Below are 144,179 nucleotides of genomic sequence, written 5' to 3' on the forward strand. Positions count from 1 at the left end.
TTTTATAATATTGATTTAATAAGGTCATATAAAACCTATAAAACCAGGAAATATAGGCTTAAGTCTAAAGCCTTATTTTCTTTGTTCCATATTTCCTGTTTATTATTATGAATATTTTTGTTTGATTTTACTTGTCTGCCCTTGCTACAGTATGTATGCATGAATTCTATTTTGAATAAAATGCATTAAAGGACTATGCATTCCACTCTCTGAGGAAGATTTTAAATGCCAAAAACCTTGTCCACATGAGACTGCAGTCCCATGGAGGAATTGATCAAATTTAAATATGATACATATAATTACCAAAACAATCTTCTGTGAGGTAAAAATAAGTGTTTCAGGAACGATTTAGGCACCTGCAGGGCTGCTGTGAAATTTAGAGAAGAGATGAAGAAAGACTAAAAGGTAAAGAGAAATGGATTGGGTGAGAAAGTGAGAGTGCATGCCACTACAGTATGCCCTTTTGGTCATGGTGTTAGTGTTTTCACTAGGGAAATATAGCAGCAGTTGGCACAGTGAGGCCTGTCATTTGTCATTGAGAAAGTAAGTGATTAGAGAGAGACAGAGGAAGGGGCAACAAAGCTGTTGTCTGATGCAAAAGAATGTGGACACCTGACCATGACATTCATGTGTGTTTTGTCAACAACCCATTTCAGGGTTTGTAACTCCTTTGCTGTAATAATAACCTCCACATATTGGTTGGCAATCATTAGGCCACTCATTAAGAAACCTAATTTACATCCAAATGTACTATCACATTACAGACCTATTTCACATCTTCCATTTATGTCTAAAGTACTAGAAAAGGTTGTGTCTGTTCAACTGAGCTCCTTCTTACATGAGAACAATATCTTTGAAGAGTTTCAGTCAGGTTTCAGGCCCCATCATAGCACAGAAACAGCACTTGTTAAAGTTACAAATGACTTGTTCTTAGCTTCGGACCAAGACTGTATGTCACTATTAGTTCTACTTGACCTTAGTGCTGCATTCGACACTATAGATCACAACATTCTCCTAGATCGCTTACAAATTACACAGGTATTCATGGACAGGCTTTAAGTTGGTTTAGATCCTACCTGTCTGATCGATACCATTTTGTGGAATTAAATGGTGAATCCTACAGTTTATTACCAGTTAATCATGGGGTCCCTCAAGGATCAGTTCTACGACCTCTGCTTTTCTCAATATACATGCTTCCATTAGGGAACATCATTAGAAGACATGGGATTAGTTTCCACTGCTATGCTGACGATACACAGTTACTGTATATATCTCATCAAAACCTGATGAAATAGCCAAAGCGTCCAAATTAACTCAATGCCTTAGAGAGATAAACGACTGGATGAGTTGTAATTTTCTGTTGTTAAACTTTGATAAGACAGAAATATTACTTATAGGCTGTAGTGTCTTGTACCAGTCATTTTAGATTTCATGTCCCAGGCACCCTAAATTTCAACATCTACTCCTCAATTAACCGATGAGCAACCCAGTTTTACACCCACACCTGGCTCCCGAATGTCTGGAGTCTCCACAAAGACCAGATAACCCCATGCGGCTCATTGGGGCCAGCAAACAGAACACACACACACACACACACACACACACACACACACACACACACACACACACACACACACACAACACAATGAGACATTCCGTTTACTAATAAAACCCAAGATAAGGTACTCTAAGGTTCTCATTATAACCCTTTTTGTAATGTGTTTCTTCTTTTAAGGCTTGCCTGACTTAAAATTATTTGCTCCTTAATTTCCTGACAAGGGTGTATTTTATTCATGTGTCAGAAAACAACATTGTATTTTAAAATCCGTTATACTCTATCATCATATCTTACTGATCATAGCATGTTAATGTATACCTGTTCTAATCCTGTATGCCATTTTAAGGTCTTATGTCAGAATGTATACGAAGCTATCGTTTTCTTTTTACTTCCCTAATGAAAGTGCATCTTGTTTATGTTTCATTTTTGTTTCTTTGCCTTTATCTTTGCCTTGATTAATGATCTATGTATGTAATGTACCGCTGCCTTCATACCGTCATTACCCTTCATGTTTAGTATCCAAAGGACCACAAAATTATCGGTTACTCATTTTTCAAGCACTGGTGTATTTTATTTGAGCACGAAAGGCGCAATACCATCTTAATACACCCTGGATCAAACTTTAAAGTCATCTAAAAGTTTGATAGCTAAACCACGCCCACAGACACCTGAAACAAAGGGAGTTTTTCCCTTCAAAATCCTGACCGAAGTATTGGTCATCTTCCCAAAGATGGGTGGAGTTCGTGACCATTAAATTGTCACAAACACCACTAATCCGTGGTCAGACTTTCGGAAAAGCTTGGAGACGACTCCATCTTCCTTCAAAGAAGTTCCAGTAAGCTTCACTTCCAAGAACGACAACTGCTCTGATCTTCAGGAGAACTTGGAAGAACGTCTGACCCCACTGACTTTTCAGAGATCTCTCTGTTGCATCCGGACTCTTGTTCAGTAAGCCAATGCAAGTAACCGTTTCCTTTACCAACCAATTTAGATGCGTAATTTTAAGTAGGAATCTTTCATTGAATCTTAAGGTGAATTTAAGTTTCTGTGACGATTTCCCAGTTAGGGTGTGATTAATTTTTGAGTCTAAGCTTGCCATTCCTTTCCTTCCTTTCTCTAGTTTTTCTTTCCAGTCTCTTCCTCCCTTTCCCCGATTTTAATTTCTTTTGTTTTATTTTATTTTCATCTTCATTTTCCCTATTTCTTTTGTTTGTTTGTGTAGTTAGTTTTATGTTGTGTTTGTCTCATTCATTAAATGTCATAATTTTGAGCCACAGGTGATTTGTCTCTGAGTCTCGCTCACAAATTAAGGTACCTGCAACATCGGGTCTGAACTACATGCTCTATTGAGTTAATTTAATTTAAATTACGGTATACAGTAAAAGGAAAGCGAATCTTTCTTGGCCGGGAAGATACCGCCTTCATAGAATTAATAAAGGTACACGGCCTGTTCGCCGGAAGAACAGACCAAATAAGCGTAACCTTAATTCCAGTACCGTTAATTTCAACTTAGGTTAAAATATTTAGAAGTCACTATAACACGTTATAGTTACTTATAAATATTTACCTTGCTTCGCGAGCCAAAATCGCTACAGGCCCAAAAACCAGTACACAGAAACTTTCACAATTTAACTTTCACTTAGAGGGATGTACTGTTACTAGTAGCTCGACAGTGAAAGACCTGGGTGTTATACTAGACAGCAACCTGTCTTTTGAAAATCATATCGCCCATACCACAAAAACAGCCTTCTTCCACCTTAGAAATATTGCAAAGCTGAGAAACATCCTGTCTGTATCTGATTCTGAGAAGCTAGTTCATGCATTCATGACCTCTAGACTGGACTATTGTAATGCATTACTTGGTGGTTCTCCTGCATCTTTAATAAATAGGTTACAGTTAGTCCAAAATGCAGCTGCCAGAGTTCTCACTAAGACAAGAAAGTATGACCATATAACCCCAATTTTATCATCTCTACACTGGCTACCTGTTAAGTTTAGAATTGATTACAAACTGCTGCTACTTACCTACAAGGCTCTTAATGGTTTAGATCCCATGTATCTAACTAGTCTCCCTCTTACCTCAAAGCCCTCATCATTCCTCGCACTGCACCCCACAACCTCCGATCTACCAGCACTGCTCGACTGGTTCCACCATCTCTCAGGGTAAGAGGCAAGTATACTACAAGACTCTTCTCTGTTCTGGCACCAAGGTGGTGGAATGAACTTCCCCTAGAGGTCCGGACAGCTGAGTCACTGGCTATTTTCAAGCGGAAAAATATAAGCTAACTATAACTATAAATAAGCTACTTATTCAGGAACCACTTCAACTAGCACTTCTTTCCTTATCTTTTGCATTTAAAAAAAAAAAACCTTTGACACTTTTTCATTGTAACTTTGAACAAATGTTTTAAACTCATGGTATCTTAAGTATGTAACCTAGTGAACCAGCATTAATGTATTCAATGTTAGAAATTTAAGCACTTATGTACGTCGCTCTGGATAAGGGCGTCTGCCAAATGCTGTAAATGTAAATGTAATGTAAATGTAGTCTTCTAACACGTTACAATCCTTCACGCTCTCTGAGATCACAAAACTCAGGACTTCTGGTAGAGTATTTTCTTATTTAGCTCCCAAACTTTGGAATAGTCTTCCTGATAGTGTTCGGGGCTCAGACACACTTTCCCAGTTCAAAAGCAGATTAAAAACTCACCTCTTTAGTCAGGCGTATACACACACACATAATACATCCCATAAAATTATGCACCAATACTTTAGACTTGCACCTTTTTTATGATCAGCAAATATGTTAATCCCTCTACACTGCTTCTCTCTTTCTACCCATCCCGAGGCATTCAGACATTGTACCAGATCCGATCGTCTTCCATGCAATGAAGATTTTGGACCTCCACTGTGATGAGGCTGACTCTATGAAAATCCTGAGACATCTACAGATCTTTACACCAATTCAACTCTTGTTTGACTGTATATTTGTAATCACACCCCCAGTGCCACCCATATGAGGTTGGGTTCCCCTTTGAGTCTGGTTCCTCTCAAGGTTTCTTCCTTACCAATTTAAGGGAGTTTTTCCTTGCCACTGCTGCCTGAGTCACCTCAGACTTGCTCATTGGGGATAAATAAATACATACATACACACACACTGTGAACTATATATATATCTTAATTTTTTACTATATTAATGATTTTTTCTCCATATGTTTAACTTCTGTTCTATGTTTATGTTCTGTAAAGCTGCTTTGAGACGAAGCCCATTGTAAAAAGCGCTATACAAATAAACTTGAATTGAATTGAATTGAACATATTTGGGAAGGATTTGGCAAATTTTAGAATTTACCACAGCCACGATACAAACCACAAAAGCAGTGTTCACTGGGGTTCAGCTCAGGGATCCAAGAGTTCTTACACACAACTCATCAAACCATTTCTTCATGGAGCTCACTTTGTGCACATGGGTACCTTCATGCTAGTGCAGGTTTGAGCTTCTTAGTTCCTGTGAAGGGAAATTGTAATGCTTCATACCAAGACATTCTTGACAAGTACTTCAAACTTTGTGGAAACAGTTTGCGGAAGAACTACATACAGATGTCAGTGTTCACAAACCTTTAGCCATATTGTGAATATGCTGCAATTCAACTTGTGCTTAAATCAAACACAATGACTTAAATAGGCCTATGTATTAACATAGTATGCCATAGTACATGTTCATTAGTATACCTTAGAGTAAATACTTTAAGGAGTTTAGTATATAGACCATACTTTATGTGGATTCACACTGGAGAGGGTCCAGACAAACTATTTTAAGAGATTTGCAGAAATCCAAATTTCCATTTAAACTTTAACAGAATTATGGTGGACAATGGATATATATATATATATATATATATATATATATATATATATATATATATATATATATATATATATATATATATCTGCATCATCTATCATAAAGACTGCTTTCATCAATTTTGACTACAAGATTTTTGTTGACATATTTTTCTGAACTGACTTACATTTATCATAAAATAATGTCTTGTATGTCTCTCTATGTCTCTCTATGTCTTGTATACATATACACATACTTGTGCCTTAAACCATTTTCACACACCAAATGGCAAATGAATTTCAGCCGACTCAGCTGTTTATTTTCTTTACAGTTAATTACACAGGGAAGCCAAACTATGTGGTATCCCTGTGAAGGGTAATTAGTCATTTATACACAGAAATTCAAAAGAACATAAGCTTATTTCTGCACTATAGACCACAACATTCTTCTAGATCGCTTACAAAATTACACAGGTATTCATGGTCAGGCTTTAAGTTGGTTTAGATCCTACCTGTCTGATCGATACCATTTTGTAGAATTAAATGGCGAATCCTCCAGTTTATTACCAGTTAATTATGGGGACATGGGATTAATTTCCATTGTTATGCTGACGACACACAGTTATATATCTCATCAAAACCAGATGAAATAGCCACAGTGTCCAAATTAACTCAATGCCTTAGAGAGATAAAAGACTGTATGAGCTGCAACTTTCTATTGTTAAACTCCGATAAGACAGAAATACTACTCATAGGTCCAAAAACCAGTGCACAGAAACTCTCACAACTTAACTCCCATTTAGAGAGATGTACTGTTACTAGTAGCTCGACAGTGAAAGACCTCGGTGTTATATTAGACAGCAACTTGTCTTTTAAAAATCATATCGCTCATACTACCAAAACAGCATTCTTCCACCTTAGAAATATTGCCAAGCTGAGAAACATCCTGTCTGTCTCTGATGCTGAGAAGCTAGTTCATGCCTTCATGACCTCTAGACTGGACTATTGTAATGCATTACTAGGTGGTTGTCCTGCATCTTTAATAAATAGGTTACAGTTAGTCCAAAATGCAGCTGCCAGAGTTCTCACTAGGACAAGAAAGTATGACCATATAACCCCAATTTTATCATCTCTACACTGGCTACCTGTTAAGTTTAGAATTGATTACAAACTGCTGCTACTTACGCATAAGGCTCTTAATGGTTTAGCTCCCATGTATCTAACTAGTATTCTAACACGTTACAATCCTTCACGCTCTCTGAGATCACAAAACTCAGGACTTTTGGTAGTTCCCAGAATACCTAAGTCTACTAAAGGTGGTAGAGCGTTTTCTTATCTAGCTCCCAAACTTTGGAATAGTCTTCCTGATAGTGTTCGGGGCTCAGACACACTTTCCCAGTTTAAACGTAGATTAAAAACTCATCTCTTTAGTCAGGCGTACACATAATACATCCTATAGTATCATGCACTAGTACATCAGACCTACACATTTTTATGAACAGCAGATATGCTAATCCCTTTCCACTGCTTCTCTCTTTGTACCCATCCCGAGGCATCCAGACACTGTACCAGCCCCCAACGTCCTCTGTGGGACGAAGCCTTTGGACGTCCACTGAGCCGAGGCCGACTCTAAGAATCCTGAGACATCACCAGTTAGACTCTGTGATACTAAGGAGATCCGTGATCCTTACACCAATACACCATTATCTGTATATTACAATCACACCCCCAGTGTCACCTATATGAGGATGGGTTCCCCCTTGAGTCCGGTTCCTCTCAAGGTTTCTTCCTTTACCAATTTAAGGGAGTTTTTCCTTGCCACTGCTGCCTGAGTCACCTCAGACTTGCTCATAGGGGAATAAATACATACACATTGTGAACTATATATATCTTATAATAATCTAGAATTTTTATTCTGTTAATTCTTATTTCTTTATTATTCGTTATTTCCTTTATCATTAATTATGTTTACCTTCTGCTCTATGTTTATGTTCTGTAAAGCTGCTTTGAGACAATGTCTATTGTAAAAAGCGCTATACAAATAAACTTGAATTGAATTGAATTGAATTATTTAAAGATTAATCCTACGTGCGTTTATTACACAGATTTCCCTTTTTATATCCTGGGACATAATTTTATGGTGCATTTATTGTATCTGTTACTAATATGTGTATAATAGTATATGTTACTTACTGTCATATGTGTCATTTTGTTAGTGTGTGCTCTTTCTCTCTCCATGAAGGTGGGTTTGGATTGCAATTGATATGAACAGTTTTGAACAGACTATAAACTATGAACAGACTATAAACTATATGATAGCTATGGTCTCTATAATAGATTCATGATTTAGCTTAAGGACTGCAAAAACATCCTTTTCTTATTATTTTGGTGTAGTGTTGTGTATCAGTGCTCCACTGTGAACAATTAAAATGTTTTTGTATTGATTGTATTTTTAATGGACAGCACTTGTTAGGTGGAGCAGCTTAGGAACATCTAACAATGTCAGATGGAAAAGGTCAATCATGCTGAAGAACACAGAGTCTGGAGTTTTCTGTTAGGATTGGTAGGGCACCCTACCTCTGTTCCCCCTGCTGTTTCTAATCCCCTGACTGAGTGCACACGGAATTGGGCCTTGCTTTTGATTCTTACGCTGAAAAAAAAAATCAATGGAATATTTTCCCACGAAAGTTCTGAAAGCACAAGTCCATCGTACTCTCAACTAATTAGTTCCTGCAAAGGGTTGTGTTTGCTCTGATGAGAAAAGGGAACAACAGGACGAGGGAAAAAAGGGCAAGGAAGAACACTAGCGTACCTAAAGAAACTTGAATCTTTAGATAATTGATTCATTGATAGAGGATGTAATTTTACATATGATATTTATTGTTATTATTATGGTAACTAGATATATGTAACAATGTTTAAGATTTCGTGTTATCTGATAGAATTTGAATAATTAGAATATTCTTTCCCTACAGTATGTAGAAACTGAAGCACCAAACACAGTAAACAAGAGGCTACAGTACATACACTGCACAGTACACGAGTACTGCATTTATTTCTTTCTAAAAGTTTTTATTTTGCAAATATTTAAATCCACAATTTTCATTTAAATGATCTTATTGACAAAAACAAAAATGTTTTTAATTTCAAATATTTACATACTATTTACATTTTAAAGTTTTGTTTGTTTACTGTTTTACTTAATAACAGTGTGCCTTTAAGGTGGTTTGTGAAATACTTTATGATTCAGTAAATATCAAATTTAGTATCATTGAATGCTTGCTTTAGTAGAACAGAAAGTATTTAGCATTATCTATATCACAAATTTGCTGTGCTCGACCCTTGTTGTTTCCCCTTTTCCCTTATGTTTTCTCAATTTTTTACATTCCTACTGTATGTTCTCCACCGAGCACCTGAGCCTCACACCACCAACCCGAGTCCAAATCCTGACCTTGAAAGGGGCACCATATCTCACTTCATCCCCACACACTTTCTCCCACATAGCTTTCAATAGAACCGATTTAACCCTCTGCCCTAGAGTTCTGTGTTCTGCCATTGGTTCTGTGATCAAACACAATAAAAAAAATAAATCCTTAGTGTGTTAGACTTTTGGACCCCAGTGTATGCATATTATTATTAGGACTACAGTTAAATCATATCTTTGTCCCTTTATTTCCCCCAAATCCCATAACTTCTACCAGTGCTGATACTGATTCAGACTGACCTTGACTGAGAAAAATAGGTTGAATGATGAATGTCTATTGGACACAGAAGCCAAGTGAGGACCTCCGAAATTTGCTTAATGTCGCTGATCCGTTTTAAATGTCAGGGGGCATAATCAGATAGATTCTCGGTGTGCTGAGAAATGACAGTTTTGAAATTTCTCTAGGCATTTCCTTTTTTTTTTAACAGCTAACAAACCAAATGGTGTTATAGAGTTTGCAGCTGAAAGCATTGCAGGGTACAGTATTTCAACTGAAGAATATTCTTTATGCCCCATCTCACAATAGCTAATCTAATTTCCTACACAGCAACATTTTCTCTGTTTCTTTCTAGGCTTAATTGGAGCTTTGCAGTAACCCCAAACGACTTCTGTGTGTTGTAACACTGCAGGGAGCAGAAGGTACTATTAATGGCTCTCATTTTTGTAAGTTATTCTGGATTAGCAACCTTACTAAATGAACATAAATATAGTCAAAGTTGTTGGTTAAATGCAGAGTGTAATGCTGAAGTTACAATAGAAAGCTGCAATTTGCATAGATCTCTTTGAGAATGTTGGCACAGTTAACAATTTAGTTGTGACATGCATGTTACCTGTAGCTGTTTTCTTCAGCTCAAAAAATGTAAATGTATTTCAGCTTTCTACAAGAATACAGATTCTGGACTTTTTTTTGGATGAATGATTTAGAGACAGGAAATACAACATAATGAAGCATTGGCCACTCACTAATACACGTTTCATGGATCTTGCATTTGGGTTACAGTCTGTGTAGAGCTTCTGTAAATGTCCTAAAGTCCTATCCAGGTTGTATTTTGACCTCCAGCATATATATATATGTGTGTGTGTGTGTGTGTGTGTGTGTGTGTGTGTGTGTGTGTGTGTGTGTGTGTGACAGAGCAGTATTTTTTTTTTTTGAGTCAAAGCATAGGGTCAGAGAGGGTTAAGGGCCTTGCAGCTTGGCAGTGCATGGGCTTAAACCTTGACCTTCCCATCAACAACCAAGCACCCTAACCATTTGTGCCAACATTGCCCACCAAGCACAAGGAAAAGTAATAGCGGTTGTTGACTTACCTTCCACACAGAGACACAGAGCACAAATGGATGAATAATACAAATAATTTTTCTAATTCAGTTCATTATTATTCAAATATATCCACTTAATAGCAGTGATATTTAAAAAGGAAAAATGGTACAAAAGCCCATGTCTATTATATCCCTTAAGAGTTTGGAACTTGGGAGTCTATGTTGGTCCAAGTAAGTTGCTATGGATCTAACATTAATGGTTTAAAGCACAAATCTGATCTACATTCTCAAGTGGCTATAGCACAATTGCTCATTTTATGTAAGGTTTATAGTCATACTTATACAAAAACAGAATGTATTTCCACTGTAATTTTATATATATTTTTATGTATTTCATATAACATTTGGCAAAATCATTTTATTTAAGCCTTAAATCTGAAAAATTCAATAAAATCTAGGTTTTATTTTAACACTCTCTCTCTCTCTCTCTCTCTCTCTCTCTCTCTCTCTCTCTTCCCTTTTTTCCTCTTTCTCTGTGAGTTTGTATTTACAAAATTTCTTTCATCAACAGTGAATGGTCTGTTTCTCTCCAGAGTGTGTATGTGTATGTGCTGTAGGTTGGGTTCAGCTGTATTTTTGGTTTAACAGAGAGGAAGAGTGACTAATAAAAGCAAGCAGAAGGCGAGATATCACCCTGCAGCGACATATCACCCCAAGCTTCACTCACCGCTCCTGCTGTTGCTATTTTAGAGCTCCGTCTCTCCATCGCCTGTCCGTCATGTCCAACAAATGCAACTGTCACCTGTCAAAACAGCAGCAATTACACAGTGAGGATCTCTGGAACAATATTCAGCATACTGGATTTCATTAGAGCAGCACTGGGTCACATGAGAGGAGCTCTTATTCTAAGTCTCTCTTTATTTTGTTTGATTATTTTTACAGAATCCCCCAGTCCCGCAATTCTACTCATAATATTACCTTAAAACAGGTACACAACTAGAACAGTTCAATTCAGCAAATATGGCTTTAAGAACCTACTGAAAATAGTCTCCTCAAATTACATTGAAATACAACAAAAATGGTGAAATGGTCTAAATGTTTTGCTCTGTTAATGAGAGTTGGTGAGTTTTTTAATTACTTTCTTATTCATTCTTAGTCATGTTGCTTTTATTCTCTTCCATTCCCTTCTTCTATCAATAATTTTAGCAGCTCCTTTTTTTTCCTTGAAAGATTTAGGGAAAATATAGTATTACTATGCTGTCAGAAGGAGACATGGTATCTCTCTCTCTCTCTCTCTCTCTCTCTCTCTCTCTCTCTCTCTCTCTGTCTCTCCCAAAGACCTGTCTTCACAGTGAGGTAGGAAGCAGATGACCAGACAGAACACGGCAGGCAGCTGCACTCTAATCTGGCGCTTCATGAAAATGTGACAAGTTTGGTTGAATTCTTTTCATTTTCTCACAGCCCAGTCTGAATGAATTTCACCTGATTTGTCATTCCAGTAGTGACAAGAGGGACGGTAAACTCCTGCTGTCATAGTTCTATCTCAGCATGAAATTGTGAGATAGTTCGACAAACATGCAGACAAAGTAGACAGACAGAAACAGACAGTTTGTTTTTGTCACTTGAGGTGGAGAATAGTGTGTAAAAAAGTGGTGTATGAATGGATCGTTAGCTATCTACAGTATATGTAAACATCTTGTGCACTTTAACAACAATGATGGCTGGTCAGGATAAGGACTTAAAATATAATATCTATTAATGTCTTGACAATAAAATTATTAGGATTGTGCAGTACATTGTATAAAAGCGGCAATCAATGGGCAATCATGGATGTGGGGCAAGTTATTAGACACACTTAATGACAAGTACACAGCTACATTTAGATATATTTGCTAGTCCATAGTGCTCTACTGGGTGCATGCCATGTTTCCTCCAAATACCAAACTGTCAGGACCCTGGCAGAGGTGGCTTGGAGACAGACCCGTACGCAGGATAGCTTCAAATGAAAGGGGTTTAATACAATAGGAAGAACAAACATATACCACAACACACGGGGAACTAACAATATAATCAATGAAGCCGCGCTGCCTAATGCAACTCACATATATAGCGACACGGACAATCACACACAAAGGGAAACAGGTGTGATGACCGGGGAGGAGCAGACGTGGACGGGGCAATCACGTGACACAAACAAACAACAAACGCACATGGCACCAAGTCTGCGCTGATCCGTAACGGATCCGCGCTAATCCCTAACACAAACATAGTAAAAAGAAAAGCATTAATGCTTTTGGTTGCAACAAGCAACAAACAAAAATCAATATGCCATATGTTCGTTTTAGGTAATTTGTATTTTGAATGCACAATGTTTCAGACTATTGTCAAGATATGGCTGTGTCAGTGAAGTGAGATTAAAAATATCAGCCCAATCAAATCTACACAGCGTTGCATTCTGCATAATAACTGTGTAATCACATGTCTGAGCTAAAAAGAAATCAGCCTCAGTGCTGTTCTTCATACCATTTTGTTTATTTACCTGCAGTTTATTATTATTCCCTAAATAGGCCAAAATATTCCAAGTAAATAATTTGTAAACAGAAAATAATTTTATGTGAATGCTAAAAACAAAACCTTATATTGATGTCTTCTTTGGATGGTAGGTGGGTTTTAACTAGCTAGGTCTCTTAGGCTAAAGTTAAATGTGATACTTTCTTACTTAGATAAGATACGATTGTTTAGAATGGCCATTTTGTAAGCTATAATTGATATCATAATCGAAGACTTGCTAAGGTGTAGGCTATATTTGTTTATCTATTAGCCCATTAGCCTTCCTGCAACACTGTTAAAGTTGTAGTTGTACCTAGCTCTTAGTTACATTGTGGTGGGATTAAACATACAGTAGGCTACGGTTGATTCTACGGTTGAGTTTGCCTTAGGAAAGACTCTGGATCTGATTGAAATTTTATTCTGTTTCTTCCTATCACAAGGTCTTTTCTCGTCTGTCTTTCAGGTCATGCACTTTGGTTCTCAGAATCTCATAAATGATTAATTCATCCAAGAGGTCTCTGCTGATCTCTCTTTCTCAACCTTCTGATAACCTATAAATGATTTATTTTTTGTTGTTTGTGTACCTCCTGTCTTAATTTCTTATTTGCCACATTGTTTGTGTCCAGTGAAAACATGAAACATCTGAAAGAACCGTCATGAAAACATGAAATTTTAGGGGACCTAGACATGAAACCTGTATGTTATTAAAAATGCAAACACATTTAGATTACATTTATGACTAAAAAAAAAAATAGGTAAACTAATTTACACTTAGACACAAGCTGTGAAGCTTAGTAAATATGATATTAAAATTAAGTTCGGATGACTTTGCTTTGGTTTCATTTGTAAATATTTCAGTCAGGGTATAGCTTGTCATTTATAGATATATATTTATATAAACAGGAGCAGTCTTTGCCAGTCTGTGTTAGTGTTGGCATCTTATGCTAAAGTATTGTTAATATGCACATTCTCTAAGGAGCTCATGCATCAGTGAGCCTCCACCTGTGCTGCCTCACCTGGCTGACCTTCTAGCTGTCTGTCAAACTGAGAGAAAGTGAGAGAGAGCAAGAGCAATGACTAGCCTACGCCTTTTTGACAGCTGAAAGAAAGATATGCCTCGGTTTTTGTAAGCCCTGAGCTTCAGGCAATCATAACTTCAGGATTTTCATTGATCCTTCTCCCCACATCTTGCCCATTTTCCACCACACACTGAGGTCAACTCACCTCCTAGATTGATGGTTAACAAACCTTGATCTGCCTCGATGTCCAGACTTGAACCCAAGCTCTGGAGTAAAAATCTCTATGATGCTGCTGCTTTAGGTATGTCTTAGATAGTAAGCTTCTCCAATAATGAGTTTAGATTCCGAAGGCCTTACTTCAAAAATAGGTTCAAAGCTCAGGGTCATGGTTCAGAAACACTGGTCAGTCCAGCTTGACTGAGAAGAGAGACTTGGCAAATAATACAGAACATATGTGGAAGGTTAACTGTGTTAGCATGGTCTCAGATGCCCAGCAGAATAATGGTTGGTTTGATGGTGACACTATGGGTCACTGGACTTTATTTTCTCAAGCTGTATAGTTTAGACAGTTAAGGTCAATGAATCAGAATTTCTAAAATGAGGGGTTTCACATAGGTTCACATACATTGCTTCTAATACCTCTAAGTGTGCCACATGATCTCTAGGTATTGTTCAACTTTGACATTTGGTCAGAATGTCAATTACCTGTAGGATTGATAGTTTGGCTGAGTACAAAATTCAAATAAATTCGTTTTCACCTAATCATCGGGGTAGAGTATCATTACTGTATCATTGAGTTTGAATCCCAACAGCCATCCATGGCTGGAAACCAAGCAAAACAATATTGACTTTACTCTCCTGGTTGGAGATATGACATACTTTCTCAACCCATTACACTAACCAATTACAGGTGTCTGTGCACTTATGTATGCAGAAGAGAACAGGTATTGCTTTCTTCCATGTGTTGCACTGCCCTGTGATGCAGGATGAGCAGCAGCTTGAAAAGAGGGGGTTGTCTAATTTCATGTGTCTCTGAGGAAACAAGTCTTAGCTTTCACCCTCCCTGTTTACTAAATGATGAACAGGTGAATGTGATTAGTAAACTGGTGACTTGGCTGAGCAGAGGATGTGGCAGTTGTCAGGGGGGTCTGGGTGATGGAGTTCCTAAAGGATGTGATAAACAACAAACAATGCAACATATTAAGTATGCAGATGCAATGATATTCTTTTTAATTTACACTAATGTTACACCATTCTAAAACTTGCTCTCAGTGCCAATTTCAATAAAATTAACCATCTACAATGAAACAAATAATAAATACATAATTAATTCTGTAAACGCAATACAGCTGTCTGAATTATTACTAGAAGCAAGTAAAAACAACTCAGCTGTGACTACAAAGTACAAATAATTTGATAAAACAAACAAGTTGATGTGTCATTACATTTAGAATAACATACAATTAACAAAATTAATTAAATGACTAATAAAACTGATCATAGCAGGCTTACCAAATAAAATAGAATAAATAGATATGTATGCATTTATTCTGCCCATATAAAGTTCAAAACATATGCCACATACATGAGGTTGTAGTGCTACTGAAAAAAAAGTAAAAAATAAACAATCCCCAGTCCTCTTGAAAATGGTGAACCAAACTTTCAAGTTTTGCAAAGTGTTGTTATGGTCAGCATAGCAGACGGAACGCCATACTGAAAACCAGACTTTCGTAAGACTGTTACACTATAGCTCACCTTTGATGTGAATGTGTGCTCTGAGAGCATCAACAAAATGCCATGAGAGCATGCAACAGAAAAGCATTCACTCTCTCTTTACAATTTCTAATCTTGATGATGCCAGTCATCTGTTTTCCACAGGATTACAAGAGCGCAAAATTGGCCATGCATTCAGGGAGAGAGGGATGACATAATTTCTCACTGTTATCAATCACAGCAATGCTAGTCAATCATGGGCATCTGGTTGCTTCTTGCTGTAGAATATAAAGAATGTTTAAGCATTTTCAAATATTTAAAACAAAGAAAATAATTTCTTGAATAGTTAACAGTTGCATTTCTTTCTAGTTTCGTATTTAAATGTAATCAAATGAGCTGAAGTAATTTTGACCATGTTAACTGCTTTGTAGAAAAATGGCAGATTTTGGTCTACCTAATCTTGTCTATTTAAATGTGTTCAGATGGCATGTTAATATATTTGGTCCATAAAGGTGTCTAAATAAAGAAAAAAAATATTGCACAGACATGTGGTATCTATGCCAGTCCACATAGTCATTAAAGCAAAAAGGGGACAATCTAAATGCTGAGAAATTCAAGAAAATGTAAAACTTGCACTATAATATTGAAAGAGTAAAATTCCGTTTCATAATCTTTTCACTTTCTTTGCTTTTCTTTTTTGTCTGTGAAGCTCATAAATGATTAACCCATCCAAAAGGCCAGTGCCCTTTAAAATACATTCATCTCTGTGTTCCATACAGAAGGTGCCATTTTCACAGTCTTAAGCTGAAAATGCCATTCAGAATATTTAAAGTTAATGTTATATGCATTAATCTCTGTGAGGCAGATCCATAAATATCTTCACCATTCAGATGCCTCCTGTTAGCTGGAAATGTGCTAAAATTGTTCCTCTGAACACTCTGATGGAGTAATGTGTTCTAAAATTACTGCATGTGTCAGTAATATAAATGCCTGTATTGTAATTTGCATTTTCTTTTGAGTTTTGATTAGCAGTCACATTTGTATTCATAGCTTGTCAGAAGTTATTCTTGCACTTACATTTATATATCTTTCAGGTACTGTGGGTAAAACATACACGTCTATAATGTTATATATACTGTATATCCAAAGTAATGTCTCTGTGTTAAAGATTCATTAAAGACTCCTTTTTGGCACCCTTATGTAAGATTTAAGGTAATTAATCAAAACATTATATATATGAAACATAAATGAAAGCAACAAAGAACACTTTATTTCCTGTTTGTGTGAGTATGTGTGCCATAACTGATAACAGCCATGTCTGGTGATGTTCAAAATAATATATGCGTGTTCAATTTTGTGAAATAATTTCTAGAGACTGATAAAAAACTATTTTATTCCATATTGAGAAAAAATCGATGAACTATGAAACTTTTGTAATTATCTGCATTTCTGCATGAATGTTATAGGTGTCCAACTAAACTAAAATGGTATAGTCCCTCCTCGGTGCCTTATACTGTAGTTTGGATGAAAATTTGTAAAATCAATCTATGGCTCATTCCAACATCAATCCACACACACACTGTCATGGTCGGCGCACCTGCCCCGCCTTCCAGACGGCAACACAGAGATGCCTCGCCGGAATATCAGGCACTTCCGGACTGCTACTCCCATAAAGCCCCGCGCATTCAGCAGTTTCCCATTTCCCATACTATAAAGACTGAACATTCCCCCAGTGCGAAGTCTCGATTAGCGTTAGCTATCATTCTGAGCATTTCCTTGTTGCGATTCTGTTTCCGGTTTTGACTCTGTTTTGTACTCTGATCTTCTGATTGTTTGCTGCCTGCCCTGACCTTCTGCCTGCCTTTTGTTTATGATTTTTTGCCTGCCCTTTGATATCGTGCTGCCGTGTTTTTGACCCTGCCTGTCTGTCTCCGATCTGTTAATAAAAACGCTGCACATGGATCACCAGCCGTACGACTCCTCCTCACAGGAGACTTCGCCACCAAGCGATCGAGCAGCCATGTTTCAGCTCGCAACCCAGCTCTCTGCCCAAGCCCAACAGCTCGCCGGGCACCATCAGCAACTAATGCGACTCACCTCGCTCACCGGAGAGCTTGCTGCGGCCATGCAGGGTCTACGCAAGTCCGCCACGACATCGAATCCCGGCATAGCCTTCGTGTGCAGCCTCCTCACCCGGGAAAGCGCTGGAATGGGCCACCATGGTATGGGGAGAGGACGGCTCCGCCTTCCCCACGTTCGACCACCTCCTCGCCCAGTTTCGACCAGGGGAGAGCGCGGAGGAGCGCCTATTAGCCATCACCCATGGCGATCGACCATGCTCGCAGCGGAAGCTGGCTGGGAGGAGTGCCCCATTGTGATTGCTGTATCGTAAGGGCTTGAATCCGGAGCTTCAAGCCGAGCTCGCCTGCCGAGACGAGGGGAGGACCTTGTCAGAGTTTATGGACCTCTTCCCTTTGGCAGTGGAGGCGATAGACAGCCGGCCGATCGGTGAGGGCCACATCACCCACATCACAGAGCACCTCCAGCTGCTGGTGGACCCTCAACACCAAGAACTCATTTGGTTCCACATCATCCACTCTCCGCGTCACACCCTCATCCTGGGCCTCCCCTGGCTGCGGCTCCATAACCCCATCATTTCCTGGAAGGACCTGTGTATCTCAAGCTGGGATGAGACATGCAGCGAACATCAGCAGCTCACCATTATCACGGTGTGCGCCGCCTCCAATGCCCCGAGCTCCCCGCAGAATACCAGGACCTCACGGAGGCCTTCAGTAAGACGCGAGCCACCGAGCTGCCGACCCAGGGACTGCGCCATAGAGCTCCTTCCCGGCACAACACCTCCTAGAGGGAGAATCTTTCCCCTCTCACAACCTGAGACCACAGCCATGAAAGAGTACATCGAGGAGGAGCTCCAGAAGGGGTTCATCCGACTCTCCGTTTCTCCAGCATCATCTGGCTTCTTCTTTGTAAAGAAAAAGGACGGAGGCCTCCGTCCTTGCATTGATTACCGAGCCCTGAACGACATTACCGTCAAGTTCTGGTATCCTCTTCCCCTCGTGCCGTCCGCCTTGGAACAGCTCCGTTGGGCTCGATATTTCACGAAGCTGGACCTGAGCTGCGCGTACAACCTCATCCGAATCAGAGAGGGGGACGAGTGGAAGACCACCTTCTCAACCCAGTCGGCCACTACGAATATTTGGTCACGCCGTTCGGCCTTTCGAACAGTCCAGTCGTATTCCAGTCCTTTATTAATGACGTGTTCCGTGACATGTTAGACCGATGGGTAATTGTATACATGGACGACATCCTGATTTACTCCCAAACCCTGGACGAGCACGACCAACACGTGCGAGCCGTACTCAGACGTCTCATCCAGCACCGTCTGTACGCCAAGGTGGAGAAGTGCGAATTTCCTAGACTACGTCATCTCAGCCGAAGGGGTTGCGATGGATGTTTCCAAAGTGCGCGCAGTGCTGCAATGGCCCCGGCCGAAGAGTGTTAGAAAGCTGCAGCACTTCCTGGGCCTTGCGAACTTTTACCGCCGCTTCATCTGCGGGTTTAGCATGATCGCCGCACCACTTACTTCCATGACCAAGAGGGTGTCAACTTGGCTCACCTGGTCCCCTGAAGCCACGACAGCGTTCTGCCGCCGGAAGGAAAGTTTTACCTCGGCCCCCATCCTCCACCATCCTGATCCGAACTGCCCGTTTATAGTGGAGGTGGACGCCTCCAGCATCGGAATTGGAGCCGTATTGTCTCAACGACGGGGGGCAATCCAACAAGATGTCGTGTGCGTACTATTCACGTAAGTTGTCCCCGGCAGAACGTAACTACGACGTGGGGGATCGCGAGCTGCTCGCCATGAAAGCTGTGTTTGAAGAATGGCGGCACTGGCTAGAGGGCGCTCTGTACCTGTTCACGGTTTTCACCGACCACTGTAATCTGGAATACCTTCGCGACACCAAACGCATGAATCCACGCCAGGCCAGGTGGGCCATGTTCTTCACTAGCTTCCAATTCTCTGTGACATACCGACCCGGGACAGTACGCCAAAGCCGATGCGCTGTCCTGAATGTTCCGGGAACCCAGCTCGGACATGCCCCCCGAGCCCATCATTCCTGAGACCCACATCCTTGCACCCATCCAGTGGGACATAATGACCGAGATCACCCAGACCCATGCGCAGACACCACCGACAGCCAAGTGTCCACCCTCAAAAATCTACGTGCCAGAGAATCTACGCGCCAGCCTCCTAGAGCTCTTGCACTCCACGCCTAGCTCCGGTCACCCCGGCATCGCAGGGACAACGCACCTCGCACAGAATCAGCTCTGGTGGCCGTCTCTGTCCGCGGACGTGCGAGCATTCGTCCACGCCTGCACCATCTGCAATACCTCCAAGCTCTTTCGCCAGCTCCCCGCGGGCCTCCCAATGCCATTACCCACAACACAACGGCCCTGGTTACACATCGCGCTGGATTTCGTCACCGATCTTCCCCGCTCAGATAACTGCACGGTCATCCTCACTGTGATAGACCGGTTTTCCAAGGCCTGCCGTCTAATTCAACTGCCTAAGCTCCCCACGGCTTTCGAAACCGCCGAGGCTTTGTGTAACCACGTCTTCCGTTTCTATGGGCTGCCTGAAGACATCGTCTCCGATCGCTGACCCCAGTTCACCTTGCGCGTCTGGGCGGCATTCTTCAGGAAGCTTGGAGTCAACGTTAGCCTCACTTCGGGGTACCATCCGCAGGCCAACGGGCAGACGGAACGGCTAAATCAAGAACTCATCCGTTTCCTTCGCTCATACTGTCACAGCAATCAGGCTGACTGGAGCAAGTACTTGTTATGGGCCGAATACATGCAAAATTCCCTTATCAAACCCGCCACCGGTCTGACTCTGTTTCAATGTATCCTGGGCTTCCAACCTCCGCTGTTCCCATGGTCCGACACGCCCTCCGAGTTGCCGGCTGTCAACGACTGGTTTCGCCGAAGTGAGGAGACGTGGAGCACGGCACACTGGCAGTTGCAGCGAGCCGTGCGCAGACAGAAGACGCAAGCTGACAGGCGTCGCCGAGCGCATCCCGACTACCAACCTGGTCAGTGGGTCTGGTTATCTACCCGTGACCTCCGCCTCCGTCTGCCCTGCCGTAAGATCAGCCCCCGATACGTGGGGCCGTTCCGAATCGCCAAACAGATCAACCCGGTCTAGTACCGCCTGCCACTCCTTTCTACGTACTGCATCTCCCCGACGTTCCACGCCTCTCTGCTGAAGCGCACTGAGGGACCTGCAAGTCACCCAGAGGGCTCCACCGATCCACCGGCACCTCTCCTAGTTGGCGAAGAGGAGGCGTACCAGGTCCGCGGGCTGCTAGACTCCAGGCACAGAGGTGGCCACCTGGAGTACCTGGCCGTTTGGGAGGGACCAGAAGAACGTTCCTGGGTGAAGGCAGGGGACATCCTGGACCCCTCACTGACCGCCGACTTTCACTAGCAGCATCCGGACAAACCAGCACCTGCCCCGCCTTCCAGCCGGCAACACAGAGAAGCCTCGCTGGAATATTAGGCACTTCCGGACTGCTATTCCCATAAAGCCCCGCGCCGGACTAATTACGCCTTCAGCTGTTTCCCATTTCCCACGATATAAAGACTTGAACTGAAGACTGAAACTTGAACTTTCCCCCAGGGCAAAGTCTCAGTTAGCGTTAGCTATCATTCTGAGCATTTCCTTGTTACGATTCTGTTTCCGGATTTGACTCTGTTTTGTTCTCTGATCTTCTTGTTTGCTGCCTGCCCTGACCTTCTGCCTGCCTTTTGTTTATGATTTTTTTGCCTGCCCTTTGATATCATGCTGCCGTGTGTTTGACCCTGCCTGTCTGTCTCCGATCTGTTAATAAAAACGCTGCACATGGATCACCAGCCATACGACTCCTCCTTACACACACCCATGCACGCACGCATGCACAAGCACACACATACACACACAAAAAATCCACTTGATATCTTTCAACAAATAAATAAATAATTTATGTTGTGCTGTTCTATTAGCAATGCCAAAATAAAAATATTTCATACACACTGAGGCATCCATTTTACATATGTTTGATGGTATATTCAAGTAGAATGACTATAAATCCTATACTTTATATAGTGCTGACTGAGCTGGGAGATTCAAGTTCAATACAGAGACTGAATACCAATCACTAAAAGACTAGCTACCTGGAGAATAAGTGTGCATGGGTATAACTATGAGACTACAGTAAAGTCATCTAATGTCACAAGTAAAACTTTTTCAAAGTCATGAAATGGCTCCAATGATGGGGAAACAAAGATGAGTCATGTGAATGTAAAAAACGTCAATCAATAGACATGAGAGCGATCGCAGATGTATCAATTTAGGGCATCAGTTCCATGAGGGGAAATTTCTACTTTAATATTCTTGCCAATTAAATAATAGCTTCAGCCTGACATGGCTGCTATAGACAATACAAATGTCTTGAAGCAATTTAATGACACCCTGTATTAAATAAATTAGAATTTGAGAACATCCTGCTTTGCCTTCAAGTAAGCCGCCTGTCAAATCTACTATGCCTTGTAAAGGGAGGAAAATATATGGAGAAGAGAAACAATGGCTATTGTTTAATTTATAGAGGAGGGATTAGAAAAACAGAGAGAGGGAGAGAGAGGGAGAGAGAGAGAGAGAGAGAGAGAGAGAGAGATCTCCTTGACTGTGAATTTGCTTGTTCTGAAGAGTCAATGCATTCTGAGCAGAAGAGACAGCTAAGATGGATGAGGTATATGAATATGGTAATCCCTATCCTGTTCTTCTAATGGACCGCACTCTGATAAGTGCCAGTCTGTGCAAGGAATGATGTTGTGTGGAGGTAAGCAGACATCAAACTCTTGACATTCTCTCATTTACATCACAAAGAAAATACATATTGAAAAAGATTCAACTCTATATATCTAGTCTATATAGGTCACAGCTTAATGGATAAATTATTAACAGTTAGTTGTTGGCACAGCCAACATGTTGGAGCAGTGTTTCTACCCCCAGAAAGGTGGTTCTCTGACAAGGAGAAAGCACACACTCTTCTGGGTGCACCCTGAAGCTTAGAGACCTCATATGGGCAAGCACAGCATCTCGATGACTGGCCAGCATAGCCTTTGTCCATGTAATTCAGTACACGGATGCCCAGGACATGGATCAGTGCCAGGGCAATTTGTCCATGCACTTTGTAAATGTGTGTGGTGATAGGGCTACACCAAACTGAAGAACACAATACTGGTAAGCTTCGCCCCTGAAAGCAAACCTGAGAAACTTCCTGTTCTTTTGCAATATGCTTATGTGAAAATAAGCGTTTGTCTATTGTCTATCGTCTATTGTCCTTGGACCTGATCTATGATGCAATAACCTCAGAGTACAGTTCAGAGCCTGAAGTTCCATAACTGGATCCAGCTCCCTGTCTTTCTAGGGAAGAACAAAATACCGGTCGTAAAATTAGGAATCTCGATCTGGGAGGGTCAACATGTTCTATGGCCCTTTTCCTCAGAAGTGAGAGAAGTTCCAATTGGAAGAACATGGCCCGGTGTTCGTCAACAACCGTGGGCCACACACCCTGAAATGGAGTAGGATGGAAGGTGAACTGGATCTTGTACCCCTTTACAACAAGCTTGCATTGTCAACCTTGCATTGATCACCCTGGCACCATGAAACAATGCATTACAGTGTATAGATCTGTGCAAGGAAAAGGGGTGGGCACAGACCCCCCAAAATGGCAGAGGCGACAGTGGGGGAATTAGCCTCGCTAGCCTTTAATGGGGGGCTTGGTTCGCAACTCCCTATTCCCTAAACTGACTGGCGTTTAACCTCCTGGTGCCTGTCAACAATAGAACTCACTGCATCATTGACCAGGACCTTAGGCAAAATCGGGGCATCCAGAAGAAAGAACCTTTCCTTGTCCTTGTTCCCTGATACATTAAGCCACAGGTCTCTGTGGCAACTAGCACAGCCATTGAGTACCCTATAGTTCAGATACCGCCTCAGGGTTCAATCCCTCACCACAGTTGAGCTCTTTTAGCAGGTCAGCCTGGTAGGCTTGCAAGACCTGTAACACTGGCTTGGCCTGCTGCAGTGTAAGCCTTACTCACAAGGGCTGAGGTGGCTCTACATGGCTTGGAAGGAAGTGCAGGCTTCCTCCATGTGGGCGATGTAGGGGAGAGATAGCTCACAAGCATCTCTTCTATGCTAGGCATGGCTGGATACCCATAAATTTCGAGCCCTACCACAGAATCAGAGGAGAGGGCATGAGAAAGGGAAGGACCCATCTTTTGTTCCACTTCCATTAACTCAACCTGCAAGCCCCATGATCAAAGCCATCTCATGGCCTTGGCAGACGCAGGACCTGAACCACAAAGTGCAGTTGCTTGGCTAGAAAATTAAGCCAAGCAGGAGTGGAACTTGCAGATAGTAAAACCTCTCCCAAGGCATGCAGCTATCCCCTTGAGAGCCTACCAGGCATGATCCTCTCCCAAACAAACAACGCAAATAGAGTACGTGTCATCCTCCATATTATAGCGGGGGCACGGAGGAGCACACCTTTTATAATGCTTCTCGCCAACATGTCTCTTTTTTCCATAGCGCTTTTTAAATATTCTTTTTTCACTAGACTAGACAGATAGGTCAAACGATTCACACAAGTGTACACAGATCGCATCCCGAGGACGAAGTATGTGATGTAGGTCCCCTTGTATGTACTTGCTGGCAAGTATTCTCTTCTTCATCTGTCTTTTCCAAGCCAATAAATTCTCATGTGCAGTTTCAGACCAAACTTCCTCAAAGAAGCATTTCCATAGCATCAGACTTGACACAAGATCAAGTTCCCTTGAAAGGGAATTCCCAAAACATCAATAAAAGTATTTGGCTGTGCAGAATTTTTGATGCAAAATTTTTGTAAATTTGTGATTACAACATGACCATGCTGTCTGATATACCCCTTACATTTTCAGATTTGAACAAATTCCACAAAACTAAATTGTATATGTGCGTGAATGGTTTAGAACCTTCCTCTGTTTCTACCAGCTTGAAACAATTATATTGAATTGAAACAATAGACATAAACTATTTACTTTACAGAGATTTGATCATTAATAAAAAGGGAAATTATTTGACATGGTATATCATTAAATCCTAATTATAATAATTTATGTGAATCCAGTTGCATGCACAAATGTTAACATTTGAATTTCTTTTCTTTTCATTAACATTAAATCAAACTAATTCCAAGCAGCCAAATAACCCTCATGCAATCTCAATGATTTTCTCATGAAATAATAAAATCTAAAGTAGAGATAGAATACATGAATCTTATTAACATTTTCATACTAATATTTCAATTGATCTACCGAATTCAGAACATACTCTACACATGCACTTCTACACATGGGCTTAAAAACAATTTTGAAAGTAGTGGAAGGCATACAATTCAGTCCCTCAGCACATAAAAAAAATATTTTTTATAAAATGAGAACTTGTCAGCCCTGTGTTTGCACCTCAGGGTTAGTGGGTGTCTTTGTTTGTGAGTGTATGTGTGTTTGGGGGTGGAATGTAATGGTTCTTTAATATACTGTAACTAATTCATCAGCCTTTTTCATGAAATGAGGTATGTTAGAGCAGAGAGAGTAATTGTGAACTAAACATTGTTTTCTAGGTTGGGACTGAGAATCACTGTTCCAATTACAAGTGCACATGATTGATGGAGGTCAAATATATTGCAGTTATTTAGTAGAATTTCAAAATGCTGAGCTATTTGTTGTAAAAATGGCTAAATAGCATTAACTTTTAGAGTGCAGGTTTGGCAGTTTTGTCTTGATATGCCTCCATAATGAGTACAAGATGTATTTGGGAAATGTTTAATGTGGAATAAAATAGAATTGAATAAAATCAGCATAATTGGCCAAGTGCACATTCATGTCATTGGTGTCTGGCTTACAGGTGCTTCTGGTATACATACAGCATTGAGTGTAACACACAATAGGATAGAAGCAATCTATTATAGAAGAAGATAGGAAAAAGAAAGAAAATGTGAAATAGAACATGTTTCAGAATTTGATCTAATGTCATCTCAAGTTGTTATATCCATGTATGAATTGCCATTAGCAAAATAAATAAATAAAATCCATCCATTATTTTCTGTGGGGCTAAGACAACCCAGGGCCTTTGGGAGCCTGAAGTCTATACCAGGGGACTCTGTACACACACCCTGGCTGGTGTCTTAACTCATCACAGGCCACAAGTACACAAACAACCATTTACACACTGCAGACAATTTTAAAGATAACAATCAGTCTACAGTGTGTGACTTTGGACTGGTGAAGGAACCCAGAGTAGCTCTAGGAAAGCTCAGAAGCATGAAAGAACATGTCAATCTACACACAGAGAAGAAGCTGAAATGAAACCATCAATCCTGAAACAGTTTAGTGGACCACAAAAGAAGCCCCAAATTTAAGTGGTGCACTTTATTAAACTTTCTCTACCATGCTATTGTCTGTTTCTAATAATATTCAGACTATTTAGACACCAGCTTTTTTTACACAGAAAAACATTTTTATTAATCACTATAAAATTATTTATTAGATGAAGCATCTAATATGCATTCATGCAATCTAGAACAATAACTAATGCATATATTTGGGTTATATTAATTATATTATTAGGCATAATATTTATAAATAATGTATATTTCTCTATATCCTTACTCCCATCGGTAGTCATAGCTCGTACATACACTTCATAATTTGCTAGTAAAACCAAGATACTCTTGAGTGCCAGATCGTCAGGTATTAAATTAATTAACATAGTTTGCTAAACTAATAGCTATGGTATATACTGTAGCTGACATTATTTTTGGTTGGGGTAAATTTAGGTTGCATTGGGACTGACTATGTTCTTATGAACTTTGTTTTCAAATAAAAAATTTAAATTGTTTATTTTAACACCGCCTCTTATGTTAATGTTACATCGTAATGCATTTGAAAAAAATACAAACAAAATAAACCATCTCTATGTCTGGTTTCCCTCAGGCTTAAAGACAAGTACATGTTTTCATGCTCACACCCTACCTCATTACTAGTCTTGTACTATTTCTTGAAGTATTTTATTAAAAACTGTCTCTTTTTGTCCCCAAGCACTGTTATAAACTATCAAAACTAATATTGAACTGAAGGGTAGCAGCACTGTGAATTTCCAACAGAGCCATAAAAATAATAGGCACAATTAAGAGATATGTGTCTTGTGTATTTTAAAGTGTTTGTGGTTTGTGAACAAAGCCTGGCTTCATTCAGTTTGTTACAGTTACTGTAATAGAGCTTCTATACATCTATTTTTGAGTTTGCACATTAGGCAAATGAATAGATATATTAATGATAGTTAGATGGTCCTGGCTATAATTTGGATGGAAATGAGTGAGTTGTGGCCTTATCCGTGCTGTATTATTCAAGACAGCATGTACTACCATCAACAAAAAAGAATGCTCATGTGACAGAATGAGTGAGATATTCAATTCAATGTTATTTTTTTTTGCCACGTAGCAGCTTTAGTTTTTTTTTTTTTTTCATTTTTTTAATGAGATAAGGAAGAAACCTTGAGAGAAATCAGACTAAAAAGAAAACCATCCTATCTGGGTAACACCAGATAGTGTGATTATAAATAATTTACTTGTATATATTCATAGTAAATGTGCAACTAAGTGCTTTTAAACAAATTAAGAGCATCAGCATAATGTCTGAATTTCCTATAGATTTAACACAAATATTTTTCCAGCCAAAGCCATCAAATATACAGTTATGGAGACACAAGTGCCAAACTGACCACAAAAAGAGCAGAAAGTCACCACAATGGTCTCTAAGAGTTAATATCCACAGCAGTACCATGCACCGTCATGCTGTCCATGTGGGGCCATCCTCTGCATCAATGAACACCTCCAAGCAACCCCAACCAGTATGTGTGCGTGTGTGTGTGAGTGTGTGTGTGTGTGTGTGTGTGTGTGTGTGTGTGTGTGTGTGTGTGTGTGTGTGTGTGTGTGTGTGTGTGTGTGTATGTGTGTGTGTGTGTGTGGGTGTGTGTGTGTGTGTGTGTGTGTGTGTGTGTATGTGTAAACTATGCACGGAGCCCTGAGATGCATATCTCAGCTCACACTCAGTGTTGTGTTTCATGGTACATTCCCACACAGGGCTCCCAGAAAACGGTAAAGGGAGTTACTGTAGATACAATATTATAAAATGAAGCAATTGTGAAGAAAAAGAGAAAAATGTTTCTGTGTTTGGACAGTGTTTACAATTGTGATAATCTAAGCTTTAAGTAACATTGATGTGTAAATATATACTAAAATGCAAATACAGATTTCAGTAGTGTTAGTAGTGTAAAATCTAAAGCTAGAGTTTTGCTGGTGAGGTGTCAAGACTTGCTCCAAATCCCCAAACGGCTAAAAAAAAAAAAAAACCAGTTTAGTTTTCTTCTAAAACTGGAATGCAACATCCAAATATGCCAAGGCTTTTAAAATATGACAAATACTAGACAATGCGTTCTAGTGAACAAATGTCAATATATCAAGAGGTTACTTTAAAAAAAGTGGGTAAAATAAGCTTTAGAGCTTCTGTGGCCACAGAGGAACTAAAAGATGGCAGTTGTGAGTGGCTTTCATTCTCTTTTCCAATTTTCTTTTTATGCTCAAGATTAAATGAATGAAGCAAAAGAGGCCATCATGGTAAAAATCAAAAAACATCTGATGCAAGATTTCAAGCTGAAGCTAAAACCTTCACACTGAGCATAAACAAAGCAACCTGCCATCTTTCAGCAGCTAGCTAATAAACTAAAGTGTTATTATTCACAAGGACACTCTGGGCCTTTCAACCTATCAGTGATAATGTCTTATATTAGGAAGAATAGGGAGAGTGAGGGAAGAGAGCAATTTTGTCACCATGGAAACGTTGTTTTACTTATGCACTTTGGCTTGAGTGTGTGAGTCAGTGAGCAAGTTAGGCTTTAATCACTGCGGAAGTATGCTGATAATGTCCAGTGACATTGTAAACATCCACTGAAAATTGACATTTTTATTGCCAGCATCTGCATTTTTTTCAGTTAAACTTAAGGCAAAAAAGGTCACTAAAGGGTTGACTGTGACCTGTTACTTTATCTATATTTTAAATGCAATGCTGATTTCAAGTGTATTTGTTATATATAAAAACAGGGGTGGTTCTAGGATTTCATCTTTAGGGGGGCTTAGACCTCAGTGAGAATTTAAAACAAGAAGAGTTTTATATTATATATTATATGACTACATAGTAAGCCAAAAGTTGTGGTATTATTTAAAATGGCAAAAGTGGACACCACAATTTTATGCATGATGTAATAATGCCAGTCTTGAATCAAATCAGTTCATGCATTCTCAACGAACAGTGTGTCCAATTAATGCAGTCATTAATCTAAAAATGTTCACAAGACAAACACCAAATTAATAAATGTGGATTTATTGTTTGCATTAATATTTTGTTTGTGCTATCAACTCAACATTAAAAATAATGAAATTTCACTGCTTTTGGTTGCCGTCTTTGCGTCTTTCCGCCAATTAACGTTAGACAGCTGATGCACTTTTGAAAGACTACAATCCACATGCGTAAAAGCACGAAAAAAAATCGCTCTTGGATCAAACTAATAAATAAGTTTCTTTCCCATCGACGACATGTCCTGCTTTTAACGTAATTTTTATTGTTTATTTATGAAAGTAAAAATGATACTTTTAGTTTTAGAAAAATTATTATTATTATTATTATTATTATTATTATAATAATAATAATAATAATAATAATAATAATAATAATAATAATAATAATAATAATAATGAATGAATGAACTGTTTGTTCCAATCATGGAGTGCAGGTGCTCAAAATAAATGAATAAATAAATTTTTTTTAAAAATGGCCTGTTTACCAGAAAACCAGTGAAATTTAAATTGATTAATATTTTTATACAGGGGCGGTTCTAGGCCTTTTATAGGCTGGCTTCAGCCCCCCTGTCTGTAATCTCAGCCACCCTAAAACTAAAAGTATCATTTTTACTTTCATAAATAAACAATAAAAATTTGATATATGGAAGAGGAATATATGTGAACATTATTTAAGCCCTCCCTATTTTCCTTTTTTTTTTGTACTTTATTATAATAATAATAATAATAATAATAATAATAATAATAATAATAATAATAATAATAATAATAATAATAAAGTACAAAAAAAAGGAAAATAGGGAGGGCTTAAATAATGTTCACATATATTCCTCTTCCATATATCAAACCCCTGGTGTGAAGAGCATGAACAAAATGAAACATTCAGATACATATGAAACATACTTTACAGAATGTGACCAAAAACCCCTCAAAGACTGTCCAAAAGAGCTGGCCATTGTGAATGATCACTTTGCTGTAGTGACATGTTGAATCAAAAACCTTTTCTTGATTCCTGTTCTATAACTGTTCGAGGTGTTCAGTGTGCTACAGGGTGACTAAATCTACTTCGACACATTCACATTTGTCTGCTGAATTCCAGAGTCCCAGACACAATCACTTTTTCATTTCACCAATACTGTAGTGCATTGCTGACACAACACAATGACAGCTTTAATTACTCTCCACTGCAAATCCATTATGTTTGACATTCTCTTTAATGCACAGCTGTTGCTTAGAGGTTACATAAATACCACCCATCCACTCTACACTCATCCTCTCCTCATCTCTCTCTATCATGTATACTCATACCCAAGTCACTTTACACAGACTGTCATTACTAGTGAAGGTGATGTGTGAACATTGTTCGATGTTTCCCTATCTGTGGTTGTTTATGAGTATCTGTGTGTGCGTCTGAGAAAGAGAGGGGGAGAGAGAGAGAGAGAGAGAGAGAGAGAGAGAGAGAGAGAGAGAGAGAGAGAGAGAGAGAGAGAGAGAGAGGACAGACTCAGACATTGATGAATGAGCTGGCTTTATGAGTTGATGGTGTCCTTGTGCTGGGTGGGTATTAGAGGCCTCTTGGTACCTGGTTGGATAAACAGGATTGCAGGTCTAAACACACACTTCACAGCTCTCTGAGACTGAGAGCCCACAAACAAGACAGCAGCTTAGAACTGTAAATGTGTAAGGATTCACTTGAATTGACTGATGAAAAAAGGATAAGTTTAGGATTGAGTGTGTTATAAGAGACTTTAAAACTGAGATTTCAGCTTTCATGCATATTTGGACTATTCTACTCTGTATATACTGTGTACTAGGTTTCATTAATATAAAAATTTTGGTACATACAGTCTACATACAGAGTCCAAATGTCAAAAACCACAATGGAATTTTTATTGGAAATAAAGATTTTAAACAAACAAAATAGATGTTAAATATGTTGAATATTCATTTGTTAAAGGGGGCTTTGCTTTACCTGTTACGTTGACCAGCAACATGCCCATTGAGTGCTCTAAGCCAGACAGGATTTTTATTGCTGTGTGCAACCAGTAGAGTATATCACTATGTACAATATACAGTATAAGTTAATTATGGTTACCAAACTCTGGAAGGTATGGGATGGAGTTATTAAAAATGGCTGATTGCTGGTAAACCTTGTACCTATATTCATACCTTATTGGCAGATTTTTCATATAAAAAAAAACAAAACAAAACAAAACAAAAAAAACATTGGAGACATAGTCTGCCTGCAGAACAGATTAGATGTCACTAAATAAACCACTTAAATTATATACACAAACATTATTGGCTTAAATAATATGTGATACAGGGACATGCATATATTAAAGTGGGAAGACACTCACTCCTATCTATCTCTCTGACACCTCAAATGGTAAAGTTCAAATACATGTTAGCTTTCTTCTCTTTATTTCATATTTGTGTTATGTTTTCTTCAGCTCTTCAAAGACTCTTCATTTGTCTTTTTTTCTTTAATTCACTTATTTATTATTTTTATTCCAATTAAGAATCTAGTCCACACCTACAGTGTTTTTTTAGGACCGCCACAAATTAGCTCTTAATTGATTAATGAGGCACATTGTGAACCATGGCTTTTCATTACAAAGAGAAAAAAATCAATGGCAGTGCAGGAGAGACTCAACAAAAAAAAAAGCAAGACAGTATCCTATCCTAGTACTATTCTATTTGGGGATTTTTGATGAGTATATGAATCTGTGACTTGATATAGACAGTCATATCAGAAACACTTCAACTAGCACTTCTTTCTCTATCTTTTGCATTTATAAATAAAAATAAAAAAAAATAGAAACAAAGAAAAAAACACAACCTTTGACAATTTTTCAATGTAACTTGAACAATGTTTTAAACTCATGGTATCTTAAGTATGTAACCTAGTGAGCCAGCATTAATGTATCCAATGTTAGAGATTTAAGCACTTATGTGCGTCGCTCTGGATAAAGGCGTCTACTAAATGCTGTTAATGTAAATATCAGTACAATGGCAAAAGGTCACTACAACAGTGCCTTCACAAAATGAGCAAAATGTCAATGCTTGTGTTTAAAAAATAAAATACATTTAAAAAATGATGCTTGAATCTGATAGATCAAGTAGATGTGCATTATTTTCATACAACAGCATGGCTATTAACACAATCGTTTTGATGATAATGTTTCTATAGTAAAGGCTTGTACACAGGGACTTGTTAAGCATATGCACCATGCTCTCTAATAATAATAATAATAATAATAATAATAATAATAATAATAATAATAATAATAATAATAAAGTGATTAAAATGTGTCTTTAGAAGGAGTCTCAGTTTGCTTGTGTGTTTTATCAAGAAGGTCTTTAGACAGAAAACAAACCAATTAAGCAAGAGAGAGAGAAAGAGAGACAACATAGTAAGGTTTGCAAGTATTGGTATATAGAGATTTTAGGTGTCAGGGTCATGCTTGAACAATTTCCTGCTGGAACATTAGGGGACGTTCTGGCATAGTGTCTTGTGCTATGTGCTTTTGTTTACATTTTTTGTCCACATGTCTGCCCTGCCCTAGCCTTAATTCCTTCCTGATTCCTTATGTGTCTTTTTGTTTCCCCTATTTATCTTTGCCCTGTTGCCTTTGCCAGTGTGGAATCCTTATTTTTGTGTTGTCTTCGTGTTTGTAGCCTCTGTTTTCTCTGGTTTTCCTCCAGTTTGTTTATTTAGTTTCGTAGTTTTTGAATTCTCGTGGATTTTTCCCTGTCTATATTTTGTTTTATTTATTAATATTGTCTGTTCATTATCCCTGCATTTGGGTCTGGTTTTATCTGAAAAGACATCCCATTTTCTGACAGTAGGATTCCACCATACACAGACCCAACAAGGTACCATCAAGCCTGAACCCTATGGTTGTGGATGCAGCCACCCTGGACACTTTTGCAGAGGACATTTGCTGTTACTGGGATTATTTTGTCGGGATGGCTCTGCAAGGCATCAGTGGGGGATGCCGCACAATTTCCTCTTTGCCCGTTCTCTTGTTTTCTGCAGAGGTTGGAGCTGGGCTCATTGGTTTTCGTTCATCTATGCTCTGTACCTCGCTTCGCTCCTGTTCCTGTGAGGGACACCACTCCTCCTCCTCTGTGGGGGAAGTTGCCTAACTCCTTGCTCACGAGGGATGTCACGGACCGGATGTGCTTGTTTTCTTTGCATTTGTTTTTCATGTATTGGCATTTTTTTTCTGCTCCTGTGGGAAGTAGCCCATTTCGGACATTCAGCAGAGGATGTTTTCCTCCCGTCCCACCTTTCGGATGTTCCACTGCCTCGGCTGGGCTGAGGTACTCACTCAGCCTTTTCACTCAGTCTTAGACTTTGCTGGGCCATATGCTCGGTTTAAGGCATCGTTCAGCTCTTCTGCTCGGTGATGGACATCATTCTGCCCTTCTGCTCAGCTGTGGACTTTGCTCTGCACTTCTGCTCGGCAGTGGACACCCCAAAACCCCCTCTGGCTACACCGCCATGTTCCTCGCTCTTCCCTCAAGCCTTGCTGTGGCCCATGATCATCCTTTAGACCTTGCTGTGCTCCTCGCTCCTCCTGGATCTCTGGAATCATTGTACCCCCAGACCTTTGGGCATGGTCCTGGATCGGTACATCAGGGAGTACCATCAGTGTCATGCCTGAACAATTAGGGGGCGTTCTGGCATTGTGGTTTGTTCCAATACTTTTGTTTACTTCCTGCTTCTGCACAGCTGTTTCTGTTTTAATATATATATATATATATATATATATATATATATATATATATATATATATATATATATATATATATATATATATTGTAGGGCACTCTAGGGAATCCGACACAGAAAGAGGTAGACAGAGATGAGAATTATGTGTAAGTCTCAGTATTGAGAGTTTATTAGAACAACCTGGTAGTGTAGGGTGTGAAAAATGGGGGAGTGGAGCAAAAAGAAAGAAAAGTTGCAGGAATCTCCAAAGCATAGGAGGAGAGACGGAGTTCGATCCAGGAGCGTGGCTCAGGCTCATCAAGCAGGCGGTATGTCCTCTTCTGGCGAATCTGTGGGGAAAAATAAGGGCGGCAAAAACAGCACATTAGTATTCCCATCTTTCTCCGTCTTACCTCCCTCTATCGGCTGAGCCTGGCTCTCAGCTGTGTCTCCTAGCCAGCGGGTGAGTGCCACATAGGCGCTCCTGATTGGTTTCCCGCTTTTGGTGGGAATTCAGCCATCCCACCTTGCACTCTGAACTAGGGGCATTGACTCTGGTGTTGCAGCTTGTTGGCGTGCTGTCAGTGGCGCTGTCTGTGGCGCTGGCCTTACTGGGGTGAGGAGGGGTATTTTGAGAGAAGTGAGAGATTTCTTATTAGAGGTGCCTTTGGATATATCATTGTATATACCAAAAACATGTTTACCTAATAAGTCTATGGTGCTCATTCAATATCTTTGACATGATGAGTTCCTTTCATCAACACTGCTACTATAAAGTTGGTGGTTCTCTTTCAAGGGAACTCGATGCTACGTCAGGATGCTATGGAAGTTGTGTCTGAAGCACTGTGTGCACACACGCCATTTAATGGCTCGGGAAGGACACAAATGACAGAGTGATTACGCGCCAGCAAGTCCATAAGTCCACAACTGTGTATGTGTGTCAATTGTTTGTCCTGTCTGTCAAGTGCAGGGAGAGAAAAATATATATTTTTGGGAAAGCTAGGTGAGAAAAACAATATGTTGCAATCTAAGCATTTTAAGAGATGCGTGCATCCGTGCCCCCCGCTTTATCACGGGGACGACACACACTCTCTTTGCATTGTTTGTTTGGGAGAGGAGCATGCGCGGTCAGCTCTCGAGGGAGCCGGCTGCGTGCATTGTGAGGAATTCCCTCTGCATACTCTCCGATTCCGCCTGGCTATATTTTCAGCTTCGGCTGCGCCTTGTAGTTCGGGTACCACATCCGCTGGGGTGGTGTGGTGGCTTCGATCATGGGGTCTGCAGGTTGTGTTAGCGGAAGCAGAGAAAAAGACGAGTATTTCCCTTTCTCTTTCACTCTCCTGACTCTGTTTGTTCGGGTTCGTTTTGGGTGCTCGCGCTACGATTTCTTCCGACCCGAAAGTGAGCATGCTGCTTTGCTGGGCTTTCCCCCTCTGAACAGCCAACATCAGTGGCGTTCGAGGAGCTCCTTGAGGCGGTGACACATGCTGTGTCTAGGTTAAAATCAGATTGGCCTGAAGAGGGCCTTAATGTCGTCCTAAGATAGACGACCACTTTCTAACTTCAGACGGCAGGCCACCTGCACGCAGGTGTAGAGGGCCAAGAAATAAAGGTAAAGAAAAATAGACACCCCACAAAATAAAATTGTAGAGACAAACATTTTTTTGACATATATCGGATATTGTTCTGCATATTATGGACTCATTAATATTGGATGTACCTTTAATTGGTCATTATCAATTGCCTCCTGTAGAGGGCGTTTAGCATTTCTGAGATATAGAGGTTGCAGAGCTCAGGTCAGAGTTCATAAAACATTGCAAGAGCTCACAGCGCAAACGTCTCTGTTATTTCTCTGCAGTGTTACACATTCAACTTGCCCCTCTGGGTTTCTCTGGCCTAGAGCGGTTACAATTTGGGGGCTCGTCCGGGATTGGCGCCACCTACTGTTTGGGTGCTAATCTGAAAAAAAAAAGAACCACAGAAAAGCAGTTTCGGTCCAGATTGGTGAGCTGAACTAGCAGGTACCAGTGTTCCAGTGATGGCAACCCTTCGAGAACTACGCTGGGATATTGAGAAACAGCTCCATTTGCTGGTTGGCGAGTTGAAACACCAGGTGCTGTACGGAGTACCAGAATTCTGCCAGAAGGAGGGAGGAGAGGCGTTGCCAAGCGTGGCTGTTACAGAGGTGGACCTCTATGAATTCATCGTTGACTTTCTGAGTGGAGAGCAACTGCAGAGTCTGGAGGACCAAGGAATGTCCTGTTTGCTTACACTCCGAGACCTCATCGATGAGCTGAATGCTCCAGAGAAAGAGTTACCTTCTGCTGTAGAAGAGGATCCAGAGACTGTTACAGCTAAATCACCTTCAGCATCAACACCAACTTCTGCAAAGGTTCAGGTAGAACGGATCGTAATTATGTTGTCTTCTGTAAGAACTGAGAGTACTTTACCACAGCCTATTGCAACTGAACATGTGACAGGCTTGATTAAATTCTCAGATGTTGCTGCATACTTGCCACGTAGAGAGTTTAAAATTCATGGTGGACAAATTTCTGATTCAAACTCTGATCTTAGTTACAGTAGCATCTATAAACAAATTGATGAAGGTTTAGCAGAAAAATTCATAGAATCTGAAATCATTAGAACTGTGTTTAAAGTAATTAAACCAGGTACATTTAAAGAGATGCTTATCACCAAAGACAGTCTTACCATAGCAGAGCTGAAACGGTTTCTTAGGGCTCATCTTAGAGACAAAAGCAGCACTGAATTATTTCAAGAGTTAAGTAATGCAAAACAGCAGGACAAAGAATCACCTCTGCAATTTGTGTACAGACTCATGGGTCTGAGACAGCGAGTTTTGTTTGCCTCACAGCAACTAGGAGCTGAGTTTCAGTATGATAACAAGTTAGTGCAGGGTGTGTTCCTTCATTCACTGTATCAGGGGCTAAATGAACATTATGCATATGTGAGGAGAGACATTAAGTCCGCTGTTGCCGCACAAACTATTACAGATGATCAGATTCTTGAACTAGTAACCCAGTCAGTGAGCGAAGAGGCAGAGAGACAAAAACGCCTTGGTCGAATGAGTAAACCAAAAATCTTTGTCGCTAGCATTATACAGCAAAGTGATACAGAGACAGGACCTACCTCACAGATGCAAGCAGAGGTTAAAGCTAACCGTGATGCCATACATGAACTGTCTGCTCTAATGTCTATTCTAACAAAAATCCTGGAGAAAGTTGTGTCCGTGGGAAGCAGTCCACAGCAGCCAACAGCTGCAGTAGCTGCAGCGAATACCAAGCCACAACCTAGATCCGCTGCAGAGGGCAAATGTACACAATATCAATCCATGGGTAATGATCACTGCACACACTGTTTCTATTGTGGCCAAGCTGGGCACAGGGCAGTGAGATGCCTAATGAAAAGCAATCCAACGTTAAAAGAGTCGAGGTCACCGGGATGGGACCACCAGTGACTGGGATGCCCCTTGTGTCCCAACCCCACGTGAAGGCTATCCAAGGTGATGTGTCAGCCTCCCAAAACCCTGTGAAGAAAGTGCAAAAAAATAAGGGGAGAAAAGTCGCACAGTTAATTGGTAGTCGTTGTATGATTGCCTGCCATCTAAATGGGGTACAAGCACAGATGCTCTTGGATAGTGGAGCCCAAGTTAGCATTATTGGAAAAGAGTGGATGCAGCAAAACTTACCTAGAGTCCAAATTCAACCGCTGGAGACCTTATTAGCCGGTAGACAGCTCAAAGTCACAGCAGCAAATGGAACAATGGTGCCCTTTGAGGGGTGGGTCGAAGTTCTGCTTGAGATAACCAGTGCTAAGCATGGAAACATAACTATATATGTACCCATGTTGGTTAGTCAAGAGGGAGTAGATTGTCCGCTGTTGGGTTTCAATGTGATTGAAGAGATCATTCGAGAAAATGGTGATAATGGGGCAGAAGTCCATCTAACCGATCTGCTCTCAGAGGCTATGAACTTACAGAAAGGCAGGGCAGAGGCTTTGGTTTCCGCTGTTACTTTTGACACACCCTGGAAAGTTCTGACAAGTGTAGTAAAAACAGGAAAAGTAGGCATGACCATTCACCGTGGCCAAATCCTAAATATAAGATGCCGACTTAAGGCTCAGCCCAAAGGCAGTATGATGATGTTTGAGCCTTTTATCAGACACAGTGTCCCAGAGGGCTTAGAATTGTTCCCCACAGTTGTGAATGTCCCCCTGGGTGCCTCAAAAGTTGTAAGGGTACCTATTCAGAACCTTACCCATCAAGACATTTACTTACCAGGCAGACTGCCATTAGGTACTGTCGAACCGATCATGGAAACTAAACCTGTACGTCTGGGGTCCGATGCCACAAGATCTGAGAAGCAGGAATGTAAGGCCTTTTTGTGTGCCACTCAAACTTGCTCTAAGGACACCAATTGTCATGAGGAAAACCGCCTCACTCAGGAAACAGCAAACAGATGGTGGCATCCACCAGTAGACCTTGACCATCTTAATGCACAGGAATGGGAATTAGTAGAACAGATGTTGTTTGAGGAATCGGATCTGTTTGCCTGTGACAAAGGAGACATTAGTTGCATCCCTGGTCTGCAACTGAAAATCAACCTTACAGATAATACACCAGTTCAAAAGTGTTACAATGCTATTCCAAAACCTCTTTATAGAGAAGTAAAGGATTATGTGCGTAATCTTTTGGACAAGGGATGGATAAGAAAAATCTTCATCTTCCTACTCTTCTCCTGCGGTTTGTGTAAGGAAGAAGGACAACAGCGTACGCTTGTGTGTCGACTTCCGGGACCTAAACCGCAAGACTGTACCCTCTGCCTAGGATTCAAGATCTTCTGGACAACCTTGGTGGCAACACTTGGTTCTCCATTTTAGATCAGGGTGGCGCCTACCACCAAGGGTTTGTCAGCGAGGAGTCCAGACATGCCACGGCTTTTAGTACTCCATGGGGCTTATATGAATGGGTGCGTATCCCATTCGGCCTAACGAATGCCCCAACAGCATTTCAGAGATGTATGGAGGGGGTGCTAGAGAATATACGAGATGAATGTTGCACTCTGTACTTAGATGATGTCCTGTGCTTTTCAAAGACATTTAATGACCACTTGGAACATCTGCGGATGGTCCTGCAACAAATGAGAAGGCACGGAATCAAACTTCGCCCAAAGAAGTGCAAACTCTTCAAGAGACAAATTCGATACATTGGTCGTTTAGTGTCAGGAGAAGGAATTCAAATTGACCCCAGGACCTGGAAGCGGTAAGGGCTCTAAAAAACAACCAACCACGAACAGTTGGAGATGTACGGACTTTGCTTGTTTTTTTCAGTTATCGTTCGTTTATCCAAGACTTCTCTCGCCTTGCAAAGCCTCTGTTTGATCTGCTCCAATGCTCACCAAATGATAGCATACATGGTGTAGCCTCCTCAACTAGAAAGGAAAGAGGTAAAAGTAGAGCACAAGAGAAAGGACAACTACATTCTAGAACACCAGTTACCTGGACATCTGTACATCAGGATGTTGTGTCCAGATTCATTGACACCCTCACCAGTCCACCCATATTAGCATATCCAGATTTCAATTTGCCCTTTATCTTACACACTGATGCTTCAAATGAAAGCCTTGGAGCAGCACTTTATCAGCAACAGGGCAATCAACTTCGTGTCATTGGCTATGGATCCCGCACCCTAACCCCTGCAGAAAAGAACTATCATCTTCATTCTGGTAAACTGGAGTTCCTAGCACTCAATTGGTCTATTTGCGACAAGTTTACTACCTGTATTACTACCTGTAATACTACCTGTATTACTCACCAACCTTCACAGTTTACACAGCTAACAACCCGTTGACCTACGTCCTCAGCATGGCCCGGTTGAACGCAGTGGGGCATCGCTGGGTCGGTGAATTAGCTGATTTCCATTTTGACATACGATAAAGACCTGGAAAATCCAATGCTGATGCGGACACGCTGTCAAGGTATCCCCTAAAGCTTCAAAACCACATGGACGAGTATAACTTGACAATGACACCAGAAGCCATTGCCACAGTGTGGCAGGGAAGTCAAGCAGTCTTAGATGACGACGTTCCATGGGCAGTTCTTCACTTCACACAGCTTGTGAAGAACCTACCGTGACAGAGAGTGGTGTCCTGTGCATCACCCCTGAAAATATTCAGATCGCTCAACATGAAGATGTTGCAATTGCTAAAGTCATTGCATTAAAGGAAGAAGGAGTAATGTTAAATGAAAGTAAGAGACAGCAAGTAACAAAAGCAGCACGACGACTTCTCTATGAGTGGAGTAAACTGGAATTGGAAAATGGAATACTGTATCGAAAGACAGGACAGTATAAGCAATTAGTTCTCCCTCAGAAGTTCAAAACTCTAGTGCTAAAGAAACTTCACAATGAGATGGCACATGTTGGGGTAGAAAAAGTACTCCAGTTAGCTCGAGAAAGGTTTTACTGGCCTTCAATGAAGCAAGAGATTGAGGATTATGTGACAACAAAATGTACTTGTATCAAACAAAAATACCCTCACGTTCATCAAAAAGCACCAATGGGCTCCATTTCATCGAGTGCACCATTCGAACTGGTGAGTGCGGATTACCTCCACCTAGAGCCAAGCAAGGGAGGATATGAGTACATTCTGGTTTTAGTAGACCATTTCACAAGGTTCGCACAGGCCTATCCCACGAAAAATAAGTCTGGTACAACTGCGGCTGAGAAAATCTTCCAAGACTTCATTCCTCGTTTTGGTTATCCCGAGAAACTTCACCACGACCAGGGGAAAGAATTTGAAAATGGCCTGTTTCGGAGATTACAAAAGCTCTCAGGAATTGCACACTCCCGTTCCACTCCGTACCACTCCGTACCACCCTCAATGCAATCCCGTGGAAAGACTGAATCGAACACTCCTTCAGATGTTGCGCACTTTAGAGGAGAAAAAGAAAAGTGAGTGAAAAGATCACCTACCTCACATACTGCACGCCTATAACTGCACAAGGCATGAGGCGACAGGTTTTTCCCCATTTTTCCTGTTGTGCGGCAGAATTCCACGGTTGCCGGTTGATTTACTGTTTAACCTAGGGGATGAAATGGAGAGAGCCAACCATCAAATGTTCGTCCAGAAGTGGGCTGAAAGAATGAAACAAGCTTACTGGATAGCAGCAGAGAACAGTGAGAAGTCTTCTGCCAAAGGGAAAAAATACTATGATCGTACAGTGAGAGGTGCCATTCTTCATCCTGGCGACAGAGTATTAGTCAGAAACATGTCAGAAAGAGGTGGGTCGGGTAAGCTACATGCCTATTAGGAAAGAGAAGTGCACCGGGTGGTGGAACGAATCGGAGATAGCCCAGTGTACAGCCGGAGATGGGTAAAAAGACCTTACGTGTGCTCCATCGCAATCTGCTAATGGCTGTTAATGAGCTTCCAGTGGATGAACCTGCACCTGTCGGCAAGGAGTCAAAGAGAGGTAAACCGAGACCTTTGACCACTCAAGCAGAAGAATGCACAGGCATTGATAGCTCCGATGAGGAGGAACAGACTTACCATTACAACCTACGAAAAACAATCCCTTGTTACCAACTGGTCAGACTTCCTCACAAGGAAACAGGAACTGTACCCGTGGTACCTCAAAACCAGACTAGCCTTCGTCCAACTGCCAGAGAGTTCCATCCTGCGAAGCAGAGTAGCTCAGTGCAGAACCAAGAGCAGAGTCATGGAGAAGAGATACTTGACCTGGAGTCAGACCAAGTCACTCCAGATGGACAGCAGAGTGGAATAGATCATATGGAAGTAGTAATGGAGGAAGGACAGAGCATTGAAAAGGAAGAAGAGATAGAACAGATACAGGAGGGGGAAGTAAGGAGAGCAAAGAGAGCTTGAAGACCAAAAGACATGCTCACTTATGACATGCGGGGTAGACCCACATATCGGCCATGGAGAGCAGATTTGAAATCACTACAGCTCACACAGCCATCCTATTTCCAGCATGAAACCCCTTACTTTCAGTACATGCCAACACATAGTTGCTGTTATGTGTGCGACAAAGTCTATTAATTAGGGTTGAAGTAAAATAATTAAAGCTGTATATTAGAGAACAATGAGATGTCAGGAGCCATCTAAAAAATAGGGGAGCGTGTAGACGGCCAAGAAATAAAGGTAAAGAAAAATAGACACCCCACAAAATAAAATTGTAGAGACAAACATTTTTTTGACATATACCAGATATTGTTCTGCGTATTATGGACTCATTAATATTGGATGTACCTTTAATTGGTCATTATCAATTGCCTCCTGTAGAGGGCGTTTAGCGTTTCTGAGATATAGAGGTTGCAGAGCTCAGGTCAGAGTTCATAAAACATTGCAAGAGCTCACAGTGCAAACGTCTCTGTTATTTCTCTGCAGTGTTACACATTCAACTTGGCCCTCTGGGTTTCTCTGGCCTAGAGCGGGTAACACAGGCAGCTGCCGTTTTTCCCAGACCTCCATGCTGAGATTTTGAGGTCTTGGAGAAATCCATTTTCAGCATGCATTTTTTCTCCTGCCATGTCTGACTATTCAGCCTTTATAGTATATATTTATTTATATATATTTATAATATACACTATATATTTAATCAGGGCTTGAAAGCCATGATATGGGGCGATGCCTGGAATTGAAGAGATGTTTACGGGCTATCTCTCACCTACATCGCCCGAATAATATTACAGTATATAGTATTTGATAGTTCACCTACACAAAAAAGAAAGTAGCTAAACAAGGCTTCTGCTGTCAAACCTGTCAATATTTACTCATCTCAGTGTTCAGATCAGAGCAGTGTTGTCTTTCCCTCCCTTCCTAATTAAAATGAACAGTTTGCTGAAAGCAGTGTTTGGCTCTGTGACTCTAATTAACAACTACTCAGTTTAAGTAGTTCTGCCTGACATATAAGTAGACAACCTGGCAATATTGCATTGTTAAGAAATGCATTCCATCCAAGCCATGTAGGACTACTTCAGCCCTTGTGGGTAAGGCCTAAATGGCAGCAGGCCAAAAGCAGGTGCAGCCGTGCACACCATGGCAGTTTTGCAGGTCTACCAGCCTTACCTGCTGTCAGAGCTCGATGGTGGCCAGGGTTTGGGACCTCAGGTGGCGCTCCATGCCACAAAGCAGACGGCCCTCTCCATAGGCCATGCAATGGCTTTGCTGGTTGCCACTGATATTTAACTGATATTAAAGATATGGATAGGTCCTTTCTCCTGGACGCCCTGGTGTCACCGCAGGGCTTGTTCGGCAATGCAGTGAGTACTGTTGTCGACAGGCACCAGGAGGTAAAATTCCAGTCGGCAGCGTTCAGGGAGTTTCTCCCTCATTGTGGCGAGCAGCCTGGGTCATCTTCCAGCCGCACCCAACCCCCTCCTAGCTCACTACAGGGAAGAAAGGAGGTTGTGTAGTGTAGGCATTCTGCCATAGCACAGGAAATTTCTCAGGTTCACTTTTGGGGCGAAGTGTACCAGTAGTGTTCTTTCTTTTGGCCTAGCCCTTTCAGCGTGCATGTTTACAAAGGGCATGGACGCTGCCCGGGCACCAATGTGTCTCCAGGGCATCCATATACTGAATTACCTGGACGACTGGCTCATTCTGGCCCAGTCGAAAGCTATGGCAGCCAGTCATCGAGATGCTGTGCGTGCCCATATGAGGTCTCTAGGCCTCAGGTTGGACCCAGTGTGCTTTCTCGTTTTCTGAGAACCACCTTTCTGGGGCTAGTTTGGGACTCCACCACGATGTGAGCACATCTGTCTCCCGCTCGGGTGGCTTCCATCTTGTCAGCGGTGAAAGCTATTCGGCTAGGCCAAGGCCTGTCTGTCGCCGAGGCCCAGCGGGTGCCTCATGTCGCAGCATCCGACATTATCCTTTGGGTCTGCTTCACATGAGGCCATTCCAGCTACCCCATTTCAGGTTGGCACTGCAGATTCTGCTCTGGGCAGAGACCAGGTTCTTTTCGCTGAGAGCGATTTTCATTCCAGGGCATGTAAATTGGGAGGCAGACTTCCTGTCGAGGCAGGTGCTGAGGCCCATAGAGTGACGTTTCTACCCCCACATGGTGGAGCGAATTTGGCAGATTTTTGACCGGGTGGAAGTGGATCTGTTCGCTCCAAGGAGTTGACCCACTGTCCGCCGTGGCTTTCCCGCTCTCATCTGGGCCCCTTTGGCCTGGATGTCTTGGTATGGACGTTGCCGAGGCTTGCTTTTCTCGGGGCCGCCATCACTGCGAACCACGAACCTGCCCTCTGGTCTCTCGCTTTCTGTGTGGTGTCAGGCGGCTGAGGCCTTCTTGCAGACATGCCTTTCTTCCTGGGACCTCTCTGTGGTCCTGGAGGGGCTACTTGAAGCCCCCTTTGAGCCAATGGAGTCAGCCACTGAGATGTTTCTGACCCTGAAGTTGACTCTGCTCCTAACCTTGGCCTCTCTCGAGATAGTGGGGGGTTTGCAGGCTTTGCCGATTGCCCCCGCCTGCCTAGAACTTTCCCCTGGCATGACCAAGGTTATTCTGCACCCTGGGGCAGGATATGTCCCTAAGGTGCCCAGGATGGCTGGCTGAGTCGGCGGAACAGAAGAGGCTGCATTTGCTTAGCCCACTGAGGGCCTTAAGGACTTATGTCCACCGCTCTAGCTAGTAACTCATCCACCTTGTCTGTCTTGAGGGCCGGAATAAGAGTAATCCGGTTTCCAAGTAGCGCCTGGTGCACTGGGTAACGGAGGCCATTAGCTCAAGCCTATGAGGTGCATGGTCTTGCCTCGCCTCATCAGGGCTCACTCTGCTAGGGGTATTGCCTTGTCCAGCGCCTTGGCCAGGGGTGTTCAATTTGGAGATGTTTGTGCTGCAGCAGGTTGGTCCTCTCCGCACACCTTTATCAGGTTCTATAACCTGGATTTGGACCCCTCTCCCGGGTCCCAGGTCCTGCAGGGCCTTTGATGGTTTGTTCCCAGTCGGCTAGTGCTTTCTCATGGCCTCTGGCACAGTCATCGACCGGTGCATGGTGGCGTGGGTATTGGCGTTCCCATACTGTCAGCACTGACACAGCGTCAAGTTCCCTCGAAAGGGAACTACACCAGGTTACATATATAACCCGGTTCCCTGAGAAGGGAACGAGATGCTGCATTGCTGGCCACGCCCCGAGCATCCTCTTGCGCCCCTTCAGACAAATAGAAGCTGGAGTAGTGTGATGTAGTGATGTTCCTTTTTTCATAGCAACCTTGCGACCATATCACTCTTGAGACGTACACTGACTCCTTTTGAAAATCATGTTTGGCAGGAGCTTTATATGAAAATCAATTTAATTGATGCCTGGGGCTCTCGTCAGCCCCATCATAACATGCCTTATCCTAAAGTGCTTTTCTGTCTTCTATTGTAATCAAATATTAACAAGATGATGTACAAGTTGCCTAGATACTCACCAAATGGTTAATTGTTCTGGGACCTTAATCTAGAAACCACAAGATTAAAAAAGAAAAGTATTAGTCAGGAACACTCAGTCTCAGTATTTTAGAAGGACTTGCCCTTCTATTATGCTGAACCAAACGGTGATTGATCATGATAAGCACACGGGAGAAATTATCATCAATTTATCATCAGGCTACATTAGGAATGAAGACATCTATATGCTATATCGTCTTATTCAAGAAAGCAGCTAAAATTGCTCATATTGTTAGCCCATCCTTGTTGCTATGGTATGTTTTTTACTAATATTTTTAAAAACTTTACTACTGTATATGTAACTGCTAATATGGAGACAAGAAGTCTCCATAACACTGCAGTTTTTAATTATTTCCCTGCATTAACACATCGGGTATGTTTTCTCTGTAATAACTGCAGACTTGGACTTAATGCTCCTGCTTTCTTATAAAAACATCTGCTGAATATTCTCTAATCCCAATTTACATGTTATACAGTAGGTTTGTGTAACACTTCATTAAAAATCTGGTTTTATAGTTCTTAACCTCTTACGGGCCCTGTGCCGTACACGGCACGGAAGTAGAAGTGACCACTAGGGGATGACCCAGAAACAAGCTTCAATTCAACTTTAAAGCATCAAATCCTCCAAAAACACGAAAAAACCTATTTACCTAGTAAAGTTTATACTCTCAATAATTTTTTAAGCCCACACACAAAGCACAATATGATTCACAGCCTTCATACAATTAGAAAAAAATTTCGGACAAAACTGACCTAGTTGGCGCTAGACCGGTTTTTCCCTTACCTTTAGAAGCGTCTCTTTCTTCACTGGGGTAATATATTCCAACACAAATAATCCACAAAAATCCACACAGGTCCAAGGAATTGAAATCTGTAAGCCTTTTAATCCAAAACGTATTCCGTTAGTGTTCTGAAAACTGGAAACAGAAGTGCGCCATCATCTCGTTTTGCCACTCTAACTCCTAATTGGGATATTCAAAAATTCAAAGCCTACGTCATATTTATAGCCCAGGTCCTAACGAATCAAATAAGCCCTCATTTGAGCCAATCGGTGCTTGTATGGCAGAGATAGATGGCTGGGAAGCCAATAGTGGCATGACCTCATTTTTTGGGAACCCGCCTTTGACTGACAATTACTCCTTCCAATAGCAATGAAATGGGCCGGGACCTATACAGCCGTTTAGCCAATAAGCAGACGATTCCAACGGTATGCGACATGCTTTACATTCTTTGCCTGTGTCTGCGTGAACTGGATGCGCAGAAGAATTCTTGCGTAATCCCTGACCTTTTGTCCCTCTCACAGCTCAGGGTGTCAAGTTACAGGCCTGTTTTCACACCAGATTAATAGAGAGAGAGTCTAGGCTTGTTTATGGCTTGTCAGACTGAGCCTGCAGCCTTTTATTTCAAAGTTATATAGTAAACAAGTACACAAAAACGCTGCACCCGACGACCAGGGCCATAGAAAAATATTCATATAAAATCCATTTTTGGGTCTTTTGACTTGAAATTTTTTTTGGTGAAAGCCAAGACATGTGGCTATGACTCACAGTTGGTTTGTCCCTAACATGTTCCAGAAAAATAAGATTAATCAGTTTACCAGAAAAACAACCCAGGCAGACAGGAAAATCTGCATTCAAACCCCTGTAACTTTGTGCCAGTAAGGCCTAGAATCAATCTGAGACTAGAGAATCTCTTCTTTCAAATGAGACCAGGCTCACCCCTGTGTGTCAAAGTCTGTGGGAGCTGTACCACTTTTTGTTGGACAATGGATATAGGCGGAGGTCCGTAAGAGGTTAATGGGCTATTTCTATCCACACTGCTAAATAAAACCAGGGGAAAAGAAACGGAAAGGATGGATTGCTTTCAGGAAAGAGTCTATTTTATCCCACCCCAGATTTTGAGTTTCAGTCAAATCACAGAGCAAATTGTAACACTTTCTCTCTGGCTAATAACTTATAGATTGTATAAATAATTTACGCATTATATGATAAACTATGGACCAGCGTTTCAGAAGAATAGGTACGCTACGGAGAAAGATGCAACAACAACAGTGAACGGACTTGAGGAACAGGTGGATTGAACATACAATGTGTTTATTTAACAATGTTCAAGAGGTTAAATTGAATCAATGTGAAATAATTAAAACAAAATATATATATATATATATATATAATCTCACAAATGAAATTATTTTTAAATTTTGTTATTACTTGTGTTTTAACAGGTTTCGGGAAATTTTCCCATTGGTCTTCAACAAAGTAAGTTCTTTGTTCAATAACTTTCAATAACAAAAAATAAATATTCAAGCATAAGAAAAAACCAATACATCTCACTTATCAACACACAAAAAAACTGACACTTCTCAATGAAATAAAATGTCCTTTGATCTCTAAACAAATGTCTTTTCACTGTCGATGAGGGGAAAAAATATGTCTTCATCCGAACGAGGAATAAGAAGTTATTTGATTTCCTACCATTCGCAGAGTATAGAAAAAAACTGGTGTTTCCACAGAAAGTCCAAGAACAACTCAAGGGAGGCTCGCCAGTCCAAACCCTCCTCAAAACCACTGGAAGGCCGGGACGAATCCAGAACACATGCCAAGGAGCTCGTTAACTTATAGAAATTTCCAGAAACGGTGCAGCTACAGCACATCCGATTTAATCCTTTTCTTTAACATCAATCCGTCGATAAAGCACATCAAAAAGGTTATTTCTTTATTTCTGTTTTCCGGAGTTTTAGCAAACACCGCAGTCCTCTGCATCTATGCACGCTAACGAGGGCTGCCTCTAACTCCACAAGCAAACCTCGTGCAAAACCGGAAACCAATTTCTCCACTCCGCTACATTCTGCGCTCTCATTGGCTCATGCTCGGGTTAAAAAAACCACTCGCGATTGGTCACTTTGATAATCAAGTAGATATATATATATATTTATATAAAATAAATATTATCTCTGTAATTACACTTATTTTAAGTAGTTTCCAATCGTTTTATTTATACATCTGTATGTTATTATATTAATAACATTATTTATATGTCACTCTGGTAACCTGGGTTACAAAATCATTAAACCTCCAATACCATAGAGGGATAATAAAAGCCTGTCCTGCACTCAACTCCATCAATAATTTGTAAGGTGTGGTGGAATGGCTTTTGGAAACTATAGAGATGATGGAAATGCAAGAACTGGTTGTATTAATATTATATAGTTCATAATTCGCCTATCCAAAAAAGAAAGTAGCTTAACAAGGCTACTTTCAATATTTACTCTTTCACTCCCTTTCTAATTAAAATGAACAGTTTGCTGAAAGCAGTGTTTTGCTCTGTGACTCTAATTAACACCTACTCAGTTTAAGTAGTTCTGCCTAACATTAGACCACATGGCAATATTGAATTGTTAAGAAATGCATAATGCTAGGACAAGTTTCTTTTCAAGGTAGCTCAAGATGCAACATTGCATTGATGCTTTGGAATTGTTCTGATTTGACCATCATTTGAACATGAGGTCAGCAAGACCATAGAAGGATATCTACATGACAAAGTCCCCAGCTTCTTTGTCTTGGGGAAGCCATTTGTCATTGATACAGACTTGAAAAGCACTGGCACCTCAGCAGAGCAGGGCCTAGCTCCCAAAGGTAAAAGCATCCAATGTGGCTACTCATGCAAACCATGTCCTCAAAAAGATGTACACTTGCAAGTGCAGGTCTCTAAGTGTGGGCTACCTTAAAGTGACTGTGAGTGCACCATTAAAGCATGTATCCAAGATCCCACCATAATTCACACAGAACAAGTTCCTCTTCTAACAAAATATACTTCCTGAGCAGAATTCATGCATCACCATCTGGTACTTTTTTGTTCATAAGGGGGAATGGGTAGTGTACAATTTTAGATTGTTTTTTTTAGATATAATCTGTGTGGCCTGAACATTACTCTACTGAAATGCAAGTTCAAGACTCAAGGTGCAAAATCAATGCAAGAATCGATGTGTGACAGTATAGATTTAAATAATGCATACTTTCACATCAAGATTTTGCCAGAATACAGTATCACTTTCAAGTGTGAAGCTTACCAATAACATGCTTTCAGTCTAACCTTATCACACCTAACCTGCTCCTTTACAAAATGCATAGATGTAGCTCTGGATCCTGTGCAACTTCATTGCATTTGCATAGTAAATTACATCGACAATTGGCTTATCCTAGCTCAGTCAAAAGAGTTGCAGTATGGCATCAAGATATTGTGCTTGCCCAAATCAGGTGGTTGGGCTCAGGTTAAACCACAAAAAGATTGTTATCTATCTCACACTGAGAGAATAACTTTTCTAGAGGAAGTATGGGATTCAACCACAGTGTCCCTTGTACCTTCAACGTACTTGATGATGAGCAAACCAAGGGTCATATTTTTTTTTGCCCTTTCTCTGATCTGGACATACATGTGGGTGCTCCAGAAGATCAAGTTGCCATTTTTTTTTGTTTTATAGAATCACACACACACACACACACACACACACACACACACACACACACACACACCTGGTAATGAACCTGGTAATGAAACTTACTCATGGTATTCATAGGAATTCAATAAGCCAAGGTAATCCCAGGACTAGTTCCTGCTCAAGAACCTGTGTCACACAAAAAGATAAGCATTCTATGTGGTGGTCTATCAGGAGTTTAGGTAATGGTCACCCATCAAATGAGGGATTTGATGGAGAAGTTGGTCTACTGGCAATCCCAGTGTCATATCAATAAAATAGGCAGCTGTTCCTGAGTCTCTGAACCTTGCTGAAAAATCCAGAATAAACCAGCATGAATTCCATGCTGGTCCAAGCTGGTTTTTACTGGTTCATGCTGGTATAGTGCTAGTATAGATGGGTGGCCAGCATAGTCATTATGTTATCAAGCAAAACAGGGCTGGTGTAGCTGGTTAACCAGTAGGATCTTGCTGGAAGGAGCTTTATGGGAACAACCTTTATTTTGCTTGTGTATGATTCTATGTAACACATTAATATAAGATTAAAACACAATATTGTCAGCGCACTCATCCGAAGCTCACCTTCGCGGCGCACTCTGGTGACGTCATTCCCTGTCGCATGACTTTTATACTCGGCACTGCTATTTAAGCATGCCGTTTATGCTGGATTCTCGCCAGATGATCTCTCGTCACTACGTCGCTTTCTCGAGTCACTCCTGCCAGCCTCCGGTCCGAGTGTTATCTGTGCCTCGCGTTTGCTATTTCCGTGTGGATTTTCCCGTCTCGGATTACCTTTTTTTCCCTGTCATTCCTTACGTGAGTTTTTCTCTGCTGCCGGTTGTTTTGGTTCCGTTTTTTGCGCTCCGGTTATTGACATTTTCGGATTACCCTTTTTTCCTGTGTGGATTACTGCCCGTTTCTGATTGGATTATTTTTTTTCCCTCCAAGACTTTGCCTGGTTTCATTCTGTGCATTTATGTTTTCATATATAGACATTTATTACTATCCTTTATGTTAATAAATTTTCTTTTTTTGGACCCTGACCTGCGTTTGGGTTCTCCTTCAAGCACCCTCACCTGTGTCACTGATAGTATCATCTGGCCAATAATGAACCCAGCAGGATCTCTTGAGATGCAGTCCCAGCTCGACTCCTTGTCCAAATCCTCCGCTGCGCATGAGCGCCAACTCAAGGAGATAGCCGCATCCACCAATGAGCTCATTCGGCGCATGAGCATGCTCACCACGACACAGGCCTCCTCGCCCTTTACGAGGCCACCTGCCCAGCCCCCCCAACCCGTGGTTGAGCAGAACATAAACCCCATTCGGGAGCCACATCTGCCTCATCCCGAGCGTTTTTCTGGTGAGGCGGGACTTTGCCGTGCATTTTTGATGCAGTGCTCAGTGATCTTCGAGCTCCAACCCTCCTCCTTCCCTTCAGATCGGTCCAAGGTAGCATACGTTATCTCTTTGTTATCTGGGAAGGCCAAGATCTGGGCAACAGCAGAGTGGGAACGTCAGTCAGTCATCTGCTTCTCGTTCGATGCCTTTTCGGCTGAGCTGCGCAAGTTTTTCGACTCCACACTGCCTAAGATGGACGCCACTCGAGCCTTGTTCGAATCATCTCAGGGGTCCCGCTCAGTGGCTGAATATGCTGTGGATTTCCGCATGGCAGCTGGGGACAGTGGCTGGAACCCCACGGCGCTCTACGACGCGTTCTACCGCGGCTTGTCCCCCCAGGTGAAGGATGAACTCGCGGCCCGAGAACTCCCTCAAGAGCTTGACGACCTGGTTTGTCTGGCAACCAGGATCGATCGCCGTATCCAGGAACGAAGAGAGGAGGGTCGCCCAACCCGTTCCTGGCCTCCCAGAACCCCGAATGCCAAGCCCCCTGTCGAACCAGACAGGTCATATGGGCCTCCCAGAAACCCATATGTCAAGACCCGCTCGGAGTCTTACAGATCACACTCTCCTCCACCTCCACAGCCCATGGAGATAGGACGGCGTCTCCTGTCCGCAGCAGAGAAGGAGCGGCGCCGGGCCCACGACCTCTGTCTCTACTGTGGCAAGGCAGGACACTTTGCCTTCGCATGCCCAGCAAAAGACAGGGCTCGCCGTTGACGGAGGAGCCCGCGGCGAGCCTCTGGTGTTTAGCCTCCCCCAAGCCACTTCTCCGAGCCCGTTTCCAGATCAAGAGCCAGGAACATGATCTCGCGGTCTTCGTTGACTCTGGAGCTGACGCGGAGTTCCTTGATGAGGAGTTAGTGCGTCAGCTGGAGATCGAGACTGAACCTCTACCCGCCAGTCTCCAGGTACGGGCCCTGGATGGCCATATCCTTCACCGAGCTCGCTACCGCACCAAGCCCCTGCTGGTGTCCGTCACCAAGGAACACACGGAGTGGATCTCCTTCCTCGTTATCCCTTCGCCCCATGCACCAGTCATGTTTGGATTACCTTGGCTGCAGAAACATAACCCTCACCTGGATTGGTCCAGCGGCCGGGTCCTTGGTTGGGGGATCTACTGCCAGGCTCATTGCCTGACCACCTTGGCACCCCGCTTGTTATCAGTTAAGGAGGACCTGCCCCCCGATCTCTCTCTGGTGCCTGCTGAATACCATGATCTGGGACAAGTGTTCAGTAAAGCTTGTGCCACTTCCCTACCACCACACAGACCTTATGACTGTGCTATCGACCTCCTGCCAGGCACTGCCCCCCCCCCCCCCCCGGGGGCACCTGTACCACCTATCCAAGCCTGAAAGGGAAGCCATGACCCAATATATACAGGAGTCCTTGGAGTCAGGCATTATCCGCCCGTCTTCATCCCCAGCCGGTGCAGGTTTTTTCTTTGTGGAGAAGAAGGATGGGACTCTACGACCCTGTATTGACTATCGGGGTCTGAACGCCATCACCATTAAAAATCGCTACCCGTTGCCTCTCATGGCCTCCGCTTTTGAGCTCCTTCAGGGGGCCACCATTTTCTCCAAGCTGGACCTTCGGAACGCCTATCACCTAGTCCGCATCCGTGAGGGCGACGAATGGAAGACCGCATTCAACACTCCCACTGGCCATTACGAGTACCGGGTGATGCCGTTTGGCCTCACCAATGCCCCAGCAGTATTCCAAGCACTGGTCAACGACGTTTTACGGGACATGTTAAACATATTTGTGTTTGTTTACTTGGACGACATCCTCATTTTTTCCCGCACACCTGAGGAACACATCCGTCACGTCCGTGCAGTGCTCCAGAGGCTTTTGCAGAACCAGTTATATGTCAAGGCTGAGAAATGTGATTTCCATGTCACGAAAACCACCTTCTTGGGTTTCATTCTGGCAGCAGGGAGTGTTCGGATGGATCCTGACAGAATCAAGGCTGTTCGGGACTGGCCCTGCCCTGGAACACGTAAGCAGCTCCAGCAGTTCTTGGGATTCGCTAATTTCTATCGGCGAATCATCCGGGGTTACAGCTCGGTTGCTGCACCCTTGCACCAGCTCACTTCTCCTCTTCAACCTTATTCTTGGGGGCCTCAAGCCGAGCAAGCCTTCAAGAAGCTGAAGCAGCTTTTTACCTCTGCCCCCATCCTCTCCTTGCCACGGTGCAGCTACAGCACATCCGATTTAATCCTTTTCTTTAACATCAATCCGTCGATAAAGCACATCAAAAAGGTTATTTCTTTATTTCTGTTTTCCGGAGTTTTAGCAAACACCGCAGTCCTCTGCATCTATGCACGCTAACGAGGGCTGCCTCTAACTCCACAAGCAAACCTCGTGCAAAACCGGAAACCAATTTCTCCACTCCGCTACATTCTGCGCTCTCATTGGCTCATGCTCGGGTTAAAAAAACCACTCGCGATTGGTCACTTTGATAATCAAGTAGATATATATATATATTTATATAAAATAAATATTATCTCTGTAATTACACTTATTTTAAGTAGTTTCCAATCGTTTTATTTATACATCTGTATGTTATTATATTAATAACATTATTTATATGTCACTCTGGTAACCTGGGTTACAAAATCATTAAACCTCCAATACCATAGAGGGATAATAAAAGCCTGTCCTGCACTCAACTCCATCAATAATTTGTAAGGTGTGGTGGAATGGCTTTTGGAAACTATAGAGATGATGGAAATGCAAGAACTGGTTGTATTAATATTATATAGTTCATAATTCGCCTATCCAAAAAAGAAAGTAGCTTAACAAGGCTACTTTCAATATTTACTCTTTCACTCCCTTTCTAATTAAAATGAACAGTTTGCTGAAAGCAGTGTTTTGCTCTGTGACTCTAATTAACACCTACTCAGTTTAAGTAGTTCTGCCTAACATTAGACCACATGGCAATATTGAATTGTTAAGAAATGCATAATGCTAGGACAAGTTTCTTTTCAAGGTAGCTCAAGATGCAACATTGCATTGATGCTTTGGAATTGTTCTGATTTGACCATCATTTGAACATGAGGTCAGCAAGACCATAGAAGGATATCTACATGACAAAGTCCCCAGCTTCTTTGTCTTGGGGAAGCCATTTGTCATTGATACAGACTTGAAAAGCACTGGCACCTCAGCAGAGCAGGGCCTAGCTCCCAAAGGTAAAAGCATCCAATGTGGCTACTCATGCAAACCATGTCCTCAAAAAGATGTACACTTGCAAGTGCAGGTCTCTAAGTGTGGGCTACCTTAAAGTGACTGTGAGTGCACCATTAAAGCATGTATCCAAGATCCCACCATAATTCACACAGAACAAGTTCCTCTTCTAACAAAATATACTTCCTGAGCAGAATTCATGCATCACCATCTGGTACTTTTTTGTTCATAAGGGGGAATGGGTAGTGTACAATTTTAGATTGTTTTTTTTAGATATAATCTGTGTGGCCTGAACATTACTCTACTGAAATGCAAGTTCAAGACTCAAGGTGCAAAATCAATGCAAGAATCGATGTGTGACAGTATAGATTTAAATAATGCATACTTTCACATCAAGATTTTGCCAGAATACAGTATCACTTTCAAGTGTGAAGCTTACCAATAACATGCTTTCAGTCTAACCTTATCACACCTAACCTGCTCCTTTACAAAATGCATAGATGTAGCTCTGGATCCTGTGCAACTTCATTGCATTTGCATAGTAAATTACATCGACAATTGGCTTATCCTAGCTCAGTCAAAAGAGTTGCAGTATGGCATCAAGATATTGTGCTTGCCCAAATCAGGTGGTTGGGCTCAGGTTAAACCACAAAAAGATTGTTATCTATCTCACACTGAGAGAATAACTTTTCTAGAGGAAGTATGGGATTCAACCACAGTGTCCCTTGTACCTTCAACGTACTTGATGATGAGCAAACCAAGGGTCATATTTTTTTTTGCCCTTTCTCTGATCTGGACATACATGTGGGTGCTCCAGAAGATCAAGTTGCCATTTTTTTTTGTTTTATAGAATCACACACACACACACACACACACACACACACACACACACACACACACCTGGTAATGAACCTGGTAATGAAACTTACTCATGGTATTCATAGGAATTCAATAAGCCAAGGTAATCCCAGGACTAGTTCCTGCTCAAGAACCTGTGTCACACAAAAAGATAAGCATTCTATGTGGTGGTCTATCAGGAGTTTAGGTAATGGTCACCCATCAAATGAGGGATTTGATGGAGAAGTTGGTCTACTGGCAATCCCAGTGTCATATCAATAAAATAGGCAGCTGTTCCTGAGTCTCTGAACCTTGCTGAAAAATCCAGAATAAACCAGCATGAATTCCATGCTGGTCCAAGCTGGTTTTTACTGGTTCATGCTGGTATAGTGCTAGTATAGATGGGTGGCCAGCATAGTCATTATGTTATCAAGCAAAACAGGGCTGGTGTAGCTGGTTAACCAGTAGGATCTTGCTGGAAGGAGCTTTATGGGAACAACCTTTATTTTGCTTGTGTATGATTCTATGTAACACATTAATATAAGATTAAAACACAATATTGTCAGCGCACTCATCCGAAGCTCACCTTCGCGGCGCACTCTGGTGACGTCATTCCCTGTCGCATGACTTTTATACTCGGCACTGCTATTTAAGCATGCCGTTTATGCTGGATTCTCGCCAGATGATCTCTCGTCACTACGTCGCTTTCTCGAGTCACTCCTGCCAGCCTCCGGTCCGAGTGTTATCTGTGCCTCGCGTTTGCTATTTCCGTGTGGATTTTCCCGTCTCGGATTACCTTTTTTCCCTGTCATTCCTTACGTGAGTTTTTCTCTGCTGCCGGTTGTTTTGGTTCCGTTTTTTGCGCTCCGGTTATTGACATTTTCGGATTACCCTTTTTTCCTGTGTGGATTACTGCCCGTTTCTGATTGGATTATTTTTTTTCCCTCCAAGACTTTGCCTGGTTTCATTCTGTGCATTTATGTTTTCATATATAGACATTTATTACTATCCTTTATGTTAATAAATTTTCTTTTTTTGGACCCTGACCTGCGTTTGGGTTCTCCTTCAAGCACCCTCACCTGTGTCACTGATAGTATCATCTGGCCAATAATGAACCCAGCAGGATCTCTTGAGATGCAGTCCCAGCTCGACTCCTTGTCCAAATCCTCCGCTGCGCATGAGCGCCAACTCAAGGAGATAGCCGCATCCACCAATGAGCTCATTCGGCGCATGAGCATGCTCACCACGACACAGGCCTCCTCGCCCTTTACGAGGCCACCTGCCCAGCCCCCCCAACCCGTGGTTGAGCAGAACATAAACCCCATTCGGGAGCCACATCTGCCTCATCCCGAGCGTTTTTCTGGTGAGGCGGGACTTTGCCGTGCATTTTTGATGCAGTGCTCAGTGATCTTCGAGCTCCAACCCTCCTCCTTCCCTTCAGATCGGTCCAAGGTAGCATACGTTATCTCTTTGTTATCTGGGAAGGCCAAGATCTGGGCAACAGCAGAGTGGGAACGTCAGTCAGTCATCTGCTTCTCGTTCGATGCCTTTTCGGCTGAGCTGCGCAAGTTTTTCGACTCCACACTGCCTAAGATGGACGCCACTCGAGCCTTGTTCGAATCATCTCAGGGGTCCCGCTCAGTGGCTGAATATGCTGTGGATTTCCGCATGGCAGCTGGGGACAGTGGCTGGAACCCCACGGCGCTCTACGACGCGTTCTACCGCGGCTTGTCCCCCCAGGTGAAGGATGAACTCGCGGCCCGAGAACTCCCTCAAGAGCTTGACGACCTGGTTTGTCTGGCAACCAGGATCGATCGCCGTATCCAGGAACGAAGAGAGGAGGGTCGCCCAACCCGTTCCTGGCCTCCCAGAACCCCGAATGCCAAGCCCCCTGTCGAACCAGACAGGTCATATGGGCCTCCCAGAAACCCATATGTCAAGACCCGCTCGGAGTCTTACAGATCACACTCTCCTCCACCTCCACAGCCCATGGAGATAGGACGGCGTCTCCTGTCCGCAGCAGAGAAGGAGCGGCGCCGGGCCCACGACCTCTGTCTCTACTGTGGCAAGGCAGGACACTTTGCCTTCGCATGCCCAGCAAAAGACAGGGCTCGCCGTTGACGGAGGAGCCCGCGGCGAGCCTCTGGTGTTTAGCCTCCCCCAAGCCACTTCTCCGAGCCCGTTTCCAGATCAAGAGCCAGGAACATGATCTCGCGGTCTTCGTTGACTCTGGAGCTGACGCGGAGTTCCTTGATGAGGAGTTAGTGCGTCAGCTGGAGATCGAGACTGAACCTCTACCCGCCAGTCTCCAGGTACGGGCCCTGGATGGCCATATCCTTCACCGAGCTCGCTACCGCACCAAGCCCCTGCTGGTGTCCGTCACCAAGGAACACACGGAGTGGATCTCCTTCCTCGTTATCCCTTCGCCCCATGCACCAGTCATGTTTGGATTACCTTGGCTGCAGAAACATAACCCTCACCTGGATTGGTCCAGCGGCCGGGTCCTTGGTTGGGGGATCTACTGCCAGGCTCATTGCCTGACCACCTTGGCACCCCGCTTGTTATCAGTTAAGGAGGACCTGCCCCCCGATCTCTCTCTGGTGCCTGCTGAATACCATGATCTGGGACAAGTGTTCAGTAAAGCTTGTGCCACTTCCCTACCACCACACAGACCTTATGACTGTGCTATCGACCTCCTGCCAGGCACTGCCCCCCCCCCCCCCCCCCCGGGGGGCACCTGTACCACCTATCCAAGCCTGAAAGGGAAGCCATGACCCAATATATACAGGAGTCCTTGGAGTCAGGCATTATCCGCCCGTCTTCATCCCCAGCCGGTGCAGGTTTTTTCTTTGTGGAGAAGAAGGATGGGACTCTACGACCCTGTATTGACTATCGGGGTCTGAACGCCATCACCATTAAAAATCGCTACCCGTTGCCTCTCATGGCCTCCGCTTTTGAGCTCCTTCAGGGGGCCACCATTTTCTCCAAGCTGGACCTTCGGAACGCCTATCACCTAGTCCGCATCCGTGAGGGCGACGAATGGAAGACCGCATTCAACACTCCCACTGGCCATTACGAGTACCGGGTGATGCCGTTTGGCCTCACCAATGCCCCAGCAGTATTCCAAGCACTGGTCAACGACGTTTTACGGGACATGTTAAACATATTTGTGTTTGTTTACTTGGACGACATCCTCATTTTTTCCCGCACACCTGAGGAACACATCCGTCACGTCCGTGCAGTGCTCCAGAGGCTTTTGCAGAACCAGTTATATGTCAAGGCTGAGAAATGTGATTTCCATGTCACGAAAACCACCTTCTTGGGTTTCATTCTGGCAGCAGGGAGTGTTCGGATGGATCCTGACAGAATCAAGGCTGTTCGGGACTGGCCCTGCCCTGGAACACGTAAGCAGCTCCAGCAGTTCTTGGGATTCGCTAATTTCTATCGGCGATTCATCCGGGGTTACAGCTCGGTTGCTGCACCCTTGCACCAGCTCACTTCTCCTCTTCAACCTTATTCTTGGGGGCCTCAAGCCGAGCAAGCCTTCAAGAAGCTGAAGCAGCTTTTTACCTCTGCCCCCATCCTCTCCTTGCCGGATTCCACGCGACAATTTGTGGTTGAGGTTGATGCATCTGATACCGGAGTTGGGGCCGTTTTGTCTCAAAGGGACGTCAAGGACAATAAACTTCACCCATGTGCTTTCTTTTCACACCGTCTCTCCTCGTCTGAACGTAACTACACTATCGGCGAACGTGAGCTACTGGCTGTCAAACTCGCCCTGGAGGAATGGCGGCACTGGCTGGAGGGTGCGGAACTACCATTTCTGGTCTGGACTGACCATAAGAATCTTGAATATCTCCGGACTGCCAAGAGACTGAAACCCCGACAGGCTCGTTGGGCACTCTTTTTCGGCAGGTTTAACTTTGTGCTGTCTTATCGGCCGGGAACGAAGAATGGGAAGCCAGATGCTCTCTCTCGTCAGTTCTCCCCCGATCCCGTCGAGGCCGTTGCTGAACACATTCTTCCCCCCTCTGTCACTGTTCGGGCGCTTCGACTCGGGATAGAGAGAAGGGTTCAGCAAGCCGTGTCTAACCTGCCGGTCCCTACTGACTGTCCTGAAGGCAAACTTTATGTCCCTGACCAGCTCCGTTCCCAAGTTCTTCAGTGGTGTCACAACTCTCGGCTTTTCTGTCATCCCGGTTTCCCTCGGACCCTATCGGTTCTCCAGCGTCGTTTCTGGTGGCCTTCGCTCAGACATGACGCACGGGAATTTGTCACTGCCTGCCCAGTATGTGCGCAACACAAGAGCTCTCGATCTCGCCCTGCCGGCCTCCTGCGGCCCCTGCCGATCCCTTGCAGACCTTGGTCCCACATCTCACTTGATTTCGTCACCGGCCTCCCTCTTTCTGATGGCTACTCCGCTATCCTCTCGGTGGTCGATCGCTTTTCCAAGCTCGTCCATTTTGTCCCCCTGACCAAACTCCCTTCAGCCAAGGAAACGGCGTTGCTCCTCCTCCAACACGTTTTCCGGCTCCATGGCATTCCCCGGAATATAGTCTCGGACAGGGGACCCCAGTTCACCTCCAATTTTTGGAAGGAATTCTGCCAGCTCTTAGGCGTCTCCATTAGCCTCTCCTCTTGGTTTCACCCCCAGTCCAATGGGCAGACGGAACGGCTCAACCAGGAGCTGGAGACGGGGCTCCGTCTCCTCTGTGCCGAGGATCATTCGTCTTGGGCCTCCAACCTTGTTTGGGTCGAGTATGCCCATAACTCTCTGCCTACTGCTGCCACGGGTCTTTCCCCTTTTCAGGCTGCCTATGGCTATCAGCCCCCATTATTCTCCACACAGGAGCTAGAAGCCTCAGTTCCCTCAGCCTTGGCCCTTGTGAGGCGCTGTCGTCGAGTCTGGAGAAGAGCCCGCCTCGCCTTGCTGAGATCTTCCCGGAGTTATGCTCGCTGGGCCAACCGCAGACGCCGCCCCGCTCCTCCTTACTGTGTCGGGCAACGGGTGTGGCTTTCCACCAAAGACCTCCCGTTGAAGATTGCATGCAGGAAGCTGGCTCCCCGTTTCATTGGACCGTTCCCTATATCTAAGGTTATCAATCCAGCTGCGGTCCGGCTCAAGCTGCCCAGAGTGTTTCGCATCCACCCCACCTTTCACGTTTCCAGGCTGAAACCTGTCCAGGCCTGTGCACTGGTTCCCTCCACCAGACCCCCTCCTCCCGCCCGGGTCATTGATGGCGGCCCTGCGTTTACTGTCCGTCGGCTCCTGCGCTCCAGACGCCGTGGGAGGGGTCTACAGTACCTGGTGGACTGGGAGGGGTACGGCCCTGAGGAACGCTCCTGGGTTCCGGCACGCCACATCTTGGACCCAGACCTCCTCTCCCAGTTCCATCGTGACCACCCCGACCAGCCTGGTGGGACGTCGTGAGACGCCCCGTGGAGGGGGGGTACTGTCAGCGCACTCATCCGAAGCTCACCTTCGCGGCGCACTCTGGTGACGTCATTCCCTGTCGCATGACTTTTATACTCGGCACTGCTATTTAAGCACGCCGTTTATGCTGGATTCTCGCCAGATGATCTCTCGTCACTACGTCGCTTTCTCGAGTCACTCCTGCCAGCCTCCGGTCCGAGTGTTATCTGTGCCTCGCGTTTGCTATTTCCGTGTGGATTTTCCCGTCTCGGATTACCTTTTTTCCCTGTCATTCCTTACGTGAGTTTTTCTCTGCTGCCGGTTGTTTTGGTTCCGTTTTTTGCGCTCCGGTTATTGACATTTTCGGATTACCCTTTTTTCCTGTGTGGATTACTGCCCGTTTCTGATTGGATTATTTTTTTTCCCTCCAAGACTTTGCCTGGTTTCATTCTGTGCATTTATGTTTTCATATATAGACATTTATTACTATCCTTTATGTTAATAAATTTTCTTTTTTTGGACCCTGACCTGCGTTTGGGTTCTCCTTCCCAGCACCCTCATCTGTGTCACTGATAAATATATTGGAATATATTTAATTATAAGTGTGTTATTTCTTTTGCTCCCTCTTTTTAATAAAGAACTGAAATAACAAAGCTCAAAAAGCTTTGAATAACAAAGAATAAAAACATTAAAAAAATCAAATTAAAGTGTCTCCACAAATTAAATATAGTAATACCAACAAATGTTGACTTCCCGGGCTCCATGAGGGAAGCAGCATATAAATCATACAGAATGAATGTTTTTGAAAGATATATAATCCATTTGTGTGTATATATATATATATATATATATATATATATATATATATATATATATATATATATATATATATAGTCTCAATTAAGAAGTAGTTAAGTCGTTTGTTTGTTTTTTTAGTAAAGCGGTAATGTGAAGAGATATTACCCAGCATCAGTGTTGCTATGCGACCTTTAAAGCAACTATGTTCATGCAGGTAAATGTAGTTCCTGCACTTTCCAAAAACTTTTCCTTACAGTGTTTATCGAAATTAGCATAAGTGCATGTGCTCCAGATCATCATGTTTTTGCCACCGTAATTAGGATTTTGTTTTGGGGTAAATAAAAAGCTTCCGCTTCTACACGACGAATCTGCTGATCACTGGGAATCAGAATGTTTTTGTCATGAGCAACGAACCACCGCGGGAGCGTCGCCCTAGAGACGCGTCTCCGGAGTACTAGCGCTCTTCCGCACTACACTCCCCATCAGCCACCTCGCCTCCTGATTACACCACCACCTGTTTCTCATTTCCCATTCACATAAATACCACGCTTCTACTCCATACCGGTGCGAGGTCTCGACTTGTGTTACTACAGTCATTCTGAGTGTTTCCTGTGTTCTGTTTTCTGGTTATTACTTCTGCTCTCTCTTCCTGACTTTCTGATTGTTTGCCGCCTGCCCCGACCTTTTGCCTGTCCCCGATTCGGATTCTGCTCTCTCTCTGATATTGTGTTTTGCCGGTTCTGACCCCCCGCCTGTTTGACTCCGATCTGTTTTTATATTTAAATAAACTCTGCTGCAAATGGATCCCCAGCAGTATGCCTCCTCGTCATTACAGGAGACCTCGCCGATCGAGAATCCAGCAGCCATCGCTTAGCTCTCCACTCAGATCACCGGCCAGGCCCAGCAGCTCACCGGTCATCACCAGCAGCTGACACGCCTCACTCAGCTCACACAGGAGCTTGCTGCGGCTCTACAAGGGCTACAGGGAGCCACCGCCGCACCGACTCCCCCAACACCAGCAGCGGCTCCCCAGGCCGCGCCTTACCCAGCTCCTGCTGTCACCGGACCCCGTCTCACCTTCCCAGAGAAGTTTAGCGGTGAACCCGGAGGGTGCCGGGGCTTTTTGATGCAGTGCTCGCTGTTTGTTGTGCAGCAACCAACCCTGTACGCTACAGAAGACAGCCGCATAGCCTTCGTCTGCTCCCTGCTCACAGGTAAGGCATTGGATTGGGCCACCGCGGTGTGGAGAGAGAACGCCTTCCCCTTGTTCGCGGCATTCCTCACCCAGTTTCGTATGGTCTTTGACCACTCCGCCTCTGGGGAGAGTGCGGAGGAGCGCCTGCTGGCCGTGTCGCAGCGCGATCGCACCGCGGCGGAGTATGCCCTAGCGTTTCGCACTCTCGCCACCAAAGCAGGCTGGGAGGAACGCCCACTGCGACTGCTCTACCGCAAGGGTTTAAATCCTAACCTCCGAGCTTAACTGGCCTGTCGAGATGAGGGACGGAGCCTATCCGAGTTCGTGGATCTCTCCATCCAACTGGATAATCTCATGCGCTCCCGGCGAGCCCGAACCCCTCCGCGCACCGTCACACGCGCCGAATACCCCAAGCCCATGCAGGTCGACTACACGCACCTCACGCCGGAGGAACGAGAGCGCCGCTTCCACCTCTGCCTCTAATGCGGAGAACCGGGACACCGACTGCCAACCTGCCCAACCCGACCACCGCGACGACGGGATAACCTGGTGAGTCAACGCTCCGTCACCCCCCGATCGCCGAACTGCGCCCGAATCAGTGTGCAGCTCGAGATTCACGGGGAGAGTGTGGAAGTCCGTGCACTCATTGACTCAGGTGCAGCTGGTAACTTCATGTCTTGGGATTTTGTTCACACTCATAACGTTCTGATGATTCCTTCTGTGTTTCCCTTAGCAGTGGAGGTGATAGACGGACGACCGTTAAAAGAAGGACACATCACACACCGCACCAAAAATCTCATCCTGCAGGTGGGGAACCAGCATCAGGAGCGTCTCTTCTTCCACATCATCCACTCCCCCTGGCACGCCCTCATTCTCGGCCTACCATGGCTTCGACTCCACAACCCGACCATCTCCTGGACTGATCTGCACATCACCGGCTGGGGCAGCGCTTGTGACACACACCGCTGGGACCAAATGGAGCCGTGCCAGCTTAACACCACAGGCACTGCGCCAATCACCTCTGACATCTCCAATCTCCCCGACGAGTACCTAGACCTTGCGGAGGAATTTAGTAAAGTCAAGGCCACGGAGCTGCCCCCACATCGCGCCTGTGACCGCGCCATCGACCTACTGCCAGGAGCTACACCACCCAGAGGGAGAATTTTTCCCCTTTCACAAACGGCGTCTGCGGCCATGAACGAATATATCTAGGAAGAACTAAAGAAAAGATTCTTTCGTGCTTCCGTGTCCCCGGCGTCATCGGGGTTCTTCTTCGTTAAGAAAAAAGACGGGGGGCTCCGACCCTGCATTGACTACAGAGCCCTCCACAACATAACCGTGAAGTTTCGGTACCCCCTGCCGCTCGTGCCGTCAGCTCTGGAGCAACTCCGCCGCCCGCGGTAATTCACCAAGCTCGACCTCTGCTGCCCGTATAATCTCATCTGCATCAGACAGGGAGACGAGTGGAAAACCACCTTCTCGACCCAATCAGGCCACTACGAATATTTGGTCATGCCGTTCGGCCTATCGAACAGTCCAGCGGTCTTCCAATCATTCATTAACGATGTGTTCCGGGACATGCTCAACCGCTGGGTATTTGTTTACATCAACGACATTCTCATCTACTCGGAAAGCAAAGAGGAACACATCAGACACGTGAGGGCAGTATTGCAGTGTCTCATTTAGCACCATCTGTACGCAAAGGCGGAGAAGTGCGAGTTTCATCAGACCGCAACGTCCTTCCTGGGGTACATCATCTCGGCAGAGGGGGTCGCCATGGATGACACTAAAGTGCAAGCAGTGCTGCAGTGGCCCAAGCCATGGACGATCAAGGAGCTACAACGCTTCCTAGGGTTCGCCAATTTCTACCGCCGCTTTATCCGTGGCTTCAGCACCATCACGGCACCACTCACCTCGATGACACGACAAGTATCCGCTCAACTCACCTGGTCGCCGGAGGCGCACTTGGCATTCAGGCAGCTGAAGGAGAGTTTCACCTCAGCCCCGATCCTCCACCACTATGATCCGAACCGGCCGTTCACCGTCGAGGTGGACGCCTCCAACACGGGAATCGGCGCCATCCTTTCCCAGCGTCAGGGACCCGCCGACAAAATGTTCCCATGCGCCTACTTTTCCCGTAAACTGACCCCTGCAGAACGTAACTACGACGTGGGAGATCGTGAACTTCTGGCAATGAAAGCAGCGTTTAAGGAGTGGCGGCATTGGCTGGAAGGCGCACAGCACCCATTTACTGTCCTCACGGATCATCGTAACCTGGAGTACCTGCGTTCTGCCAAATGCATGAATACACGCCAGGCCCGGTGGGCTATGTTCTTCACCCTGTTCCAGTTCACCGTGACGTACCTACCGGGGAGTAAGAACGTCAAGGCCGACGCCCTGTCACGCATGCACCGAGAGTCGGCCCAACACAACCCCACCGAGCCAATCCTGCCCGAGACTCGAATCCTAGCGCACATTCAGTGGGACATTATGACCGAGATCACCGACGCCAACGCCCAAACGCAACCTCCGATCGAGTGCTCAGCCGGCAAAACGTACGTGCCAGAGCACCTGCGCACTCCGCTCCTGACTCTACTGCACATGAGTCCGGCCTCCGGCCACCCCGGCATAACCACGACAACCCACCTGGTCCAGAATGAGTTCTGGTGGCCGTCGCTGAACGCAGACACACGCAAGTATGTTCACGGCTGCGCGGCATGCCACGCCTCCAAGGCTTCTCATCAGCTACCCGTGGGCTTGCTGCAACCTCTGCCAATCCCACAGCGTCCCTGGTCACACATAGCGTTGGACTTTATCACAGATCTGCCTCGATCCAACAACTACACCACCATTCTGACCGTTATCGACCAATTCTCGAAAGCCTGCCGGTTAATCCCACTAACCAAACTTCCCACCGCCTTCGAGACCGCGGAGATGCTATGTAACCAAGTTTTCCGCTTTTATGGCCTTCCAGAAGATATCGTCTCGGACCGAGGTCCTCTGTTCACCTCACGGGTCTGGAAGGCCTTCTTCAAGCGAATCGACATTAACATCAGTCTCACTTCAGGGTACCACCCCCAATCTAACGGTCAGACGGAGCGCCTCAACCAGGAGATTGTCCGTTTTCTCCGAACATACTGTCACCACAGTCAGAACGAGTGGAGCCGGTATCTGATGTGGGCAGTATACGCGCAAAACTCTCTCATTAAACCCACCACCGGCCTGACACCCTTTCAGTGCGTCCTCGGGTACCAACCTCCCTTGTTCTCCTGGTCCGACACGCCCACCGACCTACCAGCCGTTAACGACTGGTCCCGACGGAGCGAAGAAACGTGGGCCGTGGCCCACCGACAACTACGGAGAGCCGTCCGAACGCAAAAAACCCAGGCTGACGGACATCGCCGGGAACACCCTGAGTACCAACCCGGCCAGTGGGTTTGGCTCTCGACCCGCGACATCCGGCTCCGCCTACCTTGCCGTAAGCTCAGTCCCAGGTACGTGGGCCTGTGAGTCCTCAAACGTATTAACCCCGTCGCATACCGCCTCTCACTACCAACCTCCTACTGCATCTCACCCACCTTCCACGTTTCGCTGCTGAAACCGGCCGTTGAGCCGAGTGAGGATCCGGAATCCACCACTGCCCCGCCTACGCCACCGCCGCTGATGGTCGATGGCGAAGAAACGTATCAAGTCCACGAACTGCTTGACTCCAGATGCCGAGGGGGCCACAAATGGATCCCCAGCAGTATGCCTCCTCGTCATTACAGTTTTCATACGTGAGGTACCTGGATGACGGCTGCATGGCAGTTGTTCTAACTAGCGATATTCAGGTCTTTAACTATGACATGTTTGACCAAACTCAGGTTTATTGGGTAGCTACGATGGAAGCAAGACTTCTTCAGGGCACAAATACTAATGCATAAATGTAAGTAACTTAAGCAGTAGCTGTTTTATCGTAACTCTTTCCTTGTACAATATATACAAATGAGTGATATATAGTTTTGGTCCTTATTTTGTGTCTATAATTTTTCAGAGAATGAAGAAGACGTAGAGTAGGAGTTGTCTAAAGGCAAACGACTCCGGGTAGCACCTCTTAAAAAAACATGGCCACCACATACTACTTGTTACTTGCTAAAAGAGAGAGCAGAAGCTAAGACCAAAAATGTGTGTTGTAAAGGTTATATTGTGTAACGTTATTTGTGCACATGTGTAAATTACAGTGTGATGGCAAATGTCATTGTCTTATAAATATATGTTTTTCTTTATTAAAAAGTGAATTGCAATTCTCTAGAAAATCGTCTTGGTCTTTATTTAACTATGAATATGCAAGAAATGGGATTTGTTGTGGTCTTGCTGGGATTATACTAGCATCCAAAAGACAACATATGTTGACCAGCACACCAGCAGCTCAGGCTGGTTGGCCAGCACACCAGCATCTCAGGCTGGTTGGCCAGCACACTGGCAACCAGCACCTAATGCTGGACTACCATACCACCATCCCAGGCTGGTCGGCCAGCACACCAGCAACCAGCACCTAATGCTGGACCAGCATACCACCATCCCAAGCTGGTCGTCCAGCACACCAGCATCCCAGGCTGGTCGGCCAGCACACCAGCAACTAGCACTTAATGCTGGACCAGCATACCACCATCCCAAGCTGGTCCCAGCATGCAAAACATACCTTATGCTGGACCAGCAATGCTGTTTTTTTTAGCAGGGAAGGCTTCCTGGATCATTTAGTGATCCACCTTCCTAGGAGGTTCTTTGTCTTTTTACATCATGAGATACCTTATATGTCAATGGCTAGACTCTCCACAATACAAGCATCTACTTTCACATCTTTAGATCTCCCTTTCATGAAGAGAATGTCCAGGAGTACCTAAGTGTATAGGTTCCTATAACAACACCTCAAATTCAGAACAAGTGATTTTGAAATATAGGCACATATGTCCATATTTATTGTCAATATTTTATTTAGAGTATCAAGGATAAATATATGGTTTCAAAATGGAATTGGTACTGCTAGCAATGTGTTGCATGCTAAGGAAGGGCACCCTCTGGTGGCAAGGAGGTAAAATGTGGGCTGATCTGACAATAACCTAACCTCTAACCCATAGAAATCTGTTTAACACAAAACAAACAAACAAACAAAAAAACACACACACACATTGGACACACCAGTGAGAAACACTGTTGTCTTTACACCCTTTACTTTTAGCTTGACTCAAACCAGGTACTGTATGAGGAGATGGATCAGGACAGCTCCACCATATGGGCTTTTTGTTCTACAGTGAGAGCTAGGTTATGGGGGCAGCCATTCCCCTGAACTGAGACTGTTTATAATTTTTGCAAATTATATATAATTTGCAAATCTTTTGTCTGACCATCTAACCCAGCTGGATCTGCACAAACTCTGAACAGCTGGAGCTTAAGTGTTCAAAAAATGACAAGGATGGCTAACTATGCATATTTCATAAGGAAACAACCCATTTTTGGCTAAACAAAACTTATTTTAAAAACAAATTAGCATGTTAACAACTGTGAATGTTTATATTTGCAGTAAACTTGATCAAATATTGATCTACAAAAGTTCATCAAAAGTATTATCCTGAAAGTATTTTCACTACAGTGGCCAGCGATTCTTCAGGTGGACTCCCCAGGGCAGACACAGTTTCCTGCTATATTCAATGGTTAAGGCCACCTCTCTGCTTTTTTCCACAAACCTCTCCTTAACTCTGATGTACCGCCGGTGATCCAGTAAGTGGCTACATCTCGCCATGCGCGACAAAGTCACCACTGAGCTATAGAGCATGCTAGATGCAGACCTCATTGAGCCCATTAATGCTTCCCCTTGGATCTCAAATCTTGTGATTGTGCAAAAATGATCTGGGGCATATGTCTCTGTGTTGACCTTCGGGGGCCTAACAAGGCTGTGGTGCCAGACAAATACCCATTGCCAACAATTGAGGAATGCTCTTCTGTGGCTCTTTAGAGTTCACAAAGCTGGACCTTAAGCAAGGTTACATACAGATAGCCCTGCACAAGGACAGCAGAAACGTGACTCCTTTCAAGACTCACATGGGGTTGTTTCATTTTAAAAGGATTCCTTTCAGTTCAGCACCTAGTTGTCAGAGCAGTCCTGTCTGAGCTGCATGATGGCACTGAAAGGACTATTGCTTTTGCTTCACAGACTCTGAGTACTGTGGAACAGAAATACTCTGTGGGAGACAGAGAGGCATTTGAGCGTGTGAGCGCTGGCACATTTGCTTACATGGAAGATCCTTTACTCTCAGAACAGTCCACCTGCTCTCACTACCCTCATGTCCTCTGCTGAAATGAGCCATAAGCCCCTCAGCCTTCACCAATGGGCTGAGAGTTTGAATCAGTACAACTACCAGCTGTTGTTCACACTCAGAAAAGACAATGTGGTTGCAGATTTCCTGTCATGTTTACATTTATGTACATTTACATTTATGGCATTTATGGCACTCTTATCCAGAGTGACTTACAACTGAGCAACTGAGGGTTAAGGGCCTTGCTCAGGGGCCCAGCAGTGGCAGCTTGGTGGACCTGGGGTTCGATCTCATGACCTTCCGATCAGTAGCCCAACACCTTAACCACTGAGCTACCACATCCACATGTTCAACTGTGTAGCCAACTAGCACAGCCAAGCCTAGCACAACCAAGGAGCCAGAGTCAGATATATAGAGTGATCTTGTGCAGTTAGTTTTTGAGCCCTTACAGGCTGCAGTGTCTCTTGAAAAACTTGAGTGAGAGTCTGCAGGAGACAGACTCTTTGTTAATCTCAGCACCTACATTTAGTTGTCCTACGGCTGTCCTTCTTGGGTGAGCACTGACCTGACACCTTCCTCACAAGTCAGGGCAGAACTGGCATGTTGGGGTGTCATGCATTGCACGGGGGCATCTGCCAGTCATTTGTCTGTCCTTTAGGGTGTGGGGGCTGTCAATGGCACACAAGGGTCACTTGGGGATAGTAACGATTATTCTTCCTTTTGAGGGGAGTATTTGATGATGACACTGGCCTTTTGTTTGCAGTTAGCTAGCATATACAGTGTCCAGGTTGAGAGCTTGGTACTTAAGATGCTGTGTGCTGCTTTAACTACCCGACACACTTCCTTGCAGTTACATATGTAACCTGAGACGTTTTTCTACACTTCAGTGAGTCATTAAGCCAAATTTGTTACAGGTGGTGTAATTTCCTTTAAATATTTGTGTCTTACCATATTTTATGTTTACAGTCTAATCTGGTAGGAATAGTCCAGAAGTACCTTTATTGGGATATTTTCTAAGGGTAAAGGTGGTGTTACAGAGTTTCTTCCTTTTTTGTATGCGCCACCTGGACACACCCACTGATACTCAGTACCAGTAATAGAAATCAGCTCTTTCCTCTTTCCTTTTCTACATTGGTAGTCACAATGAAGTTAGTGAAGATGTAGGGAGTGAAACAGGAGGATTAGCTTCTGAGATATCAAACCTCTCTCTAACAGTTAAAGGATTTCAAATGGAAATGTATTCCCTTAAAGGTGCTTTTTGTTTTGTCAGTGAGATCAGTAAATAGAGCAAGGTTGTTCCTAGTAGTTGTAAATCAGCAATCTGAATAGATAAAAACATGTCTGCTTTGGTTGTTGGCCAATTTTGAGCAAGGGTTTGTGAACAGTTTGGACTGTCAGACTGAGTTTGTGGCAATGCTCAGTGTTGTTCTCTTTGGACCTGCCTGAAGCTGGTAGATAGCAAAGGCAAACAAGATCCACAACACAGTACAACTTAAACAACCATTCTTGTGTGCATTCTTTCCAACTGACTAGCTAAAAAAAAAGAAATGTAAAAATACTTTGAGAAACTATTCTCTCCAATGGTTATGGACTGTTGACTAAAGGAATTAAGGTTTTTCCATTTCTCCATTAGTCTTTTGAGGAACATATGAGTAACCAGCATAGGGAGAATCTGAATGGCCTACAGTAAGCCCTTAACTGGTTTTCGATAATCAGTGAATGATGGTATCAAACTGCAACATCTGCCCATGTTCCAACAACTCTCACACAAGTGGTCTTCCGTATGCTCAGATAAGCTGAGGAAGATAAACAATCACCCATTAAATCATTGACAATATTCCAATAATGTGCAATGTGTTTCTCCTAAAAAAGGACACCACTAGGAGAGAGAGAGAGATAGAGAGAGAGAGAGAGAGAGAGAGAGAGAGAGAGAGAGAGAGAGAGAGAGAGAGAGAGAGAATCATAGAACTCTCAAGCCTCCTATTCAGTGTGAATTGTGCAAAAACACCTCAGGACTTTTACCCTATTAGCCTATTATTCATGACATTTTAGAATTCATGTACGGTGCTTAAGTCAGGCTGTTGGCAGGTAAAGATGGAGGAGAACAGCTAAGAAAAGATTGCACTTGGCCTCTTTCATTCTTGATTATGCCCTTTCCAAAAGTACATGGAGAAGGTACTGGGTTGAGTTGAGAGGCTTAAAGCCCTTGAAGCAGGAATTTGCAAGATACAAAGAGCTAACCTTACCCCAATCAATAAATTTTTTATGCTAAATGCTAATTTTTAAAATGCTATGTGTGTGAGGCATGTCACAAAAATCAGCTGGTAAATCTTCTGACTATCCCAAAACCTTCATTATACTATCATTAATCAAGGTTCCCTTTGAATGAATTGTTATGTACCAGCAGAGCATTGCTTTACTCTTTCCACTACACCTCAGCACTCAGTGTGGTGGAGGCACCCATCCATGTTATCTCTTCAGTCAGAACCCCAAAAGAGATCCTGACTGACCAGAGCATGTCTTTTGTGTTATGTGCTTTTTATACTTTTTATAACATATATATACATTCATTCATTCATTTTCTACCGCTTATCCGAACTACCTCGGGTCACGGGGAGCCTGTGCTTATCTCAGGCGTCATTAGGCATCAGGGCAGGATACAACCCATCGCAGGGCACACACACACACACTCTCATACTACAGACAATTTTCCAGAGATGCCAATCAACCTACCATGCATGTCTTTGGACCAGGGAAGGAAACCGGAGTACCCGGAGGAAATCCCCAAGGCACAGGGAGAACATGCAAACTCCTCACACATAAGGTGGAGGCGGGAATCGAATCCCGACCCTGGAGGTGTGAGGTGAACGTGCTAACCACTAAGCCACCGTGCTTGTGTGTATATATATATATATAGGAAAGAGGAAAGTACAAAATATAGAGGAAAGTACAAAAGTCTGAGAACATTAGTCTAATTTAGCTGTATACATAACTCCTATTTAGCACTTGGGTGAAAAGTAGAATCTTTGAAATATTTGCATCATTTCTTAGTATTTGGAATTTTACTTTTATCTATAGCAAGAGTTTTAGATCAAATCCATTGGTTGAATACCTGCTTCAATAGAAGGGAATCTTTTGTACAAAGCATTTAACATGGTCAGTAACAAAAATGTAGGTATTCACGCAGTGAAAAGTGCAGTTCCCTTTCGAGGGGAATGCTTCTTTGAGGAAGTTGTGTCTGAAGCTCTGTGTGCACACACACATTTTAATGGCCTGGAAAGGACACGTGACAGAGTAATTACTCGCCAGTAAGTCCATATAAGGGCATCTACGTCACACTGCTCCAGATTTCTTTGTCTTCAGGAAGCGCTCTGTGTATGTGTGTCGTTTGTCACTGTCTTTCCAGTGCAGGGAGAGAAAAAAAAAATAGGGAAAGCTAGGCGAGGGACATAAATATGTTACAGTCTAAGCACTTTAAGCAATGCGTGCATCCGTGCCCCCGCTTTATCACGGGGGACAACTCGCATTCTCTTTGTGTTGTGTGTTTGGGAGAGGAGCATGCACGGTCAGCTCTCGAGGGAGCCGGCTGCGTGCATTGTGAGGATTTCCCTCTGCGCACTCTCTGATCCCGCCTGGCTGTATTTTCCAAGCAATCAGCTGCACCTCGTGGTTTTGGTCCTGCATCCGCCGAGGCGATCACGGGGTTCGCAGGTCGAGTTAGCGGAGGCGGAGCAAGAGACAGGTGTTTCCCTTTCTCTTGCCCTCTCCCCTGACTCCATTCGCTCAGTCTTGGGAGCTCGCGCTGCGATTTCTCCCGACCCATAAGAGAGCATGCTGCTTTCCGCATCGAGCTCGATGTGGGCGGGGACGTGCTTTCCCTCTCGGTAAAGCCAAACGAGAGAGAGCAATCAGTCGCATTCGAGGAGCTCCTCGAAGTGGTGACATGTGCAGTGGGTAGGTTGAATTTGGATTGGCCTGAAGAGGACGTTGGTGTCACCCGTTCTAAGTTAGACGACCGCTTTCTGACTTCAGGCAACAGGCCACCTGCACACAGGCGACTGCCGTTTTTTCCTGACCTCCATGCTGAGGTGTCGAGGTCCTGGAAGAATCCATTTGCGGCGTGTGTTTTTTCTCCAGCCATGTCTGATTATTCAGCCATCATAGGGCTTGAAAGCCATGGCTATGGGGCGATGCCTAGGGTTGAAGAGACGCTCGCAGGCTATCTCTCACCTACATCGTCTGCATGGAGGAGACCTGCCCTTCCTTCCAAGCCCTGTAGGACCACCTCAGCCCTTGTGGGTAAGTCTTATACAGCGGCAGGCCAGGCAGGTGCGGCTCTGCACACCATGGCCATTTTGCAGGCCTACCAGGCTGACCTATTGGCAGAGCTTGATAGTGGGGAGGAATTGGGACCTCAGGCAATATCTGAGCTCCGCCCAGACACTGACCTTGCACTCCATGACACGAAGCAGACGGCTTCATAGGCCGTTCAATGGCTGCACTAGGCACCTGTGCGGAGAGGCACCTGTGGCTCAATTTAACCGGCATAAAGGAAAAGGGTAAATCCTTTCTCCTGGACGCCCTGGTGTCACCCCAGGGTTTGGTCGACAATGCAGTGGATACTGTCGTCGACAGACACCAGGAGGTGAAACAGTGGCATTCAGGGAGTTTCTCCCTCGCCGTGTCGAGCAGCCTGGGCCTTCATCTAGCCACTCCCTGCCCCCTACTAGTTCGCTTAGGGCAGTGAAAAAGGTTAGCGTAGCGGCCTGTACCCCCCCTGTCTAAGACTAGGGAGGCTGGTCAGCGTACCCGGGCCCAGACCCGTCAGGGGAGAGGGGACCTTAGGTCCGTTATTTCAGCCAGGCGGGCCACAAAGGAGTCCATCTTTGTCGTTTCGGGGGGCAGTGGGGCCTGTCTCGGTTCCCCGTTTTTTTCCCGGGTTAGTGCCTACCAGTGCACTGTTTCAGGGCACCCGAAAAGGTCTGTGTGAGGCTGACGCCACTGTCAGGCAGCCTGGCAGCGTGGAAACTTCTGCCAGGGGTGTCACAGTGGGTCCTGGACACTGTAGAAAGAGAGTACAGGATCCAGTTTTCCTCCCATCCCCACAGGCTTCCAGGGCGTGTTGCCCACGATCGTGGGCGTGCACCAGGCAGTGTTCCTCCAAGAGGAACTCCGCTCGCTTCTGGAGAAAGGTGCCATAGAGCATGTTCCCCTCCCAGAGCGGGACTCCGGCTTTTACAGCTGATATTTTGTTGTTCCCAAGAAGAACGGGGGGCTGCGTCCGATTTTGGACCTGTGGGCCTGAACTGTACTCTGAAGATCTACAAGTTCAAGATGCTCATGCTCAAGGTGATCGTGTCCCAGATCAGATCCGAGGACTGGTTTGTGACGATCGACCTCAAAGATGCTTATTTTCACATAAGCATTCTGCCAGAACACAGGAAGTTCCTCAGTTTCACTTTCGGGGGCAAAGCGTACCAGTATCGTGTCCTTCCTTTTGGCTTGGCCCTTTCACCCCGTACATTTACGAAGTGCATGGTTGCTGTCCTGGCACCGTTGTGTTTCCAGGGCACCCTTGTACTGAATTACCTTGACGACTGGCTCATTCTGGCCCATTTGGAGGCTATGGCAGCCAGTCATCAAGATGCTGTGCTTACCCACATGAGGTCCTTAGGCCTGAACCCAGGAAAGTGTGTGATTGCTCCCTCTCAGAGAACCTCCTTGCTGGGGGTAGTTTGGGATTCCAACACGATGCGGGCACATCTGTCTCCCGCTTGGGTGGCCTCCATCTTGGCAGCTGTGGTCTTACTCTTCTTATGTGGAAAAGACCCCGGGTCTTGGCCTTGGGTCCCATTCTAGGGGCGTGTCACCGTCGCAGGACTCTATGGGAGGGCCCCTGTCTCTCATGGCACATACATTGCCTGGAGATGAGGGCTGTGTTTCTTGCATTGAAACACTTTCTCCCACACCTCAAGGGCTGCCATGACCTAGTGCGGACAGACAGCACTGTGGTGGTAACCTATATCAATCATCAGGGCGTTCACACCCCCTGTTCAGGTTGGCGTGGCAGATTCTGCTCTGCACTGAGAGCATTTTTTATCCCAGGGCGTGTAAATCGGGAGGCAGACTTCCTGTCGAGGCAGGTGCTGAGGCCCACGTGGTGGAGCAAATCTGGCAGATTTTTGGCTGGGCAGAAGTGGATTTGTTCTCCTCTGAGGAGTCGACCCACTGTCCACTGTGGTTCTCCCTCTCTCATCCGGCCCTGTTGGACCTGGATGCCCTGGTATGGATGTGGCCAGGCTCCGTCTGTACGCCTTTCCCCCAGTGGCTCTGCTCCCACAAGTCCTAGCCAGAGTGCGCCACAACCGGGTCAACCTTCTCCTAGTTACCCCTCGTTGGCCCTCTCGATTTTGGTTCACGGACCTAGTCTCCCTCCTGAACAGCACTCCATGGGAGGTTCCCATCAGGAGGGATCTCCTCTCTCAGGCGCAGGGGGCAATTCTTCACCCCCACCCCAAGATGTGGAAGCTTTGGGTCTGGCCCCTGAGGGGGACCAGCTCCTAGATGCAGGCCTCTCAACTAAAGTGACAGAGACTCTGCTGAATGCTAGGGCTCCCTCCACTAGGAAGCTGTATGCTCTGAAGTGGAGGCTTTTTCGCCTCTGGTGTGTCAAGCACTCTCAGGATCCAGTTCACTGCCCAGTTGGTACAGTGCTGAAATTCCTGCAGTCTTGCTTTTCTCGGGGCCTGTCCCCATCTACTCTAAAGGTGTACGTGGCCACGGTCGCCGCAAACCATGAACCTGTCCTTGGGGCCTCCTTGGATAGGCACCCTTTGGTCTCTCGCTTTCTGCGTGGTGTCAGGTGGCTGAGGCCTTCCTCTAGACCACGCCCTCCTTTCTGGGACCTCTCTGTGGCTCTGGAGGGGCTGCTGGAAGCCCCCTTTGAGCCCATGGAGTCAGCCTCCGAGAAGTTTCTGACCCTGAAGTCGGCTCTGCTTCTTGCCTTGGCCTCTCTCAGGAGAATCGGTGATTTGCAGGCTTTGTCAATCACCCCCACCTGCCTAGAATTTTCCAAGGCTATCCTGCACCCCAGGCCGGGATATGTCCATAAGGTGCCCAGGATGGCGGGTTGTCCAATCATTCTGCAGGCCTACTGTCCCTCACCCCATGAGTCAGCGGAACAGGGGAGGCTGCATTCGCTTTGCCCGGTAAAGGCCCTGAGGACCTACGTCCACCCCTCTAGCTCGTGGCGTAACTCCTCTGCCCTTTTTGTCTGTTTTGGGGGCCGGAATAGGGGTGATCCGGATTCCAAACAGCGCCTGGCGCACTGGGTGGTGGAGGCCATTACTCAGGCCTATGGGGTGCGCGGTCATGCCTCACCTCTCGGCATCAGGGCCCACTCCACTAGGGGTATCGCCTCATCCAGTGCCTTGGCCAGGGATGTCCCCATTGAAGATATTTGTGCTGTGGCAGGATGGTCCTCTCCACACGCATTTATCAGATTCTATGATCTGGACTTGGACCCCACTCCAGGGTCCCAGGTACTGCGGGGCCTATGATGTGCTGTTCTCAGTTTGCTCGTGCTCTTTCACAGGCACAGTCATCGACCGGTGCGTGGCGGCGTGGGCGTTCCCATAGCGTCAGCACTGATGCAGCATCGGGTTCCCTCGAAAGGGAACTACACCAGGTTACGTATGTAACCCGGTTCCCTGTGAAGGGAACAAGACGCTGCGTCGCTGGCCACGCCCCAGGCGTCCGTTCGCGCTTCCTTCCGACAAATAGAAGCTGGATCAGTGTGATGTAGATGCCCTTATATGGACTTGCTGCGAGTAATTACTCCGTCACGTGCCCTTTCCGAGCCTTTAAAATGGCGTGTGTGCACACAGAGCTTCAGACACAACTTCCTCAAAGAAGCATTCCCATAGCGTCAGCCATAATATGGCCACATTAAGGAATGAATTGTTTTGCCTTTCCATGAAAGATCAGGATAAATGCTTCACAACTGACTGCCTTTCTTGCTCATTAGCTTTCAGTCCACCAGCAAACCATCTCTGGGCTCCAGGTGGGCAGACAACCAGCAGCTAGGAAACTTTTTAAACTGTCTCATAATGTGATATTATAGATGATGTCATAAGCACAATGTAATTCTAGTTCAAAGTCATTTATAAATTAGCTTATTTAACAAAAAACATGCTTCTGAAAATGGATGTGATGTGAGTTTTTGTATGAAAATTCCAAAAACATACAGTGGTTTGAAATATAGACATATATATATTTAATTTATAGAAATTTAATCTTTGGGAATATAAAACTGCCTGTACACTTTATTTACATGTAGAGGAAACTCAGAGATCTATATGGTGATATGGTTTGTTTTGGATAATAAATTGCATAATAATACACAGAACCCATAAGAGCCCCAAAATAATCCATTTTAGTGTCAAATAAGCACCTTGCAACCTAAATAATAATAATAATAATAATAATAATAATAATAATAATAATAATAACAATAATAATAATAATAATAATAATAATAATAATAATAATAATAATAATAATAAAGTGTGTTGTGTTTATATTAATCAAAAACTATTGCAGAATTTACTTTATTAATTTAGTCCCCTACTTTAGAAAGAAGTGAAAATTTGGAAATGAAGAAATCAGCAATTATGGGATGGTTTTATTGAAGCTGTTGAAATGGTAATAACATTCCTGGATATATGTCATTCATGTGATTATATACTGTATGTTAAAACAGTGTTATGTAACTAAATGCTTTAGCTGATTCTTAGCAAAGGTTTATGTAAATGTAAGGATGATTCTACAAAAACTGTGTTTACATGTGTTTATCAGTGGACCGCTCCACACTTGACAGCATTGCATTCATCTAAAAGAGATTTATCTACCACTCTTTTTTTCAGCTAGACACACTATAGATGTTTCTGAGAGGAACAAAGGCTGGAGGGGAGCCCTGAAAACACAAGAGTATGCATTCATCAACCTCACCACTTTCTCACAGTACTAAACACCTTGCTTTGTCTGTCTCTCTGACTACTTCTTCCACTTTCCCAATTTATATGTAAATGTAAGGGTTCTTGACAAACGGCAAGCCAGCGGCAGTTTATTTGAACTCCTCAGCGGTCTAAAAATCCAAAATATATGCCATGAGTCCTTGATTTCAAGCATGGCTAAATAATCATATGCATTTTTTATTCTAAAAGTAAGAATTCAGAAATAACCACAGTTTCACTTTTCCACTAAAGCTTCCAAGTACTCTATCTATTTCTGTTTAATAAAACTGAATGCTTATGTAATACATGAAGAGTAATCACAGAGTGACTTCACAGTTTTTCACAAAAGATACTTATAAATATACAGTGTTGTGAAAAAGTGTTGGCCCTTTGATTTTTTTTTTGCATGTTTTTCACACTTTAATGTTTCAGATCATCAAGCAAATTTAAATATTAGTAAAAGATAACACAAGTAAACACAACATGCGGGTTTTTAACTAAAATTTTAAATTTTTGTTATTGTCAGGATCCAGCTCGGACTTTGGCCATGTGCGTTTGTTTATGTATTGTGTCACGTGTCTGCCCCGCCCTCGTCTCTTCCACCCTGCCTCTGCACACCTGTTCCTGATGTGTTGATTATCTTGCGTATTTAACCGTGCCCCGTTGCCCATGTTTCAGCTCCTTCCAAAGATGCTCAATAGGATTGAGGTCAGGGCTCATAGAAGGCCACTTTAGAATAGTCCATTGTTTTCCTCTTAGCCATTCTTGGGTGTTTTTAGCTGTGTGTTTTGGTTCATTGTCCTGTTGCAAGACCCATGACCTGCGACTAAGACCAAGCTTTCTGACACTGGCCAGCACATTTCTCTCTAGAATCCCTTGATGGTCTTCAGATTTCATTGTACCCTGCACAGATTCAAGACATCCTGTGCCAGATGCAGCAAAGCAGCCCCAGAACATAACAGAGCCTCCTCCATATTTCACAGTAGGGACAGTGTTTTTTTCTTGATATGCTTCATTTTTCTGTCTGTGAACATAGAGCTGATGTGCCTTGGCAAAAAGTTCCATTTTTGTCTCAACTGTCCATAGGACATTCTCCCAGAAGCTTTGTGGCTTGTCAACATGTACTGTAATTTGGCATATTCCAGTCTAGCTTTTATATCATTTGTTTTCAACAATGGTGTCCTCCTTGGTCGTCTTCCATGTAGTCCACTTTGGCTCAAACAATGATGGATGGTGCGATCTGACACTGATGTTCCTTGAGCATGAAGTTCACCTTTGATCTTTTTAGAAGTCTTTCTGGGCTCTTTTGTTACCATTCGGATTATCCATCTCTTTGATTTGTCGTCAATTTTCCTCCTGCGTCCATGTCCAGGGAGGTTGGCTACAGTCCCATGGATTTTAATTTCTGAATAATATGTGCAACTGTAGTCACAGGAACATCTAGCTGCTTGGAGATGGTCTTATAGCCTTTACCTTTATCATGCTTGTCTATAATTTTCTTTCTAATCTCCTGAGACACCTCTTTCCTTCGCTTCCTTCCATGTTGAGTGTAGTACACACCATGTCACCAGACAACACAGTGACTACCTGGAGCTCTATACTGTATATAGGCCCACTGACTGATTATAAGATTGTAGACACCTGTGATGCATATTAGTGGACACACCTTGAATTAACATGTCCCTTTGGTCACATTATTTTCAGTCTTTTCTAGGGGTACCATAATTTTTGTCTAGGCCTGTTCCATGAGTTTATTTTTTTAAATAATTTTGTTGAAGTGTCACGCTGTGACACGGTGAGACAAAAGGCGAGTGAGGATCCAAATGCAGTTTGATGATTTAATGACAAAACAGGAAACAGATAAGCAGGCAAAACAGGCTAGAACATAGAGCGGAACAGGAAAAGGAACAGACAACATAACACACCAAACACCAACAACGACCAACACCAGGGAAGTGAACAGACAGAGTAAATGTAGTAGACAGGAGCCAATCACAAAGCAGAGACAATCAGAGACAAAGACAAGACACCTGGGGAAGAGATGGAATGTAATTAGTGTCCATGGTGAGCAATGAGTGGGCGGAGCAAACAATTAACATTAGGGAGAGATGGCAGACCGAAACAAGGGGAAAACACAGACAGATACGTTACATGAAGCATGGTTGAAAAGCAATGTCTTTTTTTTTTATTGGTTAACATTCATAGAATCTTTATTCATTATTACTTTTGTCAGATTAAAGTTTTTTTCTGTGACCATTGTGAGTTTTTCTTTCATTGACCGAAGGGTACCAACAATTTGGTCCATGTCCATGTGTGCGGAGTGGATACTGTTGTGCATTATCCACAGCAACCGCAGGGCCACAGTCTGACAAATCACCAGTAGCAACAACAGGGGTGACCAATGCACAGTTCATTGCAACCTTCCGCATATGGACCTGTGTAGCTGACAACCCAGCCTGGTGCCCATAAAACGGGCTCAAGATCATATGAAATACACCTATTATGAACACAATTGAACATTTGTGGATCCAGTTTGAAAAGAATTTTTGCACTTAATGACCACCACCTCATAATTTATGGGGACTGGAGGACCTGCTATTGACATTGTGGTACAAGATCAATTCAATACATGCCATACCTTGCTATAAATATGCTAAGACACAGATAACAGTGGGTTAGAATTTCAGATTGACTCACCTGGGGAGTATGCAACAGAGTCCTCTTCGTTCTGGACCATATAGGCTGGCTGGGCTTAGGCTTAAGGTCTAAGAATTTTAATGAATATGAGTTCTTTTACACAAAACATGATTTATTTAGATTATTTATTCAAATAAATCTTGTGTTGATAAGGCCGACATAAACTAGACACTTAAAACAATGTTTACAGATTTTAGAACTGAACATATCCAGTGGTTTCCATTAACTAAACAACTACAGTATATTCTCTGACTTGTCTCTCATATATGTCTTACAAATAACCTGACTGCTAATGCCAGTTTAATGGTGCAGTGAGTTCTCCAAATTGCTTCAAAAAGCAAGCAAAACATGTAATCTCCGGGAAATCAATGAGATCAAGCAAAATAATCTCCTGGAATGCATTTCACGAACCTCCATATGACTTTGCTGTCTTTTTCACTTCCTGAGGCAAAAGGCTGACAGCACTGATATTTGTAAGGTTTTTAAAGTGCCAGGCAGAGAGCAAAGCAAATCCTCTTTGATTTGAGACTGTGATGGCAACACTCTTTACTGCAAGAGTATGAAATGGTGTGTACACACATAAATACCCACCTCTGTGTACTTTTGAGACTGCCAGAGGTGTTGATCTGTCTTCAGGGATTCTTTAATCTTGGCTGTCTAAGAACAAAGAGAAGTGTCACATAACAATTTGGATGGTAACACATTAGTCTCATTATTTTGACAGCTTCAAGAACAGAATAAGCTGTCCAATATTCATTTGACCCTTGTCTCATGCATAAATTCTAACAAAGCTAACAAAGAATGGAAACTAGTAGAGTAGAAAAACAAACAGTGATTTAGACACATTACATGTTATAATAATTTATAGCCACAGGTTAGTATATACTTTTTAACTAGTCCATAAACTCTAAGCTACATTAACAGTTTATTGTATAATTTTATAGTTTTTATAGCTGGTACCATTTATACTTTAACATGTTAGAATAGGTCCCAAGCTGTGACAGTGACCGAGCTAAACTGATTACTGACAATAGAACTAATAAAATATCAAAGCTACTTTATACATTTTAATTATGATTTCTTACTATGCTGTGTTAGGGAAGTTGCATTAATACTTTAATTCCAAACAATTCATCTATTCTTAAATTGAAAACTAGCTGTAGCTGTAGTATGTGTTATAGTATAGTTGTAGTAATATCAAAGCCCAAGATATGTTTGGTAAACTGAAAGGATGGAGAATGCTAACATTTCCTTCTTTAATATGTATTCATGCTTCACTTGAAAAACTTTTGCTGTGACAGATGTGTGTTCATAAGGCATGTAATATAAGAAATTAAACTTGGAAGTGAATTGTGAATGTGGTCTTCTTTGACATTAATTGGAAACAGTTTCATTACTCCTGAAAATGACTTTTTATCAGTTCCACAACATTGCCTGACTTTGACCCTTGATTAGTTTGAAAGATGCTGACATTTTGGTTCATGCTTTCATAACTTAACACTCAGACTACAGAACTACATTTGCATTTCTTCTATGACCCTATCCTGAGATCCTACAGTGATACTCACCTGCTCTGACTCACAAGTTCATCAATACTGGGCCACTGGTGGTGCCAGCCATCCATCCATCCATCCATCCATCCATCCATCCATCCATCCATCCATCATTGTTGTTTTCTTCTACTTTCTCTTCTTCTACTTTCTCTTCTTCTTTCCTTCTTCTTCTTCTTCTTCTTCTTCTTCTTCTTCTTCTTATTATTATTATTATTATTATTATTATTATTCACTGAAATGAATATGAATGAAATTTTTGTTTGTTTAGTATTCAGAATAGCAGTGGTGGGGTTATGTCACCGATGTACTATAGTAAATGTTAAATTTCATAACATATTCCCATTCCTATTTACATCAATGTGTGTTCATTTAAAATTCTGAGTATCTAATCATTTGTTTGTCATCATTAAGTGTTTATTTAAAATGTACCTACAAACTGTTATTTAGTCATTTAACACTAAAAGAAACTATTTGTTCTATATATTCAATTTAACATGCTCAAATTAAATGGCAGAAAAAGATAATGTTTTCTTTTAGAGTTAAATATATAAGTTAAAGTATAAAAAGATTTAAGGGTACAGTCTGGTAACCATACATAGAATCTTAGAGAGAACCTTCTGTAAAAGATCAAATGTTTCTGTGTCTGCATTAATACTATTTGAACCATGGTTCCTCTGAAGTCTTGCTACGCTGGATTAGCTTTTTGGATTTCTTGTCCCAATGTATAGAGTAGTACACCTCCCTATAGTCCCACACGGATTAGTTCCAACCCCTGCTGGCTCTAAGCTCAGCCTGCATACTGCAGGCAGGTACTCTCATATATTGATCTGTGATCTGTATAATTTCCATTCAAAGCTTTTCAAATTCAGCTTGCAGCATCTAAATGTAAACTTTTAGAGCTGGTTCGGTAAATTTCGAACAGAGGTGTCAATTTCTGCTTAGCTATAGAATCTGTATTTGCTCCTTTTGCAAATCAAATGTGAGATCAAACATTAAAATACATATGGCTGGTATTTATCGGTCATATGAGACTCTTACCTACAGGCAGACAGACTGACTGACTGACTAACATTTTAACCGCATACAATGTAAATGAACAGTTATTTGTACATTCATTGGACTGACTGACTGACTGACAGACAGACAGACAGACATTTTAACCGCATACAATGTAAATGAACAGTTATTTGTACATTCATTTTAAAATCACACATGCCAGAACTGACATGTTGATCCCGGGGAAAAAAAAAAGGTGAGGTAAATGGTTAACTCTATTCATTTTTGTTCTTTCTGTGAGAAATAAATCATTTGCAACAGACAGGTTGTTCGGTTAAGTTTGAGGCACCATTTATTATTTCCCTTCTATATGTAGGCTATAATAATTTTCTTACTTTTTTGTAATATATTAAGTATTCTGAGTTCCATTCTGGACAAACAAACTGTTTGATTTATTTGATAGTGCCCATTCACTTTAAACTGTGCCGATGCTCAGACACAAATGTCTACATACATTGCTACAAATATTTAAGCAAATATTTTCATCTAGTGTCAGCTGTTTATTATAAAAAGCAGAATAATAAACAGATTGGACAATAAAGTCCAATCTGGACTGCAGACCAGATATGCAGTTGTCTTAATTACATAATAATTATACATTAAACTTATACAGTTTTATCACTGGTGCTCTTATTGTCATGCCATCCTGTCCAATAACATATGTGATTGCATGTAAAAAAGACAATACAATTTAAATGTATTATTATTTCCTTTATTTAAATATATTAAAATATAATATAAATGATAAAATATTTAATATGATTAATGCTATAGTAGCTATATTACGAATATGAAACCAGAGGTTCATCTGTTCAAACAAACATACAATTATGCAAAACATTTCCACAAACACTTATGAACAGTGAAAATAAATGACAGACAGAGATGAATCTAAAGCCTTGAGGCACCAAAATCACTGAAGCGGATCGACTTACCAAACATCAGCCATTTGACTTCCCTAATTCTGTTGGCTATGTGAGATGAAAGTGATAGAGGACAAGTCTAAGATATTTAGAGAGGAAATTAAGTGGCAAAAGAAAAGACGAGGACAGCAATCAAACAGATAAAAAGAGAGAGACACAAAGTATGTGTGCAAACAAAAGACAAAGAGAGAACAGAAAGGCTAAGGGGTGTGTGAAAGGAAGGAGGTGAGTGCCAGAAACAAAAATAAAAGCTGGAGGAGCAGACTGGGAGAGGCTGCAGCATCCAAGTGTATCGTAATTGAATAGATGAGACCTCAAACAGACGTAGCCAGTAGGCAATAGTCAGGGACTTAGAGCATTGGGTCAAACTCATTAATGCCCTGCCCTGTGAGAAGAGGCTATGATACTGCTGTCAGACACACATTCACAAACACATGAACACATACAAAACACTCAGCTGAAATATAAAATACCTTTCCAGCCAGTTTAGCTTTGAAGGGCACATGGATGAGAGGTTAATGAGGTCTTCCTGTATTTGCTAATGACTTCTTGTATGTGTGCATGTGTGCAATTACACATTTGTCCTTTATTGAAAAGGTGGCATGCTAGATAATCCATGTTCCATTGTTTTGTGCTTCTCTGCAGACCCCATGGGTCACTGAGATAAAGCATTTTTTTTTTTTTTTTGCAATACTTCTGCTACTGTGTTTTAGTTTTTAAAAAAGGCCATTTGTTTGTTGGTGCAGTGATGTGCATAAATTCCCTAGCTGATGCATCTGTCTTTATTATGACAAATCTGTATCTATTTTATTTTGTAACTGTTAAAATATACTAGGTATTTTGAAACATATTTAAATTTTGTGTATTAATGTTTGCTTTGTTTTGTAGAATGTTTGCTTTGTTGAATGTTTGAAATTGTAGTTTAAATTTATTCAAAGTCATTCTTTGTTTTCTACCATGAGCCTTCATTACAAACAGCTCCGTTTGCCAAAACATTTTACCATGTAGGCCTAAATATATAGTACTAAAAGACAGCTCTAGACTAATTAATTGCTCTCTTCTTTTTCTTCTCCTCTATGAAACAACTTCTCTAGAACTACTTTGCGGTATAAATTATCAAATTCTCAGTAAAGCACAATATCAAAGACAGAATCTAGGCAAAGGGTCAGGTTAAGTACAAACATGTAGTCAAATGACTAGACTATGGTCAGGAAAACATTCGGTAGAAGATAATATGTAGAGAATAAATTAATATGTTTTGTGGACATAACTGTCTGTCTGTCAGGATCACTTTGTCAAATGAGAATTTATTAGATGATAGCATACAGTTATTGTTGGTGGTATGGTTCTGTTCTGGGCAAGAATCCACACACCTGTCCGTGCGCATGCATGGACAGAGCGGGGAGAGCAGCAACTAGAAAATAGAATAGACCCCCAAAACAAAACCATGTGCCAAGGGAAAGCCCCCAACATAACTGTTGCAGTAGAAAGCTGGTAAATCCGGAACTGATCAAAGATCGGAGAAGCATCATTCTGGGCTGAGCAAATATTGGCATATTTGCAATGAGCACGTTGCTGTAGTCAGTTAAAGCAAAGTGTGAAGCAAACGGGGGAGCATAATACACCCCTGCAGCAGTGATATAAACAAGCATGTTGTATATCCACTAAATAATAGTGAGAACCGGTAGGGGAGCATGCGTCCTGTAGAAACTCTGGTCTCTCATGCAGATTGAATTCAACATCCAGAGGAAAGAAAACGATGTTGCAGTATGAAAGCTAGTACATCCAGCTAATCAATGATCAGGGGAAGGTCACCCTGGGCTGATTGAATGGCGACATATTTGCAACAAGCATGTTGCTGTAGTCTGTTGAGCCGAGTGTGAATCGTAAAGTGGGAGGCATAATATTCCCCTGCGGCAGCGATATAATGATGAGCATGTTGTATATACACTAAGCTAGCGATAACAGGTAGGGGAAGCATGCTCCATGTAGAAGACTCTAGTACATCCGGGGCTAATCAACAATCAGTTGATGCATCACCCTGGGTTGAGCAGATGGCGGTTTTATTGCAACGAGCTTGGTGCTGTAGTAAGTTGAGGCCTAGTGTGCAGCATAAAGGGGGAAGCATAATACACCCCTGCGGCAGCAATATGCAACAAGCATGTTGTATATACTCTAAGCTATAGCGATAACAGGAAGGGGAAGCATGCACCCTGTAGAAGACTCAGGTTACTCATGAAGCTTGATATTCAAACATAATTTTGAAAGCTAGTACATCCGGGGCTAATCAACAATCAGTTGAAGCATCACCCTGGGTTGAACAGATGGCGGCATATTTGCAAAGTAAGTTGAGTAAGTTGTAGTAAGCTGTAGTAAGTTGAGGCCAAGTGTGCAGCGTAGGGGGAAGCTGTATATCCTCCAAACTATAGTGAGAACATGTAGAAGACTCTGGTTGCTAGCGAAGCTTGATCTTGCACACGTCGAGGAATGACAGATCATGATGAGCTAGAATTGTTGAAGTTAAAGTGCAGTGTGTGGCATACCATATTGTGGAAGTATGCTGTAGGTTGTATAACTTCCAATTAGTCTGATAGCCTGAGGAAAAAGCTATCCCTCAGTCAGCTAGTGCTTGGATGCTGCGGAGACGTCTTCCCGAGGGAAGCAGAAGCAGTCTGTGGGACGGGTGGCTGGAGTCATTGATGATCCTCCGTGCTTTGATTATACTCCGCCTGGTGTGGATGACCTGGAGGGAGGGAAGCTCACCTCCAACGATGTGGCTGGCAGTACACACAAACCTTTTCAGAGCTTTACAGCTACTGGTGCGGTTTCCAAACCAGGCACTGATGCAGCCATCAGGATGCTCTCTATAGTGCAGGTGTAGAATGTTCTGGGGATGCTGGGGCTCATTCCCATCTTCCTAGTTGTCTTGGGAAGAAGAGGCATTGATACGCCTTCTTCAGCACTGCGTCAGTGTGTAGGTCCAGGTGAGATCCTCGCTGATGTTAATGCAGAGAACTTAAAGCTACTCGCCCGCTCTGCAGGTGTCTTGTCGATGGTGATGGGTTTGTTTTCTCTGCTTTGTCTCCTGAAGCTCCTTTTGGTGCTCTTTTTTTTTTGAAGGCATGTGCAATGTTGGCTTTGCCCAGCCATGCCGCTGTTCGACTGATTTAATGAACTAGGTAGCATGTCAACTGAAGCATAAAACAGGAAAAATTGTGGAGAGGATAACATGACCTAGCATGACATAGTGTACCATGACGTAACATAACATAGCCTAACATGACGTAACATAACATAGCCTATGTGATGTAACATAACATAGCCTAACATGACATAACATAACATAGCCTAACATAACGTAACATAAAATAGCCTAGCAAGGCATAGGGGGTCAGTCGTGGCCTAGCGAGTCTAGCATAACATGACGTAAGGTAACGCCTAGTAGACATAACGTAACATAGCCTATCAAGGCATAGCATAACGTAACATAACATAGCCAAACGTGACGTAACGTAGCCTAGCAAGGTGTAGCATAACCTAGCATAACATAACATATAGCTTAGCAAGGCATAACATAACGGGACATGGCGTAGCATAGCATAACCTAGCATAGCAGGCATATCGAGGCATAGCATTACCTAGCATAATGTAACCTAGCATAGCATAGCAAGCATAGCATGGCATGACTTATTGTGACATACATAGCATAACATGGCATGATGTAGCTTAACATCACGAGGCATAGCATTACCTAACACAGGGCTGCCAATTTTTGAGTTCAGCTTAGCGTGAGATTTGGGGGTGGGGCTTTGGTTGTGAGGGAGTGGCTTATGGAGGGGCGTGGCTTGGCATGGAAAAAAATACAAACACAAAATCCTTGCATTAGCAGAAGTGTATTAAGTATATATTGATTGTCAAAGTATTTGGTATCTGTACAGAATTTCTTGGGCGATTTACATTACATTTAATTTTCACAAACATTTTACAGAAAAAAACATTTTTTTTTTACAGAGAAAACATTTTCTTGCCTGTCCCTGACACTTTAGATAACATCCTATAACAGAAAATTCAAATTTATCCATACTGACACCACCACCAGTCAAATATCTGGACATGATTGATGAGTTGTGATTGATATAAATAAAATCATTTTAACATGGGATGTCGTTGACTTGACATTCTGTTCTTAGAAAACAATAATTAACATTAACTATTAGGCATGTCATGATATTTGTCATCTGGAAATGCTTTTGTACTGTTTTCTATGATAATGTTATATAAAATAACTGCTCAGTGCTGCAAAACAAACAACTCTGCCAATGCTAACTTAATTCTATATAAACTATACAACAGCATAGGCCTATTAGTTACTAACCTAAACTGGACGCAGTGCAGTTGGGAGGGAGAGCGGCCAACTTTATGGGAATAAATTGTGTATTTTTCTCACAATTGTCACAAAAAACTCACTACACTGTCTGTCTGGTCTCTCTGCATGGTTGCTTTGCGAGATCATGCGGCACGATTTTTTTCCTCACTGCTGCACAAGTCTGCGTGAGAATATGGGGGTATGGCATGAGAGCGTGAGATTTGGTCAATTGCGTGAGTCTCACGCTGAATGCTGAGAGTTGGCAGCCCTGGCCTAGCATGACATAGCGTAGTCTAGCATGACATAGCATAGCCTAGCATAGCAAGGCATAGCATAACCTAGCATATGTAATGGGACATTACGTCAAAGCATAGCATAATTTACAATCAAAGCTGCTCCTGTGAACCAGTCGCCGTAATTACACGCTGGATTACTGTTTAACTGCAATAACAATGACGAGTATTTTGCCAACGCAACGCGTGCATTTTTATTTATTTATTTTTTTTAAATGTGCCTGTATGCAGTATTTCTTTCTATTTGCTGCTGTAACAGAAACATTCCCCCATTGTGGGACGAATAAAGGTATACCTTATCTTATAACATAGCGTAACATTAAATAACATACCTAGCATAGCATAACATAACATAGCGTAGCATGAGCCGGCAAGTTTAAATCGCTGCAGCAGCGAAGCGCTAGAAAGCGGCGTGGCCTACCAGAACTAACGCGATGTTTGATTTATTTATTTGTTTGTTTGTTTTCTATAAATCCAATAAATTTGTTAAATGCATTAAAACTACATTAAACAACATCCAAATTCTTCTTCTCACTGCACATCTGGGACATCAGGGACAATTTCAAGTAAACAGAAAAACATAACTAGTTTAGGCATTGTTCAGTAGAAAAAACAAACAAACAGACCATTACCTACTAAACAAATATTACAAACAAATATTAAAAAAAAAAAAAAAAAAAAACATTTTTACATTTTAAAATCCTCTTTAAATTCAAGCAGTTGCATATAGTGCCTATTTATGCCCGTGCCAATCAATACCTAAGGTTTTTAAAACATCTTTATTATTAACATTTTGCAGCATTCTGTGTTTGGACCAGATGGGCTAACCTTTGCTTCTCACATGCATCAATAAGCCTTGGCCACCCATGACAGTTTGTCTATCACTGGATGACTTTTGGAAGGAACTAACCACAGCATTCCAGGAACACCCTGCAAAACCTGCTATTTTGCAGATGCTTTGACCCAGTTGTCTAGCCATCACACTTTGGCCCTTGTCAAGTTACTTGTATCCTATTGCTTACCCGTTTTACTGTTTCCCACACATCAACTTTGAGAACTGACTGTTCGTTTGCTAGTTAATATATTCCACCACTTGACAGGTGCCATTATAATGCAATGTGATAATGAATGTTATTCACTTTACCTGTCAGTGGTTTTAATGCCATGGCTGGTAAGTGTATACTGACATCTAAACCATAACCATTCATAACTGCTATATCTAATGCTGTTTTAATATAAGGCTTATATTAAGGGTACGGAAGCTGAAGGACATGAAGAAATATAGAACAAAATACTGAGCATGGTTTAAAACCTTGTATTTAGAGGTGACTCAGCTTTTCTAGGAAAGTCCTGAAAATCTCACTTGTTGGCTACAGCCCACAGCTGCTGACAGGAGAGACTACACTAAAAAAACATAGGTTTAGCAATCAGCATATGCTTGAAAGAGAGAGAGAGAGAGAGAGAGAGAGAGAGAGAGAGAGAGAGAGAGAGAGAGAGAGAGACAGACAGACAGACAGACTGCATGTGAATTTGAGTGCAGAGAAAAGACAGACGAAGAAGGATTGAGGGAAGAAGTTCATAAGATGAGATTGCTTGTCTGTGATTGAAAATGTGTGCAGACAGACTGAGAGGCAAAGAGAGTGAATAAAGGCAGAAAGATCGACATAAAGAAAGAGGAAGAGGGAAGGAGAGAGAGAGAGAGAGAGAGAGAGAGAGAGAGAGAGAGAGAGAGAGAGAGAGAGATTGGGTGATCAGCATTCCTGGCCAGTCTCCCTGTTTAAGAGCACTCTGGGTAAGATTAGCTCTTGAGTGTGTGTGACTTGTGACTCGAGTGCAAGTGCCTTTGCTAAAAAGTCCATCTGCTTCAGGATGCGGCTTTCAGTGGAATCACACCACCATTGCAATCAAGTGCCCTACACCCCCAACACCCCAACTAACACATATATGTATGTGTGTATATTCTTCCATTTGCATTTTTCCCCTTACAGTTCCCCTCACCTTCTCTCTGCTCCACATTATCTGTTGTTTTCTCTTTGTGGCAATTAAATATTAAAAGTGGTAGCAAGGATCAACCGTTTTGATGTCCCTTTCTTTCACCAAATAACATTCAAGAGCTCTAGACATTTCACTAGTCAAATAATCAGTAGGAGAGAGCCACTAACATTTCACACACACTTTCAGAGAATAAAACAGCAAGACAAATGTTATTCTCTGTGCCCTTGATAGAAGAAAAACTGTGAGGAACATTTTGTTGAATGGTATAAATGATCTAACAGGGGTAAGCCTCATATCTTTTAAATGTTTCACATTTACAGCAGATGATTAGCTAAATTGGTTGATTTCAGACTTTTCTGTAATGATGCACAACAGAACCATCAATGGTTGTAAGAAAAATAGAATGGTATAAAGAAGCAACGCAGGAGCTGATTACTTTCTAACCCATAGACAAAGTGAAATTTCCCTAAATTTTCTTTTAGGCTGATCTCTCAGGGTGCATATTCGAATCATCTGTAACATGGCATCAACAGTGATTGAAAAATGTGAAATACAGTTGCAGGTATAATGAACCTTAATGAGTTGTACTGTATTTTTTATTATTATTATTATTATTTTTTATAGATCATACTTTATTCCTGAAAATGTCTTTGGAGGATAAATGGGCAGACTATGCACACATTGCCAAATCAAAGTACAATTTAAACTGAAAGAACAGAAGACAGAACCATAAACAAAAAAAATTCAAAATTAAAAACAGCTGTCTATCTGTCTTTGTGTGTCTTTAGGTAACATTATTGTTATAATGGCCACATAAAGCCATGAGATATTATGCACTGCTCATAGATTAATTGTCATCTTATTGACTGATATATTTGGCCTCTTATCTAATACTAAGACCTGCCATCCCTGTCATTGATTATGCAAGTGAATTTATCTATTAAACTGTTCTGTCTTTGAATTGAAGTCCAATGCTACCAAGTAGAACATGGAGGCTGTTCTGCATCAGTTTTAGTCAATCTTCTTATTAATATGTGTTCCTCAAATGCATTAAACTATTCTTCAAACAAAAAGCAAAGCTATTAAAGGCAAACAATATTTAGAAATTTGACCTTGCTGTGACCATGACCCTTTTTGGATCAGTCCCAAATAATTCAGTAAACATTCAAGCGTTGTTTTTGCGCTAGTGACTTAGGGACAGTGGTATAAAACTATGCTGATTCAGGTAATCTGAATAGAAGTTTTTGTTTTTGTTTACTACTCTCTTATGCTGTGAGGTGAGAGGTTTCGTCAACTGTCAGATGCTCACCCAGAACAAAAAAAGGAGATCGAGCTTTTATAACCCACCCCACTCAAACACACACACACACACACACACACACACACACACACACACACAAATATATATAATATAGACCAACTCAATCACAGTCTGGTACCACAACATTTCCACAATCAAAATGAACTTTTGCAGCAATATTTTCATTAAAAATGTATTATAATTTGTTTCTCTAGCCACCCGATGGTTTATTTTATTTGGTTTGTCCTTGTGTACAACCATAAAAATGAATGATTCCCTTTCAGTACAGATTTAAAGTACAGTCTGTTTCAAAAAACACTAAACACTAACTACCATAAGGTTTCCTCAGCTTTGCTAGTTTTTCATATGTTCGGTAATTACTATTGTTACATAGTGAAACATGTCTAGATTGTTTGTCAAAGAACAAAGAAGAATATTATGAGATACAAGATACAATGATTTGGGAATGAAACTACAAATTGATATTACTCTTACTAATAACTAGTAACAGTTTTTCTTTTTCAAATAGAGACTCTAATGGCTACAGCACTGTGTTATTTTTATTTTTTATTTTTTTTTGTTTCACTTGTTTTGGTCCAGTGGCCTCCACCCTATTCCAGTTTTTTGGTTGGATTATTTTTAAAAATTGATCAAACAAACCTGGTTTGCCTTTTTTTTTTTTTTTTTTTTTTTGCCACTGCCTTGCTGGAGTATTCAATTTCTGATGCTTTTCCAGTTTTCTATTTCCATGTTTCTTGGTCTGTGAGTGAGTGTATAACTCCAGAAATTATGCAATATTCATTTTAAATTTTAGACAAGTGGTTCTCATTTGATAACTTCTCTTGTACAATGTAAAAATCCATTTATGTATCATTCATATGAAATTCAGTGCAATGCCATTTCCCCCAAAGTTGGAATGTTCTAGACACCAAAAAAATTGTGATGGGAGTATTTTATTGCCTTACCCTCTGTGATTTGGAGTGTGCCACTTTAACTCTAGTCCTAATGCACTGTTTGTCTAGGCCACACTCTCTAGTGTGAAGGGCATCCTATAAAACAGTCCATTACTGTTATTATGATACTCGGCAGCAAGCCCAGCCACTCTGTACTCATAGATGGAACCCGCCATTAAATTTAAATTGAGCAATATTTTCTTTCTGACGCCAGGGAAAGCAGTAAAGATGGATTTACAATTTCATTGCATTCACTTTTTCTGTATAAAACTGAGAATGTGTGATCTTGATTTTTGGTTAAATATTTTATTATTTTCAGTCCCTCAAGGAGGCTTTTCTGAAATCAATTAACCAAGTTTTAAGGGACGCTTTAAGGAGGCTTTTCTGAAATCCTAATATCAAAATATCATTGTTAAATTGCAAAGTAAACACCAAACCAAATAATCGACCAGTTATCTTGTTCCAAACTTTGCAATGCATTTGAGACACTCTAGGCCAAATCAGCAAAATAATATCAGAGTAGCAGTGGCTTATATTATGATCATATCACAGGGAATGTTCTAGTGATATTTTATATTTCCTCGAAGAGAGGTCAGTAGTATTGCACATGTAAACTGAGATAAATTGCTAGATAATTATAAGGTTTAATGGGTGTCTTAAAACCTAGCTTCACTTATTGGAGGTGGCCTTCATTATACTAAGAACTACTGTAAATGTGATTCTCTGATACAGTTTGCACGAATTAAGAGATATACTCTCAATATGTCCAACTGACTCAGGTTCATTTGCTCTGCATTTTAAATGCTATGACATACAAAATTGAAACCTTAATTGCATTAAACAACCAGTAGTTATAATTATGTTTTAAATGTATTAACAAGATTATCTTTAATTATTCCTTCAGTGTATTTGAAAATTGATTGCTGTCATATTTTGTTGCACTGAATTTTCTAATAGTACTTTAAAATGTTATTCATTTTGATGCAAATAAAAAAAACTAGAAACCAGGTTATATACTAATTAATACTATTTAATATGATTATATAGAACTATAACAAACTCATTTCTGCCGCACAGTGGGTTATGGTTGATAACTCTGTCTTGTCCTCGGCTGACAGTGGAGAATGCAAAATTGGCTCAGAGTGTTCTTAGTTTTGCCTGACTGTCTTTGATCGAGCGATGGTGTTCCTTAAGACGGAACCTCTTTTTATCTCACCACATTATTGTGAGAGCTCAGAGTGTGTTACAGATCTGCCAGGTCTCAGAGGAGAAGAATCAAAGCTGTTTTTGATGTTGGCTAGAGCTCTAAATGAAGGACAGAGATAGGGTATAGGAATGGTGTACTTTTGCATTCCATCGTCTTTGTCTTAGTGCTGTTCTGGTGTTTCAGTAAATTTAAATCAGTTGAACATCACATTGAGGCAGGTGGGACTGGGTGTCAGTTTTAAGTCTCTTATGTGCTATGATGAGTTATTTGTGTATTTATTAATGTGTCTTAACATTAGTCTGTTTTTTATGTGCAGAGATTGGAGTTCTTTATGTATATTAACTTAAATCTTAATATACGTCTTATTACACACACACACATAGCCCAACATAGCCTGAATCCCCAAGTCTTTACTTCACAAGAAAAAAAAGGTCTGAGAGTTATGGAGTTATCTCTCACTGTCACTCATTTTCTACCGCTTATCCGAACTACCTCGGGTCATGGGGAGCCTGTGCCTATCCCAGGCGTCATCGGGCATCAAGGCAGGATACACCCTGGACGGAGTGCCAACCCATCGCAGGGCACACACACACTCTCATTCACTCACACAATCTTTCCAGAGATGCCAATCAACCTACCATGCATGTCTTTGGACCAGGGGAGGAAACCAGAGTACCCGGAGGAAACCCCCCGAGGCACGGGGAGAACATGCAAACTCCGCACACACAAGGCGGAGGCGGGAATCGAACCCAGACCCTGGAGGTGTGAGGTGAACGTGCTACCCACTAAGCCACCGTGCCCCCCCCCGTTATGGAGTTATACTCTACATAAATCCAAAGACAGCCATATAATATGATTTCTTGTATGTTGTATTTTTAATTGTGAAAAAAACCCTCTTTAATGCATTTACAGTTTCAATAAATCTATTACAAGCTCCCCTCCCACAAAACATTTTATTTACAAAAAATCAAGAGGAATCAGGCATCTGTGCTCTGTGGTGAAGGTGACGATTGAGAAAGGTTTTCCCCATCTCTTTTCCCCAATCTCCTCACCCAAATCTCCCATTGTCATCTCCACAATAAGGTGTCATGAACTTGAAGGAATTCATACTTTGCTTGTGTGCTTACATTGGCAGCAACTATTCAATCGTTGTTGGGCTTTGTAAGAATGGGTATGGAAGATCCAGAGAGTGGATGTTTGCAAGCAATCTCATGTTCATTCATGTTAACATGGAGGAAGCCCACCTTGCTGTTTAAACCATGCATAGTGGCATTTAGTTTGTTCAATAAAGCATATGCTGCAGCAGAGTAGTTCTGCAGGTCTTCCAGGAGAGCCTCCTCAAAGGCATGAATCAAGGGAAGGAATTAATTCATTTCAGTTTTATTTGTAAAGCACTTTTATCAATGGACATTCAGAATAAACATCAAATTTAGAATAAAAATATATTAAATTATTTGTATTAAATCAATTAAAGTTTAAAATGTATTTTTTTCAATAATGAGGAAGTCAGTGGCAACTGTGCAGGGGAAAACTCAATAAGAAAATATGAGGAAGAAACCTTAAAGGTCAACTAGACTCAAAAGGGAACCTATCTTCACCTGGAAGATACTGAACAGTGCTATTAAATGAAGCCCTTACTATATCGATATTTAGCTTATAGTAAAATACAGCTTTTCAGGTCCTTCTGCTACTACAGCACAGGTGCTAAATGGACAGCACTAATTCAGCACCCCCAGTGTTGTAGACAGCTGAGAAGCACATGGGCGCAGAGCATGGCAGCAAAAGCGTGCCAAGAATCCAGCAGCCAATCAAAGCAGGAATTCAAATAACACTGGATATCTGACAGGTGTCAAGGTCTTTTTAAAAAGTTTTTTTAATCAGGAGTTTTGATAACAATTCTGGCTCAATGCTTAACTGAAGCATTGAGTTAGTTCAATGATGAAGGAGCAACAAGTGAGTTATCAGTAACTTGCATTTCTATTTAATTACATCACTTCCATAACTTTTTGTATTGTGAAACTGTAAATACTACAAAAATGACTAAGTAACGCATATAAATTAAATGAAATACAATGAAATGTGAGTAGAAGTCATTTTTAAATAAACACATGAACTACTCTACTGACAAAGCTTCTGCAAGAATGATTCAGGAGATTGAGCGGGATGAAAACAGACATGAAATATGTTATTTTCTTGTCTTCAAGGAAAAATGGCTGAACTGATCAGGTGCTTAAAATCATGTGACTAACAATCGGATAATCTTACTAAGTAATCGGATACATTTTCTTAATGGCCTGCAGAGTGTACCAAAACAAAACGAATGTATTTAATATTCAAATAAGTTTAAGTTTAAAAAATTTAGGAATCGATCATTTTGAGAAGCAATTTGAGTGCTACTTGTATTATCTGTTTAAGGAATCATGTAGGTTAGGGCTCTAGCAAGCAAGTTAATGATTTTGAAGAAGATATTTTTAATTAATAAATGAATAATAAATAATAACCAGTCGTATAAATCCTCCCAAATTGTGGTCAATTTTGTGTACCCAAAAGAGGCAATGCAGAAACCAAACAGCACCGGGTTACAGATGCTATCTCTCCTGCCTATGAGGCATGCTGAAATGCTTAGCCTCTAGGAGTCATGGCCCACTCCACTATGAGTGTTCTATCCTCCAAGGCTCTAGCCAGAGTTTTGCAATTACATGATCTTTCTCTCCTGTTTCACTGGTGCTTTGTGACATCGCTCCACTTCTGCTTCTTTGGGGGACACTGCTCCACTTCCTCTTTCCCATGAGCAACACAGCCTCACTTCTTGCCTGCGGAGGGTGTTATTGGCCTGATCTGTCTGCCTTCTTTTTCCCCTGGCCTTCTGTGGACATTTTTCTGCTCCTCAGGGGATGTAGCGATGCCCCCCCACATCCTTCAGGATGTTGCTCTGCCCTTTACAATGTAACTGAATGTGTGTCTGCACATTGCTGTTACAACAGAATTACAAACATTTGATTATTCACAATATAGAAGATAACATTTCCACCAGACAGCTCCAAGAACTTTAGTCATGACCTTCGGTTAATTTCTAGTGGAGTTGGTTTTAATCTAATTACCATATCCATCAATAAGTATGTGTGGGTATGTGCCCTGCAATGAACTGATGATGGTGATGGTGCCCTGTAATGAACCTATCCAGGTCATATGCATGCCTCAAACCTAACATTCCTAACATAGGATCAATATACGCTGTCAAGGATTCTGAGATCACTGAAAACAGTAAATGAGTACAATGAAGATGTTAAGACAGTTGACACAAAATTCAGAGACATGTATCACCGGTGGATACAAAGGAACTTTTAAAACACTTTTTTAACAACACTATATAGTTTAACATTTACACAAACCTCACTGTCATAAAAATGACATGAAAGCAAAATTACAGACAAACAGTTTTTATTTTTTTTATTTTTGTAATATCACTCATAGAACAATACTTTCACAGGCTCTTCCTAACACCCTTTTTACCCTTTAAAAATAATAAGGGAAAAAGTTTGCTTTCACCATTTGGTCTTTGTTATATAAAATAATACCTTCTCATTCCGCATTTGACCTTGGTCTCGTCTGTTTCTGGAAAAGCAGAACACAGGCCAGATGGGTGCAGGCAGCAATACTTTTCAATAATGTATGTGAAAATGCAAGTTCCACTCTCTCTTTTTTCCTACTTTGCCATCTGAGGCCTGCTTGCCGATGGCACTTCCTGAACCAAACAGGCATCAGAGGCAGCTGATGGTTTTTAATTATTTCTTTTGGAAAAATGCCATTTAATTTTGGTTCCTCAAGACTAATTTACATTTAAGTGGTTCTAGCCAGGTCAAGGAGATGAATATCAATAGATACAGCGTCTACATTGTGTGTTCTATTAAATACACATGCATTTTAAAGTTAGTATAGCTGCATCAGAAAGTCTGAGTGCATGTGCTTATTGAAAACTACAATTTGTTTTCAGCAAAAATATATTTGAAGTATAGAATAGTATAGTATTTTATTCATTGTCAAAATGTCTCAAAAGTCTATTATTTTACTGATGCTGAAAATATATATAAAAACTCTAGTAATGTTTAACCATTCCTTAAACTTTAATTATTTTACACTTTAGTTAAAATAAAATGCACACACTTAAGCAGTACTTCAACATGTAACATTAATATAATTAACAGTTAATTTGAAATAAACCAAAGTTAAATAATCATCTGCATTAACCAATGTGCATACATGTTAATGAATAAGCTTACAACCTCACATGATGTAATTTATTCTGCAAGTTTGTGCACTTGCATGAAAATATGTCTTGGTGAATCTGAATAAAATTCTTGTTACATTATTAATAATTCTTATGGTTTATTATTCCAGACAATAATTCTGTTTTAGGGTGCACCCACTGACCACTTTAATAGAAAGATTTATACACCTTCAACTTCATTCATTCAGTTTCATCAAAACTGGGAAGTGGAAGAATTTCCTGATCTCATACCAGACTTTAGCTGTCTAATTTCAATGAGCCTTCAGGCTACAGTGACCTCAGATTCCTGCTTTTGGCTGAATTAATTGGAACCCACTGTTGTCTTCTGCTGTTGTAACCCACCCACCTCAAGGTTCAGCATGTAAACAGGTGATCCCAATACAGTGGCTATTGAGTATATACAAGCATGGTATTAAGATATAATAGTCAGGACCCTCGCAGAGGTGGCTTGGAAACAGACCCGTACGCAGGATAGCTTCAAATGAAAGGGGTTTAATACAGGAGGAAGACAAACAATAACCACAACACATGGGGACTAACAATATGTTAATGAAGCCGCGCTGCCATAGGCAATGCGGCTCACATATATACACACACGGACAATCACACACAATGGGGAGCAGGTGTGATGACCGGGGAGGAGCACACGAAGACGGGGCAATCACGTGACACAAACACAAACGCACATGGCCACAAGTCAGTGCAGATCCGTGCTGATCCCTGACAGAACCCCCCCTGAAGCCCTGGGGGGGGGGCAGGTCCACGGCGAATGGCAGGTGAGGGAAGCAAGGACGACGGCGAGGCTAGTGGGGAGAGCAAGGACCACGGCGAGGTAGGCGAGGGGAGCCAAGGCACACGGCGAGGCAGGTGGGGGGATCTGGGCACACGACGGTGCAGCCGGAAAGGGCTGAGCGACATCCACAGCCGAGATGAAGGGCCGAGGCGACGTTCGCTTCCGAGCTGAAGGGCCGAGTGAAGTCCACAGCTGAGCTGAAGGGCCGAGCGACGTCCACCGCCGAGCTGAAGGGCCGAGCATCTTCCCCCGACGCACCGCGGCCAAACCCACGCCTCGGCGAGCTGAGGAGAGGGGCGGGAGGGCGCCCCCGCCTCGAGCCTGCAGCACCCCCCGCGGAAGTAGTGAAGCGACGTCCTCCTCGGAGAAACCGGAAACGGAGCGACGTCCTTCACTGGAGAAATGCGGGGCGATGCCGCAGGGCACCAAGAAAAAATAAAAAAGGAACCCCACTAGAATGGTGACATACTCCGCAAATGTAGTGAGGCGACGCCCTCCTCGGTCGACCCGGAAACGGAGCGGCGTCCCTTACCGGAGAAAATGCCGAGCAATGTCACAGAGAAAAAAAAAACGGTCCGAGGTGGAAGCTATCCTGCTTGGTCTGCATGGTCGAGGCGGCTTTATTCTGTCAGGATCCTCGCAGAGGTGGCTTGGAAACAGACCCGTACGCAGGGTAGCTTCAAATGAAAGGGGTTTAATACAGGAGGAAGACAAACAATAACCACAACACACGGGGACTAACAATATGTTAATGAAGCCGCGCTGCCATAGGCAATGCGGCTCACATATATACACACACAGACAATCACACACAATGGGGAGCAGGTGTGATGACCGGGGAGGAACACACAAAGACGTGGCAATCACGTGACACAAACACAAACGCACATGGCCACAAGTCAGCGCAGATCCGCGCTGATCCCTGACAATAATATACAAGGATGTCACAAACAGAAAAAATGTTTTTGCAGGTTACAATGGCATGGACTCCTGCCAGTTAGCAGATTCAGAATTAATAAGTGCCACATCAAAAACACCATGTTTGAAAAATAATAATGCAAAGTTACACAAACTGATGACAAAATGTGTCAAAATTCACATGGCTAAAATAAAAGTTGTGTTTAAATCTGTTACATTTACTTTAACTGTTAATTTTAATGATCAATCTTCTATCTCACATTAGGCCAAAACACAGACTCTTTCACATACTCTGGCACTTGCATGTACACAGTCACCGTACTTCTGATTTCACCATCCCTATTTTAAATTGTGACATACAGCTCACCTTTATAAATCATCATATTTGCCTCGTTCACAGTTTTTTTTTTGGTTGTTGTTTTATCTTGCCTACCCTTTATTACTCTGTTTGCATATTCCCTGTGCATGTGATCATCTGTTTACATTTTTGAGATTATCTAATGTTTTGGATTTGATTCTTTACAATAATTACCTATAAACTAATCTGCAAATGCATCCTTCTCTGATGTTCTGACTGTCTGCCTATGTGCTTATTGTATTGGCACCTAAAGTGTACTGAAAAATACCAGATGAAATGTGCAGACTGGTGCGAATCAGGAAGTAAACTTCACCATTGAGTAGCGATTCAAAGTCCATGAGCCTGCCTCTTACTCTCTAGCTTCCCACCATTTAATTTTTTTTTTATTACTGTAGTTCTAAAAGGAAAACTAAATGAATTTCATTCTTTTATCATATGTTTTCTTTCTATGTGTCCTGATTGTGAGCTTTCATCTATTTCTTACATTAATACATTTTTGGCATGACGTTTAACATTTATGAGCTAGTGTTTTATGTTTCCAAAATTTTCCACCAATTCCTATCTGACATATTTTCACAAGCCCAATATTCATGATTTTAGACATATAGTTACACACTGTAACTTTAAAACCCTTTGCCATTACTACACTTAACATTTCATTACTGCTCAGATGACTAGTCCTTCTAAACATCCCTAGGTCTCTGTAAGAGAATATGAAATGAAAATATTGACATACTCATCCTGCATGCATTAAAATGTTCAGAGGGGTGCAAAAGGCCTTATAGCAACTGCTCTGAATTATGCAGTCAGGCAGTGTGTGTGTGTATACAGTATGTGTTGGTGGATAATTGTCTCTGTGTGACAGATATTCAGTGTACAGTATCTGCATGTGCACATGAATGTGCTTGGAGAAAGTAAGAAAGCCTGAATGCTTAAGTGTACAGTAATGCAGATGGTACATACTATACATTAGTTTCTATATATGACCTAGTTTTTGGGGGACAAAATATGCATACTTCTCTCTCTCTCTCTCTCTCTCTCTCTCTCTCTCTCTCTCTCTCTCTCTCTCTCTCTCTCTCTCTCTCTCTCTCTCTCTCTCTCTCTCTCTCTCCCCTTTTCTTTGAGAGCTCACATTCACTTATTGAATAAAAAAATGAATGCTTTGGAGGTGACTTTCAATGACTTATGTGGTATAGGTTGTAGAACTTTGTCAATGATGTTTATATTCTTCTACAAAATGATGTTTATATTCTTCTACACATACACTATTTATTCATATATAAAAGACAGAACAAATTACTATAACGTTAACAATATTGCTTCCATAGCATTGCTTCCATAGCATCCATAGTCTTATATTTAATTAAATTTATATTTAACCTCCTACATGTTAATGCCTTTTTTTTTTTATAACTTCCTGGATTGGTTTTGTGTCTGCGAGTATTATTTGTTCCATTACTTAGCTGTATTCAATTGTGCTTCCGTTTTACACCCCTAAATACCTTACACCACCGACTGTTAGTCTTCCTGAAGTCTTACCAGCCTAAGTGTGATATCCTAATGAGTGTGAAAGAAATGAGGATACTGGTGAAAAACGGCATAAGAGAAAGAGAAGGGTACTGTGTTTGTCATCTGTTGGATTTTTTTGCCCCTTTTTCCACACGGATATTCCAACACCAAAATAAAAGAACACAATTTATAAATAACTAAACGACACATTTCACACAGTCTCAGGATGTCACTGCTACTGTAGCTGCTGAAAGGCAATAGCTCTCTTTCTGTCATTCTGCAGCTCACTTCGAGACACACAGGTCACATATTATTGTACTGATCTTTACACATAGGTGTACTCACTCATTAGCCACTCTTGGTACAGCTCATTACTAAGGTTCGTATTGTAACTCTACTAACATAGTGGCTGACCTTTAACTCCCTCTTTACTCGTTTTTTTATAGCCTATCAAGCTTTACCCATTGCATCTAGCGATGCAACAATACCATCTTTCTCATTCCAAGTATTACTACATGTTTCGAGAATGACTTACACAACTAAGCAGCTTGGTGGTCCTGGGATTCAAACTCATGTCCTCTCCGTATTCCAACATCTTATCCACTGAGCTACCACTTCCCTCTACTGCAGTCACTCATAATTAAAGTATGTTTCAGTTTTATACCATCAAGAATCCCTTTTTTCAATGTCTGATTGTGTCTGATATTCAAAAACATCTTGCTGGGTAAGGGCTGATTTTTTTTTCCGCCTAGACTGTATTTTTGCTACTTGTCAATGATACCGCCAACTCCTAGCATACACCTCAGCCTCCAAACATGGCCTCCACAAACTAGGTTCTTAGTACCCAGAACACACACACTCACATGCTCCCAATCACCATGTTACTGATTGAACACACCTGTGTTCAATCAACCACACACACACACACACACTCACAGCATACAAAAAGGATTCTCAGTACACAACACAGACTGCTAATTATTTGCACTGTACTTTGTATCATCACATTACCAAACCTTTATTGATTGGATTTTTGTTTTTGATCTTTATAATCCTGGTTTTCTTATCTTTGTCTTTGCCTTTTGATTGCTGTTTGTACAATGCTTTACCATTGCCTTTTTTATGATTGTTCTTGAAATAGGCTAATGAGTCCAAATTACTCCAAAACATCTAAATAATGGTAAGGAATGATGTTTGTGAGTACACTTTTATTAACAATAAATAAAATAATTATGATAAATGTGAAGGGGGTTCGGTGGCTTAGTGGGTAGCACGTTCGCCTCACACCTCCAGGGTCGGGGTTCGATTCCCACCTCCGCCTTGTGTGTGTGGAGTTTGCATGTTCTCCCCGTGCCTCGGGGGTTTCCTCCGGGTACTCCGGTTTCCTCCCCCGGTCTAAAGACATGCATGGTAGGTTGATTGGCATCTCTGGAAAAATTGTCCGTAGTGTGTGATTGCGTGAGTGAATGAGTGTGTGTGTGCCCTGCGATGGGTTGGCACTCCGTCCAGGGTGTATCCTGCCTTGATGCCCGATGACGCCTGAGATAGGCACAGGCTCCCCGTGACCCGAGGTAGTTTGGATAAAGCGGTAGAAAATGAATGAATGAATGAATGAATGATAAATGTGCTTTGTTTAAAAGGCAAATATAGATTTGTTGACTGCAAGCAAAGGTGTCTATGCAAAAAAACGTGTATGTATTTATATATATATATATATATATATATATATATATATAATTGCACACATAAGCTATGATGTAGTGTTCTCCACAGCAGCAGGATGAGAGATGCTACCCCTCATTCCACTGTAGTGTCATCTCCCCTTATGATTTCATTATCACTCTAAGCACCTCCATCCAGGGAGAAACAAACGAGTGCCATCCTTTCTTCCTTGGCCAGAATGAATGAGTGTCATCCCACCTTTCTGCCTGACTGCTCAGGGCCACTGTGTTCAGGGGTCTGTCTCTCAGCCATCCATCCTATTTATTGTACATTCTTCAAACAGACAAATGGGTAGGGGTGATAGGTGTTTTGGAGAGAAGGGGAGTGTTAAAAATAAAGGAATAAAGACAAGAAAAACAAATGAAAAATAAGAGACAAATGGAAAAATAATTCCCTTGTTTTCCATTATGTTTTAAATTAAATTGTCTAGAAGATGTTGTATTTGTGTGACTCTGCAATCATGATCATGTTTGCTAACTAAATTTGTGTGTTGAGGTTGGGGGATGAGAAATTCCAAAAGTAATGCTTGTTGGTCTTGTGACATCTCTAATGGGGCAGGATGTGATATGGGCTATTTCTCAATCTCGGTACTAGATAAATTAATTGATTGAATTTAGAAGGAAAATTAAAAGTTATGACCACAAATTCTCAAATCCACTCAGGTTAATTTAATTGAAATATGCTGTTCAGTTTGATTGGTGAATATGAGTTTGTACTTGAAATAACCTTGTCTGTAGTGAAATCATTCTGTGTGTTTTGATTGCAGGTTAGATGCTGCGTTTCACAGTGCCATTAATGGTACCACCTGTCTAATCAGTCCTCATTTATTCATTTATGCCTGTGTGTGTCCTTGCATTTGCAATCTCCATGTGTGTTTAGGCGTACTTGCAAAAAAAAAAATGTTACAAAGAGTCTGCAAGTATTTCAATCCAACTAAGTGACCTATTTTGCCAGATATGAATCAGCTGCTTCAGATGAATAAATGTTTGCTGCTACTTTGCCTGACCTTATCTCATCTCAGCATTCTCTCTCTCTCTCTCTCTCTCTCTCTCTCTCACACACACACACACACACACACACACACACACACACACCCTCCCCCCTCTAACTAACACACACACATTTACAGATCAAAGAGTCCTGCTAATCAGCCCAACGACACCTGCTGAGCTCCAACATGGCTTTCACCGTAGCACAGTTACATTATCGACAGGCCCATCATGAGCTATTGATCGACCTCCTCTCTCTCACACACACACTCATTTAGATTCTGCAGAAGCACACTGGTTCCTGTACATTATGGAGGTAATTAAGAGCAGTGAAGGCTGAAAATGGCATTGCTCTCTATCAATATATGAACGAGTGTTATTAAGTTGTATAGAATTGAATTTTGTCAACTATTTTTGCTCTCTCATCTCTAAAAAGTAGCCTTTGTTTGTCACATATACATTACAGCACAAAGTAGTTCTTCTCTTCACATATCCAAACTTGGATATCTGAACTATCAAGCCATGATACACAGACCCTGGAATCAAAAGGCATAAGGGTCTTGCTCATGGTGTCTGCTTGAAAACCCCAAAAATCCATCATAAAAGCTAATTTGGTTTGTCAATAACATCTCCAGAGACTGGCTATTTTCACAGGGCAATTTGATGTGTGATGACAGACCTCCTTCTAGGAAGTATGCCTTCATACTTGGTTTCAAAGGTGTCCTTTAAGTGTGAATGGTTTAAGTGCACTGCATACACCACAGTGCAGGTTATGGATCACTGATCTGTATCCAAGATAAAGCAACATTCGGCAGCAGAAGAGTGCTTGACCATAATTGAGTTTATTTTTACTCCAAAATGTAGTTTGTGTGCAAACACAAGATTATCTCACCCAACCCCCCCCCCCCCCGCGCACTGAAACAGAGTATTTAATCAATATTTTACTTAGCTAACATTATTATAGGACTAAATCTTTCTAGATACTCTGTCATCTGTCAGAGAAGTTTTATTGAATGCATTTTTTAACCAGCATAATCAAAATGAGATTTGATCTATTTTGCGAAGAAGACCTGAGCAAGAGGTGGAAAAAAGTTTGGAATTATGACCAAATTTAGGATTTTTTCCTTTTTTTTATATAGTTTTAGAAATCGGGGGGCATGGTGGCTTAGTGGGTAGCACGTTCGTCTCACACCTCCAGGGCCTTGGTTCGATTCCTGCATCCGCCTTGTGTGTGCGGAGTTTGCATGTTCTCCCCATGCCTCGGGGGTTTCCTCCGGGTACTCGGGTTTCCTCCCCCGGTCCAAAGACATGCATGGTAGGTTGATTGGCATCTCTGGAAAATTGTCCGTAGTGTGTGATTGCGTGAGTGAATGAGAGTGTGTGTGTGCCCTGCGATGGGTTGGCATTCCGTCCAGGGTGTATCCTGCCTTGATGCCAGATGACGCCTGAGATAGGCACAGGCTCCCTGTGACCCGAGAAGTTCGGATAAGCGGTAGAAAATGAGTGAGTGAGTGAGTGAGAGAGTGAGTGAGTGAGTTTTAGAAATCAAATTGCTCTTATTTTTTTATCCAATATTTTTTATTTATTTATAAAATCATTAATTGAATTATGCATTATTATTTTAATAGTGATAATTAAACACCATGAACAAGAAAATACCATGGAAAACGTCTGCAAGATTACTTGCTAAAAAAGGGAAAATCTGAACATTGTTTTATTGTGAAACTACCTATTTTGAGGTCAGTTTATATTGACTAAAGTCTAAAAAAGTGCATGCGCAATCATACTGTATTAAGAAAACAAAGAGATACAATAGGGTATAGTAAAATAATCAGTGTTATGGTGGTGCATTAAAGACTCTCAATAAAGAAAGATTAAGGGAACAGCTTTACTTTGTGTAGAAAGTGGAGATTTTTTTCCATCCATCCATTTACTGTAATGCCTTTCCTACACAGTATCATAGAGAGTGTGGAGCCTATCCCAGGGGACCTGGGCCACAAGGCAGGGGAGACCCCATGCCAGTGCAATCCACGTTGGATACAGTCACAATTTGTCTTTGGGCTGGGGGAGGAAATCGGAGTACTAGGAACTCAAACCCCTAACACCAAATATGTGAGGCAAATGTTTTCTCCAGAGACGCATTCCATAAATATTACGGATTACAGTAGGCTTGACCATACAAACTAGTATACACTTTCTTGGTTTACTAAACATCCATTTATTATTAACCTTTGATTATGTGTAGCATCCTCCATATTAGTAGAGTTATTACTATAGCAACATTTAATTACATATTAGGAATGGGCACATGAAGAAAAACCTGGTTTGTGATGCAGCCAGCATGACTGTTAGAATAGCTGTTATAGTTGGTTATTTATCTATGGCTGAATATTTATTTATTATCTATTATCACTACCTTCTTACCAATCATCATGAAGTTTTTGACTGCCAAGTGGTAAGTGTTATAGATGGTATTGTTTAGTTTTGCTGCTGTTCTTGTCCCATCCAAGTTCCAAGTAGTGCTCTCTGTGTTCTCTTTAACAAGAATTGATAAATAATTTTACTTTTTTTAATCAAAAGTGTTTAATTCAGTCAAGTTTTACTTGAGAGCTTGTTTTTAATCTAGATGTTCATTTCAAAGCAAAATGATATGAAAGAAAACCATGTTCTCTGACAATCTCCATTAGCCACTGCATTACTTTCTGAGACAGCCCAGCATGAGGTAGACTGGAGAGCTTGTCATGGACACCAGAGATAGAATTTACAGAGAATATAGAAACAGTTCATAAGTCAGAACATCTCCGCAGACTGCTAAATGTTTTACTCACTATCTTTTCCTTCCCTTATCTCTTTACAATTGTGATCACTATAACCGGACTACAGAGAAACTATACTGTATACAAATCTTAAAACAAAAATACATCCTGAATGATTATTTCAATCATTTTCTACCACTTTATCTGAACTACCTCGGGTCACGGGGAGCCTGTGCCTATCTCAGGCGTCTTTGGGTATCAAGGCAGGATACACCCTGGATGGAGTGCCAAGCCATCGCAGGGCACACACACTGTCATGCACTCACACACTCACACACTACGGACAATTTTCCAGAGATGCCAATGTCTTTGGACCGGGGAAGGAAACCGGAGTACCCGGAAGAAACCCCCAAGGCACGGGGAGAACATTCAAACTCCACACACACAAGGCGGAGGCGGGAATCGAACCCCGACCCTGGAGGTGTGAGGCGAACTGCCGAACGTGCTAACCACTAAGCCACCATGCCCCCCATCCTGAATGAGTTTTAAAACATTTAAATCTTTATAAATATCAGGGATCTTCTTTGGCAACCCAGACTTTTATTATGAAATTCTGAGTCTGCTTTTTTTTATTTTAAAATATTATGGGCATGTTAGTCCATTTAGGCCACTGGTTTTCTAGCTTACCCTTCAAAACCCGCTGATAAGTCAGTGGCATTTAGACATTTCTTAACTCTCAGCCGAGTTTATTGTATCTGTGCATCGGGAATAGCACAATTTTTTCCCTTGTAAGCATATTTAATGTATTTAAATTTTTTTTTTCTTTTTTGAATGTAAAATTAACTGTAAACATCGGTGTCAGATCCATTAACATCTAGGACTCCATTTCCTGCAGTTTACCACAACCTACAAGCATGGCCAGATTCATTCATTTTCTACCGCTTATCTGAACTTCTCAGGTCATGGGGAGCCTGTGCCTATCTCAGGCGTCATCGGGCATCAAGGCAGGATACACCCTGGACGGAATGCCAACCCATCGCAGGGCACACACACTCATTAACTCACGCAATCACACACTACGGACAATTTTCCAGAGATGACAATCAACCTACCATGCATGTCTTTGGACCGGGGGAGGAAACCAGAGTACCCGGAGGAACCCCCCGAGGCATGGGGAGAACATGGCCAGATTGACTAAAGTAATGCAAAGTAAACATTCACTTCTGTAAGTCTGTGACAGTACCAGGCCTGCATATTGTATAGAGATTTCAAATTTTATAGAGAGATTTAAAATTTTTGACGTATACTTAATGTTTTCCTGACCTGTTTTACTCTATATTGCCTGAATTTGACTTTTCTTTTTTCCTGAAGTCAAATGAATTTGCATAGGCATCGTAGTCTGTTGTCTGACAATATTTTAAAAGTGAAATTTTTAAACAGAATTACATTTGACAGTAAAACATGTTCAAGTTTGTAAATTAAGTACTAATGCTATTATGAGTTTTGGATTTTAGATATTTTTTTAGGTTTTAGATTTTTGTGGATGTAGCTTCTATAAGACAACATAGACAGGGGAATGGAATTGTGCTTTGGAATGGCCTCAAAAACTTAAAGCCCAGATAGAAAATAGCTGGCAAAAAAAAAAAAAACCAACATTTTAAATAGGAGAGTTGGTGAAAATAACCAGTTAACTGTGCATATTGAAAGTTAAATAACACCAACGGTTTTATGATATGTTATTTAGTACATAAGCATCAACTTGAATTACTATTTTATGTATTTCTACTCAGCTGTATGACTCTATAGTAATCCATGCATATTTATTAAAAACTATTAAAACAACCAATATATTTACATAATGGTTAGGATTATCAATGCTGTTAGGATAGTAAGGGTCAAATGTCATTGTCTGCATGGGAGTACTGTTGGTTGCTGAGAGTAACAGCCTGTAACAGCCTGTTTTTTGTTCCTTGTTTTGTGCTAAAGTCTCTGTTTCTGTGGTCCATGATGTTACTAAGATGTTTGATGTTACTACAATTTTGCATTGTTCATGGGTCCTGTTCCTAATTATTTGCCTGTTCCTATTTTTCTGCACTGTACTCTTTTGACTTTTTTAAATAAATGTCCTGCACTCACATCCTACCTTTCCTCAATGTCTGTATTATGAAATTAAAATGACACTTCTTTCAGCACCCCTTTCCTAGTCTTCAGTGCTCAATGCTTAAAATCCTGTATTTTTATAAATAATAAACTGTAAAAGAGTAAAACTATTGTTGGCACATGCTTCCCCAATTCTCCTACAACATGTAGCAATTTATTTAAAAACAGACACTGGGGCTTTTGCATTTTCAGTTGTATTAATAAAAACACAGAGTAAAAATCTGGCATTTATTTTGTTTTCAAAACAAAATATAAATTTACAGATAAGTGAAATTAAGCTAAAACCAACAAAATGCATTCCAATTTGTTGTGCCAACAGGAGCTGCCAGAACAATTTCAATGCCTGCAGGCATACATTATACAGATCTCTAATACTTCAGTAAAGAACTCCAAATTTCCAATATATGTTTTAAGTGGTGTCTAATGGTCCTGGAGAATGCTGTTTAAAATGGCACTTCAATATGTCCCACAGGTAAGTTAGGTTGAATCTGGTGACTGTGTAGATCATGCAACCTAATTTTCACGAACAACAATGTTCAGCTAGTCCTTGTCCAAGGGAAATAGGTGCTGGAAGAAACCACTTCCATCAGGATAAAATTGCCCTATTCTAGAATGAAGGTGATCAGTCAAAATAGCTTTGTATTTATTTACAATGGTTTTAATTTTAAAGGAACAAGTGAACCCAAACTATGCCAGTTATCAAATGCTTTGCCAGAAAAACAGAGCCACTGGCTTTTCCTTTGTCAACTGATTTTGTTTTAATTCAGGGTCTAGACAGTGTAATTTATCTTAACTGTTGTATTTTAAAGCAATTATAATATGGAACAATACCATGGTGGGATAATTGCTTTCTGTAGAGAACATGGCCGAAAAGCTTGGTGTCATTCAGTTTTATTTATTATTGATCATTTTTGCACACCTTTTCCTTAATGCATATTGATATCTTCACTAACCTGATGTATTTTTATTTTTTATTTTTTTTAGATGAATCACATTAACCAAAAGTGACCTAAGAAACTTGTCAACAGTTGGAAGGTGTTGTAAACTTCAGTACCCAACAAAATTCTTTGTTTGGAGCATGTTTAACCTTGGGTTTGGAGGACTCGGCTCCATACCTTTAGAGGAGTGTGTGCAGATGGGTCCTTTTCATGTGGTCAGTGAGGCAGAACTGCCTGCTGTCACTGCCTAGGTTCACACGTTCAAATAAGTGCAGAATTAGACATTTGAACCTGAATTTCCTGATCTAATACAAAAGCACCATAATAAATATTCAGAAATATTTGTTAATAAGAAGACCACTGACTGAGCTGCTTTGCTTTTCAATAATAATCCACATTTAAAATGATGTGGGGAGCTCAAAGACAGTATTCTGTCAGTTATGAGGTTATTACAGACATTTGAATATTTTTTGTTCTACTGACTTTATGATGCTAAAATATAAATATACATGTTTAAATGTTGTCCTTGAGGTCTGTATACATATGGGTATATGATTATGATTTTGCTCCGAATTTTTAGTGGCAACAGAGCCAACCCATCTGGGACTTGTAGGTAACTGCCTAGGGTCACATCGTGGCCAGGGAGACCACTTAATGCCATTTCCTCAAATTTTCACATGTTGTAGGATTAGGGCCAACAGCATGGCGGAGGACCCCACCCATCCCCCTACAACATCTTTCAGCTTCTACCATCAGGAAGAAAGTACAGGAGCATCAGAGCCCACTCTGCTAGACTGGGGAACAGTTTCTTCCCCCAAGCTGTAAGAGTCCTCAACTCAAACCTCCACTGCTACCCCTGAAAATACACAGGCCTCCTGTTACGTGACCCACCTGACTGCCACCAATCACACTCATCTCAGCATTAGCACACTGGCACATCAATAATGTTTAAATATTTACATGCTCATGTTGCACACCACATCTTGCACTAGTCTGCTACCAGCTGCTGACTTAGAATGCCTCCTGCTGCACGTGTACAATATCAAGGAAGAATTGTAGAGTCTTCATACATGTATTTATTGCTTTAGTGTATTTTTTGTGTATTTAAATTGTATTGCTTTGTTTTGTGTTTTTTGATGTTTAATGTTTTTGATGTTTGATGTTTTGGATGTTGCACCGTTTGAACTGTGAGACAGGACATCTCGTACCACTACATGCCTCAACATATAGGGAAATGACAAATAAAGAAATTTGAACTTGATTAAGAAACCATGTATTTCTATGTATTTTAATTTATATTGCACAAAGTCAATAAGACACCAAATCAGTGAATATGTCACATCGCACTAATTGTTATGATTGTATGATTATGGGCATTCTCATGTAAACTGCTTCATTTTTGTTTCAAAAATGTTAGTAAAACTGTATCATTCAGATCAGGGCAAAAAAAACTGAAGGTTTTAAATTTTTTCCTTGATATTGTGAATATCAACTTACCAAGTTCTAGATCTAGACAATACAACAAAACAACAACAACAACAAATTACCAATAATGTGATGGCTGATTCATACAAAAACTTGCCAAGGACACTTGTAGAACCATCAGCACCATAGACATGGACAGTGTCCCATTGTAAAGGTTTCACACCATGTAAGCACAGCTCCTTTACAGCACTTACATCCTTTACAGTCAGTCATTTGTGAACAAACTGTAACACTCAGTGTTGCAGGAATGGAGATATGCTCTAAAAATACTGTAATTAGTTTTCTTTGATAACTAATAAGCAAGTTACAAGTGTTGCTATTTATCATTATGCCCAGAAGCCATCTGCACCTTTAATATTTATTAAGAACATGTTATGTAATTATTTTGGGCATTTAAAATGTCAAAAACAAGTGCTTCAGTTGATTAATTTTCCTATAATAAAATAAACATATGTATAGCCACAAAAAAATTCAAAACCCAATAATAATGTAAATAACAGAAATATAAGTGGTTTGTACTGGGACGTCTTGCAGTGTGTTTCTTCCTTTTTTTTATTATCTACAGCTAGGTAGCATTTGATTCTGATGGGTTAGTGGAAGTCTTACAGAATTTCAGTGTCAGCTAATAAAAATTCAATACCTTTTGTTTGGTTGATTGGATTTGTTTTGTTTTTGCTACACTGTTTTGTTTTTGCTTCACAAATTTGATTTGAATAAAAAGGTCTACCAAAAGCTACTCTTTTATCAGCATCAGTGTCAAATTGTAGCCATTTCAAATGACTCATAATTAATATACTAGTAATGGTGACATTTGGTTAATAATGATGTATAGTGACAAGTTTATAAGTAAGAACTAACCATTATTTACAAGAAGAATATGAAATCAATTTTCATTTGATTTTGCTAGCAATTACACAATAAAAAAGTATAAACATATAATGTATGTTCTTTCTCTTTCCCCACAGAATCTGTTTTCAGGCTATTTTAATGCAAACAAGTGTTATTATTTCTTTGGACTGTGTGACCAGGTCCAAATCATTTCATAATAGCAAAAGATGAAAGAAGATTGGGGCCATTATTCATGATAGTAGAATTGCTAATGGAGAATCAAATTTTTCACCATTTCATAGAAATATTATTCACAAAATGGGATCCCAAATCAGCACACTAAAGAGGAATTTTTCTCAGTTTCTTTAAGATAAACCATTTTTACTCATCTAACTTTGTATCTATCATTACAACAAGCAATGAAGGAATAAATAAATAAACAAATAAATAAATATCTAAATAAGCAGCATAATAAAGTATACTCTCTTTCAGCAAACATCTCCAACATATCCATTTTAATTTGACTCTTAGATGTCTAAGGATTTAATCATCATGACTTGTGGACCAATAGTAAAACTATTATAAACTATGAATAAAATGAAGAAGGAATGGGTTTTTGGTACTGTGTTAAAATGTTACTGATTCTAATTGAGTGTACATGATTTTATGCCATTCTGAAAGAAAAAAAAACTGCCATTGTCTAGGGATTTAGCAATAAAAAATGAAAAAAATTCAACATCCCTCTACCTTTGCTAGTTTCTTATTTTTAGGTGACTGAATATGTTGCACAACTGAACAAAACAAACATTCAAATATCAAAAATGTTTTTAAAGGCATGATGTTGAATAATGAGAACAAACCAAAATGCCAAATATATGATGGTTAATTCTAAAGTTGAGGATTAGTAGCAGGATTAGTGTTTAACATCATCTGTGTAAATTCAAACAATAATACATGCCTTGTCTTCTCACAAAATTGTGTCTTAGGTGATCACTAATTATAAACAGGGCTAGAGTTTATAGGACTTTGCTCAAGTACTTTATAACTTAATTATTATCGACCATCTAAAGTATTATAATTTAATTCCCTGTTTAGTGTAACTAAAACAGTAATCATCATTTCGGCCTCCGCTGTAGACAAATCCAGCACAACTACATGAGAGAGAGAGAGAGAGAGAGAGAGAGAGAGAGAGAGAGAGAGAGAGAGAGAGAGAGAGAGAGAGAGAGAGAGAAGATTGGCTACAGGATATCTTATTTTTTTCTCACATGCTCTGTGCATTTCATTGGAAATCCATAAAAAACATATGGGCCAGAAACTTTGATTAAGTTGGAGCTGAGTTGGAGAGAAATCTAAATGGATCTGAGAGATCCCCAATACCTAGAGCTGGCCATTAACGTAAGAAATAGATATTCCTCCTTGGAGTATGTGAAAGGCAAGGTACATCTGGATCTAAGAAATGCAGAACATTCTGGAAGGCCTGCAAGTTCTCCTGTCATCATGGATCTATTCTCTCTGTATGGAATTTCAGATAGCCAAAATACCCCATGATGTATGAAAGAGAAAAATAAGGAATCATAGTTGATAGACATTTGCCATAGCATCAATTCTCTATGGACTTCCTGCTCTTCCAATTATCTCTGTGCCTTGCAGTTAAACATTTCCATTCAGTAAATATATTATTAACAGAGGAGTAACTAAACTTTGGAGATGGGTTATTCCCTAAAAGAAACACACATAGATTTAATGTTCTTCATGTTTTTATCTATCAAGACAATCACTCTGCCCTTTACCCTGTCTTCGGGTAAGTTTATAAATTTTGCATGAAAAGTGCCTTTATAAACGAGTAAGTTTAGGGTGCTGCATTTATCCAAGGGCTTGTCAACAAGGGGATTGCTAGTAGAGGTTGGAAGCCTTTCCCCAACAAATCTCTGCCCTCAGCATGTTGGGCATCAAGGGCATGGAGAAGTGAAGAGTTAGTCATAATACCAGCAGAAAGACCCCCAAGATGGCTGTGGTTAAAATAGGAGAGCTATTTGGACATCAGATAAATATGCATCTGGACACAAGCTGTGTTGTGATCGGAGACAACTGAGTTGCCTCAAGGAGGCTGTGTGATGCTGACTGATTTGAATCACCTGAGAATTTAGAGAAAATCACCGTTTACCAGCATCAGCATACCATGTAAACAACATGTATTCATTCAGGAGTGACTATTATCCAACTGAAGTAAACTACAATTGTTCTATACTACCACTTCATTAGTAATTATATTTGACTTAGTGGAGCTTTTGCTTGTATTATTACATATTTTATAAGCAGTGATGTTAGAGAAGCTAGTCTTAGTTTAATGGAAAATGCTACTCTGACACAATGACAAGTGAGTTGTCAAGAAAACAAATACTTAAAAGCACTATAAACTCTTGTATATGCAAGAAGAGGAGGACAACTAATTACAAGAAACCTAATTTACAGTAGATTTAACAGGAGTGCTCTCAGATGTATTGGCTTAACTAATCTAATAGAGATTCGGAATGTACAAAAAAATGCCTTCTCCAAAATCTAATTCTGAACAATTAAAAGCTTAGAGGCAGAGAGTGGCAAGCAACTCTTTCAAACAAGAACTACTGTATACAGTATGAAAACCCTGTGAACTGTAAAACAACCTTAACATAACCATAAGCTTAACCAAACCCTTGTATTATAACTTTGTCTCAAAAAAAATGGTCAAGAATGTGTCACATACTCAGCACAAGTCTAAGCAGTCTTCATGTAATCCGGGCATCACCAAATGGAGGACCGAGTGACGGGTCTGCCCGTACCCGTTAAAATTCTAATATTATCATATTAAGCATCTCCTTATTATAATCTAATATTATAAGATTATATAAGCTCTTTGATATTAATAAAAAGATAAATCTTTTGTTCATGCGCAATTAATCTAATTATTATGACAGGAGCGTCATCAAAAGCCAAGCCAAAAACAGATTGTTTCTGTTCCATACTCCAGAGCAGAAGGTGGCAGTAATGCACCTAATTACGCTGGCAGGACAATTAAGATTCAACCTGCTGGCAGGACAGTTACATACCCATTTCTCTCAATACGAACGGAAGATGGAAAAGGAGTAAGGAGAGGTGGAAGGAAGAGAGGAAAAGGGGAGCTGCTCAAAGCTCTGCACTTTTCTTTTATTCAGTAAATTCTGCCCTGTTCTATTTTACTTGAAATGTTCTTTTTGCCTAAGGTTCCTGTGTTATTAATGTAGTTAATGTTCAAAAAAAGGGGCAGCTCAAAAGTCTTTTGTTTAATTTTGTTCTTAAAGATTAAGTGCACTTATATTTTATTCAGAAGATTCTGAATGTTTTACATTACTTGAAATATAGGCCCTAAGTTCAGGCTGCTCAAAGCTGTGTTTGCACTTTTTATTTATTTTATTCAGAAGAAATTCAGTGTCTGTTGTTTGTTACTTGACATGTAGTAAAGACAACTACAGTATTGTTTTCCATTCAAGTGTCATACAAGTTCAGACTTTGAAAACACTTGAAATTTAACAATAAATTATATAGAAATGTATGTGTGTTATTGATTTTATTAACATGAGGGTACACTATTTTAAGTGACAATATAAGATTCGGACCTTTGCTGGGAGGAGATTTTAGTAACTGGACCTCTTTGAATTTTAATTGAATACCCCTGATGTAATCTACTGTAAGATCTCAATACTAAAGTAATATAATTTGCTACTGAAACCTTACTCAAATGCACATAATCAACTGAAATCAATCAGTTTCTCATCACATGCCTTCAATTTTAATTATCAGCAAAGCACATCAAAAGAGTTTGGCAAATATTTAAGCGACACAATCCATATATCTTCTTCTCTACGGCCATGCTAAACAAGTGTTCCATTTTTCACTATGGCCTAATAGTGACAATGTGATACATCACCCATTTCCACACTTTAATGACCAATCCCCATCCAGTGATTAATGTCATATCTTATGATGCCATATCTATGATTAATAGCTTATAGAAGCACTATCAATTGTGCCAGAGTTGAGAATGTTCAGCAGTGGTAAATAAGCAGGAATTACTGGCAACAACCTGCACCAAGCACTTTTCTGTGCAATGCGGGGAATGGATGTAGAATTTGAAGAATATGACATGACCAACTGTAACTGTTTTTATCCAAAAGCTTGTAATAATTGTAATAAGTAATAATACATGACAGACTCCACACGGCATATATTTTTTGTAAAAGCATAAAGAATGCTAGTGCATGCTAACTTTACTATTTCCATTAAATATTTCAAACGTCTCTATTGTTGCTGAAAGGTTTCACAACGTGCCAATATCACAGTATCTCAACTACATTGTTTGAAATGCAGAGAAAAGAAAAGGAAAGTTTTTTCTGTTGCTGAGTGGTTATTGTGACCTGAGTATTATAAGATTTTATCATCACCCAGGCTCTTGTAATTTTAAGGTTGTATTAAGCTAAAATGTATTTCTTGTATTTCAATGTCAGTGGATATTTTATACATGTCTCTTTGTGTAGTGACTGCAGAAAATAAAATTTAAAGATTCAACTTAAATGTCACAATGACACAAATTCCAGCTTGAATGTCTGAATTAGGTAGAATGAACAATGCGGAATGTCTAGAGATTGTCCTGATGGTCACATCAGTGATGCAAAGAGCTAGGAGGATCGAGTGACAGATATGTAGAGAGCATGAGAGAGACATCCAGAATGGTGCGGTTTTGCTCAATAAGTGCACACTTCAACCAAGCATTCATGAAATGGAGATAAATGTGTCTGCTCTATCTAAATGGAAGCAGGCCTGGCAGCCATATGGCCAATAAGCTCAGAGAATCTAATGAACCAAAAACTGCTATTGTTTGACAGAGTTAATGTAGGAATGCTTCACCATTTAAACCCTGGCTTGAACAGTGAGTCGAACATTTAACCATGCTGTATGATTCCCATCAGCTCCTTTTTTTTTAAGTATGGAGATATAGATGGATCAGAACACCAAAAATAAATAAATATAAAAAAAATTAAAGGATATGAATGGAAATTTCCGCTTAACTAATGAGCCTAGGAAGGGGCATAATAGTTATTTATTTCATGAGCTTGTTTGACTGCATAAAAGAAAGGTCAATATAATTAGCCACAAAGTCTGGACATGGCAGTGTCCTTGTGCTCAGACAGAGAAAGAATAAGGTAGAGAGGATTCAGGAGTTTCTGTCTGAACTGCAAAATAACCTACTTGCTCATGTAAGAAGACAATGGGAGAAGTACAAGGTTGTGTGTGTGTTTTTCATCTACTTATCCACATGCATGTACAAAAATACAAGCACACACTTCTGTGTGTTTGTTGAGTATATTATTCAGTGTCAGCAGAGGTTTGGTCAACTCAAGGCTCTGTGGACTGAGGGCTTGCAACTAGAGCACTAGTCATACATATGCAAAAGCAGCAGTGATTATTCCCGGTGCAGAACACATGCAGGCTTGACAATAAATTTTTCTTTAACCTAAGAGTATATCTTGACTTGATGAGGTTCTATCTGTTCTGTTTCACATTTTGTTTAAAGAGTTCAGGAGAAGAACATAATTGCTGGAATGGCCTTCATTTGCAAGGCATTCTTCTTTAATATGGTATAAAATGTAGACTATAAGAGAAATAGGTTATGTGTGGCTGTAAACTGTCTTCACCCAGTCTGTACTTAATACTGTCCAAACATGTTACCAAATGTCTTCTATTTGTCTGAAGGAAGCACAAGTGGATGCTTGGGGTGTGGCAAGCAAAGCAGCATCTCATTCCCTTCTCGGGGAGCCCAGGTTACATATGTAACCTAGTGTATTTCCCTTTCAGGAACTATAGGAACATTAATACCAATGCCGCCACACCCCGAAAGATGTCTGTCCTGTCGGGCTGTGAGAGTGGCATGGACAACTACTGGAACAGGACATCAACTAGCCCCATAAGACACAGGATCCCAGAATGGGGTCCAAGTAAAAGCTATAAAATTTGTTAAAGATGTGTGAAGAGGACCAGGAACACCTCTAGCCAAGGCACTGGATGAGGTGATACTTTTAGTTGATTAAGCCCTAATTGCCAGTGGCAAAGACATGTCAAACACCTCATATGTTTGGGAAATAGCCCCCTACCCAGAGAGGCATGTCTAGAAATTTCAGCTGATAGATGAACCAACAGAGCAGCGGACTGGGTCCTATTGGTGTTGATCACAACAGAGGTAAAATTAACATTTATATTTTATAAATAAAAATATTTATATTTTAATGTGGATGGATTCAATATGGTCTCAACATCCTCAGCTGAGAGACCAGATCCTAAGAGCTGGTTCCCTGGGGTCCAGATCCAGAATTTCCATATTTCAGGGTGGCGGGTGAGAATTTCCGACTGTGCCAAGGACAGGGGCCCTCCTGAACGAAATCTCCCAAGAAGTTCCGTCTAGGAGGTAAATCAGTCCCACAAATTAGAACCAGGCTAGTGTTTAGCTACCAACAGAAGGCAAACTCAATCCTGGTGCTCTCTGGCTAGGACTTCCAGGAGCAGAGCCAGTGGAGGAATGGCGTACCTTCTAATACTGCGCCGAAGCCGGTGAGGGAGGTGTCCAACAAAATTTGCTTGCGATGACAACACGCTCCATGAGTGGGACCCAAGGTAAGAAATGGGGTCTCTTCCACATAAGAAGCATAGAAAGTGCACAATGTGTAACCCTTATGACACTGAGAGGGTGATTGCAGAAACCCCCTGCTCCTGAGCCAAAACTGAAAAGGCTTTGACGAGTAGAAATGTCCTGGCATAGCCGAATGTCCATTACTGCAGAAAGGTTGGAATTCATCCAAACAGGAGACAAGCTATGAGAGGGAGAAAGCACACCCATCTCTGGTTTGAGACTGCACCCCAAACACTTCATGTGGGTGAGTACAACATCTAGATGTCTTGCCACCATATCTTTCCACTGGACTAAAATGAGCCATTCATCAATATAATTGAATGCACAGATGTCCAGGCAAGGCAGAGGAAACAGAGCAAGATCCATGCACTTTGTGTATGTGCGTGGAGACAAAGCTAGGCCAAAACGGAAGCCATGATACTGGCACGCTTCACTCCAGTAGTGAACCTGATCTCCTAGATGTTTATTTGAAAACATTTTTCAGACATATCGTTACAAACAAGTCCTGGTATCTGATTTGAGACAGAAAGAGATTGAACATTAGCATCTTGAACCTGTATGACTTTAGTGTATGGTTTAGAGCATGCAGAGTTCCTGCTGGAGGAACAAAGCCTGCCCTGTGTGGATAATAGTGGGCGACAGGCCTTTTAAAAGGGGGCGGCCAGGAGGCAAACTGGATTCTGTACCCTTTCTCTGTGACCACACTAAGATACAGTGTTGTGTAAAAAAGTGTTTTCCCCCTATTTTTTTTTGCATGTTTGTCACACTTTAATGGTTCAGATCAAACAAATTTAAACATTAGTCAATAATAAAACAAGTAAACACAACATGCCATTTTTAAATGAAGGTTTTTATTATTAAGGGAAAACAAAATCCAAACCCACATTCCAGCGAACCACAGTGAGAGCCATTATCCACAAATAACGAAAACATGGAACAGTGGTGAAACTTCAGAGGAGTGGCCAGCCAACCAAAATTATCCCAAGAGCACAGCATTGACTCATCCAAGATGTCACCTATTTTCTGGCTAAATAAACGTTTTTGGATAACACTTTCCCTGTCTCTCTCAGCGGTTCTGTGTTCTACTGCTCAGAGCGCTACAGATGCTACAGATTAGATCATGTATGGATTATATTGTGACCAATCATATTAGAGATAACATCTCCAACAGTGCAGAACTGCCATATATTCTGCTGCTTTGGCATTTAGAGATACGATGGTATAATTTGAAGCGATCACATTTCTATGTTTACATTTACATTACATTTGTAATATACAGATGTTAGCACATTGATAAAATGATCAGTCACAAACGTAATCCCTATACCATATACTGTAGACAAATATCCTTAACATAGAGACAAAGTAAAGGACAAATAAATACGATGGTACAATTTGAAGCGATCACATTTCTATGTTTACATTTACATTACATTTGTAATATACAGATGTTAGCACATTGATAAAATGATCAGTCACAAACGTAATCCCTATACCATATACTGTAGACAAATATCCTTAACATAGAGACAAAGTAAAGGCTTATAATAGATCATTTATAAAAAGCATTCCTTTGTCTTCGACAACCTATCACAGTCTTCAAAAGAATGTGTCATACCTAGCAACGGGGTCATCCTCGCTTTATCTTTTAAGATAAAAAAGTTGTTGCTCAGTTTTTCTGAGTCCTGAATTACACTTAATCTAAGATTCCTAGTTAGAAATAAATCAAGAGTTATCTAAGATGATTCTTAGAATCTACTAAAATGTATAATGAGCTATAGTGAGATGTATTCATCATTCAATATTATGCATTAATCTTCATATCAATATTTATCTAATAATACATAATTATGCACACAATTATGCATTTTGTAAACATTATTGTTTTTAGATACCAACAGGACAAGCTGATACTTCCAACAGTCACCATGCAAAGGGCAAGATGAGTCATTAAGAATAAAATGAAAATTGAAAGTCCCTGACCAGGATAGAGCTGTGACTGAAGATACTGTAAATGAATAAATTAATGAATGAATGAACCTCGTCTTGACACAAGTTTACACATTACTATATGTAGTGTTTGTGCCACATGACCAAAGATCACCTGTTGTCTTGATTTATGTTCAATTCAGATTTGCATTCAGATCTTACTTCAAATAACCAATGTATCCTTAATATATGGGAAGGATCAAGAAGAATCCTTTCTTTTCTTCTGGAATTTGTTCATTTATTTATTCATTCATCTCAGCAACCACTTTATCCTTGTCTTGTTAGTTGATCTGTAGCATAAACACTGAGCACAAAGCAAGAATACATCCTGAATTGGACAAAATCCATTGTGGGCTTGGTATTTGTATTCTTGAATAAATGATTCCAAATTAGACATTAATATTTGAAAGCAAGCAAGGACAGTGATGCAAGAACACATCCTACTGCACACTGAGATATCTCCAAGCTCAAGGTAATTCACATGAGCATCATTTTGAAGCACAAATTCCTTGCAAGGTAAAGACATCAGGCAGGCACTGAGAGATGTAGTGTATTAGTCTATAATGGCTGAGATTTGTTGAGTGTTGTAGCTCTGGGGATCACAGCTTGCCACCTTGACTGTATTCATTTAGATTTCATCAAATCTGTGTGGCATGCTTTATTTTAGGTGTTAGGTTTGCTCTTGATACAAATACAATCTTGTATGTGTGAGTGTGTGGATGATAAATTTACAAAATGCCACTATACTCAAATGTCAACTATTCACATTTTTAAAAAAGCAGGGTTTCAGGAACACACACACACACACACACACACACACACACACACACACACACACACACACACACACACACACACACACATGCATAGTCCTATCACACAACACCAGCTGTTTTCTTATACAGTATGTCATCAGTTTGCTTGGTAAGATATTGGCACACATATATTATCATCACTATCTCTCTCTCTCTCTCTCTCTCTCTCTCTCTCTCTCTCTCTCTCTCTCTCTCTCTCTCTCTCACACACACACACACACACACACAAACACACACACAAACACACACACACACACACCATTTGCAGGCCTATGACAAGGTTATGAGTGTTATCTTACTGAAAGATTATAACAGCTGTGTGCAGGTTGTCAGATTTCTCATTGGTTTGTGAGTTACTGTACAATAAAAAAAAATATTTTATATACAAAATACATTTCTACCACAAAAGAAAGAAAGAAAGAAAGAAAGAAAGAAAGAAAGAAAGAAAGAAAGAAAGAAAGAAAGAAAGAAAGAAAGAGTCATTTTGAATGCACAGAATGTTTAAGGTCTACCAACATATTTTCAAATAAGTCAGAGTGATGATGATAACTGTGATGGTCACTCCAAAACTTTCATTGTGTGTTTCTTGATGTATTTTATGGTGGATTTTGAGTTATGCTTTGTATCATCCTCCATCCTTTCTCAAATGATGACTCAAATGTTTGCACAACCAGATTTTTTTAAATAGAAACTTGCCTGTGGGTCTTTAGTGTTATAGTCATATTGCTTTCTGGTCAGCATATGGTCAATTGTGTTTGAGACCTTTCTTGGTATTTCTTGATCTTGCTTTGACTTCCACAGTTCCATTTAACTGCCATTTTTTAATGATATTTCAGAAATTACTTTGATAATTTTATATACCCTTCCTCTGCTTTGTATGCATCAATTACTGTGTATAACCCATGTCAAAATGGCAGGTTTTCTGTGTAAAAATTGAAACCAGAATTAATCATGTCAGAGTCAACTTTTAGTTGCAAACGATACATTAAAGTGGAAAGCAACAAGAATCATTTTAGGGGAAAAAAATTAAAAATAAATAATGTACAATAACCTGGATGCATAAGTGTGCACATTGGAATTTTCCAATGTTTAGAATCAAGCAGTCACTTTCAAACACATTTTAAATAATTCGTATATATACCTTCTATCAACTTAAATGACTGATTAAGCACAAATACAGTACAGCTACTTATATAAGATTTTTATTATATTTTCTTTTTACATCAGACATTTACATTACAAAAGCCACAAAGACTTTACAAAGTAGGACAGGACCTCGATTTCTGCAATTTCTGGTTGTAGCATGTGACAACAATCTCCTGAATTCTTCATATGTTTGTGCTATTGGGGAGTGTGGCAATACAGAAGCATTTTCTTTAACCAGAAAACACCCCTTCAATGCCCAGATGAAGTCTAAACCATGTGGAATAATGTGGTAGTGTCTGATTTAATCAAATTGAACACTTATGCAACCATTTTATGGTACATTATTCTTTTACCCCTAAAATGTTTATTATTATTTTTTGTTTTAATATACAGTATGTGTGTCTACAATTCTGGAAAACCTTGTCAATAAACAACTAATCAATTATCTTAATGTGAATGGTATCATCTCCGGTGTACAGTCTGGCTTCCGATCAGGGTATGGTTGTGTTACAGCTACCACTAAAGTGCTCAATGACATTACATCTGCTTTAGATAACAAACAAAACTGTGCTGCTATATTTATTGATCTTGCAAAAGCTTTTGACTCTGTGGACCAAAACACACTTATCCACAGACTCAGCAGCATTGGTGTCACTGATTTGGTTCTCAAATTATCTTTCTCACAGGGTTCAACATGTAAGATTTGAAAACCTTTTCTCCCATTCTCTCCCGGTTACCAGGGGTGTCCCCCAAGGCTCCATCCTTGGTCCCACACTTTTCTCAATTTATATTAATAACATTCCCCAGTTGGTAATACACTCATTCACTTATATGCCGATGATACAATCTTTTATGCCATAGGTCCTCCTCTGATGCTGTTCAAACTACTCTGCAACATAGCTTTTACCAACTACAGCAGTCTTTTACACAACTCAATCTCACTCAATACCTCCAAAACAAAAAGCATGTGGTTTTGCCGTAGGGGTACTACGCCTCCTCCTGCCCTTAACATCACCACGTGCAAGGGGGCTATTCTAGAACAAGTCACTGCTTATAAATACTTGGGCATATGGTTGGAAATTTCACTTTCTTTCTCTATCCACATATCAAAGCTGCAATCTAAGGTCAAAGCCAAGCTTGGTTTCTTTTACAGAAACCGCTCTTCTTTCACCACTTCTGCCAAACTTATTCTTATTCAAATGACCATTCTACCCATGATAGAATATGGAGACACTATATATAGGGTTGCTTGCAAGTCCACCCTATCAAAACTTGACTCTTTACCATTCTGCTATCAGGTTTGCCACAGATGCTCATTTCAATACACACCATTGTGCTTTATATTGTGCTATATCTGTAAACTGGCCCTCCCTTCACAATCGCTGAAAATTCACTGGTTCACCTTCATTTATAAGACCCTTCTCAGTCACTCACCTCCTTACTTAGGTCACTTGCTGCAGCTAAAGCCTGTCACATATACAGTACAGTAACACCCGATCCTCACTTCATTTTCAATTAGTATTCCTAAAACCAACTCTGCATTTGGTCTTGCATCTTTTCTGCCGCTTGTGACTGGAATGCTTTGCAAAATACTCTCAAACTGGATAAATTAATTCCAATTTCATCCTTTAAAAATATTATATCATATTTGTTCACAGATATATGCAGTTGCTACTCTACATAATTTTGTTTTAAAATGTATTTATTTAATTGTTAACCTATATGTATTTTTAATGTTTTGTATTTATTTTAGCCCTACTTCCCTTTCCCTAAGTGGTTATTCCACTTGTCAGGCCGCCATTGTAAATAAGAACCTGTTCTTAATGACTTGCCTATAAAAAATAAAGGTTAAAAAAAATAATAATAATAAAAAATAAAAAAAAATACAGTACAGCTTGGAATTTCACAATAAAGATGGAAGAGGTTCTGACAGGATTCATCTAGGATAAAATATTTTACAAAACATGCCTTTTTAAATAGTTTTTAGATTCTCAGTGAGCTGCTTATAGAAACTCGTAGTTTGCAGATGAGTATCATAGATAAAGTGCAGTAACATGTGCAGGATTTTTTTAATTCAATAATTTGTTTGACCGGGGGCACGGCGGCTTAGTGGTTAGCACGTTCACCTCACACCTCCAGTGTCGGGTTCGATTCCTGCCTCCGCCTTGTGTGTATGGAGTTTGCATGTTCTCCCTGTGCCTTGGGGGTTTCCTCCGAGTACTCCGGTTTCCTCCTCCAGTCCAAAGACATGCATGGTAGGTTGACTGGCATCTCTGGAAAATTGTCTGTAGTGTGTGAGTGTGCGAGTGAATGAGATTCCCGTGACCCGAGAAGTTCGGATAAGCGGTAGAAAATGAGTGAGTGAGAATTTGTTTGACCTGGGGTTCCCAAACATGTCGATGCAACTGTACATATAAAACCATGACAATTTAAAGAATAAATTGACTTTACATTCCCAGGAAATGGCTTGTAACTTTTAAAGTGATTTAAAGTCTGATGGGGAATTTTCTATTGTAACGAGTGCCTGTCAGCATCCTTGACTGATTACACAACAGCCAATAGTATTGAAGATATGGCACATTCCTGTATGACCTATTAAATATAGAGAACAGCTCTTAATTAACAATAGCCTTTTTACTTTAACTGTAAAGGATTTCTCAATGCTCCCTTCAACCATACCTGTTTACTTTAATTAGGATGATATCCTGGAAAACATGCATGATTTTGATGATGACTGTCAGCGACATGGATGTTGGAATGATAGGCTTTACTAGTTTTCAATATTGTGATATTCCTTAAAATGAGATATAAAGATAAAATCTCATTCTTAACCAGTCCAAGTTAGCAAAACATTGAAGTACTGATCAGCCCAAAAATGGTGTCATGTACCTAGCAAATTGACTGTAACATAACAACAACCTTGGACAAAGTTTTAACACATAAAATATTGACCCTTTCTTTTCAACCAATGCATGGTGTGTGGAAAGATGCAGAGCCAAAAGGCACAGACCATGTTTGTTGCTAATAAGCTGCTGCTGTGCTTGACAGCAACGCATGGTTACTTGCCTGACCATTAGACTGTTTTTGACCATGCTTTTCTCTGAATTTTGGATTTTTTTGTCTGTATTTTTTAAACAAACCATTTCCTAATAGCAGTATACTACACCATCCACAGTGTTTGATTGGCAACAAGCAAACAAGCAAAGTGGTTTATTGACAAAATTTCATTTCTGGTGCTGTTACAGCAGCTCCTGAGCTATAGGTTAAGTTTCAGATTTTTTTCTGCTTTAGAAACCATTCATCATGGTTCATATACACTTTTGTCCTGTTTTGGTGGTCTTTTTGAAGTTCTCTCTTCACCTTTGTGCGTAGTAAAGTATTTACATACACATGCGACTAGCTGACAGCGATCTCCCAAACAACATTTCTTCCTAGGGACAGGCAGGAGATTCCATTGGAGCTCAAGAGGAGACAATATGATTGCAGACCAGTGTTTCCACTGTTTCCACAAATATGGTGAGGGGGTGGACACAGGAAGCCAGTGAGATTCCCACTCTAGCAAACTCTTCTCACTTAGCAGGAATGATCGGATGGTGTTGAAGGCACTGGAGAAATCAAAAACATGATAAATTGACATGACATACAGCTAAGTATGGTGACCCATACTCAGAATTCCTTCTCTGCATTTAACCCATCCAAAGTGCACACACAGCAGTGAACACACACCCGGAGTAGTGGGCAGCCATTTATGCTGCGGCACCCGGGGAGCAGTCGGGGGGTTCGGTGCCTTGCTCAAGGGCACCTCAGTCGTGTTATTGCCGGCCCGAGACTCGAACCCACAACCTTAGGGTTAGGAGTCAACTCTCCAACCTTTAGGCCATGACTTCCCCACATAGTACTCATAGTACCACAGCTACCATTCAGGTAAGAGTCTGCCTGACATGAGGCTAGATGCAAACTGAAGTGGGTCCAGTGTACGTTTGACCTGTGGCATCAGTTATGCTAAAAACTAGTCTCTCCAACATCTTCATGGCACGTGATGTCAGAGCAACCAGTCTGAAGTAACTGAGGCCAGCTCTTTAGAGCGGACTGCAACACGGAATCAATGTGGAAATCGCGCGGCGGCCGGACGTGTTTTTACATCAATGAAAGGTGGTGTTCTGATTTAACTGTGTTAAAGAAGATGTGCTGTCCAGATCTTGAAACACTCTTCATTAAGTGCAAACCGTTCTATTCGCTGCGGGAGTTTTGCTCGTTCATTCTGGTGAGTGTTTACATTCCTCCGCAAGCACACGTGAGCTCAGCACTACAGACACTCGCTGATATGATCATAGAGAGTGAACAACAATACCCGGACTCTGTTCTAATAATTCTTGGGGACTTTAATAAAGCGATTCTTTCATGTGAACTGCCTAAATACAGACAGCATGTTACATGTCCCACCAGAGAGAGTAACACACTGGATCACTGCTACACAACAATAAAGGATGCATATCACTCTGTCCCACGTGCAGCTCAGGGGCTCTCTGATCACTGTTTAGTTCATCTGATACCGACCTATAGGCAGAAACTAAAAACAGCTAAACCTTTTAAACCATGCTTCAACGGAATTATTTTAAAAAAATAAACTCATGGAACAGGCCTAGACAAAAATGATGGTACCCCTAACTTAATATTTTGTGTTCACAAACTTTTAAGGCAATCACTGTAATCAGATGATTCCTGTAACTGTCAATGAGACTTCTGCACCTCTCAGCAGGTATTTTGGCCCACTCCTCATGAGTAAACTGCTCCAGTTGTTTTGGGTTTGAAGGGTGTCTTTTCCAGACGGCATGATTCAGCTCCTTCCAAAGATGCTCCTTCCAAGGATTGAGGTCAGGGCTCATAGAAGGCCACTTTAGAATAGTCCTATGTTTTCTTCTTAGCCATTCTTTGGTGTTTTTAGCTGTATTTTGGGTAATTGTCCTGTTGCAAGACCCATGACCTGCGACTAAGACCAAGCTTTCTGACAATGGCCAGCACATTTCTCTCTAGATAGAAAGACTATCCCTTGATAGTCTTCAGATTTTATTGTACCCTGCACAAATTCAAGACACCCTGTGCCAACTGCAGCAAAGCAGCCCCAGAACATAACAGAGCCTCCTCCATGTTTCACAGTAGGGACAGTGTTCTTTTCTTGATATGCTTCATTTTTCCATCTGTGAACATAAAGCTGATGTGCCTTGGCAAAAAGTCCATATGTCCATTGGACATTCTCCCAGAAGCTTTGTGGCTTGTCAACGTGTAGTTTGACATATTCCAGTCTAGCTTTTTTATGATTTGTTTTCAACAATGGTGTCCTCCTTGGTCGTCTCACATGTAGTCCACTTTGGCTCAAACAATGACGGATGGTGCGATCTGACACTGATGTTCCTTGAGCATGAAGCTCACCTTGGATCTCTTTGGAATTCTTTCTGGGCTCTTTTATTACCATTCGGATTATCCGTCTCTTTGATTTGTCATCAGTTTTAATCCTGCAGCCATGTCCAGGGAGGTTGGCTACAGTCCCATGGATCTTAAATTACTGAATAATATGTGCAACTGTAGTCACAGGAACATCTAGCTGCTTGGAGATGGTCTTATAGCCTTTACCTTTATCATGCTTGTCTATAATTTTCTTTCTAATCTCCTGAGACAACTCTTTCCTGTTGAGTGTAGTACACACCGTGTCACCAGACAACACAGTGACTACCTGGAGCCCTACTGTATATACAGGCCCACTGACTGATTACAAGATTGTAGACACCTGTGATGCTAATTAGTGGACACACCTTGAATTAACATGTCCCTTTGGTCACATTATTTTCAATCTTTTCTAGGGGTACCATAATTTTTGTCTAGGCCTGTTCCATAAGTTTATTTTTTTAAATAATTCCGTTGAAGCATGGTTGAAAAGCAATGTCTGACTTGCATTGGTTAACATTTATAGAATTTTTACTTATTATTAATATATTTGTCAGATAAAGTTTTTTTCTGTGACCATTGTGAGTTTTTCTTTCATTGACCGAAGGGTACCAACAATTTTGTCCACGTAGTATGCACTTATCATTGGAGATAACATCCTCCAAACATTTACACACAGGGCACAATGTACTGTATGCCTCAAGTCTTTCTGCATGGAAGGCACAGTGTATTAGTCTGCAAAGTCTTTCGGGACATTCCAAATAATTTAAAGAGAGAAATTGCTTACATTTGTATAAATTATCTCAGAAAAAGAAACTGGCAAGGTCACTGACTGCTTAACATTTATGCTGGGACAGAGGTAATAGCTGTGTGTAACATTTCTAGCATATTTAGTTAGTCTACTCAGCAGTGTTTCAATAATACTTAAAGGATATATAAAGCATTTTCACTATGAAAGGTAGCCTGAGCCACGTTCTATATATATATATATATATATATATATATATATATATATATATATATATATATATATATATATATATATGTATATATATGCAAATAATTTGTTTTATACAGATTATTGGAATAAACTGTGCATCGAATCACAACATGAAATGTATCCCACTCAACCCAGTTACACTACAAATTGTGTTTTTTGATTTTATATAACCTCCATTTAAATTCATAAATGTGGTTATAACATAATCCTTTTTCTATTATTAACTGATTTTAACAAACTGATAATTTGTTTGATCACAAGACCTTTCACATGACTCTCATATTCAAACATGTTCTCTTTGGTTGCTCTTGGTCTCATACTCACACACATTTGGCATTTGGAATTCTTGTCTTTGCTCTCTTCAGCCAAATGGTCAAAAATGTAAAAAATACATAGATCATTTATTACAGTCCAGCGTGAAGTGTAGGTGTAGCTGTCTGTGAACACAAACACACAAACTTCCCATGATTTTAAGGTGAAAAAAGGTTGATGCTCTTTCCCATGTTATTTATAAATCTCCTTAAAATACAGAAATTGCAAATGAATTTTTGCTCACAGTTCATCTAAACGACCAGCACTTGTTGATCACATGTGTGTGTGTGAGTGTGTGTGTGTGTGTGTGTGTGTGTGTGTGTGTGTGTGTGTGTGTGTGTGTGTGTGTGTGTGTGTGTGTGTGTGTGTTTGTGTGTGTGTGTTTGGTGTGTGTGTTTGTGTGTGTGTGCATCCCTATGGTCATGAGGGAGAACCAGCAAAGCTATCCCATGCCCATTCTGGGCAGAAGGACCTGCAGAATAAAACCAACTGAAATATATATCCTATTATCCTATTCAAAATATAGCAGTAAAATGTTGGCCTATGCATTGTTTGCAGCTAAATAAATTAGTTATTACTTCTCTATGAAACAATTGAATTTTCTTATATGTAGATGGTCTCTAAATTAGATAATTAAATTCATGATTGCTTACTTATTTACCATATAGGTCAAACAAAAAAGGAAAAAAAAGAAGTAAAAGGAAAGAATGACTAGTTCCACTAGTACAAAGTAGTGTAATTTGTTTAATCAATATTTACAATACCATTACAATCAATGCTCAAGTGGATTTGTCTCACAGAGTGTGTTCATCTATTCATATATTGTTGAGAAGTAATTAACAATGAATGATTCAACTTCAACCTCATTCTTATTGATGACTACTAAAAATGTAATTTACTATATACCTGGAAAAACATTTTTTATAATACTTACAGTATGCATGTTGGATTTTAGATCTCTCTCTCTCTCTCTCTCTCTCTCTCTCTCTCTCTCTCTCTCTCTCTCTCTCTCTCTCTCTCTCTCACACACACACATTCTGTTAAATCTAATGATACACACCATGGCAACTGCCCCCTCTAGTGACAGAGCAACATATTGTAGTGTGTTTAAACAAATATAAAATTCAAATTTTTTTATTAAGGGAATTTTATTATTGGGTCTAGTTATACACGCAAACAGTACAGAAGATCATCATATTTGAATCAAATGTTATTAAAGGTATACATTTTGCTTTCTGCATACATGTTGCCTTCTCTTTCTCTTAAAGAGCAACAAAGAAAATCAAAAGATTGATGAAATTCTAAAAAAAAATAATAAATAAATAAATAAATTAATTAATTAATAATAATAATAATAATAATAATAATAATAATAATAATAATAATAATAATAATAATAATAATAATAATAATAATAATAATAATAAAGTGCTACAAAAAAGTTTAAAAAGTGAGGGGGGAAATCATTAGCCTGCTAGCAAGTATATAAACTGTAACTTAAACTCAGAACCTATATAAATAAACTTTAATGGATTCAGCAGTTTGTTGTTTATTTTGCTAGTCAGATTCTGTCTTCATAAAAAGTGATTTTAATACAACTGGCCTAAAATCATTTTTTTTTTTTTTTGCTGCTGGTATTATGATTGATTCCTTCCAGGGTTGTGGAACTTTATGGTGTTTTAAAGACATATTAAACAACAGAAAATATTGATCAGGCTCACAATACACCTACTTTTGCCTGAGATACTGTTAGGCACAACTGTATCCATATTTATTTGGAAGAAAAACATTTTTCATACTCTGAGTTTTAAAAGGGGGGCACGGTGGCTTAGTGGTTCGCATCACACCTCCAGGGTTGGGGGTTTGATTCCCGTCTATGCCTTGTGTGTGTGGAGTTTGCATGTTCTCCCCGTGCCTCGGGGGTTTCCTCCGGGTACTCCTGTTTCCTCCCCCAGTCCAAAGACATGCATGGTAGGTTGATTGGCATCTCTGAAAAATTGTCCGTAGTGTGTGATTGTGTGAGTGAATGAGAGTGTGTGTGCCCTGTGATGGGTTGGCACTCTGTCTAGGGTGTATCCTGCCTTGATGTCCGATGACGCCTGAGATAGGATAAGCAGTGGAAAATGAATGAATGAATGAATGAATGAATGAATGAATGAATGAATGAATGAATGAATGAATGAGTTTTAAAAGACAATGCAAATGTTTTATCGCTGCTGCACAAAATATTTTCATGCTTCTAATCAAATAATAATAAGTAATCAGTAGCATCTCCTTCAGTAATTAGATTAAAACTTTTAATAGAATTAATAGCTTTGCCATTTTTTAGTTAATTGTTTCTGAAATTAGTTTTACTCAGTATTTTCTGCCTTTTCAGTCTTACTAGTCTTGACCCAAAGGTGGATGTGACTGAAGGATTATTTCATCTTCCCAAGGTCATCCAAACCAAACACCCTAACTGAGAATGAACTTTGTGGAACAATGAACCACTGAAATGTTTGTTTATTGCAAGTCAATTCTGCTATAAACAGGTTTAGTGGTGACAGCACATGATAAAAATCACATGCCATATTGACATTAGGTTACATAGATGAGAAACAGGAAAAACAACATACACAATGGCAAAAGAAAAAAGGGTAAATAGATTTTTTAAATAATATATTTAACAATTAAAAAATGTAACACAATTCATATATCATTGCTGTTTAGATCCATCAACACTAGTTTGAGGGGAAAACATTTAAATTTTACAAATTAGAAAACTGGCATAAAGCATTCTTATGGTCTTTTAAAATGTAGCTGTACACATTAAATTCTTTTGGTGCCTCCTTATTATCCCACTAATAAAAGAGTGCCTGAAATTATACAGTACTTATGAACTTTCCTGTTCAAGGAACCTTGATCCATGTCTGCCAGTGTGGACAAAATAAAAGCATCCAAGACATACTTGTAGGAAGGGAACTACAGTAAATGATCATTCCTAAAGGATCACTTTCTGTCATTCATCACTTTTTTTATCACTCTTTCTGTCATTCATCACTCTAAGGATTATTGTCTCTCCTATAAGAGATGCAATCAACCATAGATTGCAGAAACCAAGAGGAGACTTGCTGATCTTTTTGTTGAGCACATTCAGATAATCAGTCTGTCAGATTTCCCCTTGCCACTATTGAGACACTTCAACAGCAATAGACAACCATTAATGTTTGAATAAGTAGGTACGGGAGCAATGACGTAAAGAAACATACATTGATGAAGCCAATCTACATACAGTGGGGAAAACAAGTATTTGATACACTGCCAATTTTGCAGGTTTTCCTACTTACAGTACAAAGCATGTAGAAAGAAAAATTCTTGCAAAAAGTTTTTGTTCAAATTGTGTACTGTGTAACTACAGTGGGGAGAAGTATTTGATACACATTTTGCAAGTTTGCCCACTTACAAAGCATAACCCTAACCCTAGAAGTCTATAATTTTTATCATAGGTACTCTTCAACTGTGAGTGACGCAATCTAAAACAAAAATCCAATGTGATTTTATGGATTTTTGTTTTAGATTTCGTCACTTACAGGTTAGGGTTATGCTTTGTAAGTGGGCAAACTTGCAAAATGTGTATCAAATACTTCTCCCCACTGTAGTTACACAGTACACAATTTGAACAAAAACTTTTTGCAAGAATTTTGGCAATTGATTATCATAGGATTTCAAAAACATGTTTATCTTTGCTCTACTATTGTTTATTTTATCATTTTGAGACAAGAAGCTGTAAGCTATTCAACAAAAATAAACGTCTCATGTGATTTTCCCTTAAAAAATGAAATGAAAATGACTTTTTTTTTTTACAGTAGTACTGAATAATTATTTGCAGCATTACAGGTATGCTGATGTGTTCAAACCTTTAATTTCAACAGACCTACATTTGAATTATAATTCAATTTCAACCCTTTCAATTTTCATATGTATGTGCACATTCAGCCCAATACAAAGTCATATGATACAACATTTGCAATTAACAATTCTTCCATAGAGCCATCTCTTAATATTTTCTCCTTCTTACCTTATACACCTGCAGAAGCATGTGGACACAATATGGAGCTATTTGTGTAACTTGTGTAACTTGTGACTGTGATCAGAGTTACAGGTATCCTGTCCAGCAAACAGCTGATAGACTCTAATCCTTTTGGGTTGAGTTTGTTTTATTTATATTTTAGCACCTTTTTTAGAGAACACTGAGGAACACTCCATGGCACACATTAGCATTCATCTGATTTCCTTCATCAGCATTTAGTATTAGCATTTTTATTATTATTTACTGTGTTTCTCACAAGTCAACTCCTGCTGCACTGTGTTGTTGCTCAGTGGCAGTACTCACTGCTCATGATTGTGTCAAAGTTGGTTGAAGAATTCCAAGCATTCCCACCATCTAGATACAGTATATAGTGGACTGCATATATAACGAACTAACATTATTGATTGGGTGCCCCTTCCTGGGGCAAGTGCTTCATCTTCTTTAATGGATTGGAGATTTTAACATATTCTCCTGCTATCTAGTGAATGCTGGGCTTGTGACAAAGAACTGCAAATGTTAATGTGGGATGTGGTAGCTCAGTGGTTAAGGTGTTTGACTACTGATAGGAAGGTCATTGGTTTGAATCCCACGTCCACCAAGTTGCCACTGCAGGGCCCCTGAGCAAAGCCCTTAACCTTCAATTGCTCATGTGTATAAACTGAAATAAGAAAATGTAAGTCACTCTGGATAAGAGTGTCTCCTAAATGCTGTAAATGTTTTCCTTGCTGTACTATGTGTTGTAGAACAATGAGGCTGGACAGATCTGATAATACACAGCTTAAGGAATAGACTTGGTAATAGACTTGGTTTTCTTTTCACTGGCCCCTCATCCACTATGTTAAGAATAAGTGGTCTACACTTTGGACTGTCTTTTCTCTACTAGATATACTGCCAGTTATAAAAGTATGTCAAAAAGTAAGGAGCATGCTAATAAGCCAAGGCACTTTCTGTATATATGGTGTAAGGCAGGTGGATATTTTGGTGTGGCTGTGCTGGAGGTGGAGGGGAAGTTAACTGTGAGAGAGCAGCAAGGCAGTCACCCAGAGCATTTCACGAATCACAAAGCAGAGGAAGGGTCACGGAGGGCAGAATGTAGTGGGGAGAGTTGTCAGCTTCAGTCAGATGAATTTGGAAAGAGAGAGAAAAATCCACCATCCTCTTACATTGCACCAGGCCTCATCAACTGCTCTCTCATCTCCAGGAGAGTGAGCAGCATTTTGGGGTTGCTTATTGGCTTTCTGGATTTCTCGACTCCACCCCACAATTTGTCGCCTTCACTGTCGCTGTCCATAGTGCTGAATTAGTGATTTTTTTCGCTGCCCAATGACGATAGTAGCAAACAAAGTGATTTTTAATCGTTTGGAGGCACAATGGGCAACCTGAAAGCAGTTGGCTCAGATGAAATCACTGATTCATCAGCATAGAAACTCATGTCCATCAACAGAGCCTTCCACATAGTTCTATGTCTAGACTTCTCATTGCTTTCTAGGAGCAGGAAGATGCATTTACAGCAGCATCTGGATGTTTTTTTTCCATCTTTGGTAGTTTTTTATTCCAGGCTTTTGGTCTTACCAGCTGTAAATACAGATCTGTGCTGCCCAAGCACAGTATGCTACGGATGTGCTAGTGTGTACAATGTTGCATTACATGCATTAATACATTGATCTTGTAGCATTCCATGAAGGCATACCTGCAGAGTGTTCTTTATTTGCCCAGCATACAACCAACCTAGAGAATTACTTAGATCAAACAGCAGACTAGGTTTTTCACATAATCACAGAGAAATATAATGAGGGGCTCCTTTGTCTAAAAAAAAAAAACATATTAGTCTACTGTATGGTTGACATTATCAGCATGGTCTTTAGGCACTCTTCCCCAGGTGCTATTGTTCATAACATTCTTCAAAGTGTGTCTCCTCCTCATGAGTAACTGTATTAACTACAGGTTTACCTCAGGAAGTTTGTGCTGGGTGTTGCCATCCACCTTCTCAAGGATCTACAAGGTTAGTGATGTATTAAGGTGAATCTCAACACCCCTGGCAAATATCTATGGTTCAAGCAACCACAGTTACATTAGTAACTAACTTTGTGATTTATTTGCATTCATGTGCAATATATATTAATTTAATTTTAAGAGTAAAACTCATATTTGAAAGCCATCCATCAAATCATAAAATCTCTGTCTTCTTTTGGGCTATCACAAAAGTTATATCTTTTGTTGTCGTCATGTCTGGTTTTGTCTTTGTCCTACTTCTTGTTTTTTTTAAGTTAATAAACCCAGTTTTACCTTTAGCTGTCCTGCATTTGGGTCCGTTTTTATTCCCCCGCTCGTGCCAGAAGGATCCCGCCACTCTTAAGACCCAGCAGGATAGCTTCAGCCTGGACCGGCTCTGTGGGAGGATTTTTTTTTTTCTTTGGACTTTTTTTTTCCTGCCCTGATTTTCTGGTTTTGGTGACATCGATCTGCATTTTTCCGGTGAGGGACGCCGTTCCGCTTCCGGTTCTCCATGGAGGGGCACCGCCTCACTTCCTGTTTGCGGGCCATGTCACCAGCCCGAGTTTTTTTTTTCCGTGTCCTGCAACATCGCCCTGCACCTGTCCGGTGGGGGGCATCGCTTCACTTCCAATTTCTGTGGAGGACGCCACCCCACTTCGTGTCCGCGGGGAGTGTTGCATGCCCGTGTTTAGCCGCCATGGATTTTTTTTTGTTGTTGTTGTTGGATTTTGCTCTGTGGAGGAGGATTCCCCCTCCCTCCTCTTTCCTGGTTTCCGAGAAGTGGGGCTCGCCCCCCTGCTCAGCAGTGGATGTTGCTCGGCCTCTCTGCTTGGCTGTGGAAGTTGTTCGTCCCCCCTGCTTGTCTGTGGATGTCGCTCGGCCCCCCCTGCTCGGCTGTGGACGTCACTCGGCCCCTCTGGCTGCCCCGCCGTGTGCCTTGTTCCCCCTCACCTGCCTCACCGTGTGCCTCGCTCCCCCCCACCTTGCCTCGCCGTGTGCCTCGCCCCCCCACCTGCCTTGCTGTGTGCCTCGCGCCCCCACCTGCCTCGCCGTGTGCCTCGCTCACCCCTCCTGGACCCCGTCAGGACTGTTAAGACGGATTGGTGCATCGGGAGCTGCGCCTCGAGGTGGGGGTACTGTCAGGACTCAGCCCAGACTTTGGCCATGTGCATTTGTTTGTGGTTTTGTGTCACGTGTCTGCCCCGCCCTTTACTCTTCCTGCCCACTTCTGCACACCTTCTCCTCATGTGTTGATTGTTGTGATTAGTATTTAGTTGAGCCGCATTGCCTTGAGCAGCGCGGAATCCTCTGTTGTCTTTTGAAAGAAATATAGATAGATTTATTCATATTTTCTTTAAACAAGTGCTGTAATAATAGTAGCTATTAGTAGTTATTATAGTAGTTTAATTAACACTGCACATACTGTATTTATACTGTTGATCATTGACATATTGACACATTGATGAGTGTAACAATGAGTGTAAAATTTAATTATTAAAACAAAATCTCAAACCAAGATTAGATTTACTTATTAATTTAAAGTGAACAGTGTATCTATAGACAGGCATTTTTTATGAGGTTTCTAACTATACCACAGACCCAGCAATTATGGATAAAATACTTTATGGATACACAAATTCTCAGGATAACATTTTGCTGGTTCTTGGCCCAATAATATTTTGAGTTTTAAAGGAAAAAATGTAAAATTAAGCTGAAGAGGCTTATGGACACAGCTGCTACACCATATGCACTTCCACAGCAGCTGAGACTCATAAAATTGAATTACCATCATACTCACATACTATATTAAAAAAGGTTCTGGATAATAAATTGAATGTTCTGATTTAACAATTAATTATACCAGTATACTGTAAGTTTCAGTCTCTAAAGTATAAGCTATGGAGGTGTGATTTTCACATAATCAGTTGTTTTCTTGTGACCTTGACAACAATAAGCTGTTTTGGCACAATATAAATTTATCATGACAAAAGAGGGATACATGCATAACAATCCATGGCCACTAAAGGTTTCAGTATTAGACAGCTTTTTTTCACATAATTCACAAATTTTAAACACAAGCCAAGACATGAAGCTTTCATGGCCTTCAGTAAAGTAAAGTGAGGGGTTAATATTTAGCATTTTTGTAAATGTGAGTAAGAGTGCAGTTAAGAAGTCAACTGAATGGTCAGTAAAGATGAGTGTATCTTTGAGCAATGTTTCCTTTCTGCCTGACTGTAATTACGCCCACACATGGCCTCCTGCATAATTGATTTTTATTCCACTAATAGAAAGCAAGAGAGTAAAGCACATGTCAAATGGCAGAGCTGTGGAAATAAACAGGGAGAAAAAGAAGGTGTGAGATAGAAGGAAAAAAATTAAAGTAAAGGAGAGAAATATGTCAATTGGCAAAGCATGTTTGGAAGATTAGGGGCGTTAGCTTGTTGTGTAATGGTTGTGAATGAACATGACAAAATGGAAAGACTCAATACAAATATATATTAGCTGATACATAAAAACAATAAAATATATTAATCAATGTGCATATTGATATAAACTTACTTTTCATGTTACAGATAGAACTACTGTCTGATTACACAAAACCAATTTTACACCTTCTGACAGATTAAAGGATTCAATGACTGTTACTGTATATAAGAAAGTGTAGAAATTTTATATCTTAGAAAAATAAAATCTTAATAATTAAAATCATGATACAACGAGTCTAGGGTATAAAAAGCCAGACATCAGATGAAAATAAAAGTCTTAATTTTGTCAAAAGTGATGCCTGTATTTTCAGCAAGCACAAACTCAAATCTAGATGCCTCTGTTTATATACAACAAACTGTTAATCATCAATGTTTCTTGCCAAAATCTTTGTTCATGTGTTTAATTCCACTAAGGTGACAGAAGTGTTGCCAAGCCTGAGACTTTAACATGCAAATGAGGCATTATTGATTATAATGGGATGACCACTTGGGGAAAATACAATTAGCATTTTCTTCATTATTCTTCTGTTAAGCTTCAGCCAGGTGGATGAGAGCTGACAATAAAAACTCAAGGACTCCTCACATTGAACTGGCTTTGGAGCAGACTTTTACAAATCATTCAACGACATACTGTATGATATGTATGCAGGCTGCAGCCAAGAGGATCCAGAAAATTCACCTCTTGTGGGCAAATGTCAATCTAAAGTTTACAATCTAATGAAATTATTTTCACTGGAGAGGGCTTTTACGTGGTATGTTAGGTGGAATGTTTTTAGAAACGGGTGGTGTGAATGAGTGTAAATGTGCGTGTATCCTATGCAGGCTGTATTCTTATGTATTGTCTATTTTTCTTTTAAAATGTAGCCCATTTAAAAATGCAAAAGTTACTTGTAATAAATAAATAAATATGTAACAATTAAACAAGGTTAATATATCCATCCATCCATCCATCCATCCATCCATTTTCTACCGCTTATCCGGGGCCAGGTCGCGGGGGCAGCAGTCTAAGCAGGGAAGCCCAGACTTTCCTCTCCCCAGACACTTCCTCCAACTCTTCCGGGGGAATATCGAGGCGTTCCCAGGGCAGCCGAAAGACATAATCCCTTCCAGCGTGTCCTAGGTCTTCCCCGGGGCCTCCTCCTGTTTGGACATGCCCGGAACACCTCCCCAGGGAGTGCGTCCAGGAGGCATCTGGAACAGATGCCCGAGCCACCTCAGCTGACTCCTCTCGATGTGGAGGAGCAGCGGCTCTACTTTGAACTCTTCCCGAGTGACCGAGCTCCTCACCCTATCTCTAATGGAGCACCCAGCGACCCTGCAGAGGAAACTCATTTCGGCCACCTGTATCCGGGATCTTGTCCTTTCGGTCATGACCCAAAGCTCATGACCATAGGTGAGTGTAGGAATGTAGATTGACTGATAAATAGAAAGCTTCGCCTTGCGGCTCAGCTCTTTCTTCACCAGAACAGACCGGTATATCGACCGCATCAATGCAGAAGATACACCAATCTGCCTGTCGATCTCCCGCTCCATCCTTCCCTCAATCGTGAACAAGACCCCAAGATACTTAAACTCCACCAACCTGAAGGGGACAAGCCACCCTTTTCCGGCTGAGAACCATGGCCTCGGACTTGGAGTTGCTGATTCTCATCCCTGCCGCTTCACACTCGTGCATGCTGGAGGTCATCATCTGCAAAAAGCATAGACGAAATCTGCTCTTGCATCCAGGGTTTGACTATCGGCCGAATTCTCCTCTCCAGTACACTGGCATAGACTTTTCCGGGGAGGCTGAGGAGTGTGAGCCCCCTGTAGTTGGAACACACCCTCCGGTCCCCCTCCTTAACCCTCTGGAGTCGATAAACGCTTATACGCATTTTGTGGCATAATCTCCTGTTAAGGCCAAGATGAACTTAAATTTCACTTTCAGTTTCGATCGTACAGATAAGAGCAATACATCAATCAAATCTGTAAAGGGTCTAATTTTATTTGTATACACACATAATAACAACAAAACACTGTGCTTTTGTAGAATAAAGAAAATAAACAGAGTGCATTCTCTGCCATCTTGGTCTCGGTCACCACTCTTCAAAGACACATTAATAAAACGCTTGAAAAGAAAATAGAAAGCTTGAAAAGTCTAATTCTAAACAAACAAAATTAAGTCAAAAACAATAATCTATTTTTATGTAAACCGTAAGAAAGTAAGGAGTGGTCCGGTTTCTCCTGTTTCGCCTAATTATATCTAATGTGTTCCCGCCTCCCTCTGAGCGCGCTGTTCATAGGTAATCACGTACACGCCCCCGAGACACAGGAATGACTCAGTACATGAAATCCGAACCTGTGTGCTTGGAAATGCCTTGGAAATGCCAGGCATGTGATGTTCACTTGTGTGTTCAGCTGAAAGGGAACTGTTTCCTAGAGTGGCACAAAGATACGGCTTCTACAAACCTTATACCCTTTTTTATCTTGCACTCTTCCTTTTGACACTTTTTTTTGTAGCACAGTTTTGCCCTGATTGTGTCTTCTGTGTTATTACCAACTTCTAAAGTTATTTTGTGTGATAGTTAAATATTCAAAATATATCTACAAACAAAAAATATACACATTTATTTTGTCCACACATTCTTTCTTGTAACTCCTCTCGCAGTCACACACTTAACTGTAAGGCTCATTATGCAGGTCATTTTGTCTTCTCAGGTGTGAATCACACTAATATTCATGATAGTTGACGCCTACTCGCATATGCCCTTTACAAACAAAAAGTGTCTAAGAAGATTTAAATCAATATATTGTTTTCTGTGAGCGAGTAAACAAGATGATTCTCACATAATTTTGAAGCAAAAACTCTAGGCTACAAGATTCAGTTCTCAAAAGTCCTGTGAACCAATGCTCTGTATGTGTTTTATGGCCTTATTCAAGTGATTTAAAATATTTCATTTTTCACTAACCACACATAAACATTGTTTTCTCAAAAACACAATCATGCACATACATGCTGCTCACATATTATTGTAGTCCAGTTTGTGCTGATTGCAGTGAAATTAGATTTTAGCCATTTATATCTTTATAAGCAACTGAAAAAAGCACAAATGTCAGGGTATGACACTTCTCCAGGCCCTAAAAATACCCTTAGACCTCAGAGGGTAAAACAGAGGGACCACCACCCCAGTCTGCCAGTCCAGAGGCACTGTCCCCAACCGCCATGTGATGTTGCAGAGGTGTGTCAACCAAGACAGCCCCACAACATCCAGAGACTTGAGTTACTCAGGGCGGATCTCATCCACCCCCCGGGTCCCTTGCCACTGAGGAGCTTCTTAACTACATCAGTGACCTCAGCTTGGGGGATCGATGAGTCCACAAGTGAGTCCTCCGCCTCTGCTTCCTCAGTGGAAGACATGTCGGTGGGGTTGAGGAGAACCTCGAAATACTCTTTCCACCGTCCGAGAATGTCCCCAGTCGAAGTCAGCAGATTCCCACTCCCACTGTAAACAGTGTGAGCAGGGCACTGCTTCCCCCTCCTGAGGTGCCGGACGGTTTGCCAGAATTTCTTCAAGGCTGATCGATAGTCCTTCTCCATGGCCTCACCGAACTCCTCCCAGACCCGAGGTTTTACCTCCGCAACCACCCAGGCTGAAGCTCGGTTGGCCTTCCGACATATCAGCTGCCTCCGTAGTTTCCCAAGCCAACCAGGCTTGATAGGACTCCTTCTTCAGCTTGAAGGCATCCCTTACATCTGGGGTTCGGGGATTGCCGCTACGACAGGCACCAGAGATCTTACAGCCACAGCTCCGAGCAGCCGCATCAACAATGGAAGTGGAGAACATGGTCCACTCGGACTCAATGGCTCCATCCTCCCTCGGGATCTGGTTGAAGCTCTGCTTGAGGTGGGAGTTGAAGATCTCTCTGACAGGAGACTCTGCCAAATGTTCCCAGCATACCCTCACAGTACGTTTGGGTTTGCCAAGTCTGTCCAACTTCCTCCCCTGCCATCAGATCCAACTCACTACAGGTGGTGATCAGTTGACAGCTCCACCCCCTCTTTACCCGAATGTCCAAGACATACAGCCGGAGGTCAGATGGAACAACCACAAAGTCGATTATTGACCTCCGACCTAGGGTGTCCTTGTGCCATGTGCACTGGTGGACACCCTTATGCTTGAACATGGTGTTCATTATGGACAAACTGTGACTAGCACAGAAGTCCAATAACAGAACACCACTCGGGTTCAGGTCGGGGGGGCCGTTCCTCCCAATCACGCCCCTCCAGGTGTCACTGTCGCTGCCCACATGAGCGTTGAAGTCCCCCAGTAGAACAACGGAGTCCCCAGTCGGAGGACCCCTCTCAGAGACGCCATGAAGGTCGGGTACTCTACACTGCCATTTGGCCCTTAATCGCAAATAACAGTGAGAGACCTATCCGACCTGAAGGTGCAGGGAAACGACCCTCTCGTTCACCGGGATGAACTCCAACACATGACGGCTGAGCTGGGGGGCTATGAGCAAGTCCAGAGTAGTAAAGAGTCCAGCCTCTCTTTCGAGTTGGGTTCCAGAGCCCAAGCTGTGCGTGGAGGCGAGCCCAACTATCTCTGGTTGGTATCTCTCAACCTCTCGCACCAGCTCAGGTTCCTTCCCCCCGGCATAGTGACATTCCATGTCCCTAGAGCCAGATTCTGTGTCCGAGGATTGGGTCGCCGAGGCCCCCGCCTTCGACTGCCATCCAATCCACAATGCACCGACCTCTTACGGTTCCTCCTGCAGATGGTGGGCCCACTGGAGATCAGCCCCATGTCGCTTGCAGGCGAGCCCCAACCCGGGCCTGGCTCCAGGGTGGGGCCCCGGTTGCACCATACCGGTCGACGTCACCGGTACGACGTCGACGGACCTTTTTGCTCTTCTTCATAAGGGGTTTTGAACCGCTCTTTGTCTGGCCCGTCACCCAGGACCTGTTTGCTTTGGGAGACCCTACCAGGGGCAATATGCCACAGACAACATAGCTCCTAGGATCAATCAGGCACGCAAACCCCTCCAACACAATAAGGTGGCAGTTCAAGGAGGGGAGGTTAATATATATAAATTTTTATTGTGAATTGAAATGCCAAGTTCATGGGTTAAAAGGGTTAAATGCTTAAAATAGCATAGGGTTAAATGCTTAAAATAGAAAAAAATGTAAATCTGTATTTTTGTTTCTAAAATCTGTTAATTGTAGTGGTCCTTTTCTAGAAAAGTGTATTTGTATTTGATGTATTTGATTTATTGTTGTATTTATTAATGTATTTTTTCTGTTACAATCAGATGCTTTGGGGACAGTGAGAGAGAGAGCACGTGGGAAAAAGAAAGAAGCACGAAGCTAGGTGCTAGCGAGCAGTTGTATGGTAACAACTCTGAAGTCAAAAAG

The sequence above is a fragment of the Tachysurus fulvidraco genome, chromosome 22 (genome assembly GCF_022655615.1).
Source record: "Tachysurus fulvidraco isolate hzauxx_2018 chromosome 22, HZAU_PFXX_2.0, whole genome shotgun sequence".
Lineage (NCBI taxonomy): Eukaryota > Metazoa > Chordata > Actinopteri > Siluriformes > Bagridae > Tachysurus > Tachysurus fulvidraco.